The sequence below is a fragment of the Cucurbita pepo genome, chromosome 8, assembly GCF_057944985.1.
Source record: "Cucurbita pepo subsp. pepo isolate OVF chromosome 8, ASM5794498v1, whole genome shotgun sequence".
Lineage (NCBI taxonomy): Eukaryota > Viridiplantae > Streptophyta > Magnoliopsida > Cucurbitales > Cucurbitaceae > Cucurbita > Cucurbita pepo.
The window spans coordinates 8,335,883-8,456,778 of record NC_141805.1 but is presented as its reverse complement, the minus strand read 5'-3'; the positions used below and the strand labels follow the sequence as shown (position 1 = coordinate 8,456,778).

The 120,896-nt window shown below is 38.6% G+C and overlaps 9 protein-coding genes and 25 non-coding genes across 38 annotated transcripts; 30 read left to right on the top strand and 4 right to left on the bottom strand.

The window, feature by feature from the left end:
* Positions 1 to 9,947: 9,947 nt before the first annotated feature.
* Positions 9,948 to 12,540, bottom strand: LOC111800294 (Translation elongation factor EF1B/ribosomal protein S6 family protein). Its single transcript, XM_023683916.2, has 2 exons — positions 12,214 to 12,540; positions 9,948 to 10,530 (listed from the first exon to the last, which is right to left on the bottom strand). Exons 1-2 carry the CDS (start codon positions 12,394 to 12,396, stop codon positions 10,255 to 10,257), a joined length of 459 nt encoding a protein of 152 aa, XP_023539684.2. The 5' UTR covers positions 12,397 to 12,540; the 3' UTR covers positions 9,948 to 10,254.
* Positions 12,541 to 12,667: 127 nt separating this feature from the next.
* Positions 12,668 to 15,020, top strand: ABCI1 (non-intrinsic ABC protein 10). Its single transcript, XM_023683910.2, has 2 exons — positions 12,668 to 12,910; positions 13,943 to 15,020. Exon 2 carries the CDS (start codon positions 14,043 to 14,045, stop codon positions 14,730 to 14,732), a length of 690 nt encoding a protein of 229 aa, XP_023539678.1. The 5' UTR covers positions 12,668 to 12,910; positions 13,943 to 14,042; the 3' UTR covers positions 14,733 to 15,020.
* An 850-nt stretch (positions 15,021 to 15,870) lies between these two features.
* On the bottom strand, positions 15,871 to 18,689 carry LOC111800292 (uncharacterized). The gene is made up of 6 exons (XM_023683911.2): positions 18,485 to 18,689; positions 18,311 to 18,390; positions 18,122 to 18,214; positions 16,801 to 16,871; positions 16,645 to 16,707; positions 15,871 to 16,556 (listed from the first exon to the last, which is right to left on the bottom strand). Exons 2-6 carry the CDS (start codon positions 18,372 to 18,374, stop codon positions 16,224 to 16,226), a joined length of 624 nt encoding a protein of 207 aa, XP_023539679.2. The 5' UTR covers positions 18,375 to 18,390; positions 18,485 to 18,689; the 3' UTR covers positions 15,871 to 16,223.
* Positions 18,690 to 22,499: 3,810 nt separating this feature from the next.
* On the bottom strand, positions 22,500 to 24,804 carry LOC111799587 (peptidyl-prolyl cis-trans isomerase). Its single transcript, XM_023682980.2, has 5 exons — positions 24,125 to 24,804; positions 23,850 to 23,948; positions 23,604 to 23,648; positions 23,098 to 23,235; positions 22,500 to 22,968 (listed from the first exon to the last, which is right to left on the bottom strand). The coding sequence occupies exons 1-5, from the start codon at positions 24,515 to 24,517 to the stop codon at positions 22,612 to 22,614; spliced, it is 1,032 nt and encodes a 343-aa protein (XP_023538748.2). The 5' UTR covers positions 24,518 to 24,804; the 3' UTR covers positions 22,500 to 22,611.
* Positions 24,805 to 29,727: 4,923 nt separating this feature from the next.
* Positions 29,728 to 29,799, top strand: TRNAW-CCA (transfer RNA tryptophan (anticodon CCA)). The gene has a single exon. It is a non-coding gene; the product is annotated as a tRNA-Trp (tRNA).
* Positions 29,800 to 33,466: 3,667 nt separating this feature from the next.
* TRNAW-CCA (transfer RNA tryptophan (anticodon CCA)) lies at positions 33,467 to 33,538 on the top strand. Its single transcript has one exon. It is a non-coding gene; the product is annotated as a tRNA-Trp (tRNA).
* Positions 33,539 to 33,819: 281 nt separating this feature from the next.
* Positions 33,820 to 33,891, top strand: TRNAW-CCA (transfer RNA tryptophan (anticodon CCA)). Its single transcript has one exon. It is a non-coding gene; the product is annotated as a tRNA-Trp (tRNA).
* Positions 33,892 to 34,192: 301 nt separating this feature from the next.
* TRNAW-CCA (transfer RNA tryptophan (anticodon CCA)) lies at positions 34,193 to 34,264 on the top strand. The gene has a single exon. It is a non-coding gene; the product is annotated as a tRNA-Trp (tRNA).
* Positions 34,265 to 34,717: 453 nt separating this feature from the next.
* On the top strand, positions 34,718 to 34,789 carry TRNAW-CCA (transfer RNA tryptophan (anticodon CCA)). Its single transcript has one exon. It is a non-coding gene; the product is annotated as a tRNA-Trp (tRNA).
* Positions 34,790 to 34,907: 118 nt separating this feature from the next.
* Positions 34,908 to 34,979, top strand: TRNAW-CCA (transfer RNA tryptophan (anticodon CCA)). Its single transcript has one exon. It is a non-coding gene; the product is annotated as a tRNA-Trp (tRNA).
* Positions 34,980 to 35,086: 107 nt separating this feature from the next.
* Positions 35,087 to 35,158, top strand: TRNAW-CCA (transfer RNA tryptophan (anticodon CCA)). The gene has a single exon. It is a non-coding gene; the product is annotated as a tRNA-Trp (tRNA).
* A 281-nt stretch (positions 35,159 to 35,439) lies between these two features.
* On the top strand, positions 35,440 to 35,511 carry TRNAW-CCA (transfer RNA tryptophan (anticodon CCA)). Its single transcript has one exon. It is a non-coding gene; the product is annotated as a tRNA-Trp (tRNA).
* Positions 35,512 to 35,624: 113 nt separating this feature from the next.
* On the top strand, positions 35,625 to 35,696 carry TRNAW-CCA (transfer RNA tryptophan (anticodon CCA)). Its single transcript has one exon. It is a non-coding gene; the product is annotated as a tRNA-Trp (tRNA).
* Positions 35,697 to 35,995: 299 nt separating this feature from the next.
* On the top strand, positions 35,996 to 36,067 carry TRNAW-CCA (transfer RNA tryptophan (anticodon CCA)). The gene has a single exon. It is a non-coding gene; the product is annotated as a tRNA-Trp (tRNA).
* A 100-nt stretch (positions 36,068 to 36,167) lies between these two features.
* TRNAW-CCA (transfer RNA tryptophan (anticodon CCA)) lies at positions 36,168 to 36,239 on the top strand. The gene has a single exon. It is a non-coding gene; the product is annotated as a tRNA-Trp (tRNA).
* Positions 36,240 to 36,562: 323 nt separating this feature from the next.
* On the top strand, positions 36,563 to 36,634 carry TRNAW-CCA (transfer RNA tryptophan (anticodon CCA)). Its single transcript has one exon. It is a non-coding gene; the product is annotated as a tRNA-Trp (tRNA).
* A 299-nt stretch (positions 36,635 to 36,933) lies between these two features.
* On the top strand, positions 36,934 to 37,005 carry TRNAW-CCA (transfer RNA tryptophan (anticodon CCA)). The gene has a single exon. It is a non-coding gene; the product is annotated as a tRNA-Trp (tRNA).
* Positions 37,006 to 37,305: 300 nt separating this feature from the next.
* On the top strand, positions 37,306 to 37,377 carry TRNAW-CCA (transfer RNA tryptophan (anticodon CCA)). The gene has a single exon. It is a non-coding gene; the product is annotated as a tRNA-Trp (tRNA).
* Positions 37,378 to 37,643: 266 nt separating this feature from the next.
* Positions 37,644 to 37,715, top strand: TRNAW-CCA (transfer RNA tryptophan (anticodon CCA)). Its single transcript has one exon. It is a non-coding gene; the product is annotated as a tRNA-Trp (tRNA).
* Positions 37,716 to 38,019: 304 nt separating this feature from the next.
* On the top strand, positions 38,020 to 38,091 carry TRNAW-CCA (transfer RNA tryptophan (anticodon CCA)). The gene has a single exon. It is a non-coding gene; the product is annotated as a tRNA-Trp (tRNA).
* A 118-nt stretch (positions 38,092 to 38,209) lies between these two features.
* Positions 38,210 to 38,281, top strand: TRNAW-CCA (transfer RNA tryptophan (anticodon CCA)). The gene has a single exon. It is a non-coding gene; the product is annotated as a tRNA-Trp (tRNA).
* A 2,614-nt stretch (positions 38,282 to 40,895) lies between these two features.
* Positions 40,896 to 40,967, top strand: TRNAW-CCA (transfer RNA tryptophan (anticodon CCA)). Its single transcript has one exon. It is a non-coding gene; the product is annotated as a tRNA-Trp (tRNA).
* Positions 40,968 to 43,871: 2,904 nt separating this feature from the next.
* On the top strand, positions 43,872 to 43,943 carry TRNAW-CCA (transfer RNA tryptophan (anticodon CCA)). The gene has a single exon. It is a non-coding gene; the product is annotated as a tRNA-Trp (tRNA).
* A 93-nt stretch (positions 43,944 to 44,036) lies between these two features.
* TRNAW-CCA (transfer RNA tryptophan (anticodon CCA)) lies at positions 44,037 to 44,108 on the top strand. The gene has a single exon. It is a non-coding gene; the product is annotated as a tRNA-Trp (tRNA).
* Positions 44,109 to 44,429: 321 nt separating this feature from the next.
* On the top strand, positions 44,430 to 44,501 carry TRNAW-CCA (transfer RNA tryptophan (anticodon CCA)). Its single transcript has one exon. It is a non-coding gene; the product is annotated as a tRNA-Trp (tRNA).
* Positions 44,502 to 47,770: 3,269 nt separating this feature from the next.
* On the top strand, positions 47,771 to 47,842 carry TRNAW-CCA (transfer RNA tryptophan (anticodon CCA)). Its single transcript has one exon. It is a non-coding gene; the product is annotated as a tRNA-Trp (tRNA).
* A 367-nt stretch (positions 47,843 to 48,209) lies between these two features.
* TRNAW-CCA (transfer RNA tryptophan (anticodon CCA)) lies at positions 48,210 to 48,281 on the top strand. The gene has a single exon. It is a non-coding gene; the product is annotated as a tRNA-Trp (tRNA).
* Positions 48,282 to 48,692: 411 nt separating this feature from the next.
* TRNAW-CCA (transfer RNA tryptophan (anticodon CCA)) lies at positions 48,693 to 48,764 on the top strand. The gene has a single exon. It is a non-coding gene; the product is annotated as a tRNA-Trp (tRNA).
* A 1,461-nt stretch (positions 48,765 to 50,225) lies between these two features.
* On the top strand, positions 50,226 to 50,297 carry TRNAW-CCA (transfer RNA tryptophan (anticodon CCA)). Its single transcript has one exon. It is a non-coding gene; the product is annotated as a tRNA-Trp (tRNA).
* Positions 50,298 to 55,799: 5,502 nt separating this feature from the next.
* Positions 55,800 to 59,669, bottom strand: LOC111799681 (serine/threonine-protein kinase SAPK3). Of its 2 annotated transcripts, XM_023683117.2 has the most exons (9): positions 59,318 to 59,666; positions 58,941 to 59,015; positions 57,806 to 57,907; positions 57,672 to 57,725; positions 57,511 to 57,603; positions 57,335 to 57,427; positions 57,115 to 57,219; positions 56,914 to 57,012; positions 55,800 to 56,254 (listed from the first exon to the last, which is right to left on the bottom strand). In XM_023683117.2, exons 1-9 carry the CDS (start codon positions 59,438 to 59,440, stop codon positions 55,976 to 55,978), a joined length of 1,023 nt encoding a protein of 340 aa, XP_023538885.2. In that variant the 5' UTR covers positions 59,441 to 59,666; the 3' UTR covers positions 55,800 to 55,975. The 2 variants fall into 2 exon arrangements, with proteins under 2 accessions (XP_023538885.2, XP_086982293.1); XM_087126167.1 differs by lacking the exon at positions 56,914 to 57,012 and having other exon boundaries at positions 59,318 to 59,669.
* A 37,037-nt stretch (positions 59,670 to 96,706) lies between these two features.
* Positions 96,707 to 100,721, top strand: LOC111800360 (calcineurin B-like protein 1). Of its 2 annotated transcripts, none has more exons than XM_087126392.1 (9): positions 96,707 to 97,034; positions 97,580 to 97,725; positions 97,913 to 97,995; positions 98,228 to 98,287; positions 98,872 to 98,980; positions 99,072 to 99,124; positions 99,410 to 99,490; positions 100,238 to 100,350; positions 100,437 to 100,721. In XM_087126392.1, exons 2-9 carry the CDS (start codon positions 97,647 to 97,649, stop codon positions 100,498 to 100,500), a joined length of 642 nt encoding a protein of 213 aa, XP_086982518.1. In that variant the 5' UTR covers positions 96,707 to 97,034; positions 97,580 to 97,646; the 3' UTR covers positions 100,501 to 100,721. The 2 variants fall into 2 exon arrangements, with proteins under 2 accessions (XP_086982518.1, XP_086982519.1); XM_087126393.1 differs by having other exon boundaries at positions 97,540 to 97,725.
* A 1,031-nt stretch (positions 100,722 to 101,752) lies between these two features.
* LOC111800359 (coiled-coil protein) lies at positions 101,753 to 105,317 on the top strand. 2 transcript variants are annotated; one of them, XM_087125938.1, is made up of 4 exons: positions 101,753 to 102,017; positions 102,840 to 103,381; positions 103,935 to 104,219; positions 104,849 to 105,317. In XM_087125938.1, exons 1-3 carry the CDS (start codon positions 101,840 to 101,842, stop codon positions 104,205 to 104,207), a joined length of 993 nt encoding a protein of 330 aa, XP_086982064.1. In that variant the 5' UTR covers positions 101,753 to 101,839; the 3' UTR covers positions 104,208 to 104,219; positions 104,849 to 105,317. The 2 variants fall into 2 exon arrangements, with proteins under 2 accessions (XP_086982064.1, XP_023539774.2); XM_023684006.2 differs by having other exon boundaries at positions 101,755 to 102,017; positions 104,860 to 105,317.
* A 2,240-nt stretch (positions 105,318 to 107,557) lies between these two features.
* LOC111800358 (Histone H3 K4-specific methyltransferase SET7/9 family protein) lies at positions 107,558 to 111,398 on the top strand. Its single transcript, XM_023684005.2, is given in 4 exon segments — positions 107,558 to 108,786; positions 109,766 to 110,024; positions 110,807 to 110,947; positions 110,949 to 111,398. Coding segments are annotated over 4 exon segments (1,266 nt in total). The 5' UTR covers positions 107,558 to 107,956; the 3' UTR covers positions 110,985 to 111,398.
* Positions 111,399 to 113,037: 1,639 nt separating this feature from the next.
* On the top strand, positions 113,038 to 116,899 carry LOC111800361 (putative plant SNARE 11). 2 transcript variants are annotated; one of them, XM_087125838.1, is made up of 9 exons: positions 113,038 to 113,631; positions 113,710 to 113,839; positions 114,015 to 114,107; positions 114,526 to 114,619; positions 114,713 to 114,750; positions 115,401 to 115,489; positions 115,746 to 115,825; positions 116,108 to 116,332; positions 116,405 to 116,899. In XM_087125838.1, the coding sequence occupies exons 2-9, from the start codon at positions 113,760 to 113,762 to the stop codon at positions 116,498 to 116,500; spliced, it is 795 nt and encodes a 264-aa protein (XP_086981964.1). In that variant the 5' UTR covers positions 113,038 to 113,631; positions 113,710 to 113,759; the 3' UTR covers positions 116,501 to 116,899. The 2 variants fall into 2 exon arrangements, with proteins under 2 accessions (XP_086981964.1, XP_023539777.1); XM_023684009.2 differs by having other exon boundaries at positions 113,038 to 113,839.
* The last annotated feature ends 3,997 nt before the right edge of the window (positions 116,900 to 120,896 follow it).

Here is a 120,896-nt window from a genome sequence, read left to right as displayed (position 1 = left end):
AGTCCCTTGGCTCGGCTCGGCGCAAACGGCTCGGGCTCCCTCCGGTGACGCTCCGGCGGCTCCAGCAGCTGTTCGGCTTGGCTCACCTGTTTTCAGCCCGGTTTCCACTGTTTCGACCCTCCCGGATATGTTTTCGGCCCCGATTAAGGTATCCGAGACCGTTTTAGAACCGTATTTCACATTTATTAAATTATAGGTAAATTAATTGTGAAATACTAACGGAAAGTGGTGAACGGTGTGATAGGAAACAAACTCCGGCGACGTAGGAAGCAGCTCTCACTAGACGGGAGCTTACGTTTAGCTATTTAGGGAGTACTTCGGCCAAGGCCAACCAAGTAAGTGGCCTTACTATAGGATAGGCTAAATAAATTGTATGATGCTTGATGATATGTGCCAGTATATACATATTTTGTTGAGTGACGCTTGATATGTTTGACGCACGTTGTGGCATTATGATGAGCATGATGATTGCATGATTTTTACCTTAATATGATGATGTTTTCCATATTGAGCATGCTAGATGATGATGAGTGCCATATTGCATCATGTCGTTAGATCGACGTAGGACACAACCCTAAGAGCATGAAAATGATATTTATATAAATATCCACGAGTATGCGTTACCTAGAGTAACAAAGAGATGAGACTAGAGGGTTGTGTCAGAAGAGACATTACGATGGATTTAGAGGGACCTCATGCATTTTGTATGTTCATAAGCATAGGGCTACTTCCCCTAGAGATGATGAGTGCGGATGCGCACCTTATGATGAGCGCGAATGCGCACAGGTGCGAAAGCACACAGATGAGGGTGTTCATGAGGCGCATGACACTATGGGGTTCCGCTGACCTCCGGACGTCGCTACAGATTAGCTTGACCAGAGGGTCCAGGGGGTGTGCGAGCGCCCTGGGGACTCACACTCACACGTGTGGGTCGTGTGTAGGGAAGTACTACACATCCAATTTGTCTGAGACTGGAGACCACCCCTAAGATGGTTAGAGATAGGTCCCTATTCATGATTGCATGTGTTTGCATTAGCATGACCCCTATAGTGGGGTCACTTACTGAGTATTTAATACTCAGGCCGTGTGCCATATCGTTTTTCAGGTAAAGGCAAGGCTCCCATGTACGGTTGACGGTGGCATCGTGATCAGAGACTGTGGCGCGTGCATAGGATAGTTGCATATTTAATTTCTAGTCTTGGTTAGGATAGGGCGTTTGCATTTCATTCATTTATATTAATTAATTTGTAATCGTTTTATTTTATCTTTTTGAACTCCAGCACGATGTTTGAAACACGTAAGTCCGACAGTGTTTTCCAATGTTTAAATGTATTATGAAGTTTTAAATTTTTCCGCTAATAAAGATGAGCATTCTTAGATTTTTATTCTGCATTAGAGATGAGCATGAGAAGTTAGCGGCGACTCTAGATATGTGGAAATTTAGGGTCGTTACACTTTAAATGCGGAATTTATCTTAAATGGGCTCTTATCATAAATGCGACATAAGTTTGCCTTTTATTACCTCATGAATAATGAATACAAGGGAAAGAAAGGAAAAAGAACAACACTAAAATAAATGTCTTATACTAACTACTCTATGATTTATTATGCGATTACAATTCAACCTATACTAACGATGCAAACGGGAATTCAACCTAAACTAACCTATACTATGAATGCAAATGAAATTCAATCTATACTAACCTATACTACGAAATAGAAACCAACTATCCTATGTATGTGCCACAATTCCGGGATGTGCAATGCCGTTGTCGATCTCACATGGGTGCCTTACCTTTATCTGAAAAATATAGTAGCATGAGGCTTGAGTATTTCTAGAATACTCAATAAGTGACCCTCTACCGGGGTTATGCAACAATCACATGCAAATGGGATGATGAGACCTATCTTTCAATCTGTCTTCCTACGATGCTGTCCTAACGAGTAATTTGGACGTGTACCATATACTCTACACACAGCCCATATGTGCGAGTATGGGCTCACCACTCAGTTCGCACATGGCTAGGCCACTTTCCTTTTCGAGCGAGCATACTCTGGGAGCTCCTTAGGCCGGACACCCGTTAGAACTAGTAACCAACATGGCAGCGCTATGCAAAACGTAATGATCGTTGTCCTGTCATTGGATGTACGCGTCCGCACCCTCATGATGGAATAGGGGTATCCCCCCAATGCAAGAGCACACATAATGCATGAGATCCCCAATACTTCTACTTTTATCATTAGTGAATATAACCCCGCTATCATCATTTTTCATGCTTAACATGTCATTTCTCATTTTTCAGTCTATGTATCATACATAATCCCAACGGGGATATATTTCATGCACTTTATCGTGATTTCATGTCATACATTACATGCTGTTTACATTCATAATTATAGTACCATTCACGCTAGAATAATCAAGACACATCATAAACGTCATAAACATAGCACATCATATCACTTTATGATGGTGTTAATATAACACATGCGGAAGCAATTTGGATCTTAGGCACTTTTAGAACATCAATTATAGTAAATAACTAGCATGTTCATAAGTATTAAAACTTAATGAGTTTGAATACTAACCTTTTGTAGTTCAAATTCATTTTTCCTCACGAACCGGTTTCGAACCACCACTAGTGTCTTCTCCACTATCCTCCGACCTTAGAACGAGATTGTGGAATCCGGTGAGTGACTAAACTTGGGAGGAATTTTGTATATATGAAGAGAGTGTTTGTGAGAGGTTTTTCACCAAGAAACCTTTCATGTACCATGATCACTCTATTTATAGAGTCATGTTTGCATGTCCATGCAAATTTGAGATCACCAAATTTTGACACTCAAAATTCAACTCAAATGTTTGGGATTATGTGGCAAGCATGCATATTTGAGTTAACCAAACTTTGACACTCAAAATTCCACTTAAACTTGTGGGGTTTATTTGGCAAGCATGCAAGTTTGGTTAAACCAAATTTTGACACCTCAAAATTCCACTAACATGGATTTTTCCATTAAATGAAGTTAACATTTTAACTTTCTTCATTTTAATTCAACAATTAATTTGAATAATTAATTTCAAATTAATGTAACATTAAATGATTAATTAAACTATTTAATTAATATTTAATATTAATTCAAATGCTAATCCCAATCAATTCCGACACATAATTGATTAAGATATTTAAATCTTATTTAAATATCTCATATTCTCTCTTTTTGTTTAATTCGTAAATAAAACAAAAATGCGGTTAAATATATCGTATATATGTAGCGCATATTCCCTAATTTGAATTCGAACACTTCGAACTCACTCGTCACACTATTCTATGGTTTAGTCCGATATGAGCTAGTAGAGGAACCTAATGGACCTATAGATCATAGGCTCCAACGATCCAAGATTAACCGGTTAAACTCATTAACCTGGTTAAACAACATTCGTTAACTACTAGGACACTCCACTATAGCCTAGTAGTTGCACTCCCCTCACTATAGATATATTTCTATCCATTTGATATAACCATGATTAGTAAGTCGATCCTTCACAGGTTGTTCGTAACTAGAGCTGGGTCAATTTACCGTTTTACCCCTGAAGTTACTTCTTGTTCCTTATGTCTCACTGATCCTCTAATGAACAATTGGTTTGTGGTCCAACCAGTAAACCGAATTCCTCTCAGGCCAATGAGAGGGTGGGGCCCCTTGTTCAAGACCTGGAGTCAGTGCTTAAGGGAACTACCTCTCTTCTATCCCTAAAAGTGGGTAGGAGTGAATTCCATCTTGCACTCCACGTCCCCAGCCATTCACCCAGTCTTACCCCTGAAATGGGAGGCCTATTGAGTCGGCGAACAAGAGCCACTCTCACCCATGCAAATCTAAGGATAATTCCAAATAAACATGAGTACATGGTTAGCTCAGGATTATAATCGAGTTACCTAGGTTATCGCATGAAAAGAAAATCAGTCTCAACAGTAAACGACATTATAAAGTGAGAGTGATTTTCTTCATGGTCCAATCTTATGCAATGCTCATTGCATAGGACGCCCCCACTCACATGTCTCCGCATGTACAATTTAGTGATCACATTGTTTATATCATATACAAAAGTGGGCCGCATCCATAGTGTCCCGAGAATAAGGTACTCAGCCTTATCCTTATACTATAGATCATTTTGACTATATACTTGAACTTGATCCACTCTTATGTCTCTACATATAGTTCAAGTAATCATACTATAGCCAGCGTGTTCTTAGTTTATTGGATTTAGATTAATGATCGTAAAGTTCACTTTATTCAATAACAATCTTTACTGAATAAACAACAATAATAACTTTATAGCATATGTTTTTGTTTACAAACTATGAGTTTTAGGACATAACACCCAACACTTTAAACAGCATGCATTCACATTTCACAAGCATACTTAATCAAGTATAACAGGCTAGCATACAATTTAATGACACGTGCGAATCCATGGGCACGTGCCAACATACAACATACAACGCATAACCTACGACGGGTGAGCCACTTACTTGGCAGGCCTTAGCCGAAGTACTCCCTAAAATATAAACATAAGCTCCTAGCTCCTCGTATCCGTCCTGCGCTTCCATTGGTGGTTGGTTCCTATTGGATCATTCGACACCTTCGTTAGTATTTCACAAACATAATTAATTTCCAAGATGAATTTTTGAAATACGGCCTTAAAATTATCTATTTTACCTTAAACGAGGTCGAAATCAAGTACGGGAGGGTCGAAACGTTGCCAAACAGGTCGGAAGTAGGTTTCCCAAGTCGAATAAGCCGCCGGACTCGAGAAGCTGCCGCAGAGCCGATCAAGCCACTGGAGCCGAGGGGGTGTCACGCTGCAGATGTACCATGTGGCACAACCAGAGGGCGACGCGTGTGCAGCGGTCTCGGGTCGAGGCGTGGGTTGTCGGGTCAAGCGCGCAGGCTGTCGGGCGGGTCAGACTCTGGACGCGGGTTCTGGTTGTGACAAGCTGCAGGGTTTTGGTTGCGGTGGGTTGGGCTGAACTTTACTATTGGGTCGCGGTTTGTTTTGGTGGGTCGAGAGGTTTTGGATCGCGGGTCGGAGATCGGGTCGGACTTCGTCTTCCTCGCTCGATTACCAGCAAATTTTTCCGGTGACACTCTATCTCTCCTTGGTCACGTCGTTCCGACGTCCTTTTTCCTCCATTTTTGAGTCTCCTCCTCCCCCTAATCCCATTTATGGTATTTGTTTGGTTCGTAAGGACCTAACACTCTCGGATCTGAGAGGGTTCGGAAATCTGATGTTCTGTCTCCCTTACCCGATGGTGTACGACGTGTAAGCAACGTCGAAATCTACCCCTAGTGTGTGTAAAGGTCTCTAGGATTATTTTCGTTGTGTAAATTGGAGGTTTCGACGTCGATTTTGTAGGGTTTGGCTTTGCCGGAGCTTCGTCGATTTTCTCACTGTCTTTCTTGTTTTTCTCACTATTTTTCTTTCTTGCAGGTGTCTTGGAGGTGGCTGAAGGTTGGGTTTGGTTTTCGTGGTGATCCCGACGTCGGGCGTGCTTTGTGGGTTGTGTGCGAAAGTTTTCGGTCCTACCGACGACCGCAAATTTTTTTTTTTGTTTTTCTTATCTGATCCGTTACATTATCTACTCCTAAAAAGAACTTTCATCCTCGAAAGTCTCGAACTCCTGGATCAATTCGGGATATTTTTCCTTTATTTCCTCCTTTCGTTCCCACGTCGCTTCTTCGATTTAGTGGTTTCGCCACAATACTTTGACGAAACCTTTGTTTTCATATGTAAGGCTTTCACTTCTCGAGCTAGGATTTTAATCGGTTTCTCCTGATAACTTAAGTTTTCTTCGATCTCAAGGGGTTTGTAGTCTATCACGTTCGTAGGGTCTGTAATATATTTTCTCAACATGGACACATGAAATACATTGTATACGCTCGAGAGTGAAGGTGGTAAGGCTAGTTTGTATGCTACTAAACCTATTCTTTCTAGAATTTATTGTCCGATAAAGCGGGGGATTAGCTTCCCCTTACGTCCGAATCTTAGAACGCCTTTCATAGGAGCTACTTTTAGGAACACTAGGTCCCCCTCTTTGAACGCTAAGTTCCTACGCCTAATGTCGGCGTAGCTCTTTTGCCTACTTTGTGCGGTGCGCATCCTTGCTCTAATTTTCTGTTCTACCTCGTTGGTGATGCAGACCTACTCGGGTCCTACTAGTTCTCATTTTCCTACTTCGTCCCAGCACAATGGGGATCTACACCGTTTTCCATATAACGCTTCAAACGGTTCCATCCTGATGGTTGCTTGGAAACTGTTGTTGTATGAGAATTCCATTAAGTGTAGTTTAGTGTCCCAAATCCCCGTGAAGTCAATAACACATGCCCGAAGCATGTCTTCAGGATTTGGTGTAATTGTTCCGTTTGACCATCAGTTTGTGGGTGGAAGGCAATACTAAAGTCGAGGCGGGTACCCAACGCTTTTTGGAGTCTGCGCCAAAAGGCCGATGTAAAACGTGAGTCCCGATCAGACACTATTGATACCGGGACTCCATGCAACCTCACAATTTCTTTCACATATAGTTGAGCCCAGTTGTCTACTGTATATGTTGCCTTACCTGGTAGGAAGTGTGTCGACTTTGTCAGACGATCGACAATTACCCAAATTATCGTGTAACCCTTTAGTGTCTTGGGTAGGCCTACTATGAAATCCATAGCAATATTTTCCCATTTCCATTCCGGTATACTTAGAGGTTGTAGTAGTCCGGCGGTTTTCTGCCTAGGGGCTTTTACTTGTTGGCACACCAGACATTTACTCACGTATTCCGCGATATCCTTTTTCATACTTCACCACCAGAAGTGTTGTTTCAGGTCTTGATACATCTTTGTACCACCTGGATGTATTGAGAAGGGTAAGTTGTGTGCTTCAGTTAGGATTTCGTTCTTTATTTCGCTCACAGCTGGGACACATAAACGTCCTTGACATAATAGTCCATCATCTGTTGACTTAAAAAAACCGTCCACTTGGCCTACTGTCAACTGGTCTAGGATTTTTTTTAGGCTTGGGTCCTCACATTGTGAGTCCATGATCCTCTGTCTAAGCGTGGGACGCACTGCCAGTTGGGCTATAACCTCCTTGGTTACTACCTCTATGTCAACTCGTTCGAAATCAGTTCGCACTCGTGGCTCCCTTGTGATGAGGGCCGACGAGTGTACTATTTTTCGACTTAGTGCGTCAACGACTACGTTTGCTTTTCCAGGGTGGTACTGGATATTTATGTCGTAATCTTTTACCAGCTCTAGTCATCTACGCTGTCTCATGTTCAATTCTTTTTGTGTGAACAAGTATTTTAGACTTTTATGGTCCATGTAAATTTGGGTCTTTTCGCCACACAGGTAGTGGCGCCAAATTTTGTACACGAACGCCACCGCCGCCAACTCTAAATCATGTGTAGGATAGTTTTTCTCGTAATCTCTTAATTGGCGTGACGCATACGCAACAACCTTGCCATGGTACATTAGTACACAACCCAGCCCCTTTTGGATGCATCACTGTAAATCACGTATCCCACAGAGCTTTCTGGGACTGTGAGCACTGGGGCGGACACTAGTCTTTGTTTTAGTTCCTGAAAGCAAACCTCACAAGTACGTTCCATACGAAAGGTACGCCCTTTTTTGTCAATTGGGTGAGAGGCGAGACTATTCTAGCAAAGTCTTGGACGAACCTTTGATAGTAACCTGCAAATCCCAAGAAACTTCGTATCTCAATGACCGTAGTTGGGCGTTTCCATTTCGTGACGGCTTCTATCTTGGTGGGATCTACTAAAATTTCCTTTGGACACTACGTGTCCCAAAAACGAAACCTATTGTAGCTAAAATTCACATTTTGGAGAATTTGACTTACAACTTGTCCTCCCTTAAGATAGTTAGGCTTTTCGGAGGTGCTCTTGGTGTTCTAGGTTCGTTTTCGAGTATATTAGGATGTCGTTTATGAACACGATCACAAACGTGTCTTAGCACTCCTTAAATACTCGATTTATTAATTACATGAACACCGTTGGGGCGTTGACGAGGCCAAAGGACATTACCACAAACTCATAGTGGCCATATATGGTTCGAAAGGCTGTTTTTGGTATATCTTCGTTTTTAATGTTAATTTGATGGTATCGTGACCGAAGGTCTATTTTGGAAAACATTGTTGTCTCTCGAAGTTGGTCAAATAGGTCCTCGATGCGGTGTAATGGATATTTGTTGTTTACCGTCCTCTTGTTTAATTCTCTGTAGTCAATATATAGACGCATAAAGCCATATTTCTTTTTAACGAACAACACGGGCGCACCCCAAGAATGAAGCCTTTATCTAATAGGTTTGTAGTTGTGATTTAAGTTCTTTTAGTTCTACTGGGGCCATGCGGTATGAGGCTTTAGAGATGGGTCCCGTTCCTGGTTCCAGTTCTATTCCAAAGTCTACCGCTCGCGATGGAGGGATTCCCGGGAGGTCTTCCAGGAAGACATCTGTGAATTCGTTTACTATGGGTACCGTATCTATTGTTTTATCCTTTCCTTTTGTATTTACTGCACATGTTAGAATCGCCCACCCCCCTTGTACCAGGTGTCTGGCTTTCATCATCGATATTATTTTTGGGTGGTGCCTGTGAAGGTTCCTTTAAACTTAAAGGTAAGTCCGTTTGTAGGTGTGAATACCACTTCTTTCTTATGGCAGTCTATGCTAGCAAAGTTTTTGGCTAGCCAGTCCATTCCTAGTATGACGTCAAAATCCATTATATCTACTACTTTTAGGTCTACGTGGATGGTTCGTCCAGCTATTACTACTTGTCCGTCTTTTACTCTATTTTCCGTAACTAGGTCTACCCCTGCTGGGGTATCAATCGACAATACATGCATTAAGGGTTCTACTACGAACCTTGCTTGACTAACAAATGGCAAAGAAACAAACGAATGGGTAGAACCTGAATCAAACAACGTCAATGCAAAGTGTCCTCGTATAGAAAGCGTACCTGTCACCACGGTGCCAGACGTTCCCGCCTCTTTACTGGTCGTTGCATATGCCCTGGTCTGTGCGCGAGTTATATGTGATGTCCCACATTGGTTGAGGAGGAGAACAAAACACTCTTTATAAGGGTGTGAAAACCTTCCTCTAGCAGACGCGTTTTAAAGCCTTAAGGGGAAGCCCGAAAGGGAAAGCCCAAAGAGGACAATATCTGCTAGCTGTGGATTTAAGGTCGTTACAAATGGTATTAGAGTCAGACACCGGATGATGTGCCAGCCTTCTCGTTGTTCCCTGAAGGAGGGTAGACACGAGGCGGTGTGCCAATAAGGACGCTGGCCCCAAAGGGGGTGGATTTGGTAGTGGTCCCACATCGATTGGAGAATGGAATGAGTGCTAGCGAGGACGCTGGCCCCGAAGGGGGATGGATTGTGATGTCCCACATTGGTTGGGGAGGAGAACAAAACACTCTTTATAAGGGTGTGGAAAGCCCAAAGAGGACAATATCGCAGATGCGTTTTAAAGCCTTGAGGGGAAGCCCCCCCTCAAGGGAAAGCCCAAAGAGGACTTAAAGCCCAAAAGCCCCCCTCAAGGGAAAGCCCAAAGAGGACAGTATCTGCTAGCGGTGGATCTAGTGGATCTAGGTCGTTACACCCAACTTTGAACAACATATATGAGAGGTCTCCAACTCCAACGCCTTCTAGAATTTCTTTTGATAAGCTAAACATAACTTGAATATAATAGTAGACACTTTTAATGTCGAGAATCAATAGGGACTCCGGTAGAGAAATGGGACCTATTATGGGACATGCATTAGAGACAAAAAGAAAAGAACTTATTTATACGAAACTTCTACTTCATAAATTGAATTTTCTTTTCCAACAATGTCATAACTGCTCGAGTTTCATTCCATTCTACGCTAATAGAAGCAATATCACACTACATTAGCTTTAACTCAACGGGTTAAAATATAAAACTTCAACGAAACACAAAGTTTTACAAGATGAGATATTCATTACATAAACTTTTCATCTAGAGGTTCGAACCCAAGACCTGACATCATCTCAACAAAAACATCCCCCAAACAGGCAAAAGGCATTTATGGATCTTTGTTTCAGAGAATCAGATGGATATGGACAAACTAAAGAAACCACCCATCTCTTTATTTGTCTGCCTACAATATCACAAGAACGGTACCAGAGGTCCCTTCACTAAGTTCATACTTGGGCTATCATAATAGACAACCAAAATTCACTCTGTTGTCCTCTCTTCTTGCTCCACGTCGTATTCTTCGTCATCATCGTCGTCGTCATCTTCTTCATCCGCGTCGTCATCACCAATCATGTTAAATCGAGGAAATTTGTTAAGTTCATTCTTTCCATCGTCTTCGCTAAGGAATTCCAGGCCATATTTTGCGTCACGATGCTTCACTAAAAGCCAACGCAACAACCGATCTTCCTTGTTTAGGTAATGTAACTCCTTGTTCATGTTCGGAGTGGCCATCATCGTCATCTGCATAAGTTGCCCCTTTACCATACAAGAAAGAATAACAATGTCATTGATTGATTCAGACATCCACTCCAAATAAATAGATCAAATTTTTTTCGTCGATCCCACAAAAGCGTCACGAAACTTGACAATACATCAGATGAACATAAGCTCTAGTTTAGAACTCCTATGATATTGTGTTCATGACGAATAACAGAGTTTGGGTATCGACTTCGACTTTTGATAGTTACAACTGAGTCATCAAGTCATATTCAAATTGGGTCTAATAGCCATCAAGTTATATACAAGGATCATAAGGTCAGGAGTCAATATTCAGGGGATGGATTAACATTTAAATCATGCAGGTTTGTAAGCATGTTTTTTGACCCATATCATAGCATAACTACGACCGCTTAAGGGAGGCCGACTAACCTAGTCCGAGTAATCTTCTCAAGCATTCCAACCTTCTTCTTTTCTATTGTTGAGGTCCCCAATAAGGTGGCTAGATGACTGAAGCTAAGAGATCAGAAGCTTCATTTGAGGTGACAACAATCATGAAGGAAGAACTCACTACATAGATGGGAGGTTTGTGGTTCTGAGTTTAAGCTATGGAGACCATCTACTTATAATTTAATATCCTACGAGTTATCTTGGCAACTAGATGTAGTAATGTCGGACGACCCATTCATATTAAGAGAATAGATAATGATTCCCTTGAGTTATGAACAATTTATCAGAAATATGTGCAGTAAGTAATAACTAAGAGGACTTATTAGGGTCACTGCTCTATTGGAAAGCATCAGATAGAGTTAACATACAAAAGCCTGAAACTGAATAAACTCACCTACTTCTTCTTAATAAAAGAATCATCACATGATATTTCTTTCATTCCAATATCAAAAGCTGAAAGCTATTACCCAGTTAATGATTTCGTTTTTGAAATTTATGCTCGTTTTCTAATAATTTCTCACTCTAAGGGAATTCTTCATCAAAATCCAACCGCTAGCTGATATTGTCCTCTTTGGCCTTTTCCTTTCAGGCTTCCCCCTCAAGGTTTCTAAAACGCATATGCTAGAGAGAGGTTCCACACCCTTATAAAGAATGTTCCGTTCTCCTCCCCAACCGATGTGAGATCTCACAATCCACTACCCTTCGGGGCCCAGCGTCCTCGCTGGCACTCGTTCCCTTCTCCAATCAATATAGGACTCCCCAATCCACCCCCTTCGGGACCCAACGTCCTTGTTGGCACCCCGCCTTGTGTCCACCCCCTTTCAGGGTTCAGCCTCCTCACTGGCACATCGCCCGATGTCTTGACTCTGATATCATTTGTAATGGCCCTAGCCCACTGCTTGCAGATATTGTCCTCCTTGGAATTTTCCTTTTGGGCTTCCCTCAAGGTTTTTAAAACCCGTCTAGTGTTTATAAGCTTAATTTTTATCAATCAAACTGGTTCTACATCATTAACCATGAGCAAATACACTCACCATTTCAATGATTTGCAGTTCTTAAGTACAACGGTTTACTGGCAACTTCAGCTAAATTAACCATAGCCACTTTTGTCACCTTTGAAACAATCCAAGAACACGCGAACAAGCTAATTAAAAGCATCCAATGCTCAGTTAACACAGTGTTTGAGATCTACAGATACAATCCAGCTAACAAGAACAACAAACGGAGTATGATAAAAGCTTCAACAAGAAAACAACAGAAATCAAAGATCACCTGAAAATATCTTCCATCAAGCTTCTTAATGCCATAACCCAATTGAACAACTCCAAACGACTTAATGTCAGTGACAACCCCATTTCTTCTGAACACATGCTTGCCCACTCGAGCAACCAAGTCCAGCAATGCCTCCTTCCTCACATGGGGTTTCATCAAAAGCATACAATCGTAAAGAGGCATCTTGATTGATAGCACCAAATCTCCTCTTTCGAACTGTTACAGATTTTAGCCGATTGCCGAGAGAAATGACGGTCGGCGCCGACGCCGCTGCGGATTTTAGGCGATGCTTTCGAAAAATGGGAAGAGATGGCGAGGGCAAAAGAAATTTCCTTTGTTTGATCTTTGGGGGTATAAAATGGGCTGGGCCGGTTTGGTGGGCCTCTAGAGACCAATCTTCTGTTCTTTCTCTCCGCTTTCTCCCTCTCCCATATTTTCTACAGCTGCATACGCCGTTCTAATTTCTTTCCTCTCTCTTATATTCCTTTCCGCCGCCGCTGCCGCCGCCATCGGTCTCCAGTTGCGGATCGCTGGATGCACTCATCGCCATCTCTCTGTTGATTCCAACCTCACTTGTGATTCCTCAATAGTTTCCAGTTAATCAGCTTCAATACTGTTTCAACATTCGTTTGAAGAATTTGGAATCCATATATCGTGAAATTGCTTCAAGGTTATGTGAGAGAATAACTTCGTTGAGGTAACCTTTGCATCTCCTTCGTCATTTTTGAAGATGATTTAATACATCTATCTGTATTACTCTGGATAATTGTTAGAAAGGATCAATGATGCAGAATTTTTTGTTTGCTTTCCTTTTCCGTTGCACTCATGCATATGATTTGTATAATTTTGGTTAATTAGCAAGTTTAGTCTCTCAACTTTCTTAATTGTTTCTAATTGATCCTAACTTTTAGAACGGATCTTATAGTTCATCGAGCATTTAGTTTTATATCAAATAGGTATCTCAGTTTTGAAGGTGTCAAATAAGTTTATGAACTGTCTAATAATTTTAGATTTAATATCTCTTTAGTACATAACTGGAAAATTTTCAAGGCATCCATTGAAGCCAAATCTTGTATCCACCATTTGAAATCATCTACTCTGTGTTACATTCATTTTCCCTGTTGGCTCTAAATCTTTGGCATCGCCCATCTGCATATATTCACCCTGCAGTGAGTTGGATAATATAGCTTTAATTCACCCTGCAATGAGTTGGATAATAGCTTTAATAGCTTCTCAACAGGGAAAAACAAAATCTTGATTTTGTTCCCTAGTTTTGCATTCTATAAAAGTTTTCACCTATTTGCGAGCTTTTGCTATACAGAACAATTGTTTGATCTCGACTCGGGCGTCCTGAATGATGTATTTTAGGGTGTTTGATTGTTCGTTGCTTGCTGAGAAAGGCTGATTGTTTTGCTGGACTGTTTAATGTATGGCAATTTATTGATTTCGAGCTATTTGGATCGATTTTTCAAGTGCTTAAAAAGAGGTTTAAGCGTTCAAAAATACTTTTAAGTACTCAAAAAGTCATTACAAACATGTCTGGACCCTTCTAGGATCGTTATTTTACTTCTTCAAGAACTATTTTATTGTTTACTTAATGCGGTTACGTCTCGCTTTTGGAAGATTTGGATCAAGAGAAATCAAAGGGTCTTCTAATCTATTTTGCTTCTTAAAGAACTATTTCGTTTTTACTTAATGCGGTTATGTCCTTCTTTCTTTTCTACCACAGGAAGTGTTGGCGTGTGCAGTTTCTTATGAGGCTGAGCTCAGTTTGGAGAATTTTAGTGTTTTGTAGTGAACAGTAATAGTAGTTTTGCATATCTCAACCAATGTCTCTCAGGAAGCCACCACTTCCTCGCCTTCTGCTCAACCAGGTCTCTTGCATGCGGAATGCCCAACAAATCCTTAGAAATGTTAACGTCTCGATCCATGATGGCAGTGCGCTCGTGTTAACCGGGACCAATGGTTCAGGTAAAACGACATTCCTACGAATGTTAGCTGGATTCTCTCGGCCTTCTACAGGTGAGATCCTATGGAATGGCCATGACATTACAGAATCAGGAGTGTTCCATCAATACAAGCTGCAGCTGAACTGGCTCTCACTAAAAGATGCCATTAAAGAGAACTTCACCGTCATCGACAACGTTCAATGGTTCGAGGTGCTTGAGGGGAAGCAAGGCAAGTCATTGCCTTCCCTCCAATTGATGGGGCTTGGAAAATTGGCTAAAGAGAAGGCGAGAATGCTATCGATGGGGCAACGGAAACGACTTCAGCTAGCAAGATTGTTGGCCCTTGACAGACCAATTTGGCTGCTTGATGAGCCTTCAGTTGCATTAGATGATGATGGGGTGAAGCTGCTGGAATACATCATTGCAGAGCATAGAAAGAAAGGTGGAATTGTTATTGTAGCAACACATATTCCAATAAAGATTGAAGATGCCATGATCTTGAGGCTTCCACCGCGGTTCCCACGGAGAATGACATTGGTTGATATGCTTGATCGGGCTGACATATCATAGCTACAAACTCCGAAAGGTGAACTTTTTGCCATTTGGGAAGATCTGAATATTCGTATTTATACATTTTTATACATTCATTTATAAGTTTATTAGGAAGATTTACACGGAAATCACGATTTTGACCTCAATCATTTCTTATTACTGTTCGAGGACAATAAGCTTTCAACTTTATCATCTATCATGATAACTCGACCTTCCATTAGGTTTTTGTAAGGGTTGAACCATCTTATAACTTCCGATGAGATTTACCCAATTCATGATTAGGATCCATTTGACTTTCAAATGTAATTAAGTTGTCAACGTTCCAATGGTTTCACTTGGAATTAACTTATTAACCCTATTTCACTCTAGGAAAGGTTTATGCCATTTTATGTGATATAGAAAATTAAAATTTAGCATACAATACTTTTTTCTATTTAGGATTAAATAAAATATTATTTTATTTCTCTTCAAGGAGTAGCCTCTACTTAGGCATATCTTTGAACATATAAGTATTTAGTATGCAATCTCCATTGCATATTGCATATCCTAACTAGAGTTCGGTAATGACATGTAACTCGTTTATAATGCGAGTATGTCTAATCACAATTCACAATTCACATCAGTATAGACTCATAATATTGACATTCATGTTCATAAGATTATAGTAGCATATAATTCCCAAAACTATATACGTGCAATGCTATATGTTTGACGACGTAACCTAGGAGTACTAAAATGACACAATGATGGTCAAAGTCTATAGTTTTTAGATACTAATAATAAATGTGATACATAGGCTCATCAAGTTACATTATTTTAAAACTGACATTCAATAAGGATTGATTTTTTTAAAAGAAACTAAAATTTAAGTATAGTTCTTCCTCTCGTGCAAGACCACCTTTCGCTACATAATTACTGCATCTAATGATCAACAACATCCAAGACCACAACGCTATTATGAGGCCTACAAAGTGCAAGAATCCTATGCACTGAAAATTTGAACGATTTCTGCAGATAAACAATTTTTACAATGAAAAAGACTTGTCTTAATAAGAAGAATCCTGAGCATAATCTCTGGCAAAACCAGTGAATTTCTCCTTAGAAAGCATGACAACATATAAGAACGGGTGAAAGAAAGAAAAGGAGGGGCCAAATAGAACAAAAAATATCTTAATTTGGCTATTTCTGAAGTATTGAAGTTCGACATCATGTATACAAACCAACATTGGTAATCTGACTAAGAATAATTCCAACTTAACTATATTCCAGTTCCTATAAGAGAAATGCATAAAGACAGCGCCTTCCCTTCCAAAGAAAGCACATGAACTAAAGATAAAGGTGAAGAAAGAAATAGCTTGAGCAAAATCGCTTCCTACCCAAAAGCTTAAAGGACTAGGCAGGCAAATCAACCTTGAAGATTTTGTCAGTGCAAGCATCAGAAACTTCATATACTTTCAAACATAGCGACACATCCATATTCACGAATCCGATGCGATCAAAAGATGGCTCTTAAGAAAGCTCTAGAATCATCGGTCGCTTTTTTGATTTACCTTTTTCTTTGCTTTCACTTCTATTATTGGTTTTTCTAGACTTCGATCTTTTCAGTTTAACTGACAATCTATTCCCACGGTCGGTATTCTTATTGTCACTCTTTTCATTATCATCGTCATTGTTGTCACTTGTAATGCTATCATCACTATTCTCTTCAGACTCTGATTCACTACTACTACTACTACTCCTACTACAATTCAATGGAATCACAGGCTGATTACCAATTATTGCAGATTCAGCAGCAGCCACAGCTTCAGGAGTATGAAGATCAGCAATGCCCAACATCAGATCCTGTTTAAATCAAATTATGACATTATGAACAATGAAAAACCAAGCTCCCACATCCACAACCACGTAATTACAAGGAAGAGTGACTTACCAATTCAATGACTTCTGATTCATCGCCATTAAGGGCTTCAATATCATATTTTTCAGCATCATCCTATGACAATTAACAAGAATGTATAGGTCAAGAACTACTAAAGTTGTTTGTGTTCAGATTCAAATTTAGGTGGTAATTGGTCAACATGCAAACCTTTGCATCCAATTGCAGCTTTTTATTAGCTTCTGATAATACTCCTAAGAAGTCTTTGACTCTTCCCAATACTGCAACAAGTGAAGGAAGTGAGCAACGCTTGCAACTCCAAAGAAGGAACAAGCACTGTAACATATTCAAATATAATGCAGACATGTTCTATGTTCTAAATGTAGTAGTCAGGAAGTAATTTGCCTACTTCAAATGACATAAAAGGGGGAGGTAAGTTCCCAGCTGAAGTGCATGGTGTTAAATTGTTCGAAACAGTGCTACAAACAATCTCTACATTTCATCTCATAATAATGCTATAAGTTAGAAATATTTAGTAACAATGCTACAATGTTACATAGTCAGTAATTCTCCAACCACTCTATGTTACACCCAACTACATTATATTGCTACATTCTTTTAAACGTGCAACTCAAAATCCATTTCATCAATGTTAACAACTTTTGCACTATAAAACCAATATATTTCCAGCCTACGAGACAACCAAGATTGGGTACCAACTAGTGAGTAATTACCATCCATCCATCAGGCACAGATGTCCCTCCATAGATCTTGCAACAAGCACATTTCTTATTTTACAATAAATTTCATAACCATCTTTTGGGAAGAGGATCCTTGGTAAAAAATTGTACTCTTTGACTAACCTAATCTTTCATAGACTTTACAATCTAGACGAAATTAAACACAAACTAGGGACGACTGTTGAAACAAGGATTTAATGGGTGGATGCTAAATTTCCAGGACACCTTTTTCTTGACAGAGAACAACATATCCATGTCTGCATTTAGCAGCATTTAGCCTGCTAAAAGTGATATGAACCAAGAGACATCATTCATACAATATTATGGAGATGTAAATAAAATGTCTTAAAATACAATAACTCTAAATTACTCTAAATTGTAACCCACCCAAAATTTATAACCATCAAACTTCATCAATGTGAGATGAATTGCAACCTCTTTTGATAATTTTGACAACATTTTCTTCACATCTTCATTGAAGTATATTGTATGAATGATGTCTCTTGGTTCATATCAAAAAGTCAATGCACTAAAAATGCTAAGCTCGTGTCCAGGTTTCGAATGGTTAGGAATAACTAGTCTCCACAATGGTATGATATTGTCCACTTTGAGCATAAGCTCTCATGGCTTTGCTTTGGGCCTCCCCAAAAGGCCTTATACCAATGGAGATGTATTCCTTACCTATAAACTCATGATCATTCCCTAAATTAGCCAATGTGGACTCCCTCCCAACAGTCTTCAACGTAAACAAATGAATCTAAAAGTAAACAAATGAATCTAAAAGTATGTACCTTGGCTTTTTGGAGCTGGTTCTGTAATGGGTTTTTCATTCCGACAGGGTTCCTTGGACGTTGAGTTCTTTTTACAAACTAGCAGTGAGGATTCTGATTCAAGGAAAAAATTAGTTAATAAACAAATAATCTTACTAATACCTATCATTCAATATATGCTAAAACGAAGAAAATCAACAATAAAGTTACCTAAAGACGAAGAGGGCAAATCTTTCCGCTCCAAACACAAAAGATCCTTGCTAGCATGCCGCATCTTTCGCGTCTTCTATCTGCAAAGAAAAAGAAGACCTCCATATGAATTCAGAAGAAATCGAAAAACAGCGAGAGAGGGAAAAAAAGAAATTGAGAGAGTCTCAGATGAACCTGCGTTTTGTGCGAGAAAGAGATAGCTACAGAGCAAACAGCAAAGGGCGGACAGCGACCACTAGCGGCGGCTGGCAGCTCTTCCCGGCGACTGTGAGGAAAACTGAGGAGGCGTCGCCGATAAACTGCTATGCCGACCGGCGATAGGCTTAAGTAGAGCCGAGAAATTGGTTTGGGAGACTATACTGATTTGAACGGAAGGGCTTGGGAAATAGTCAATAAATAAGGCAAATGCGGCAAACCTTTTAGGATAGTGAAAAGACAATCTTGCCCTTTTAATTAACAAAACCCTAATTCACTCTATCAAAACATAGCCCAACCTTCTTATTATCGACTAAATTCTAAAAAAAATACATCTGAACTTTATTTTTAAACATTATAAAAAATACCTCAAAATTTTCTTTTTGACGTATCGCCTAGTTTTGACTCACACTCATGAACCAACCCATGATCTGACTCACGAACTGAGGAGCGACCTAGTTTAACACCCGCGATCCTATCCACCGACTCGGAGATGTGTATTTGTATGCTCCACATGTCATGTAGGGAGCTCACATCCCCTCTCCTAAAACGTGTCTATGGACGTGTGTGGATCCCTCTAGGCGTGTGTGTAGGTGCATGAGTGCCCCTTTTTAATCTGTTTGGCTGTTTTTCGTCCTGATTTCAATACTTACCTTAATTTCATTTGAATCAAGACATACCAGTAAATTTTCAGGAATTTTGTAGTTCCAACAAGCAGAAAAACAAGCTCGAGGAGGCACGCTTAATCCCAGTAAAAAGCCACGCAAATCTTAGGCAAGTAATACTTGTAGGTACTGCTAGAATGTGCTAGCATGCGAGCATATCATACCTTAGGCGGTTATAACATGCATGTTTAGAATTCCAATGGGAAATCTTGACTTACTAAGTAAACTCAAATTGGCAATTTTGGATATTTTAATGCTTTCAGTTGTGCTAGAATAGAAGATGAGATGTTGTGATATGTGCTCTGAGTGACTAATAGATGTTATCTCCCCATTTAGTTTGCTTGTGTGTTTCTCGGTTATGAATTCCTAGAATATTTCCCTAATAAGCGTGCATAATGCATTAAATATGTTCTCATTGCTTTAGTTGATCTATAGGAATATCTCTTTAATAAAGCATGCTTGAACAAGCTAAGTTTCGGGCGTTTAAAGTTAGAGCAATCTTCGTGTTGACCTAGATTAATAGATTTCCAGTAGGCCGAGCACCATAGAATCGCGAACAACTTTTAGAAGAATAAATTTAAGAGCACTAGAGGTTCGATTAACCTCCGGGTGTTAGTCACAAACCTCTTAGAAACTGATCACGGCTAAGAGGGACTTGTGACTATATGGGTAGCTAGCTCTTCTATTGTGTATAGAAATAGGTCAAGACTAACATTGCAATTCCATAAATCGGCTCTTAGAGAGATTTGGGACTACACATGTAGTTATTTCAAGGTGACTATTTCTATCATGTATAGAGACGGGTCAAGGTTGATGCTGTAATTTCGTAAGTTGGTTTCGAAGAGAGATTTAAGACTACTTAGGTAGCTATTTCAAGATAAGTGTTTCTATTGTCTATAGAAATAGATCAAGGTTGACGCCGTGATTTCGTAAACTGGTTTCAAAGAGCGATTTGAGATTCACAAGTAGTTATGTTAAGGTGAGTGTTTCTATTGCGTACAAAAATGGATCAAGGTTGAGCTGTGATTCCGTAAACGGTCTTGAAGTGAGATTTTGGACTAAATCTCCAGCGAGCCTCCCTCGGTCATCTAAAACCTTTTTGTCCCTCGACACCTTCTTGAAAAATCTTTGTTACGAACTTATCCATGAAAATGATGTTGTTTTCGTAAAGGAAAGGAATATTGAAAACCCCTAGAACGAAATAAGTTTGACTTTTTCTACAAATTTGAAACGTGAACACAACACCTTTCATTGAGAAATTCTCTCTCGATACTCAATGTCGTGACTTGAGAATTGTCCTTTCAGTTTGAGAGAAAGATTACCCATAACGTTTCTAAAGGAATTGAGAGGAGTTTGATGGAAACTTATGAATCGAGAGATAGAGTACTTGAGAATTATAGGAACCAAGCTAGTGAGTACATTATTTTTCCGAACTTAAACTCTGTGTAGTGAACTAAAATTTATAAAAATTGAACCTACAACTTCATGGAGGCAAGTTTGGTGAAGAAACTAACTTGAGATGGCCACTAGAACGAGCTGCACAACTCGAGTTTCAAAGTAAGGAGCGAGAGACACACATCATTGTCCTTGATCAAAAGTAGAAAACGATGATGTGGCTAATTCAATTGAATTGACCACCTTTTGGTTTTTTTTAAACTGCTCCCTATTCTAGCTCGTTTCTCATACATTTTTCTTTGATTCCTTGTTCTTGAGTCATTCTAGGACCTCCACACGAAAATTTGAGTTTGGAAAGCATGGGAACAAGCCCATGAATACATATGAACAAGTAATAGTCACGTTAGGCTTTTCTTGAGAAATACTTGTGGGAATTATTTTGAATTGCTCCGAAACCTTGAAAATAACATTGTATGATAGAAATGAGCACGTTTAGGTGTCTGAAACAAGATTTATGAACCTTAATTGCTTGAATTCACTTGATATATCAATATAAACCCGACATGTTTTAATGTAATAAATGAGTTAATTTAATTTCTGTAAAACATGATATGAGATGTTCTGAATTACTAATTTAGAGATTTAGCTTCAGTTATATTCTTGGTAAAGCTTGTTTGTGAACCTTTGAGTACAATTAAGGTCCATGTGTTTGTAACGAGCCATCGTATTTGAACATTTAATTTCTTGCTAGCATGTTTAAACAATTGGTATCTTACCTGGTGTTCTTAGGTAGAATAAGGTTGTAGGATACTAAGTTAGACTCAAGTAGGAAACATGGATGTGCATGAATCGTTAGAAGGCCTTAAGAGATCGAGCTCAGTACCATGTAGCTTAAGAGTATCCCAGATTATACTATGCCTAGATTATTATGGTGAACGGAATTAAGGCCAATCTTCTATCCTTATTGGTCGCATGTAGGGACTATTAAGACTAGCTAGCTAACCTTAATAATGAACTTACCTTGATTGGTAGATGTCTTCTTGTGCACTCTAGGGTAGTCATAGATTAGTCTTATAGGGTTGTGCCTTTAGATTAGAATTTGGTGAACTTAAAACCGGATGAGGTTAGAGCTCAATGATATACAAATGTGTTAGTATCGCACATGGAAATAAACTAGGATACCCTAACAGGCCTCTTGTTTCATAAACTAGCCTGCATGATGGGCAAGGGACCACATAGGTATCTAGTAGTTTGTATGCACGAGGAGGTACTCTTAGTTAGTACCCCATTGGTCTCGGGGTGGACCATTTCACTCTATTTTATTACATATGCTTAGCAAAAATCATGTTTGATATACGTAGGACATGGAACCAACGGATCGTGACAAATCTTTACTACCAACAATGATTTCTTCTTTCATTACTTCATCCTTTCCACATCCCTCTCGTTTGTTCTCAGTTACCATAACACTAAGTTCATATCTTTAAGCTCGATAACAACAATACGAACTTGCTCATGTTCTGATTACATACCTGATATAAATATCTTAGGACGTGATCATGAACAACTTTTTATTCAATCACTAAAAAAAATCGAAGTACTATGTTTCCTCATGTTTCTCGTTCAACAGATCACAACAATACGAACTTGCTACAAAGATTTGAATTTGAATCTCAACTTTCACCTTGTTAGAAGCCGTTCTAAATCAAATAAAATACCATCCACAAAGAAGATACCACTTATTTAAAATGTTCACCTCGTTCATGTGAACAAAACAACCCCATCAATCACGAGACAATCGTGAAGAGATATCGGCTTGTTTGAAATGACTATCTAAGTGCTTCTTAAACCGTTAAAAATGTGGTACTAAACACTAGAAATTCGAGTCTTTTCTTTTTCTTATGAGTAAGAAACTATGATAGCTTTATGAGGCATAACAAAAACTGTCCAAAATGGAATATAAGAGTGAAACAGCTAAAAGAAAAATAAGTAAACTTAAAGAAACTCAAGAACATTATGTGAAAAAGAAGTGGTATAACCAAAATATCAATCTGATTTCATGTTCAGATCTCCATGACTCTTCTTCATTCGTTTCAACCGCAACGAAACGTGTTCTTGCAACACCGAAACATTGACATTGTTCCAAACGTCGGGCTTGGTAGGAAGTCCTGCAATTTTCTCTGCAACTTCCATGTCTTCTGGGAGAACCGAACCGAACACCGTGTACACTTTGTTCCATTCTTGGTGGTTTGCAAGACTAATGAAGAATTCCGGTCCCGAACCAACCCACGCTACCGAACCGCGCTTTATGTATGGGCAAACTTCAGGGGAAATCTTCTTAAATGGTTCCCCTTGGGTTTCCAGTGTTCCTTGAATAAGTGCAAAAGGAGGACCTAAAGGAGCCTAGTGGTTCATAGAAATTTGAATAAGAACATGGTTGTTGCACCTCATATGGATATCTAGTTCATCCTCTAAGTTATCTTTTTAAAAGTGTAATGTGTGCAAAAGGAGCTACACGAAAGACATCCTTACGTTTTCTATGGGGTTTCCTTTCGAGTCCCAAGATTGGCCTCGACCCTCGGCACGGTAGAAGTGGCAACCAGCGCAATGTCGTAATTCCAACAACTCAAGAATGTAAGCAACAGAATGGGGAGCACAGTCAGGGAAGAGCTGCATAATAAGTTCAGAAATATGTCACAAACGCTAAGAATACATGCTGCACGAGTAGACGAGGCAAATTTTCGCCTTATAACGACACGTGAGAACGACAGGGGAGGCGTTCTAAACGCTATCAGAGTCCATAAACAGGGTATAACCAAAAACACTATCTCAGAATGCACAAATATGTAACAGTCATCATTCTATTGTGAAGAACATTATGATATTCAACAGTTCGGTCATGCAATCGACGAATACGAACAGACGAAAGTTTCCTTAGAATACGAAGCATTAAAACAAATAACGAACACGAGTCTCCTCATCCCTAAGAACACGAGTTAGGAAGGTAACTAAGAGCACATACAAGCAAGGACGGTTACCTTGATATGAAGCGTGCCATGGTCGGTCTCCAACGCAACGATTCCCTAGGAAACAAACCATTGAAGACTCATCAATAGACAAGAAGCTGAAGATATCATAACCATAGATATATATATAAAGAGTTAATGAACAAACAAATGGCCATTTCCTTCTGGAAAAGCCTACAAAATTTGGGATAGAACATTGAAAACAATACAAACAATTGTTAAAACAATCATAAACTTTATGTTTGAGAGATTCAAAACCTCTCCTCTTCCAAAGATAAGCCCAGATGTCCAAATACTTGTTGTCCCTCCTTCCTGCCGATCAGGAGCCAATGTATCCTTCTGTTTCTTCAACCAGCACTGTTGATATAAACGTAGAATCATACATGAATTCAACAGAGCTTAAAATCTGTCATGGAAACCACAGAATTTGAAGAACAGAACTATAAAATAAAGGATCTAATCAAACCAAATACACATGATTAAGACAATGATTAGGAAGAAAAAGTAAAAAACTAGACATGATTTCAACATACTTCACCAAATTTTGAACCACATTCCTTTCGATTTCCACAATAAACCCAAGTATCACACAAGCAAGGCCCATCATTGCCGTTGCACATAGCTTTACAAGCCTTACAACACAGCTCAGAGGAATTGAACTTAAATTCAGAACCCCACTTCACAGCCGGACCCCAATACTCCAAATTCTCGATTCCCCGGCAACATTCCTCGGCTCCACCTTCCAAATTTCCGGCATCACCATCTCTAATCACTGCGAACGATTCAAGTTTCGAAGGATCGCCGCCGTTGAGTCTGAACAAAAAAGGGAGAAACGTGTACACGGCGGCGCAGGAGATGAAACTGACCAAAATTAAGATCGGTAGGGTTAAACGAGAGGCTTCTTGGTCGATTTGCTTACGACCCATCTGAGAAATGGCAAAGAATTGCCGAACCCAGATGCTAACACAGGTAACTGAGATCGGAGGAACGAATTCAAGAACAAGGGCCGGCGAGACAAGCGTTGACTGGAAATTTATGAGGCTTTTGCTCGGATTACGAACATAGAATTTCCGAATTTCAAAATTTCTGTGTTATAGATGAATTACGACATTGAAATGAAGGCCGGAGCATTGGCAAAAGAGCAAAATGGACGAGATCCTAGTCAACGATTACAACGATTACAACGAAGCCGAGCTGAATTGCAGTACGGAGATGAAAACGACGTCGTTGCGGCCGGAGAACGAATTTTTTGACCTTTAAAACCTATTTTGAGTTAAATTATAAGTTTGAAGGATTACGTAAACATAGTAAATTAATTTATGTCGTTTTTTAATTAAAAAAATTATATCGTATTTTTTAACTATTAATTAAATTCTTTGTTGATTTTTTTATTTAAATATTTATTTTATAAAATATTTTTTTATTTAGTTTTGAAAGCGACCTAATTTGGGTGATTAAATGAAGTGTACAAGTTGGTTGAAAATTGAGCAAAAAAAGGTGTTTAGTCAACTTTTCTTTTTGTCTTTTTATTTCATTTATTGGCGATTTATATTTTATAAATTACCCATTAAATTAATATTAACTTCCTATGTGTTATTCCTTGCGTGTAGGTTGGTGGAATTAATGTTATTATTATTTATTTACATATGATCAAAGATTTGAAATTTTCATCTCATCTATTATAAAAATAAAAAAAACATATATTATTTATTTTGTTAAAATAATAATTTGGGTTTTATTCATTTATTTATTACGACCAATTTTTCAAGGATTTTTGAAGTACAGATGACAACACGGACTCGTAAATTTTTTCTTAAACAAAACAAATGGAATATAAAATATAAATATACTTTATTTATATTGTCCAAATCACAAGTTTAAATACGTTAGCAAAACGATGAGTTAAAATGGCACAACAAACAGGAACAATTGGAGGCATTGGTTCCTTAGAATAGGAACCGACTCTCTGTGACTCTTGCTCCAAATTTTCTCTCATATTTGAATAGCTCCTAGTTACTTAAAAAACATGGCAAACATAAAGTGAGTACAAGACTTAGTAAGTAATCTAGTTGTAGGGTTTTAATTGTTTCTATGATGTTACGGTAACACACTCTTTCGTTGATCTTGGTATATGACTTGATTCTTATTTTGAGAACCTTGATTCTAGGTTTTGGTCATGAGTATTGAGTACATAACATGGTTCTATATCGATGATCTTGGTCTAAAGTTATGAGTTTTTAAGTTCTTAGTTTTGACATGAGGACCTTGGCACTTAAGAGGCGTGTGGGTTCCTATGGTAGGTAAATAACTTCGTCCTAACTTATGTATGAGGTTTCATGCATTTCCTATGACACAATATGCAGGCCTATGTCCAGGACTTTGGAAGTTCCAGCATCATAGTCTGAATAACTACATCCAAGGTTTCATGTGTTCCTTATGATGCAGTTAAAGTACCGATACTTGAATTTGTGACTTTATGCATTCCCTATGATACATTATGCATACTTATGTCTAAGGCTGCATATGTTCCCTGCAACATAGTTTAAATACCTGTTCCAAGGTTTCATGCGTCCTCTGTGATGTAGCCTGTGTTGAGGGATCATGTTATATCGCTCATCAGGAAATCTTTAGAAAATCAAAGTAGAGTGGTACCTAGTAGTCTTGTTACGAGTTTAGGTCATTTTTTAGTACCTATCTTCTTGTCATGAGTGTTGTCTTTAGAGTATCCTCTTAGGTTCATAGGTTTTTGTGCTCTAGCTTTAAGGATTCTTTTTAAAACTTAAGAACTTTGATCCTGAACATTTAGGGTCTTAGTTTTTTATTCTTGTTTCTTGTCCTTTAGATACTCCTTCTATGATACCGGTACATGAAATGAGCTTGAAAATCTTTATTCTTGGTTTGGACTAGGATTCAAATTCCAAATTCGGCTCATGATGACTCTAACATTTCCTTGAATTGGGATCCAGATACAACCTATAACTGCCATGACACCTCCTTGGGTTGAGATCCAAATTCGACATCTTTGTGGCCCCAAAAATCTCCTGCATCACTCACGACGTAGTCTGAGTCATGAAATAATGAAGTTCAGTGGGAGGTCTAAGGTTTCTTAAGGCGTGTGCTGAGCCTAGGTAATGTGGTATTATGGTAGGCTTAAGGCTTGGGTTGTGCTTTCTTGGCATGATCCTTCTTATTCTTAGAGTGTCATCTTAGGTTCTAGCTTTAAGAATTTTTTTCTTCAAGACTTAGGCACAATCAAAGCATAGATTATAACATGTAAGCTCTAGTTTCATCAATTTTCGTTTAAATCTCTCCCCGTCCTGCTATACTTACGAGTTGATTAGTGGCCAATGAATCACTAACTAAAGAGTCAATTTTGGAGATTGAAATCTTGCATTAACACTTTTAATATCATAAATGAGTCTCTTGTAAAGTTTCATTTCATTTGAAGTTTTTTAGGATCGTGAAAATAGTTAAAGTTCTAATAAGGGTAATTTGGTCATTTACTACTCAAGTCTTGGTAGGCCCTAAACAAGCTCCAATTGTCTTCTAACCTTTCCTAGTCACTTATGTGAAAATAAGCCTCATATATATTAAATATTAAATATTTTTGAAATCATTTTGGTCTTGTACGGACGGTAATTTCCACAAGTAAAGTTTAAGAAAATACCAGACTGGCTACTTACCTCACTGAGCGACATTCGAGACCTCTGTTCTCGAGATTTTTTTATCCGAATTGCTCCAAATATTTGTGAGCAGGACCCCAAGGGTTAGAAAGCAAAAAGAATTTCATGAGAATCAATCTACAAAGAGGTTAATTTCATTGAACTAGCTATGTCACCATCTTCAACCTTCAGTCAGGAAAGATGATGAATTTTTGTGGCTCGATAACTCTAAAAAGAAGTCCTCCACAGTCTTGTACATTGCATTTGTGGCCCCGATCACTTCATGAAAATTATAAAGGACGTCTTAAGGAAGAAAATGGGACCAACTCATAGCTTCTCATGGTCCGTGACCTAAATTATTCACCATCAAAATATTTCTAGAAGTCATTTTTCTCGTTGGATTAAACCCAATTCCTCTCTCTAATGATTGAGGAGTTTCAACTCGAGATAGATACCAAGCCAACATCTCCCTTAAGGAGGGAGATTGAGACAAACCTTTGAAGCAACGCACGTTTACGCACAAGTATCATTTAGAGGGATGAAAAGAAGGGTCGATTAGAAGCATCGACCATGATAGTTCCAAGACGGAGAGAAAATTTTGATCATGTTGAGGTCAAAGTAACAAGAATAAAAAACTTGTGTGAGAATACTATGGGTCTGTCAAAGTTATCCACAAGGTCGAGAAGGCATCATATAGAATCCAATTTCTCCCATGGATGCGAACTAGCCCTGTTGTTCACGTCAATAACTTAAAACGTTACTAATTGACCAAGAAGACACCAATTATAAGGAAACGACATAACATCATGCAAAGAAGAAGAATTTTCTAGTGAAAAAAGTAGTAGAGACTTCGACAAAGAAGACTAAAAAACTCAATGACTCGATGAATCGAGAATTGATTTTCAATAGTTCCTAGCAGATTGAAAGAAAATCCTCAATACCGAGATCAGTTGGAAGCGTTTCGAAAGTCCTAAAGTCAGGCTCACCCTACATCATTGAGTACGTTAAGACTCGGTTGATAGAGACGTCAACCAATTGAATGAGGGAGAATGTCACGATCATGCTTGTCCAAGGCATGATGTCTGTGACCACAAGATGGATGTTCCAGTCATGCTTGTCTAGGACATGTTGTCCATGGCCGTACACCCGTTCCAAACCTCTTTTTACTTGCTTTCATATTAGACGATAGACCTTAACTATTATTGTTGTGTCAATACGGGGGTGTACAACGGTTCCCCAAAATCATGTCTACACCCGCGATGACTAAAATGTCTCAAAATGTACTATAAGGGGATATGACTAGTAGTCACTTATTCCTACTCGGGTTATCTTCTATCAAAGTAGTTGTTGTTGTCTAGTCGCTTTTAGCTTATAACATTTCTTTCTTTCAAATTGTTTTTAGCGTCTTTCTTCGCTCACGTTTTCTAAAATTTTTCTCTCAAGCGTGACTTGAAGCTTAAGCATATGCCGACGTTGTTCACGAAGTTTGAATTTCTCACAGCTAACTTGTTCGCTGAGTTATAACAAGTGTCACACAATCGTCATCCCGCTACTGTAAGAGTGTGATTGTGACAAATGGCATCCACAAGATCAGTGATTTATTGAGGAGCCGTGGGATCACGATCTGAAGTGCTTAAGTAAGCAATCTGGTGTTGTGGAGTAGTGTGTGAGATCCACCTGCCCAAGATCTGTGATGTACCAAGGAGCCAATCATAGGATCAACAATCTGGTGGTGTGGAGTAGTGGGTGAATTCCACCTGCGCAAGATCTGTGCGCTGTACTGAGGAGGCGATCAGGATGCATGGCGTAATGATAGCATGTCTGACTCCAAATCAAAAGGTTGCGACAATCCGGTGGTATCGAATAGTGTGTGAATTTCACTTGCGCAAGATCTGTGATATACTGAGGAGCCGATCAGGATCCATGGTGTAACGAATGATAGCGTGTTTGACTCTAGATCAGAAGGTTGCGTGTTCGATTCATGTTGGGTTTAATTTACTACTTGATAATTTTAATCTTATACTATAAACTAGGTTCAATGGTCGACGTCTCACTCTAGATCAGAAGGTTGCATCCAATTCGGGTAATGTAGAGAAGTGTGTTGCGTCCAATTCGGGTGATGTGGAGTAGTGTGTGAATGACACTTGCAAAATCTGTGATGTATTGAGGAGTCTGACTCCATGACGTAATTTTAATCTGGATCCATGACGTAATGGTAGCAGGTCTGACTCCATATTTCAAGGTTGCATGTTTGATTCACGTTGGGTTCAAATTTACTATGGGATAATTTTAATCTTATATTATAAACTAGGTTGAATTCCATTAATATTGCTACTACTAAAGTAACTAAAGCAATCCGGTGGTGTGGAGTAGTATGAGGAGTGGTTCCAAGCAATCCGGTGGTGTGGCATAGTATGTGAATTACAACCATAAGATGTGTGATGTATTGAGGAGCCGTCTCATTACATATCATGGGATCCATAGCGCAATGGTAGCACTTTTGACTCCAGATCAGAAGGTTACGTGTTTGATTCACGTTGGGTTCAATATTATACTATTTGATAATTTTAATCTTATATTATAAACGATGAAGAGCAGTGTGTGAATGACAACTGCAAGATCTGTATTGTATAGATGTGTCTTTCCATTCATGTTGGGTTCAATATTATACAATTTGATAATTTTAATCTTATAAATGATGAAGGGTAGTATGTGAATGACAGTTGCAAGATCTGTGTTGTACATAGGAGCCATCCTGTTAAATATCATGGGATCCTTGGCGCAATGGTAGCGCGTCTGACTTTAGACCAAAAGGTTGCATGTTTGATTCACATTGGGTTCAAATCTTATATTGTAAACGATGAAGGGCGGTTCAAATCTGATATTGTAAACGATGAAGGGCAGTGTGTGAATGACAAAAGATTGCGTGTTTGAGTCACATTGGGTTCAAATCTTATATTGTAAACGATGAAGGGCGGTTCAAATCTTATATTGTAAACGATGAAGGGCAGTGTGTGAATGACAGCAAGATCTGTATTGTACAGAGGAGCCGTCTCGTTAAATATCATTGGATCCATGGCGCAATGGTAGCGCGTCTGACTCCAGATCAGAAGGTTCACGTTGGGTTCAATATTATACTATTTGATAATTTTAATCTTATATTGTAAAAGATGAAGGGCAGGATGTGAATGACAGCTGCAAGATCTGTATTGTACAGAGAAGCCGTCTTAAATATCATGGGATCCATGGCACAATGGTAGCGCGACTCAAGATCAAAAGGTTGCGTGTTTGATTCACGTTGGGTTCAGCTACAAGATTTGTATTGTACAGTAGGAGCTATCTCATTAAATATCATGGGATCCATGACGCAATGGTAGTGATTCAGGTTGGGTTTAAAATATTATACTTGTGTGTTTGATTTACGTTGGGTTCAAGATTATACAATTTGATAATTTTAATCTTGTGTGTGAATGACAGTCGCAAGATCTGTTTTGTACAGAGGAGTTATTAAATTTCATGGGATCCATGGCATAATGGTAGTGTGTTTGACTCTAGATCAGAAGGTTGTGTGTTCGATTCACATTGTGTTCAATATTATACCATTTGATAGTTTTAATCTTATATTATAAACGACAGTTTCAGGACCTCTTGTACAGAGACAGTTTTAGGACCTCTTGTACAGAAGAGCCGTCCCAACGATGAAGACTCTTGTACAGAAGAGCCGTCCCATTAAGCAATGACAGTTTCAGGACCTCTTGTACAGAAGAGCCGTCCCAACGATGAAGAGTAGTGTGTAAATGACAGTTTCAGTGTGTATCATGGAGTAGAGTGTGTAAATGACAGTTTCAGTGTGTATCATGGAGTAGAGTGTGTAAATGACTGTAAATGACAGTTTCAGTGTGTATCATGGAGTAGAGTGTGTAAATGACAGTCTCAGTGTGTATCATGGAGTAGAGTGTGTAAATGACTGTAAATGACAGTTTCAGTGTGTATCATGGAGTAGAGTGTGTAAATGACAGTTTCAGTGTGTATCATGGAGTAGAGTGTGTAAATGACAGTTTCAGTGTGTGTATCATGGAGTAGAGTGTGTAAATGACAGTTTCAGTGTGTATCATGGAGCAGAGTGTGTAAATGACAGTTTCAGTGTGTATCATGGAGCAGAGTGTGTAAATGACAGGTTCAGTGTGTATCATGGAGCAGAGTGTGTAAATAACAGTTTCAGTGTGTATCATGGAGCAGAGTGTGTAAATCACAGTTTCAGTGTGTATCATGGAGCAGAGTGTGTAAATGACAGTTTCAGTGTGTATCATGGAGCAGTGTGTAAATGACAGTTTCAGTGTGTAAATGACAGTTTTAGGACCTCTTATGCAGAAGAGCCGTCCCATTAAGCAATGACAGTTTCAGGACCTCTTGTACAGAAGAGTCGTCCCAACGATGAAGAGTAGTGTGTAAATGACAGTTTCAGGACCTCTTGTATAGAAGAGCCGTCCCATTAAAGACCTCTTGTACTGAAGAGTCGTCCCATTAAAAATCATGGAGCAGTGTGTAAATGACAGTTATCATGGAGCAATGACAGTTATCATGGAGCAATGACAGTTATCATGGAGCAGTGTGTATGTAAATGACAGTTATCATGGAGCAGTGTGTATGTAAATGATAGTTTCAGGACCTCTTGTACAGAAGAGCCGTCCCATTAAAAATCATGGAGTAGTGTGTAACAGAAGAGTCGTCCCATTAAAAATCATGGAGCAGTGTGTAAAAATCATGGAGCAGTGTGTAAATGACAGCTTCAGGACCATCATGGAGCAGTGTGTAAAAATCATGGAGCTGTGCAAATGACAGCTTCAGGACCTCTTGTACAGAAGAGCCGTCCCATTAAAAATCCATGTGTAAAAATCATGGAGCTGTGTAAATGACAGTTTCAGGACCTCTTGTACAGAAGAGCCGTCCCATTAAAAATCCATGTGTAAAAATCATGGAGCAATGTCAAGCGGTGTAAATGACAGTTTCAGGACCTCTGTTATCATGGAGCAATGACAGTTATCATGGAGCAGTGTGTATGTAAGTGATAGTTATCATGGAGCAATGACAGTTATCCTAGAGCATTGTGTAAATGACAGTTTCACGACCTCTTGTATAGAAGAGCCGTCCCATTAAAAATCATAGAGCAGTGTGTAAAAATCTTGGAGCAGTGTGTAAAAATCATGGAGCTGTGTAAATGACAGTTTCAGGACCTCTTGTACAGAAGAGCCGTCCCATTAAAAATCATGGAGCAGTGTAAATGAAAGTTTCAGGACTTATTGTACAGAAGAGTCGTCCCATTAAAAATCATGGAGCAGTGTGTAAATGACAGTTTCATGACATGTTGTATAGAAGAGCATAGTAAACAATGAAGGGTAGTGTGTGAATGATAGCTGCAAGATTTGTATTGACAGAAAAGCCGTCTTGTTAAATATCATGGGATCCATGGTGCAATGGTAGCGTGTTTGACTTCAAATCAGAAGGTTGCATGTTCGATTTAGGATAAATATTATACTATTTGATAGTTTTAATCTTATATTATAAATGATGAAGTGCACTTTGTGAATGACACAAGATCTATGTTGTACAGAATAGCCGACTCCAAATCAAAAGGTTTCATGTTCAATTCAGGTTGGGTTAAATATTATACTATTTGATAGTTTTAATCTTATATTGTAAAGGATGAAGAATTGTGTATGAATGACTGCAAGATCTGTATTATACAGAGAAGCCGTCCTATAACATATCATGGGATCCATGGTGCAATGGTAGCGCGTCTGACTCTAGATCAGAAGGTTGCGTGTTCGGTTCAATATTACACTATTTGATAGGTTTAATCTTATTGCAAGATCTATGTTGTATAAAGGAGCCGTCCAATTAAATATCAAGGGATCCATGGCGTAATGGTGGTGTGTTTGACTCCAGATCAGAAGGTTGCGTGTTTGATTCACGTTAGGTTCAATATTATACTATTTTAATAGTGTGTGAATGACAGTTGCAGGATCTGTGTTGTTATAAAGGAGCCGTGCTATTAAGCAATAGTAGCGCATCTTACTCCAGATCAGAAGGTTGCGTGTGATTCACATAGGGTTCAGTATCATTCTATTTGATATTTATACTATCATCGTTAGTGTGTGAATGACAGTTGCAAGATATGTGTTGTATAGAGGAGCCGTCTCGTTAAATATCATGGGATCCATGGCGCAATGGTAGCGCGTCTGACTCCAGATCAGAAGGTTGCGTGTTCGATTCACGTTGGGTTCAAGTATCATACTATTTGATATTTTTTTAATCTTATATTATAGACGATGAAGTTTAGTGTGTGAATGGCAGTTGCAAGATCTGTGTTGTATAGAGGAGCCGTCTCATTAAATATCATGGGATCCATGGCGCAATGGTAGCGCGTCTGACTCCAGATCAGAAGGTTGCGTATTCACGTTGGGTTCAAGTATGATACTATTTGATATTTTTTTAATCCTATATTATAGACAATGAAGGTTGCAAGATCTGTGTTGTATAGAGGAGCCGTCTCGTTGAATATCATGGGATCCATGGCGCAATGGTAGCGCGTCTGACTCCAGATCAGAAGGTTGCGTGTTCGATTCACGTTGGGTTCAAGCATCATACTATTTGATATTTTTTTATAATCTTATATTATAGACAATGAAGGTTAGTGTGTGAATGACAGTTGCAAGATCTGTGTTGTATAGAGGAGCCATCCCATTGAATATCATGGGATCCATGGCGCAATGGTAGCGCGTCTGACTCCAGATCAGAAGGTTGCGTATTCACGTTGGGTTCAAGTATCATACTATTTGATATTTTTTTAATCTTATATTATAGACAATGAAGGTTAGTGTGTGAATGACAGTTGCAAGATCTGTGTTGTATAGAGGAGCCGTCTCATTGAATATCATGGGATCCATGGCGCAATGGTAGCGCGTCTGACTCCAGATCAGAAGGTTGCGTGTTCGATTCACGTTGGGTTCAAGTATCATACTATTTGATATAAAAATATAGACAATGAAGGTTAGTGTGTGAATGACAGTTGCAAGATCTGTGTTGTATAGAGGAGCCATCCCATTAAATATATCCCATGGCGCAATGGTAGCGCGTCTGACACCAGATCAGAAGGTTGTGTGTTCGATTCACGTTGGGTTCAAGTATCATACTATTTGATATTTTTTTAATCTTATATTATAGACGATGAAGTTTAGTGTGTGAATGGCAGTTGCAAGATCTGTGTTGTATAGAGGAGCCGTCTCATTAAATATCATGGGATCCATGGCGCAATGGTAGCGCGTCTGACTCCAGATCAGAAGGTTGCGTATTCACGTTGGGTTCAAGTATGATACTATTTGATATTTTTTTAATCTTATATTATAGACAATGAAGGTTGCAAGATCTGTGTTGTATAGAGGAGCCGTCTCGTTGAATATCATGGGATCCATGGCGCAATGGTAGCGCGTCTGACTCCAGATCAGAAGGTTGCGTGTTCGATTCACGTTGGGTTCAAGCATCATACTATTTGATATTTTTTTATAATCTTATATTATAGACAATGAAGGTTAGTGTGTGAATGACAGTTGCAAGATCTGTGTTGTATAGAGGAGCCATCCCATTGAATATCATGGGATCCATGGCGCAATGGTAGCGCGTCTGACTCCAGATCAGAAGGTTGCGTGTTTGATTCACGTTGGGTTCAAGTATCATACTATTTGATATTTTTTTATAATCTTATATTATAGACGGTTAGTGTGTGAATGACAGTTGCAAGATCTGTGTTGTATAGAGGAGCCATCCCATTAAATATATCCCATGGCGCAATGGTAGCGCGTCTGACTCCAGATCAGAAGGTTGTGTGTTCGATTCACGTTGGGTTCAAGTATCATACTATTTGATATTTTTTTAATCTTATATTATAGACGATGAAGTTTAGTGTGTGAATGGCAGTTGCAAGATCTGTGTTGTATAGAGGAGCCGTCTCATTAAATATCATGGGATCCATGGCGCAATGGTAGCGCGTCTGACTCCAGATCAGAAGGTTGCGTATTCACGTTGGGTTCAAGTATGATACTATTTGATATTTTTTTAATCTTATATTATAGACAATGAAGGTTGCAAGATCTGTGTTGTATAAAGGAGCCGTCTCGTTGAAAGTCATGGGATCCATGGCGCAATGGTAGCGCGTCTGACTCCAGATCAGAAGGTTGCGTGTTCGATTCACGTTGGGTTCAAGCATCATACTATTTGATATTTTTTTATAATCTTATATTATAGACAATGAAGGTTAGTGTGTGAATGACAGTTGCAAGATCTGTGTTGTATAGAGGAGCCATCCCATTAAATATATCCCATGGCGCAATGGTAGCGCGTCTGACTCCAGATCAGAAGGTTGCGTGTTCGATTCACGTTGGGTTCAAGTATCATACTATTTGATATTTTTTTAATCTTATATTATAGACGATGAAGTTTAGTGTGTGAATGGCAGTTGCAAGATCTGTGTTGTATAGAGGAGCCGTCTCATTAAATATCATGGGATCCATGGCGCAATGGTAGCGCGTCTGACTCCAGATCAGAAGGTTGCGTATTCACGTTGGGTTCAAGTATCATACTATTTGATATTTTTTTAATCTTATATTATAGACAATGAAGGTTAGTGTGTGAATGACAGTTGCAAGATCTGTGTTGTATAGAGGAGCCGTCTCATTGAATATCATGGGATCCATGGCGCAATGGTAGCGCGTCTGACTCCAGATCAGAAGGTTGCGTGTTCGATTCACGTTGGGTTCAAGTATCATACTATTTGATATAAAAATATAGACAATGAAGGTTAGTGTGTGAATGACAGTTGCAAGATCTGTGTTGTATAGAGGAGCCATCCCATTAAATATATCCCATGGCGCAATGGTAGCGCGTCTGACTCCAGATCAGAAGGTTGTGTGTTCGATTCACGTTGGGTTCAAGTATCATACTATTTGATATCCCAAGTATCATACTATTTGATATTTTTTTAATCTTATATTATAGACGATGAAGTTTAGTGTGTGAATGGCAGTTGCAAGATCTGTGTTGTATAGAGGAGCCGTCTCATTAAATATCATGGGATCCATGGCGCAATGGTAGCGCGTCTGACTCCAGATCAGAAGGTTGCGTATTCACGTTGGGTTCAAGTATGATACTATTTGATATTTTTTTAATCTTATATTATAGACAATGAAGGTTAGTGTGTGAATGACAGTTGCAAGATCTGTGTTATATAGAGGAGCCGTCTCGTTAAATATCATGGGATCCATGGCGCAATGGTAGCGCGTCTGACTCCAGATCAGAAGGTTGCGTGTTCGATTTACGTTGGGTTCAAGTATCATACTATTTGATATTTTTTTAATCTTATATTATAGACGATGAAGTTTAGTGTGTGAATGGCAATTGCAAGATCTGTGTTGTATAGAGGAGCCGTCTCATTAAATATCATGGGATCCATGGCGCAATGGTAGCGCGTCTGACTCCAGATCAGAAGGTTGCGTATTCACGTTGGGTTCAAGTATGATACTATTTGATATTTTTTTAATCTTATATTATAGACAATGAAGGTTAGTGTGTGAATGACAGTTGCAAGATCTTTGTTGTATAGAGGAGCCGTCTCGTTAAATATCATGGGATCCATGGCGCAATGGTAGCGCGTCTGACTCCAGATCAGAAGGTTGCGTGTTCGATTCACGTTGGGTTCAAGTATCATACTATTTTATATTTTTTTAATCTTATATTATAGACGATGAAGGTTAGTGTGTGAATGACAGTTGCAAGATCTCTGTTGTATAGAGGAGCCGTCTCGTTGAATATCATGGGATCCATGGCGCAATGGTAGCGCGTCTGACCCAGATCAGAAGGTTGCGTGTTCGATTCACGTTGGGTTCAAGTATCATACTATTTGATATTTTTTTATAATCTTATATTATAGACAATGAAGGTTAGTGTGTGAATGACAGTTGCAAGATCTGTGTTGTATAGAGGAGCCGTCCCATTAAATATATCCCATGGCGCAATGGTAGCGCGTCTGACTCCAGATCAGAAGGTTGCGTGTTCGATTCACGTTGGGTTCAAGTATCATACTATTTGATATCTTTTTAATCTTATATTATAGAGACAATGAAGGTTAGTGTGTGAATGACAGTTGCAAGATCTGTGTTGTATAGAGGAGCCATCCCATTAATATATCCCATGGCGCAATGGTAGCGCGTCTGACTCCAGAGCAGAAGGTTGCGTGTTCGATTCACGTTGGGTTCAAGTATCATATTATTTGGTTAGTGTGTGAATGACAGTTGCAAGATCTGTGTTGTATAGAGGAGTCGTCCCATTAAATATCATGGGATCCATGGCGCAATGGTAGCGCGTCTGACTCCAGATCAGAAGGTTGCGTGTTCGATTCACGTTGGGTTCAAGTATCATACTATTTGATATTTTTTTAATCTTATATTATAGACGATGAAGTTTAGTGTGTGAATGGCAGTTGCAAGATCTGTGTTGTATAGAGGAGCCGTCTCATTAAATATCATGGGATCCATGGCGCAATGGTAGCGCGTCTGACTCTAGATTAGAAGGTTGCGTGTTCGATTCACGTTGGGTTCAAGTATGATACTATTTGATATTTTTTTAATCTTATATTATAGACAATGAAGGTTAGTGTGTGAATGACAGTTGCAAGATCTGTGTTGTATAGAGGAGCCGTCTCATTAAATATCATGGGATCCATGGCGCAATGGTAGCGCGTCTGACTCCAGATCAGAAGGTTGCGTGTTCGATTCACGTTGGGTTTAAGTATCATACTATTTGATATTTTTTTATAATCTTATATTATAGACAATGAAGGTTAGTGTGTGAATGACAGTTGCAAGATCTGTGTTGTATAGAGGAGCTGTCTCGTTAAATATCATGGGATCCATGGCGCAATGGTAGCGCGTCTGACTCCAGATCAGAAGGTTGCGTGTTCGATTCATGTTGGGTTCAAGTATCATACTATTTGATAGTTTTAATCTTGTTGGGTTTTATGTCCTAAAACTCATAGTTTGTAAACAAAAACATATTCTATTTTCAATAAAGTTATTATTCTTGTTTATTCAGTAAAGATTGTTATACTTGAACTATATGTAGAGACGTTGTTTATTCAGTAAAGATTGTTATACTTGAACTATATGTAGAGACATAAGAGTTGATCAAGTTCAAGTATATAGTCATATATGTAGAGACATAAGAGTGGATCAAAGACATAAGAGTGGATCAAGTTCAAGTATATAGTCATATATGTAGAGACATAAGAGTGGATCAAGTTCAAGTATATAGTCATATATGTAGAGACATAAGAGTGGATCAAGTTCAAGTATATAGTCAAAATGATCTCTAGTATAAGGATAAGGCTGAGTACCTTATTCTGGGGATACTATGGATGCCACTATAAAATGATCTATAGTATAAGGATAAGGCTGAGTACCTTATTCTGGGGACACTATGAATGCGGCCCACTTTTGTATATGATATAAACATGTGATCACTAAATTGTACATGTGGACACATGTGAGTGGGGGCATCCTATGCAATGAGTATTGCATAAGATCGGACCATGAAGAAAACCACTCTCACTTTATAATTTCGTTTAATGTTGAGACTGATTTTCTTTTCATTCTATAACCTAGGTAACTCGGTTTTAATCCTGAGCTAACCATGAACTCCTGTTTATTCGGAATTATCCTTAGATTTGCATGGGTGAGAGTGGCTCTAGTTCGCCGACTCAATAGGCCTCCCATTTCAGGGGTAAGACTGGGTGAATGGCTGGGGACGTGGGGTGCAAGATAGAATTCACTCCTACCCACTTTTAGGGATAGAAGAAAGGTAGTTCTCTTAAGCACTGACTTCAGGTCTTGAACAAGGGGCCCCACCCTCTCATTGGCTTGAGAGGGATTCGGTTTACTGGTTGGACCACAAACCAATTGTTCATTAGAGGATCAGTGAGACATAAGGAACAAGAAGTAACTTTAGGGATAAAACGGTAAATTGACCTATCTCTAGTTACGAACAACCTGTGAAGGATCGACTTACTAATCATGGTTATATCAAATGGACAGAAATATATCTATAGTGAGGGGAGTGCAACTACTAGGCTATAGTGGAGTGTCTTAGTAGTTAACGAATGTCGGTTAACAAGGTTAATGAGTTTAGCCGGTTAATCTTGGATCGTTGGAGCCCATGATCTATAGGTCCAAGGTCCCTCTGCTAGCACATATCGGACTAAACCATAGAACAGTGTGACGAGTGAGTTCGAAGTGTTCGAATTCAAATTAGGGAATATGCTCTACATATATACAATATATTTAACCGCATTTTTGTTTTATTTACTAATTAAACAAAAGAAGAGAATCTAAAATATTTAAATAAAATTTAAATATCTTAATCAATTATGTGTCGGAATTGATTGGGATTGACATTTGAATTAATATTAAATATTAATTAAATAGTTTAATTAATTATTTAATGTTACTTTAATTTGAAATTAATTATTCAAATTAATTGTTGAATTAAAATGAAGAAATTCAAAATGTTGAATTCATTTAATGGAAAAATCCATGTTAGTGGAATTTTAAGGTATCAAAATTTGGTTTAACCAAACTTGCATGTTTGCCGACAATTTTAAGTGTCAAAATTTGGTAAACTCAAATTTGCATGAACATGCAAACATGACTCTTTAAATAGAGTGATCATGGTACATGGAAGGTCTTCTTCTTGGTGAAAAACCTTGAGAAAAACCTCTCACAAACACTCTCTTCATATATACAAAATCCCTCCCAAGTTTAGTCACACACCGGATTCCACAATCCCGTTCTAAGGCCGGAGGATAGTGGAGAAGACACTAGTGGTGGTTCGAAACCGGTTCGTGAGGAAAAAGAAGTTTGAACTACAAAAGGTTAGTATTCAAGCTCATTAAGTTTTAATACTTATGAACATGCTAGTTATTTACTATAATTGATGTTCTAAAAGTGCCTAAGATCCAAATTGCTTCCGCATGTGTTATATTAACACCATCAAATCTTATATTATAAACGATGAAGGTCAGTGTGTGAATGACAGTGTTCGATTCACGGGTTCAAGTATCATACTATTTGATAGTTTTAATCTTATATTATAAACGATGAAGGTCAGTGTGTGAATGACAGTTGCAAGATATGTGTCATCGTTAAATATCATGGGATCCATGGCGCAATTGTAGCGCGACTAACTCCAGATAAGAAGGTTGCATGTTCGATTCGGGTTCAATATTATACTATTTGATAGTTTAAATCTTATATTATAGTTTTAATCTTATATTATAAACGATGAAGGGCACTGTGTGAATGACAGTTGCAAGATATGTGTTGTAAAGAGGAGCTGTCTTGTTAAATATCATGAGCTCCATGGTGGAATAGTAGTGCGTTTGACTCCAGATCAGAAGGTTGTGTGTTCGATTCATGTTGGGTTCTATATTATACTATTCGATAGTTTTAATCTTATATTATAAACGATGAAGGGTAGTGTGTGAATGACAGTTGCAAGATTTGTGTTGTACAGAGGAGTCGTCCTGCTAAATATCATGGGATCCATGGCGCAACGGTAGCGTGTTTGACTCCAAATTAGAAGGTTGCATGTTCGATTCACGTTGGGTTCAATATTATACTATTTGATAGTTTTAATCTTATATTATAAACGATGACGGGCAATATGTGAATGACAATACTATTTGATAGTTTTAATCTTATATTATAAACGATGACGGGCAGTATGTGAATGACAATACTATTTGATAGTGTATGTGAATAATAGTTGCAAGATCTGTGTTATATAGAGGAGTAGTCCCGTTAACTATCATGGGATTTATGGCGCAATGGTAGCGCGTCTGACTCCAGATCAGAAAGTTGCGTGTTGGATTCATGTTGGGTATCATATTTTACTATTTGATAGTTTTAATCTTATATTAAAGAGAAATGTGTGAATGACGCAAGAGAAGGTTGCGTGTTGGATCCATGTGAATGACGCGAATGACGCAAGATCTATCCATGTGAATGAGCAGTCCAGTTAAATATCATGGGATCCATGTGAATGACGCAAGATCTGTGTAGCAATGTGTGAATGACGCAAGATCTGTAGCATGAGAGCAGTCCAGTTAAATATCATGGGATCCATGTGAATGACGCAATATCTGTGTAGCAATGCGTGAATGACGCAAGATCTATGTAGCATGAGATCAGTCTAGTTAAATATCATGGAAGATCTGTGTAGCAATGTGTGAATGACGCAAGATTCGTAGCATGAGAGCAGTCTAGTTAAATATCATGGGATCCATGTGAATGACGCAAGATCTGTGTAGCAATGTGTGAATGACGCAAGATCTGTGTAGCATGAGAGCAGTCCAGTTAAATATCATGGGATCCACGTGAATGACGCAAGATCTGTGTAGCAATGTGTGAATGACGCAAGATCTGTGTAGCATGAGAGCAGTCTAGTTAAATATCATGGGATCCATGTGAATGACGCAAGATCTGTGTAGCATTGAGAGTAGTCCAGTTAAATATCATGGGATCCATGTGAATCACGCAAGATCGCAACGCAAGATCTGTGTAGCAATGAGAGCAGTCCAGTTAAATATCATGGGATCCATGTGAATGACGCAAGATCTGTGTAGCAATGTGTGAATGACACAAGATCTGTGTAGCAATGTGTGAATGACGCAAGATCTATGTAGCATGAGATCAGTCTAGTTAAATATCATGGAAGATCTGTGTAGCAATGTGTGAATGACGCAAGATCCGTAGCATGAGAGCAGTCTAGTTAAATATCATGGGATCCATGTGAATGACGCAAGATCTGTGTAGCAATGTGTGAATGACGCAAGATTTGTGTAGCATGAGAGCAGTCCAGTTAAATATCATGGGATCCACGTGAATGACGCAAGATCTGTGTAGCAATGTGTGAATGACGCAAGATCTGTGTAGCATGAGAGCAGTCTAGTTAAATATCATGGGATCCATGTGAATGACGCAAGATCTGTGTAGCATGAGAGCAGTCCAGTTAAATATCATGGGATCCACGTGAATGACGCAAGATCTGTGTAGCAATGTGTGAATGACGCAAGATCTGTGTAGCATGAGAGCAGTCTAGTTAAATATCATGGGATCCATGTGAATGACGCAAGATCTGTGTAGCATTGAGAGCAGTCCAGTTAAATATCATGGGATCCATGTGAATGACGCAAGATCTGTGTAGCAATGTGTGAATGACACAAGATCTGTGTAGCAATGTGTGAATGACGCAAGATCTATGTAGCATGAGATCAGTCTAGTTAAATATCATGGAAGATCTGTGTAGCAATGTGTGAATGACGCAAGATCCGTAGCATGAGAGCAGTCTAGTTAAATATCATGGGATCCATGTGAATGACGCAAGATCTGTGTAGCAATGTGTGAATGACGCAAGATCTGTGTAGCATGAGAGCAGTCCAGTTAAATATCATGGGATCCACGTGAATGACGCAAGATCTGTGTAGCAATGTGTGAATGACGCAAGATCTGTGTAGCATGAGAGCAGTCTAGTTAAATATCATGGGATCCATGTGAATGACGCAAGATCTGTGTAGCATTGAGAGCAGTCCAGTTAAATATCATGGGATCCATGTGAATCACGCAAGATCGCAACACAAGATCTGTGTAGCAATGAGAGCAGTCCAGTTAAATATCATGGGATCCATGTGAATCACGCAAGATCTATGCAGCAATGAGAGTAGTCCTGTTAAATATCATGGGATCCATGTGAATGACGCAAGATCTGTGTAGCAATGACGCAAGATCTGTGTTGTACAGAAGAGCAGTCCAGTTAAATATCATGGGATCCTTGTATACAAAAGAGTCGTCCAGTTAAATATCATGGGATCCTTGTACAGAAGAGTCGTCCAGTTAAATATCATGGGATCCATGGAGTATTGGAAGCGCAGACGCAAGATCTGTGCAAGATCTCTGTTGGCATTGGTAGCGCGGACGCAAGATCTGTGCAAGATCTCTGTTGTACAGAAGAGCCAGTTAAGTATCATGGGATCCATGGAGCAATGGTAGCGCGAACGCAAGATCTGTGTTGTACAGTTGCCAGTTAAATACCATGGGATCCATGGAGCAATGGTAGCGCGCCTGACTCCAGATCAAAAGGTTGGGTTCAATATTATTATTTGATAGTTTTAATCTTATATTATGAACGACGAAAGGTGCGTCTGACTCCAGATCAGAAGGTTGGGTTCAATATTATTATTTGATAGTTTTAATCTTATATTATAAAGGATGAAGGGAATGATAGTTGCAAGATTTGTGTTGTATAAAGGAGCCGTCTCATTAAATATCATGGGATCCATGGTGCAATGGTAGCGTGTTTGACTCCAGATTAGAAGGTTGCGTGTTCAATTCATGTTGGGTTCAGTATCATACTATTTTATATTTTTAATCATATATTATAGACAATGAAGGTTAGTGTGTGAATGACAGTTGCAAGATCTATGTTGTATAGAGGAGCCGTCCCATTAAATATCATGGGATCCATGGCGCAATGGTAGCGTGTCTAACTCCAGATCAGAAGGTTGCGTGTTCGATTCACGTTGGGTTCAGTATCATACTATTTGATATTTTTAATCTTATATTATAGACGATGAAGGTTAGTGTGTGAATGGTACAGAGGAGCCGTCCCATTAAATATCATGGGATCCATGGCGCAATGGTAGCGCGACTGACTCCAGATCAGAAGGTTGCGTGTTTGATTCACGTTGGGTTCAAGTATCATACAATTGGCGCAATGGTAGCGCGTCTGACTACAGATTAGAAGGTTGTGTGTTTGATTCACGTTGGGTTCAAGTATCATACTATTTGATAGTTTTAATCTTATATTATAAACGATGAAGGTCAGCGTGTGAATGACAGTTGCAAGATCTCTGTTGTACAGAGGAGCCGTCCCGTTAAATATCATGGGATCCATGGTGCTACAGAGGAGCCGTCCCGTTAAATATCATGGGATCCATGGTGCTACTGAGGAGCCGTCCTGTTAAATATCATGGGATACATGGTGCTACAGAGGAGCCGTCCCATTAAATATCATGGGATCCATGGCGTAATGGTAGCGCGTCTGACTCCAAATTAGAAGGTTGCGTGTTTGATTCACGTTGGGTTCAGTATCATACTATTTGATATTTTTAATCATATATTATAGACAATGAAGGTTAGTGTCAGTTGCAAGATCTGTGTTGTATAGAGGAGTCGTCCCATTAAATATTATGGGATCCATGGCGCAATGGTAGTGTTAGGATCGATAATGGGATAGGGAACTCTGGCTAAAAGTCATTTGGATCGATAATGGGATAGGGAACTCTGGCTAAAAGTCATTTTTATCGCACAACAACGCACGTTTTTCTAGATGAACACAAAGAATGGGATAGAGAAAGTTGCAAGGAGAATGTTAGGATTGCACAACAACGCACGTTGTTCTAGATGAACACAAAGAATGGAATAGAGAACTCTGACTCCATTTGTTCTAGATGAACACAAAGAATGGGATAGAGAAAGTTGCAAGGAGAATGTTAGGATTGCACAACAACGCACGTTGTTCTAGATGAACACAAAGAATGGAATAGAGAACTCTGACTCCATAGAGAACTCTAGCTAAAAGTCATTTTTATTGATGACTTCAGGTATGTACAACAAGAGAGGGTACATAGAATAGAAAATACATTTTCAGAGCTCTACTGGACCAGATATATATATGGTTTAGTTTACTATATATAACTTTACCAGATTTAGCTATCTATTATATATAGCTATTTACCATATATAGCTTTACCATATATAGCTTTACTTTACCAGATTTAGCCATCTACTATATATAGCTATTTACCATATATAGCTTTACCATATATAGCTTTACTTTACAGATTTAGCCATCTACTATATATAGCTATTTACCATATATAACTTTACCATATATAGCTTTACTATATATAGCTTTACCAAATATAACTTTACCGGATATAACCATTGACCAAGCTATAAATAAGTATCAGGCTCCATAGCCTAACAATTCTCCCACTTATAGACTGATCTAGTCAACCAAGAATTTCACTCTCAAACGACCATGAGCATCTTCACTGCACCATACCAATTGAGGTTTTGCACAACCTCAATATTCCAACATCAACACATTTTGTCAACATGTTTGCTGGATTCTTTGCACCCTCTATCTTCTCAAAACACATCACCATCTTCAACTAACCTCCGAGTGAAATGGCATCGCCTTCTGTGTTTTGAATGATAGACCGGGTTCCTCACCAACAACATGAGTCTCAGGAGTTTCTTGAGTATCTGCTACAACATCACTATGTGAATCTTTTAGCAACTCAACCTCAACTCCCACTTGCTCACCTCTGGTTTCTCAGCAAGAGTCTCAGAAGTTTCTTGAGTATCCGCTACAACATCACTTTCTGAATCTTTGAGCAACTCAACCTCAACTCCCACTTGCTTCACCTCTGGTTTATCAGCAAGAGTCTCAGGAGTTTCATGAGTATCCGCTACAACATCACTCTGTGAATCTTTGAGCAACTCAACCTCAACTCCCACTTGCTTCACCTCTGGTTTATCAGCAAGAGTCTCAGGAGTTTCATGAGTATCCGCTACAACATCACTCTGTGAATCTTTGAGCAACTCAACCTCAACTCCCACTTGCTTCACCTCAGGTGTTTCAGCGACGCTTCCGGCCGACGCAACCTCCTCTGGAGTTTCAGCGACGCTTCCAGCCGACGCAACCCCCTCTGGAGTTTCAGCGACGCTTCCGGCCGACGCAACCCCCTCTGGAGTTTCAGCGACGCTTCCGGCCGACGCAACCCCCTCTGGAGTTTCAGCGATGCTTCCGGCCGACGCAACCCCCTCTGGAGTTTCAGCGACGCTTCCGGCCGACGCAACCTCCTCTGGAGTTTCAGCGACGCTTCCGGCCGACACAACCTCCTCTAGAGTTTCAGCGACGCTTCCGGCCGACACAACCCCCTCTGGAGTTTCAGCGACGCTTCCGGCCGACCCAACCCCCTCTGGAGTTTGAGCGACGCTTTCGGTCGATCCAACCCCCTCTGGAGTTTCAGCGACGCTTTCGGTCGACACAACCCCCTCTGGAGTTTCAGCGATGCTTCCGGCCGACACAACTCCCTCTGGAGTTTTAGGACGCTTCCGGTCGACACAACTTCCTCTGGAGTTTCATCGACGCTTCCAGCCGACGCAACCCCCTCTGAAGTTTCAGCGACACTTGTGTACTTTTCTTCAATTCTCTAACAGTCTTTGTGAAGCTAACTCGTTTATGTTTGCTCATAACGCAGTTCTCACAAGGACTCATAACAATCTCCGCATCGAATACACCTTGTTCATAGTCGACGGTTTTTCGTACATATTCGACAGCGTCTTCAACAGACCTGACGTTGTCTTCTCCTTGATAATATTGAACGCCACGTTTCTGGATAGCGTCAACCGGATCAGCCCCAAGGCTTGTCGATCCTTGAGCTTCCACTGTTCCGTGGTCATGGTATCCGGCTTCACCCCAACAGAGATTCGTGAAGATCTTTCTGGTACAGATAATCTTCAATCTGCATTTTCTAGAAACCGAAATCGGATCCATCGAACTTCTCAATTCCAATCTTTGAACTTTCCATCTTCACAGATCGTGGTGACTTCCGCCTGGCTCTGACTTCCGCCTGGCTCTGACTTCCGCCTGGCTCTGACTTTCGCCTGGCTCTGACTTCCGCCTGGCTCTGACACCGCCTGGCTCTGACTTCCGCCTGGCTCTGATACCAGTTGTTAGGATCGATATCAGTCGTTAGCTCTGATACCAGTTGTTAGGATCGCACAACAACGCACACACTCGATCTAGATGAACACAAAGAATGGGATAGAGAAAGTTGCAAGGAGAACTATGGCTAAAAGGATTTTTCTTTTTATTGATGACTTCAGGTATGTACAACAAGAGAGAGTACAAAGAATAGAAAAGTACATTTTCAAAGCTCTACCGGACCAGATTTTCAAAGCTCTACCGGACCAGATATATATATGGTTTAGTTTACTATATATAGGTTTACCAGATTTAGCCATCTACTATATATAGCTATTTACCATATATAGCTTTACCGGATATAGCTTTACCGGATATAGCTTTACTCTATATAACATTACCAAATATAGCTTTACCGGATATAACCATTGATCAAGCTATAAATAAGTATTAGGCTTCATAGCCTAACAGGTAGCGAGTCTGACTCCAGATCAGAAGGTTGCGTGTTCGATTCACGTTGGGTTCAGTATCATACTATTTGATATTTTTAATCTTATATTATAGACAATGAAGGTTAGTGTGTGAATGACAGTTGCAAGATCTGTGTTGTACAGAGGAGCCGTCCCATTAAATATTATGGGATCCATGGCGCAATGGTAGCGCGTCTGACTCCAGATCAGAAGGTTGTGTGTTCGATTCACATTGGGTTCAATATCATACTATTTGATATTTTTAATCTTATATTATAGACAATGAAGGTTATTGTGTGAATGACAGTTGCAAGATCTGTGTTGTATAGAGGAGCCGTCCCATTAAATATCATGGGATTCATGGCGCAATGGTAGCGCGTTTGACTCTAGATCAGAAGGTTGCGTGTTTGATTCACGTTGGGTTCAAGTATCATACTATTTGATATTTTTTAATCTTATATTAAGGACAATGACAATTACACTGAAGGTTGCGTGTTTGATTCACGTTGGGTTCAGTATCATACTATTTGATATTTTTAATCTTATATTATAGACGATGAAGGTTAGTGTGTGAATGGTACAGAGGAGCCGTCCCGTTAAATATCATGGGATCCATGGCGCAATGGTAGCGCGACTGACTCCAGATTAGAAGGTTGCGTGTTTGATTCACGTTGGGTTCAAGTATCATACAATTGGCGCAATGGTAGCGCGTCTGACTCCAGATTAGAAGGTTGTGTGTTTGATTCACGTTGGGTTCAAGTATCATACTATTTGATAGTTTTAATCTTATATTATAAACGATGAAGGTCAGCGTGTGAATGACAGTTGCAAGATCTCTGTTGTACAGAGGAGCCGTCCCGTTAAATATCATGGGATCCATGGTGCTACAGAGGAGCCATCCCGTTAAATATCATGGGATCCATGGTGCAATGGTAGCGCGTCTGACTCTAGATTAGAAGGTTGCGTGTTCAATTCACGTTGGGTTCAGTATCATACTATTTGATATTTTTAATCTTATATTATAAGACAATTAATGAATGACAATTGCAAGATTTGTGTTGTATAGAGGAGCCATCCCATTAAATATTATGGGATCCATGGTGCAATGGTAGCGTGTCTAACTCCAGATTAGAAGGTTGCGTGTTCGATTCACGTTGGGTTCAAGTATCAAATTATTTGATAGTTTTTAATCTTATATTATAGACAATGAAGGTTAGTGTGTGAATGACAGTTGCAAGATTTGTGTTGTAGAGGAGCCCATGTTAAATATCATGGGATCCTGGTGCAATGGTAGTGAGATCAGAAGGTTGCGTGTTGGGTTCAATATTATACTATTTATTATAATCGATGATGGCAAGTGTGTGAATGACAGTTGCAAGATCTGTGTTATATAAAGGAGCCGTCCTTTTAATATTCATGTGATCTATGGCGCAATGGTAGTGCGTCAGACTCTACATCAAAAGGTTGTGTGTTTGATTCACGTTGGGTATAGTATTTTACATTTGATAGTTTTAATCTTATATTATAAACGATGAAGAGAAGAGTGTAAATGATGCAAGATCTGTGTAGCAATGAGAGAGTAGTCCAGTTAAATATCATGGGATCCATGTGAATGACGCATGTGTGTAACAATGAGAGCAGTCTAGTCCAGGATCTGTAGCAAAAATATCATGGGATCCTTGTATTTGTATACAGAAGAGCCGTCCAGTTAAATATCATGGGATCCTTGTATTTGTATACAGAAGAGCCGTCCAGTTAAATATCATGGGATCCTTGTATTTGTATACAGAAGAGCCGTCCAGTTAAATATCATGGGATCCTTGTACAGAAGAGCCATCCAGTTAAATATCATGGGATCCTTGTACAGAAGAGTCGTCCAGTTAAATATCATGGGATACATGGAGAGTCGTCCAGTTAAATATCATGGGATACATGGAGCATTGGTAGCGCGGACGCAAGATCTGTGCAAGATCTCTGTTAGCCGTCCAGTTAAATATCATGGGATCCTTGTACAGAAGAGCCATCCAGTTAAATATCATGGGATCCTTGTACAGAAGAGTCGTCCAGTTAAATATCATGGGATACATGGAGAGTCGTCCAGTTAAATATCATGGGATACATGGAGCATTGGTAGCGCGGACGCAAGATCTGTGCAAGATCTCTGTTGGCATTGGTAGCGCGGACGCAAGATCTGTGCAAGATCTTTGTTGTACAGAAGAGCCAGTTAAGTATCATGGGATCCATGGAGCAATGGTAGCACGGACGCAAGGTCTGTGTTGTACAGTTACCAGTTAAATATCATGGGATCCATGGAGCATACAGTTGCCAGTTAAATATCATGGGATCCATGGAGCATACAGTTGCCAGTTAAATATCATGGGATCCATGGAGCAATGGTAGCGCGCCTGACTCCAGATCAAAAGGTTGGGTTCAATATTATTATTTGATAATTTTAATCTTATATTATGAACGACGAAGGGCGCGTCTGACTCCAGATCAGAAGGTTGGGTTCAATATTATTATTTGATAGTTTTAATCTTATATTATAAAGGATGAAGGGCAGTGTGTGAATGATAGTTGCAAGATTTGTGTTGTATAGAGGAGCCGTCTCATTAAATATCATGGGATCCATGGCGCAATGGTAGCGCGTCTGACTCCAGATTAGAAGGTTGCGTGTTCAATTCACGTTGGGTTAAGTATCATACTATTTGATATTTTTAATCTTATATTATAGACGATGAAGGTTAGTGTGTGAATGGTACAGAGGAGCCGTCCCATTAAATATCATGGGATCCATGGCGCAATGGTAGCGCGGCTGACTCCAAATCAAAAGGTTGTGTGTTTGATTCACGTTGGGTTCAAGTATCATACTATTTGATAGTTTTAATCTTATATTATAAACGATGAAGGTCAGCGTGTGAATGACAGTTGCAAGATTTGTGTTGTACAGAGGAGCCGTCCCGTTAAATATCATGGGTTCAATATTATACTATTTGATAATTTTAATCTTATATTATAAACGATGTGGAGCAATGTGTGAATGACAGAAGGTTGTGTGTTCGACAGAAGGTTGTGTGTTCGATTCACGTTAGGTTCAATATACTATTTGATAATTTTAATCTTATCTTATAAACAATATGGAGCAATGTGTGAATGACCATTGCAAGATCTGTGTTGTACTGAGGAGCCGTCCCATTAAAAAATCATGGGATCCATATGGTGCATGCGTGACTCCAGATCAGAAGGTTGCGTGTTCAGTTCAATTATAAACTATGTCGAGTAGGAGCCGTCCCATTAAATATCATGGGACCTAGACAACACACTTTGAACATGCCTAAGACTAGACATAGTCAAAATATCTACACCTAAGACGGCTCCCATTAAATATCATGGGACCTACACGAACCAGTTTGAAAATGCCCAAGACGAGACATAGTCTAAATACCTACACCTAAGACTTCATACATCCTAAGTGGCATAGTCAGAAACCAGCTTCCACGATGCATTTTATAAACTTACATTTAAGGTTTTTTACATTTTAAGCGATGGAATTAGAACTTGTGTTGTACTTCTCTTTAGTTTTTGTCCTTGGAGCGTTTTTTTGGTTCGAACCTAAGAAATCCAAGAACCAAAAAAACGCTCCAAGGGTTTGTATTTGAGGCATAGGCCTTTACTTACTTTCTTAACTCTATTTCAATCTCATATGTCATGAATACTTCATCGTAACAGGTATAAGTCTGCATAAGTCATCAGAGTACCGTAAGATCATAACATATTTAGAGTATTTTGGTTATTTACCACCTTAAACTTGGTTCGAGCCCTAACGATTTTAAAATATTACTTGATCCTTAATCATCATAAATTAAGGCCTTTTATGAAGTTTCATCATATTTGGTGGACATTTGATCTGGGTCATGTATGGGGTGAACTATATTCGGGGCATTATGGTCATTTTACACCTTTACTCGGTTTAGCTACTCATCCTTACCCAATTTTACACCTTTGCTACCAAATTTTATATATATTAGCATATCATATTATGCCTACATTGAAATTTGATGGGAGTGGGTTATTCTAACGTCATTTTATCCTCAAGCATAACGCTCGATTTAGGTCGTTAACTCATGGTTCTTGACTTAGTTCTTCCATACTCATTTAGATCATACTTAACTTAAAGTTCATATTGAAATCCAAGTAATCCTATTAAGAAAAGTCCAAGAGGCTACCTACCTCCATGTTGACATTTGGGACCTCCATTCTCGAGCTTCCGGTATTCGAATTACTCTAATTTTCTTTAGTAGATTCTTCTTTGAGTCTAGTTTTGTAAACCACCAATAATTTCTTGAGAACTGATCTGAATTGGATTTAGTTTTAGGTTGACATGGCCAATTCAATTGAACCGACCATATCATCATCTTCTTCCCCAAGACAAAGGAAGAAGACGTGACGCCATTGCCAACATCGCCAGAAACTCGCGCTCTCTAACTTTCTACAGTGAATTTCTCCCCTTGATTTCTCCGTGGAATTTTAAGATGGTGTTGCTCAGAAGATGTAGAGATTGATTTTGTACTTTTCGTGAACGACAACTCAAGATATAAGTTGTGAAAGTTCGTGACAAAACATGTTTCTCGTGAAGCTAAAATCTAGAAAATCGTAATTGGTTGCTACGTTTTAGACACTTTTAGGCGTCAATCCTTTATGAAATCTTTTTCTATGTACACCTCAAGCTTAAGAAATAGATTTAGAATGAAAAATTTATGTATGGGCTACAAATTTTTTGTTTGAAACTCTCGGAATCTTACCCATTTGATATGTGGAAATGACTACAAGGGAGTAAGATTCAGATTTTGTTGATCGAATATCTCAAGACAAGAACATTGTTTGAGATTTGAATAACTCCACAAGCAAGATCGATCATGTCTAGCTTGAATGATTCTTGTTGATCAGATATCTCAATGCAAGCACACTTGTTTGAGATTCGAATCACTCCACAAGCAAGATTGATCATGTCGAGCTTGAATGATTCTACATGCAGCCTAAATTACATAAAATCGCAAAGAAACTTAGCCGTTGGCTAAAGAAAGCGCAAATGCTCCTTTTACTATATTTTCCAAGTCTACTCACAAATACAATGCCTTTACAGAGCCTCAAAATGAAGCTATTGAAGGCATTCCAAGAGTTGTTACATTCATACTTTATGGTTATAATTAACTATGATGTAAGTGTAATAACCTAAAGTAAATAAAATGTCTTAAAATACATTAATGAAATAAAATAATTCTAAATTACTCTCAATTGTAATCCACCCAAAATTTATTTCTTCAACGTGGTATGAATTGAAATATCTTTTGATAATTTCAACAGCATTTTCATCGCATCTTTATTGAAATATATTATATGATTGATGTCTCTTGGTTCATATCACCATTTTTTGCAGATTACGAGGCTTATTGGGCAACCCGATGGAGAGCTCCTTAGCCCTCGACTTCTTCATGAATCCTTCTCCTCTCGGAGCTTAAGAATTTATTAATTTGGGATGAGATGGACGGTAAGAGATGGAATTTGGAGTTAACTCAATTCCTTCGAATTTTACCCATTTTTGAAAAAAATCAAATTTCTTTCACTTCCGAGCGTGTTAGCCTTCGTGGTTTTCATGAGACTTCTTCTTTGGGTGCCCTCATTTTGTGACCATGGAAGCTTGGATTCGGAAATCATGTTTTTGTCTATTTTCAGCTCTCAAATCATTCGTCAAACTTGTTAGGAAACTCATTTAGAACGTGTAGGAATTGGTTTGAAAAAAATAATTATCTATAGCTCTCGAATTTGTAAGAAACACGAGAAGAAAAAACTCATAATTTAGAAACTTATTTCTCGAAATTTAGGAACTCCAATCACTCCATTTTTGTCCAAAAACGTTGTCCATAAATTCATATTTATAGCGGAAGCTTGCACGTATTTTGTTTGTTTCAAAATTGAACTAATTTGAAACTTAAGAATTATGAAAGGGGTTGAAAAGATATACTCTAATTAGAGAGTGGTTGACATTAGTTTTGAATATGAACCATGTTGAATCGAAGGAACCTTGAATTTTCTTAAAATTACTAAAATTTCAGCTCGATCCAACGATTGAATTTTGAGATCTATTAGATTTTGTACAGACTATCTCGAATCCCACTTGATTTTCCAGATTGATGCCATTTCTACAATTTCGAGGGTAACAAGCCTCTTGAAGTATTATAATAAATTAAAATTTTAGAAAGTTCTTACGAATTAAATATGAAAAAGACATTTTTGCCCTTTATATTTACTTTTTCCGTTCTAACCCTTATTCAAAGGTCTTGGGTCCTCATGAAAACTTGTTAGAGCATTAAAATCACTTATTTAGGCCCCTTATCCAGCCTCGTGACTCTTAATCTTTTTCTTGTTTCCTTTAAACTTCTCGTTGGTATCTTAAGCTTACTCGAGTTTTCTTCACCTTGCTTAGGGTCTTATACTTAAAATTTTTCTTTCAACCAAATTGTCATTTTAATGTTACTATGAGCTTAAAAGGACCTTACTTACCTATAGATGATATGTTTCAATGATACAAAATTAATTAATTAAACTTTTTAATCAATCAATTTTTACGGTATGTAACTTCACTATAGACCTAGTGTTGCAGTCTTATGCGCTATAAGATAAGTTCTATTCATTAATATAATCACTACAACCAATTCGACATTTTAGATTAAATTATTCGTAACAATTACAAAGTGAATTGTATCGATAGCGTTACCAATTTAAGATATCTAACCTTATCCATACACTATATACCATTTAGCTTATTACTTGAACATCATCTTCTTCTATGTCAAATCACATACTATTTAAGGTTCCAGTAATAGTGGATAATATTAAAATTATTACTAAAAATAATTAATTAATGACTAGATCTTGAGAGCATAAATTCCGACCCGTTTGAGTAATTCGCCACCAAAGTCATCGAAAATTTAAAGTGTTATTTTAGACCATTATAAATAGTGCGTAGTTTTCTTAAACTGAACACCGACGTATAGATTGAGCATTCAATGTCTCATTGTGTCGATTAAGTTTGAGCTAGACGATTCTAATCTAGGAGAGGTCATGAGTAATAATACCTCAAATTTCGATAATGATGCAATTTTACCCATATATATTTATATATCTATTTATTTGTTTATTTACGTGTATATTAAATTATTAGTAGGCAAATTAACCAAAATTGAAAAGATGGTTAAAAGTTGCACATTTAATTCAGTAAAAGTCCAATTTAATAAAATTAAAGTTTAGGATTAAAATTTTGAATATTTTCCTAATGATAAATATATTTTTTGAAAAATAATTGAAAACAATGGGTTTTGTTTGTAACAAAATTTATGGAAAATATAATTAAATTTGAATATAATAAAAATGTAAGGAAGAAGCATCAAAAGATCTGTGGTGCAATGGTAGCGCGTCTAACTCCAGATTAGAAGGTTGCGTGTTCGATTCACGTTGGGTTCATTTTTCTCGATTTAATGCGCCATTTTTTTTCCTTTATCTAATATCTGAGAAATTACTTTTATACCCTTAGGCAGTTGCAAAATTCACGAAATGACTCAAAAAGTTAAAATATAAAATTTAATCTAAAAATTATTTGTTTTAAATATAATAAAACTTTAGTAAAATATACTTTTTTGTTTTTTTAGATTTAATTTAATTTCAATTTTTCAAATTAATTTAATTTTTGTTTGGTCGGTGAGGTCAAAAAAGTGGAAAATTGAGATTTGCAATTTGAGAATGATGGGTGTTACGATGATGAAACATGTAAGGTTGAGGTGGAGCTGGGTGGCTTCTGGCATGTGACATAAACCTCGTCAAGTGTGGAATGTTGTGGTGTTGCCTCCCAGCCTACTCTCACTGTGGGAGCAACTCGACAGTCCACTAACAACCGACGGGTTCGGGACGAGACCCCGTGCCCAGCTCTCATAGTCAATCTTTTTCCCGATGTTACATATCATTTGCCAACTTCCCTTGCATACATTATTCCGTCAACTAGAGGTTGTTCACCTTAAAAACCTGATGCCTACATTATTCCGTCAACTAGAGGTTGTTCACCTTAAAAACCTGATGCGGTTATAAGTATGATGGAACTAATTAGATTCTCATCAGATAGCATTCCTTTTCATCGAAGAAAAAAAAAAAAAAAAAAAAAAACTTTTGTTGATACAATGAACATGTTTTGGGCAGTCAATGCAGCTGCCCCCACAATCTTCCATGCCTTCTATTTTCTCTATACAATGTGATTTTGATTTGACACCATATGTTTTCATACACAACAAACTCTTCTGTATCCAAACTAAAAACCAGACCGTTCTCAAACACCAGTTACATAGTCACCACTTACATCTACTTCCGAAGCTATATCGGCGTCCAGATCGTCGAGCCCCGACCCTCCGCCCAACGCTCGGTCCCCAACATTAGATCCCTCTCCTGGTGTCATTGCTTCCTGAACAATCTGCATGATTTCCTCGACGCTCTGCCACGGGTGGTCGTGTTCTTGTCGTTTGAAGTTGGTTTTCTCAATCTCAATTAGCTCCTTTGGCAAGTTCTTGAAAAACCATGGCAGATTTTTTATCTCTTGGATAGTGATCCTCTTTAAGAAACAAAAGAACAAGATCGATGAGCATACAAGAAGATGTTAGAAATCACGGATTTCCACAATATTGTTCACTTTGAGCATAAGCTCTCGTGGCTTTGCCAATGTAGAGATGTATTCCTTACTTATAAATCTATGATCATTCCCTAAATTAGCCAATGTAGGACTCCCTCCCTACAATCCTCGACAACCTTCCCCTCGAACAAAGTACACTATAGAGCCTCCCCTGAGACCTATGGAGCCCTCAAACCGCCTCCCTTATTCGAGGCTCAACTCCTCTGGAGTCCTCGAACAAAATGCACCATTTGTTCGACACTTGAGTCACTTTTTTACTACACCTTCGAGGCTCATAACTTCTTTGTTCGACATTTGAGGATTCTATTGACATGGCTAAGGGCACGGCTCTAATACTATGTTAGGAATCACGACTCTCCATAATTGTATGATATCAACTTTGAGAATAAGCTCTCATGTCTTTGCTTTTGTCCTATGATCATTCCCTAAATTAGCCAGTGTGGTACTACCTCCCAACAATCCTCAACAGAAGATCAAACATAACTCAACAATTCGATTTAATATCCCATTTCGAGTTCAATCAAGGAACTTGAGATGCAAATTGCAACAAAAATTTATGGAAATAACTGTTTGTTACAGACCTTTGCCGGGTTCGCAACAAAAATTCGAGAAAGTAGGTTGCGACACTCCATGGACACACGAACGTAATCCGGAATGGAGTATTGAACACTCAATATCCTCTGTTTGTAACATTAGGGACACAGTAAGTTCTCAATGCCAAAATGAACAATCATGAAGTTTATTGTGCAGAAACTATACTGAATTCTTCGAGAGACACTCACCGATATCGTCTTACGAAAATCTCTCGGATCTTCAGGGTCCTCAAACGGGTATGCTCCGACCAACATCACATATAATGTCACCCCACATGACCAAACATCTGAAATCTACAAGCAGTAACCAAACCATTGTTCTTATGAATGTCAGCAAGAGCCAAAGAAGAGTAAACCACCAATGTCACAATGCTGATACATTCAACAAAGAAGGTTTGAACTTCAATACCTTGCCATCATACTCCTTCCGTGCTAGAACCTCCGGTGCGATGTATGCAGGCGTCCCGACAGTCGATTTCGGTTGCGAGTGCAATAAAGCAGACTGCAACGAATCGAACAAACATAAAAAGGTGAAGATAATGATCTGAAAGTATAATGTTTGGCAATGTGAAACAGATTATCGACCTTTGAGTAACCGAAATCGCATATCTTGAGCTGCGGGGTAGGACTTCCATCCAAGAGCGTGTTTTCGAGTTTCAGGTCCCTGTGACAAATTTGCTGTGATGGAGAGAAAATGATTAAAAAGACAACAACAAGAGAGAATAACATATGTTTGATTGTTATACCATGGAATGACAGTAGCTGACTCCTGATATTAACTGCTGGAAGAAAAATCTTGCCTGATTTGGAGACATATGTTATATGAGCAAATGGATTGTGGAGGAAAGATAAGCAAAGGAATAGAAGGTAACAATTCGACCTCGTCTTCGCTAAACCGACCAGCGCTGCATATTCGCCCGAAAAGCTCTCCTCCAGCTGCATATTCCATGACAATGGCTAAGTGAGTTGGAGTTAAGAAGACCTGCAGGCAAATATCATTCATTGAGCTGCTCCATCCATGTGGGATCTTTACAAACTCCAAGCTAAGATCATAGCAAACTGACTAATGAATCTCAATCCATTTTGCTCCGAAGATTTTGATTCACAAGTCCACCGCTAGTAGATATTGTCCACTTTGGCTCATTACATATTACCATCAGTCTCACGGTTTTAAAACGTGTCTACTAGAGAGAGGTTTCCACGCCCTTATAAGGAATGTTTCATTCTCCTCTTCCAACCGGTGTGAGATCTCACACTCCATCCCTCTTGGGGGGCCAGCGTAGCACATTGCTCGGTGTCTGGCTCTGAGACCATTTGTAACAACCCAAGCCTACCGCTAGTAGATATCGTCTGCTTTGACTCGTTAAGTATCATCGTTAGCCTCACGGTTTTAAAACGCGTCTATAGGGAGAGGTTTCCATACCCTTATAAGGAATGTTTCGTTCTCCTTTCCAACCGGTTTGAGATCTCACAATCCACCCCCCTTGGGGGCCAGTGTCCTCGCTAGCACATCGCTCAATGTATGGCTCTGATACCATTTATAACAGACCAAGCCTACCACTAGTAGATATTGTCTACTTAGGCTTGTTACGTATCGCCATAAGCCTCATAGTTTTAAAACACGTCTACTAGAGAAAGGTTTCACAACTCTTATAAGCAATGTTTCGTTCCTCTCTCCAACCGATGTGAGATCTCACAATCCACCCTCCTTGGCCAGCATCCTCGCTAGCACATCGCTTAATGCCTAGCTTTCATACCATTTGTAACAACCCAAGCCCACCACTAGCAAATATTGTCCGCTTTGGCTCGTTACGTATCACAATCAGCCTCACGGTTTTAAAACGCATCTACTAGGGAGAGGTTTCCATACCCTTATAAGAAATGTTTCATTCCCGTCTCCAATCAATGCGAGATCTCACACACTTGTTCTTACATTACACATTTACTAATAGAAAGAGATCAGCAGATCATGGTAGAAAAATAACAATTCTCATTTAGTTATAAAGTATCCTTACCTCCTTGAATCTGATAATGTTGGGATGCCGCAACGATCGATGATTAATGATTTCCCTCTGAACTTTCTCATCAATCTGAACAAAATAATTCACACATTCTATCTCCTTTAATGTGATTTTACTATGATCAAAAGAGATTATACTATGATCTACGCCTTCAAATCAATGGAAAAGGCCTAAACAAAGTCATTGATCATCTATAATCAACAAAACCATTGTTGCATTTGTTTAAACAATGAAGCATTACTAGATCTTGTTCTAAACAAATCGAAGAAATCCAAAAGCTAATCAGAAACAATCACAAAGGAAATCCGATTAACAAAAGACTAATCAAACCCAAATCTCCTAATCCCACCATAATTAAACCCAATTGATACCTTTTTCCCTCTCTCAATGTACTTGACAGCAACAAGCTGGTTGGTGTTCTTGTCTCTAACGAGCTTAGCAACTCCAAAATTTCCAGAGCCAAGTTCCTTCAATGGTTCATACCGATCCTCCATTAGAATTCAATCAAAAAGAAGATAAATGAAATTGAAACAGAGGGAAAGTTGGGGAAAAGAGATGGGTTTCGTTAAGAACAGAAGAAAGTGGGAAATGGGAATTGTAAAACTAAAACGTGAAGCAGGGTTTTAATGGCGGACGAAGTGGAGCAGTAAAAGAAACAGAATTCCTCGGGTACAGTGTCTAATCAGCCGCAAAGCAACGCACCCTTTTCATGATGAATTTGCTCAAAATGGGAATAATTTTCAACGGATAGCTCTTTGCCCAAAAATTCTTTTTACACCAAAATATATATATATATATATATATATATATATGTGTATATATATATATATGTGTATGTAAGTATGTATATGTATATATTATCAAGGTTCAAAAATTGGATAGAATTGAAATGATTGGTGGATTTCAAAATGATAACTCAATAATTGAATGATATTTATAAAAAATAATGAAATTTTGAATGATAAGAGTCGGAAATTGGGACAAATCAAAATTTTAAAGGAAATAAATTAAAGAATTGACGAAATACATTATAACTCAATAATTAAAATTAGATTTTGAGAACAAACGATATAAAACGAGTAATGGACGTGTCAATATAATTGTCCATTCAAAACTAGTTATGTGGTGAATTGCACTGTTCACGTTGGAATAAGCTGAAAGTCGGTGCACGATAAAGCCAAACGCGTGACTATTGTTTGTCTAAATGAGTCGTTTTATGTGGGACCCATTTTTAACTGTCGGCTACGAGGATATTTATCCAATTATGTAATTTTTATCCGACCAATTTTTTTTTCTTTTTTTCTATTTACGCCCAATTTTTGGTTGCTTTAATGATTTATGATCAAATTATATCAATTTTCACCAAATTTTCAATTTCATTATTCTAAATTTAAATAATTATTACCATTTTTATCTGATAATAATAATAAAAATCTATATAAAATTACTAATTTTAAATGACAAATTTTAATAATTATTTGTATTATATCATTTAGTACGTAAAAGTCACGCGCCAAAGTGGGGAGAAATAGGGGTGCAATGATTCAATGAACCGATTAACAACTAGATCGGAAGTAACTTTCACTAATCATTGGACGCCACGTGGAAAGTTCACTTCAAACCTCGGGCCCACCCTTACACCAACTTAATGCCACGTCACTTCACATAAAGCCGTATTTAATTCCAATTGGTTGGTATTTAAAATAATTTAATGCAATAAAAAACCACTCTCGATTTTAATCAACTAAAAAAAAAACATAAAATTATGAATATTGAAAATATTATTTGCTAATATTTCCAAAATAAATGGATTTTTTACCTAATGGATAAGGCCATGTCCATCGAAGTCTTTACGGTCAAAATCGATGGCCCGTTTTAAAAAATATCAAAAAGGAAAAACTTTCTAATTCGGAATAAAAAAGGAAATTAAATAGGAAAGAATTAGAAAATATGACACTGAAGTTTTATAGTGGTTCGGTCAAACTCGACCTCCTCCATTCTCCAAGTGTCTCTTGGAAATCTGAATAAAAAATTTTCTCGACTCTTTCTACGGATTAGAGCCCAACTGTTATACTGCTCTTTTTACGAGTTCAACAGCAAACTCAATCCTTTTTACGGTGTAGGATCAACCCAGTACAAGTATTTGAATTTTGTAGGAACACACCACAATTCTCTAAAAGAATATATTTACAATGTGAACACTTACAATTATTTCCTTGCAATATAATAAAAATTCTATCAATAATAAAATTACTAAAACAAAAATCTCTCTCAATAACTTATGTATTAAAAATATGGAGAAGTTGATGAATTTAAATAGGGAAAAAGCGAGTAGAAATTAATATTAACCATTATATTGAATGAAACGATAAATGAAATGTGGAAATTAAAAATAAATAATAAGAAAAATTTTCAAATTTATTTTAATTAATTTTTAAATATAATAATATAATAATAATAAAAAGTAACCAGAGTAACCGTTAAATTAAATTTTTAAAATTTATTATAAATATAATTTTATGTGAGTTTCAAAATATAATAATATAATAATAATAATAATGTGAGTAACGGTTACTTTATTTAAAAAAAATTCCACTTATTCTCCCAAAATTATGAGTGTCATACTTTGATTTGTCCATCATTTTGATTCAACTGTCACATCATCACATTAGGTATGTTGTCTGGAAGGTAATTTTTTCGTTTTAGCTCTCATTTGAGTGATTGAAAAGTCGTTAAAATCGTTATTCCCAATTTTATACTGTAAACCCTTCAAAATACTTACCATTGTTCATAATTAAGAGTAGGTTTATTATCGTAAAAAATTAATTAAAATGAGATTAAGGGCCAAAAAGCCAATATTAACGTGTAATATATATACACATATACTAAACATATTCACCATGTGATTAAGAGCTTAGTATAATAAACATATATGAATTACATAATTTAAATTACAACAAACGTGAATGCATGCATAGGATGTGAGCATGTTAGAAATTTATGATTAGTATGCATGATGTATGACTCTAGTTTATGCTTTGAACTGGTTCTAACATGTGATGCGTATCAGTTTGCTTAGTCTACTAATTCCAACAAAACCATTGTTACAAGGAATCATTACGAGGGAAGTAAAATTTGGATTAGTTTGTTGATGGAATATATCAAGATAAGACACTTGTTCGAGATTCAAATCACTCTACAAGCATGATCGAATTAAGCTTGAATGATTCTATGCAACATAAACTATATGCTAAAAGAAAGCATAAATGATTTGTTTATTGTATTTCCCGAGTCCATTTTACAAATATAACATACATGTTTCTATATAACTTTAAAATAGAGTTATAATTTTCGTACTTTATGACCATAATTATGACGAGCAAGTAACGTAACCTTAGAGTAAATAAGTCTTAAATGCATTAAAGAAACACCATAACTCTATATTATCATCCACTCAAAATTTGTAACATCTAAGAATAAATAAAGTTCATTATTCTTTAATATGACATGAATTGCAACAAGTTGTGATAATTTGAACAACATTTTCTTCACATATTCCTTAAAGTTTATATTGTATGATCGATGTCTTGGTTCATATAACCCTAATTGACATATTGTGTGCTAAGTCAGAGATAATGAGTATTGTTAGCAGTCTGGTTGGTGCTACTTCAATCCGCTAGGGAGTTTAGTAGACGAATTCTATTTGACTGAAAGTGAGTCTTACGACGAGTTTGAAATTTATAGTAAGCATAAATAGAGCTAACAAATAAAGATTAAGGTTGATTAAAATACCTTAAGATCGATAGAGATGCCTTGACATCCAAGATTATTGAGAATTAACTAACAGCCTAAAGGACAAGGGAATGATTAGGTCGAGGTCCCGATCCAGACCAAAGACCTATAAATAACGTGTTTTAAATTAAACTTATAATCTATTGGAAATGTAACGACCCTAGTTTTCTACTGATATAGAGTCGCTAGCATATGCGTGACATAATTTATTTATGCGGAAACATTCATTTAAAACGACTTCATAAAACGATGTCATGGACTTATACATTTACGAAAGGATCTTAAAACAACACGAGGAAAATATTCAAAGTAAATTAAAATAAAACTAAGAAAAATAATAAACTAGTAATGTCTTATACTAACTTAAAATGTACGAAAATAAGGTAACTACCCTATGCAGGTTTCATGGTCTTCAATGCAGTGCTGCCATCAACCACAAGGGTGTCTTGTCTTCACAAAAAAAATATAAAAGTAGCACATGACTTGAGTATTTTAAGAAATAATGAGTAATTAACTCCACTATTGTAGTCGCAAATACATTCAACGTGAATAGGGACCTATCATTTAAAACCATGATCTCTTGAGTAGCCTTCTATCCTTTAGTTGATCGGGAGCGACTAAGAATTTTTTTTAATGATTCTTTTTATTTTAAATTCATCACTTTTTCTCGAATAAATAATTTTAAATACCAAATTTTTTCAAAAAGGTGTCCAAAGCAGGCGGGTGAGTATTCTTGATTATTTTAGGATTTCTTTGACACCTAAAACAATGGACACAAAATTAGAAAATTAGTTTATTAGATTTTTAACAAGAGGAAGATTTTGTTCTAAGCTCTAACTTATTTATTACATTTTTATATCACAATTTAGTGATGTCATGCATGAGTAAATCTCTTCGATGCAAGTATAATATTTTTATAATGTATTTTTATTTTTTTATGCATAATTTGTTTGAAAAATATTTTTATACTATTTTTTATTTTTGTTATACCCATTCTCCTTATTTTATTGTTTTTTAATTTTATGATTAATTCTTAAATTACTCTAAAGAATTAAGAAGTGTCTATATTTAGTTGTTTTTAGTTATATGACTGAACTATGTTAGGATGTTACAATCTTTTGTTGTTGACGGAAGACAAAGAATTTGTGTTTTAATGATTATAGATTGATTTGAGTTTGATTGTGAACTAATATTTTACTTCAAGATTGTATTAAATTATGGATAAAATAAAGTTTTTAAAAAAGTTAATTTTTTTTTAATAACCTAACAACCCAACCCGAAAATAGAGGGTTGGGTTGTGAAAATTTTGAGTTGGGTTGTGTTACTAATCCAACCAACAGGAATTTTTGGGTTGGATCGAGAACTTCCCTCAACCCCATCCAATCCAACCCATGTGCATCCTTAGCCTTTCTTGCTTGCATGGGTATAACATTACTTTCAACATCTTTCAAATTCTCTTTCTAAAATCTCTCTCCTCCCTTTTTAAAAAGTTCTTGAAGTGGGGCTAAAGGGAGAGTGAATGTCATACAATTGCTTGCAAACGTCTCGAGAAAGTGCGACTGCGAAAGTTGGTCTCAGAACCAAGTCGGCTCCAAAAGTGATATAGTAAACATGTTTGTGACCAAATAGTTAAATAAGTCTCACGTCGACCGACTAGTCAACATTGAAGAACAGATGCAATACATACAAGAAGTCCTTGACAATGTTCGGTACTTGGACGAGCACATGAAAGAGCTTGTCTAACATGATTGACTTAGTAAGATGCCGCTTGGGTGGGTTGCCCATCCAAGAACTGGTGTAGAGGGTTAACAACCTAGAAGAGAAAGCAACAAGGGTTGGTGGCTTCAAACAAGAAGATAGCTTGATGGACTCTATTGCCTAAAGAGAGGAGCGTGCTGATGGCTTGGACAACTCCTAGAAAGTGATTGTTCAAATGATTGAAGACATGAGAGCGGTTGTCGAATGGTCAGGAGAAAAATGTCAGACTTGAGCGTCAAACTAAACCTCATCATAAGTGCGGTGGAGAACCAAGTTCCTATAGGGGAGAGAATCCTTTCGTGGGGTTTGAGATGACAAGACCTTAATAAACTTTCACCTTTGACCTCAAATAATACTTTTGGGAAACCAACATTGTAACCGAGGAGGCAAAGGTCACATTAACCACCATACATCTAGTTGAGGATGCAAAATTTTGGTGGAGGTCGAGATATATGGATAGACACTTGGGAGATACTAAAGCATGAACTTTTATAATAATTATTTTAAAAGAAAATTGAAAATATTTCCTAGAAAAAAACTGGGAGAACTGAGACACACTAGGAATATTCGAGAATGCGTCAAGTAGTTTAGTGATAATAGACATCTGAAATATGTCCGAGAAGGAAAAAGGCTTCCACTTTGTAAACGGAATAAAGCCATAGGCAAAGTCCAAGTTATATGAACCAAGGGTACAAGATCTCTCCTCGACCTATACTGTGGCTAAACGGTTGTCCAACCTAAATAAAAAAACGATCTCGAGATGTATGGCGTAGCGAACCCTCCCCAAGTGGAGGCATTTGTAACAATTAGAGCCCAATTCACCAAGAATTGGGGAGGAGACCGACCGACAGTCCGAGGGAGAAATTAGAGAGCGTCCCAACAAAGGAGTGGAATCCTTTGACGAGGGCCCTAAAACCAAAACTACTTCAACTAGCCACCTCCTTCCTATTTCATATGCAAAGGAAACCATAAAGTATATGAGTACCCCAAGAGAGTAGCCCTCTAGGCCTACCAAGCCACATTAGAAACAGACTCAGAATCGAAGCCTGAGGTGGTGGAAGTTGAAGCATCATTGTCAGATAGCATAGACAACACTCGTATGGGGTTCTGAAATTTTTGTTCACCCTCAAAAGAAAGCGGGGGAGTCAAACAAGCCAATCGAAGGAGTCTCATGCATAAAGAGGTGTGGATTAACCATAAACTGGCTAAGAGCATGAGGGTTTACTCCATACCCACCCACAACTTTATATGACTGAGACCAAGACCAAATAATTGAACATAAATTGGCACCAGACTTAAGGAGGATGAAACTCGTCAACTCGATCATCCTACCTATTCTGGAAGTGACAAAGAGGATCGTTCTCAAGCTACAAACTTGGGGTGGACAGATAGATTTTTCGATTGTCAAAATGGACGATTTCGGCATCGTACTCAGAATTGAATTTTTATTTAAGCACAAATTTATTCCCATGCCTTTAGTCAAATATTTGGTCATAAGTGCTGTCTTTTGACTGATCAACTCACCACATATTTGGTCATAACGGCTGTCTTTTGACTGTCAGCTCACCACAGGTGAGAGTACGAATTCTTTGGAAGAAAAAAACTAGGAAGAGATCTTTGAAAAAGAAAAAAGAAAACGCAAGAGAACTAAAAGTTCAAAAGAAAATAACATAAAGAGCAAGAGAACGAAAGCCTTGTGTTTTGTTGTTGCTAAAATACGTTTCTCATCTAATTGCCGTATTTAAAACAAACCTATATTCTAAAAATGGCCGAAGTGGTCAACTAAACTTGAGTCACCTCCTTCTAAACATGCTCAAATGGCTAGCTAAAATGATGCACTCCACTTGAGGTGGATTTGAGGTGGATGCGTCAAATTGTCTTAACAAAAATTCAAGTAACTAATTTAAGGAAAGACGTGAATAAACTAAATAAAGAAAAATCACATGACTTTTATCTTGTGGTGAGACACCCGTCGCACAGCTTGTTCACGCCCTCGATTGCTGGTAAATCATACACCAGCTCCTCCTTGTGTAGTTTCTGTAGATCTGGAAAGCTCAGGTGCCCGTACCTTGTGTGCCACCTCCAAGCTGCTTCTTCAGTCTTGACTGAGAGGCTGACCGGCTGTTCTATCTCCAACTCCAGGATGTAGAGGCGGTTCGCCATGTGCTGAACTTGCTTAAGGTGCCGTCGTCAATCGTTGCAGATCTTGAGCAGCCCACGCTCGATGAAATTGTAGCAGCCAGCCTCATCGAATTGATCCAGGCTCACAAGGTTATCCTTGAGCCTCAGGATGAAGTAGGCGTTGGTCGTTCGCCTCCCTTGTCGACGAATAGGATGGTGTCGTGCCCTTCAATCTCGACGATGGAGCCATCGCCGAACTTCACCGTCCTGTGAATCCTCAAATCAAGCCTTGAGAATGTAGACCTGGCCCCAGTCATATGGTTTGTGGTCCCCGTGACGAGGACCCATCGCCGGTGTTCGCGCTGCTCGCCCCTTTAGTCGATCTGAGCTAACAATCGCTCCTCCTTTAGCTGAATCAGCTCCCCAGCTAGTGCCTTTGCCACGCCCAGCTGGAGCTCTTCATCGAGATTTATCGAACCCTCACCGATGATGCTTATTGGAGCAGCACCGTCGTCGATTGCTTCTATGGATTTAGAATTGGAATTGGGGAAGACGGATAACACCGATGCAGTCACCATGAAAAGTGTCGGCTCTTCCTCCTCGGATTGGACCACATGGGCCTCCTCCTTGTTCTTGGACTTGCTCCAATAATCCTTGCTTAGGTGGCCTTTCTTCCCGTAGTTCGAGCATTGGATTGGCCCGCCATCAGTCGACTCCTTCTTCTACTCCCCTTTTTTCCCGCGCGCTCGCCCACAAGGTTTCTACTTCTTCTTGCCGCCTTTCCCGCTGGAGGACCCGCCGCTCTCGCTGGAGTTGTCACGGAGCTTCAAGTGTGCAAGCCACTCCTCTTTAGTGAGGAGAAGATGACCTTATTTGCCAATAGCTGAAGCAACATTCTTCTTCCTTACTCGATGTTGAGCAATCTTCTGATCACTTCTTCCACCGTTAGGTCGTTCATGTCAAGCAATGTCTCGATTAAAATCACGACTTGCTTGAGGTGATCTGGGGCGACCTGCAGCATCTTCTTCACGATCTCCGTCTCGCTGATGCTCCCACCGAGAGTGGTGATGCTGTTGGCGAGTTCCGTGATCCACATGGAAAAATCATCGATGGATTCACCGTCCTTGAAGCAGATTTTTGAGAACTCCTTCCGTAGCTACTCGCTGTTGGACTCCCGCACTCGCTATACATGAACCTGGTGGGATTTGATCCCCTCCTAGGACGATTGCGCGATGTGCTTGGTGAAGAGAGACGTCAGCATCTTCGAAGGCATAGCCCATAGTATGGCGACGAACGCCAGTCGATCCTCTCGATACTCGACCGCTTCTCCTTCCTTCTACTCGACGACGTGCTACAACCCTTGTGCTTGCAGGTTGATGCGCATCAACAAAGCCCACTTCTTGTAGTTGGACCTCGTCGGCATCTAATACTGGACAGAGGCGGTCGTCTCCTTGATCACGCGTTCGGCGATGATTCGGCGTCCATCTTCCCGGCGTCAACCTCTTGGTGGCAATGATGGAGACGCCGGTGCTTGACCACAGCGAGAAGGAGTGTGTGAGTCTGTCTAGTATGGACCCCACTACGTGCGCATCTTCGTGTTTTGGTGCATCTTCTTCTACCTTGAACTGGACTTTGATACCACTTGCTGTCTTTTGACTGAACAGCTCGCCGCTTGTGAGAGCAAGAAGAAATCTTTGGAAAAAAAAACAGAAAGCGAAAGAGAACTAAAAGCTTGTAAGAAAGTAACAGATAAGAGAACGAAAGTCTTTTTTTTTTGTTGGTAAAATAATGTGGTCATATTTCTCTTTTGATTTGCAATATTTAAAACAAACATATATTCTAAAAATTGCGGAAGTGGCCAACTAAACTTGAGCCGCTCTGTTCGAAACATGACCCAAATGACCAGCTAAAATTATGCTACTTTGCTTGACGAGGATGTGTCAAATTGTCTAACAAAAATTCAACTAACTCCTTGAAAAAAAAGATGTGAATAAACTAAACATAGAAAAATCACATAGCTTTTATTGAAAAATAACATGATTTTGTCCCACCATTGTCCAAACAAGTATTAAACAACTAGACAAAGCTCATTTAAAATGAACCCATCTTCATGGCCATTCCTGTATTTGAAACTAAGGGTTCAATGGTGTTGTCTCTCAGCTAGAGCCTCTGCGATATGTGAGAATGAGAATGACGAATAGAAGTGATAAATGAATGGAGTCTGAGTTTTCTTTCTTTTTTTTTTTTTTTTTTTTTTTTTTTTTGCTTAAAACCGTGCAACTTTTCTCATTTTTATAGCAGTAATTAGAGACACAACAAAAATTTAGGCATGACCGAGGTGGCCAGCTGAAATCAAGGCACTACATTGGACGTGGCAGTAATTAGAGAGACAACAAAAAATTAGGCATGACCAAAGTGGCCAGCTGAAATCAAGCCACTACATTAGACGTAGCCGAACTCTACGCCAGTTTATCTAACAGTCAACGGTCATGGTAACAATCGATGGTTTATCTAACAATCTCCTCCTAAAACCCCTGATATATCTATATTATTGTTTGAACTCCGATTTTCGAGCAAAGTTCCTCAAATTTCACCCGCGCTAGAAACTTGGTGAAGATGTCTCCAAGATGTTCCTTTGTTCGGATGAAGTCAATCTTGATCATCCCCCGATCTGCACACTCCCGGATGTAAATAGAACCTGATATCTAAGTGCTTGCTCTGTTGTGCAAAATTGGGTTTTTGATTAGGGAGATCGTAGCTTTTTTGTCCACGTAAAGTATTTGTGGGTCACCTTCTCTTCAGATCAGCTCTTCCATCAGCCGCGCAAGCCAGACCCCTTGTGTGGTCGCCGTCGAAGTGGAGATGTACTCTGCTTTGCAAGAAGACAGAGCAACTACCTTCTGTTAAGTTTATTTCCAGCAGACCGCGCCGCCTGAGAGGAGGAAAATCATCCCATTTGTGTTGTTACAACCATCAATGTCACTATCACTATAGCCAACCAACTCAAGCTTATTCTTTCCTCTCTCTGCAGAGTTTCTCACACCCCAGCCTCTGGTTCCAGGCACATAGCGCAGATTGTGCTTGACAGCCACATGATGCTCCTCCTTAGGTGCTTCCATAAACCTACTCACGTATCCAACGAAATAGACGAGGTAAGGGCTTGTGTTTACCAGATAGCGCAGACTGTCGATGATGTTGCTATAATTAGTGGTGGCGACTACTGGCATAGTGCCAACCTTTCTTAGCTGGAACCGAGCTTCCATTCGTGTCCTTGTAGGGTTACTGTCTGCTAGCTCATTAGGGCCCCGTTAGCTTCTTCGCGTACGCACCTTCACAGATGGTGATGCCGACAGTACTTTGCTGCACTTTGATGTCGAGGTAGTAGCTGAGCGTGTCGAGATCGCTCATCTTGAAGGTCTTTTACATCTTCTTCTTGAATCTTCCAAGAACTTTCATGTCGCCTCCGGTGATTATGAGGTCGTCGACGTACACTCCCACAATTAGTCGTTGCTTTTTGTGGCCTCGCGTGTACATGCCATGCTCAAAGGCACATCGCTTGAACTTCAAGGACAATAGGATACTATCGAGCTTCGCGTTCCAGGCCCGTGGTGCTTGCCGAAGCCCGTAGAGTGCCTTGTGCAGGCGCAGTACCTTGTCAGGGTTATGTTGTCGAGGAAGCTAGGTGGTAGCCTCCTTCAGCTCTCTGTTGAAGAAAGCAGACTTCACGTCCATGTGGGTGGACCTCCCAGGAGTGAAATGCCGCGATCGCCAACAATAGGCGGACAGATTCCAACCTTGCCACCGGCGCGAACACTTCTTCGAAGTCCACCACTTGCTTCTGACGTAGCCTTTCGCCACCAGATGGGTCTTGTGCTTCACAACTTCTCTCTTTTTGTTACGCTTCAATTTGAACACCCATTTGAGCCCTATGACTCGATGTTCTAACGTCATGTCCTTCAAACTCCACATCTTGTTCTCAGTGATGGATGCCATCTCTTCTTACATTTGTTAGATAAAAGCTATGATTTTCTTATTTAGGTTATTCACAGTTTTCTTAAACTTAATTATTTTTTTTAGTTTTTGGATATATGAATTAATGCTCCACGTATAATGGAATAACTTATTTTTAGCTTGCCATTTGAGCTAACTTTAGGCGCAAGATTTGTTTGCCACCACGACTAATTTTAGGATAGGACGGTTATTTAAATAGGTCAATTGAATGAAAATAAAATCATCGGGTCTTCAGTGCATACTGTCTCTCTCTTTTGTTTTTCCGTTATTTTCTTCTTCCAAGAGTTTTCCTTCGACTTTTTCCTCCGGCTTTTTCCTTAACGATTTTCTCCTCAGTCAAAGCAACAAGTGGTATCAGAGCAAGGTTCGTTACATATCATTGTGGAGAAGCCAAGTTGAATAGCTCAATCGGTTAGAACGTTGTCCTAACAAAGCACAGGCCTGAGGTTCAAGTAGAAGAAAATGCAAAGCGCGAAAATACACGTATCATTTTGGGGTCGTCGAGCGAGTGATCAGGGAGACGACCGCCACCGTGCAAGTAACCCAATGCTGACGAGGTCCAACTACAACAACTGGGCCTGAGGTAGGAGAAAAGATTTGAGTACTAGGAGGAATCCGGGGGTTGGCGTTCACTGCCATGCTCTTACATCTCTCTCATTCAAGCACAAGCGGAGGTTGAATGTGGGAAGAAGATGCGCGAGTTTCTTTACACCGGACCAAGGCAGAGAATTCACCTCAGTGAAGCTTCGGTAAGTACTACGACAAGCTCGGTACAGCCGCACCTAACGATGCCCTACTCCCCCCAGCAGAACGGGGTGTGATGGAACGCCAAAATTAGACCATCATCGGAAAAGCAAGGTCATTGCTGATGACGGGCTGAACGATGCCCTACTCCCCCCAGCAGAACGGGGTGTGATGGAACGCCAAAATTAGACCATCATCATCGGAAAAGCAAGGTCATTGCTGATGACGGGCTGAACGATGCCCTACTCCCCCCAGCAGAACGGGGTGTGATGGAATGCCAAAATTAGACCATCATCGGAAAAGCAAGGTCATTGCTGATGACGGGCTGGATGCTCAGAGGCCTGGTTCAATATAAGAAGCCAGTGGTAACATCATCTCCGAGTGTTCGGCTGCGTCGAATACATGAAGCTCACGTGTCAAGCAACGTTGTCTTCGATGAGAGCACTTTTTGGCAGTGGAATGACGTAACCGAGGCCGACCACGTCATCGAGCTCATCGAGCCGGGAGAAGGAACTGCCGCCAGCAGCTGCTGCATCGGACACGCTTGCGCCAATCCCAACCACAACTCTGGTTGTACCTCTAGAACCAGTGGAGTTCGCAACACCACGTACTACGGATTCGACACTGGATGCCGAGCATGATGATGGTCTGATGGCCAAGTACCAGAGGATGGAAGCGTACAGGCTCTATGATCCTGTGGGGGCGGGGGGGCGAACTCACGTGTCGTGCGACGTTGTCTTCGACGACAACACCTTCTGGCCGTAGAATGACGTGACCGAGGCCGACCGAAATCCAAATCAATTCACGGTATAGTACCGTGTCATTGAGCTGGGAGAAGGAGAGCAGCATCAGGAATCGTCACTGCCGCTAGCACAGCTGCATCGAGCACGCTCGCGCCAACCCCAACCACAACTCCGGTTGTACCTCCTAAACTAGTGGAGTTCGCAACACCACGTACTGTGGATTTGACACTGGATGCCGAGCACAATGATGGTCTGATGACCAGGTACCAGAGGATGGAAGACCTACTGGGAAGAGGTGAACCACTTGGACTGGCGGTGCTTGAGCTCGAAGAAGAGGTGGCCGAACTGCATGCCATTAGCGCGGATAAATCGAACACCTTCGCCGAAGCAGAAAGAAAAAACTCATGCTGGCTGAAGGCAATGCAGAAAGAGATGGCGTCCATCACTGAGAACAAGACATGGAGTTTGGAGGACATGTCGTCGGGACACCGAGCCATAGGGCTCAAATGGGTCTTCAAACTGAAGCGTAACGAAAAGGAAAAAGTTGTGAAGCACAAGGCCTGTCTGGTTGCAAAGGGCTACGTCCAGAAGCAAGGAGTGAACTTCAAATAGGTATTCACGCCGGTGGCAAGGTTGGAATCTATCCGCCTATTGCTGGCGATCGCGGCCTATCATTCCTGGGAGGTCCACCACATGGACGTGAAGTCTGCTTTCATCAACGGAAGCTAAAGGAGACCATCTACGTCCGACAACCACCTGGTTTCCTAGACAACGACAACCCCGACAAGGTGCTGCCCCTACACAAGTTACTCTACGGGCATCAACATACACCACGAGCCTGGAACGCGAAGCTCAATATTACCCTTCTGTCGCTGAAGTTCAAGCACTGAGCCTCTAAGCATGACATGTACACGCACAGCCACGGCAAGCAGCAACTTATCATGGGAGTGTACGTCGACGACCTCATAATCACTGGAGGTGACATGGAAGTTCTTGGGAGATTCAAGAGGGAGATGTCGAAAAACTTCAAGATGAGCGATCTCGGTGTGCTCATCTACTACCTCAGCATCGAAGTGCAACAGAGTACTGCCGATATCACCATCTGTCAAGGTGCGTACGTAAAGAAGCTGCTGGACATGGCTGGGCTAGTGGACAGTAACCCTACAAGGACACTAATGGAGGCTCGGTTCCAGTTAAGGAAGGTCGGCACTACGACGACAGTCGACTCCACCAATTACCGAAACATTGTCGGGAGCCTGCGCTATCTGGTAAACACACGCCCTGACCTTGCATACTCTGTTGGATACGTGAGTAGGTTTATGGGTGTGAGATACTACACAGGGAGAGGAAAGGAGAAGCTTGATCTGTTCGACTACAGTGATAGTGACATGACCGGTGACGTTGATGATCGTAAGAGCACCAGCGGGATGATTTACTTCCTCAAAAGACAGCGTGATCTGCTGACAATCAATAAAACAAAAGGTAGTTGCTTTGTCTTCCTACGAAGTAGAATACATCGCTGCTTCGATGGTGGCAACACAGGGGGTTTAGCTTGCGCGACTGATGGAAGAACTCATCGGAAGAGAAGGTGATCCACCAATGCTATCCGTGGACAACAAAGCTACGATCTCCCTAATCAAAAATTCAGTTTTGCACGACCGGAACAAGCACATAGAAATCAGATTCCACTACATCCGAGAATGTGTAGATCGGGGGCTCATCAAGATTGATTTCATCCGAACAGAGGAACAGCTTGGACACATTTTCACCAAGTCCCTGGCGCGGGTAAAATTTGAGGAACTACACTCAAAGATCGTAGTTCAAATAATAAGGTAGATATACCACAACTTTTAGGAGGAGATTGTTTGATAAAAACTATGGTTTTCCCTATTTAGGTTATTCACACGTTTCCTTAAACTTAGTTAGTTGTTTTTTTTTCGTTTTTGAATATCTGAATTAATGCTCCACGTATAATGGAAGAACGTATTTTTAGCTAGCCATTTGGGCCAACTTTAGGCCAAGATTTGTTTCGCACTACGGCTAATTTTAGGATAGGATGGTTATTTAAATATGTCAACTGAATGAAAATAAAATCATTCGGTCTTCAGCGCATATTGTCTCTCTCCTTTGTTTTCTGTTATTTTCGTCTTCCAAGAGTTTTCCTTCGACTTTTTCCTCCAACTTTTTCCTCAACGATTTCCTCCTCAGTCAAAACAACAGCATTGCCTTCAGCCAGCACGAGTTCTTCTCTACTTTGGCGAAATAATTCGGTTCATTTGCACTGAGGGCATGCAGATCGACCACCTTTTCTTCGAGCTTGCACGCCGCTAGTCCCGTTGATTCACCTTCTCCTAGTAGGTCTTCAATCCTTTGGTACCTGGCCGCCAGACCATCATCGTGATCGGTATCCAGCGTTGAATCCATAGTACGTGGTGTTGCGAACTCCATTGGTGTAGGGGGCATAGCAGGAGTTGTGGTCGGTGTTGGCGTAGGCATGCACAGTGCAGTTGCTAACGGCAGTGATAGTACCCAGTGCTGCGCTCCTCCTTCTCCCGGCTAAGTGACGAGGTACTCCTCCGTGAATTGATCTATGTTCTGGTCCGCCTCGGTCACGTTGTTCCACCGCCAGAAGGTATTCTCGTCGAAGACGACGTCACGCGACACATGAGCTCGCCCCCCCCCCCTCCCGTAGGATAATAGTGCTTGTACGCTATGCTCCTGGGTTCATAGTCGATGAAGACGACCTTCGGCCCCCTGGAATCGAGCTTGGTGAGGTGGGGACGCGTGATATTCATATACGCGACGCAGCCAAACACTCAGAAATGATTTACCACAGGCTTCTTATTGTACCAGGCCTCATGTAGTGTCTTTCCGTCGAGGCTTCGCATTGACGACTAGTTGAGAAGGTAGACGGTCGTCATGACCGCCTCACCCCAGAGCCTCCTGGGCATCTCGGATGTCATTAGTAGTTATCTTACCATCTAGGCAATGGTCTCGTTTCGTCGTTCCACCACCCCGTTCTGCTAGGGGGAGTAGGGCCCCGTTAGGTGCCTCTACACGCTGAGCTCGATGCAATACTAAACAAAGCTCGTCGATGTGAATTCTCTACCTCGATACATGCATAGCACTCGCATTCGGCCTCCGCGCGCGCTTGAGTGTTTAAACGCCTCCACCGCTTCACTCTTCGCTTGCAGCAGGATCAGCCACATGAAGCGGCTCTTGTCATCGACCAGTAGGAAGAAAAGAGTCTTATCGTCTGGGGTCACCGACTTATAATTTATGAGCTCCAACAACCAGAGCCTCTGTGATCGGTGGGAATGGGAACAACAAACAAAAGTGATCAAGGAATGGAATCTGAGTTTTGATGGTGTTAATATAACACATGCGGAAGCAATTTGGATCTTAGACACTTTTAGAACATCAATTATAGTGTATAACTAGCATGTTCATAAGTATTAAAACTTAATTAGTTTAGATACTAACCTTTTGTAGTTCAAACTCCTTTTTCCTCACGAACCGGTTTCGAACCACCACTTGTGTCTTCTCCACTATCCTCCGACCTTAGAACGGGATTGTGGAATCCGGTGAGTGACTAAACTTGGGAGGGATTTTGTATATGTGAAGAGAGTGTTTGTGAGAGGTTTTTCTCAAGGTTTTCCACCAAGAAGAAGAAGACCTTCCATGTACCATGATCACTCTATTTAAAGAGTCATGTTTGCATGTTCATGCAAATTTGAGATCACCAAATTTTGACACTTAAAATTCCACTAAAATGTTTGGGATTATGTGGCAAGCATGCATGTTTGAGTTAACCAAATTTTGACACTCAAAATTCCACTCAAACTTGTGGGGTTTATTGGCAAACATGAAGTTTTTAACCAAATTTTTACACTTCAAAATTCCACTAACATGATTTTTTCATTAAATGAAGTTTCTTCATTTTAATTCAACAATTAATTTGAATAATGAATTTCAAATTAAAAGTAACATTAAATGATTAATTAAACTATTTAATTAATATTTAATATTAATTCAAATGCCAATCCCAATCAATTCCGACACATAATTGATTAAGATATTTAAATCTTATTTAAATATATCAGATTCTCTCCTTTTGTTTAATTCGTAAATAAAACAAAAATGCGGTTAAATATATCGTATATATGTAGCGCATATTCCCTAATTTGAATTCGAACACTTCGAACTCACTCGTCACACTGTTCTATGATTTAGTCTGATATGAGCTAGCAGAGGGACCTAATGGACCTATAGATCATGGGCTCCAACGATCCAAGATTAACCGGCTAAACTCATTAACCTTATTAACCAACATTCGTTAACTACTAGGACACTCCACTATAGCCTAGTAGTTGCACTCCCCTCACTATAGATATATTTCTGTCCATTTGATATAACCATGATTAGTAACTCGATCCTTCACAGGTTGTTCATAACTAGACTGGGTCAATTTACCGTTTTACCCCTAAAGTTACTTCTTGTTCCTTATGTCTCACTGATCCTCTAATGAACAATTGGTTTGTGGTTCAACCAGTAAACCGAATCCCTCTCAGGCCAATAAGAGGGTGGGGTCCCTTGTTCAAGACCTGGAGTCAGTGCTTAAGGGAACTACCTTTCTTCTATCCCTAAAAGTGGGTAGGAGTGAATTCCATCTTACACCCCACGTCTTCAGCCATTCACCCAGTCTTACCCCTGAAATGGGAGGTCTATTGAGTCGGCGAACTAGAGCCACTCTCACCCATGCAAATCTAAGGATAATTCCGAATAAACAGGAGTTCATGGTTAACTCAGGATTAAAACCGAGTTACCTTCATGCAAATCTAAGGATAATTTCGAATAAACAGGAGTTCATGGTTAACTCAGGATTAAAACCGAGTTACCTAGGTTATCGAATGAAAAGAAAATCAGTCTCAATAGTAAACGACATTATAAAGTGAGAGTGATTTTCTTCATGGTCCAATCTTATGCAATACTCATTGCATAGGACGCCCCCACTCACATGTCTCCACATGTACAATTTAGTGATCACATTGTTTATATCATATACAAAAGTGGGCCGCATCCATAGTGTCCCAGAATAAGGTACTCAGCCTTATCCTTATACTATAGATCATTTTGACTATATACTTAAACTTGATTCACTCTTATGTCTCTACATATAGTTCAAGTAATCATACTATAGCCAGAGTGTTCTTAGTTTATTGGATTTAGATTAATGATCGTAAAGTTCACTTTATTCAATAACAATCTTTACTGAATAAATAACAATAATAACTTTATTGAAAATAGAATATGTTTTTGTTTACAAACTATGAGTTTTAGGACATAAAACCCAACAGGTTTTTCCTTTTTTTTTTTTTTTTTTTTTGCTGCTTAAAATCTTGCAACTTTTCTCATTTTTATATCAGTAATTAAAGACACAACAACACTTTAAGCATGAACAAAGTGGCCAGCTGAAATCAAGTCACTCCATTGAACGTGGTCGAACTCTACGCCGGTTTATCTAATAGTCAACAGTCATGGCAACAACCGACGACTTATCTAAAAGACCACAGGTTTATCTGACGAACAGAACCAGTCCCCATGAAGATCCAACAAGTACTAGAAAAGTATGGCGAGGGATTGCCTAAAAATCTCCCAAAAACCTTACCTCGTTATATAGGTATAGAACATGAGATTGAGCTGCTGACAGGGGCAAAACCCCTAGCCAAAGTTGCATATTGAATGGCTTCACTAGAGTTAGTGGAGCTTCAAAAACAATCTGAAGAGTTACTCAGGTTGAACCTGCAAAAGCTCCCTACGGAGCCCCGATGTTGTTCGAGAAAAAGAAAGACAAAAGTCTCCATACATGCATAGACTATCGCGCCCTAAATAAGATTAGCATTCGCAACAAGTACTCCCTGCCCATCATTACGAACTTGTTCGACCAACTTCATGGCGTGAATTATTTCTCAAAAATTGACTTAAGGTCAAGATACTATTAAGTCTGAATAGTCAAAGGAGATGAACATAAACAAAATGTCACAAGATATGAGACTTTCAAATTTCTAGTCATTCCCATTAGATTTTGCCCTTGGGGGCATCCTATTACAAGATGGATACACCGTTGCATAGAAAGTCAGAAATTAAATGAGGTAGAAGGTACAACACCTCTGAAAAAGAAATATTGGCGGTGGTTCATTGCTTACGGGCTTTAAGGCAATTCCTGGTTAAGGCCAAATTTTTGGTCAAGACAGACAACTATTGCTTACATATTTTCTTGCCCTCTCTTTTCGGTGTTTTGGTATTTGGTGACATATTTCCAAGAGGTCTAATTCGTACCGTTGCTAATTGACCCAATTGAACTTCAACATTTTGTAAGGCTTTTTTTTTTTTTTTTACTTTGTATCACATCATTCTTGGCCATATATTTCTTCATTAGGCTCTCAAGAGATGTTCTTGATATTTGTTGAGCTTGGCTAGTTCCTTTCCCTTAGGTATTGGCTTGTTGAGGACCATATATCATTTGATTTTTTAATCTAAATCCTAGAGAGTAATTTGCCTTAGGTGGCATTTGTTGATTGTACAAGCTTTGTTCCTTTCCTGAGAAGTTTGGATGGTTTCTCCACCCTGGGTTGTAAGGTTTGAAAATGGGTTATTTTTCTGGTTGCCTTGACTAGCTTGATTCCGTATGTAAAAAAATTAAAGCTGAATCACTTGTCTGTCTTAATCGAATCGGGTTTGATAATACCCAGATTTTGCTCTTCCCTAGTTGGGTGTGAATATGCTCTAATGGTTATTTCTCTGTCATCTACTAAATGAATAGCATTAGCCGGGATTCTTACTAAATCAGCTAACAATGCATGATTTTCAAACTCATTCGGTTGGGCTCGAAGGTCTCCTTGTTGTATATTTTGTTCTATCATTATAAACATTTGCTCCCTAAACCTTCACCTAAAGTTTTTCTCTATTTGGAGGTCCAAAATAAATTTCAAACTCGTAGATGAGCTCATACACCAAATTTAACTTACTTGGATTCATTTTTGCTCCAACTCACTGTAATCTACGAGAAGTAAAGTAACAAAATTAGGTTCCCTTACAACGAGCCAAAAACTTGATTGCTTGTGAAGTTCAATACTAAAATGATGTAAAATTCACAAGAATAAGTGTAAGTATACACTATCACATGTAGCAAGTAATAGGTAAATTATCGATTCCACATGGAACCTATTTGTTCGTTACTCAGTTTTTGGTATCATTCAAATGTGTGTTGATGAGTTTAAATTATCTAAACGAAATTATTAAATAGATAAGTTGTTGAAGTTTGTGGTGGATTTTAGTTCCTTTCAAAAGATTCTCAAACCTTATTTCCATAATCGTTTTTTAATTTCTATTAACAAGGCTACCGAAGAATAATTATTCATAACCATTCAATTACCTTCCTGTATCCTTGGAATAGGACTAGAGTATTAAATAGAATTTTCTTGCTCTTTGATCAAGAGAGCAAGTGACCAACTAAAAAAACATGTAAATTACTAATAACAATTCTTCAGTAAACTAAAATCACACTATCAACATGATTTAACTACATAAAACTCTCCCGCCTTCCTTAAAAGGTTTAGCTCTCCGTGCAAACTGATTTAAAAAAGATCTGTTATTAGCCTGAAATTGATAGAATAAGAAAAAAGTGTAAATGATTAGAGAGTTATCAAGCTTTGTTATTAGACTTCAATGGAAGTTTCACTTCTTTGAGCTCTCTCGTCCACCTCTCTACCTTAATTTATCATTTTATTTTCAACAACGGTTGAATTAGGGTTCTTCTTCCTCATTCTCTCTCGTTTTTATAGCAACAAAACCCTCTACTGTATGTCTTTTCCGTTTTCCCCTTCGGTAGCTCTCTCCTTTTAGTAAATCTTTCCCTTTTATATTGCTTATCTCTTCCCATTTAGAGCTATAAATCGTCCACCTAGAAAGTTCCTAATTGGTTTGTCATTGACCCACGTGGCATGCCGATATGGATTATAATTTCCATGTCATCCCTAAAAAAATTTCTTTCCGAATTGCTTCATCATTAGAGGTCAATAATTTATATTGTCATCCCTGAATTTTTTTTATAGTAATTTACATGTTTGTTTAGTTGACCACTTTATATACATAGTTGTTCTCTGGTACGAAGGAAGAGAGAGCAATAAAATTCTCTTTAATATTCTAGTTTCATTTCAAGGATACTTAGAGTAGTTGACAGAAATTTCAAATTGATTATGGAAGTAATCATCATGCATGACCTCGGAGAGGGCTTGAAAATCTATTAAAATGAGCTAAAATCCCCGTATAGATTAATAACTAATATATTTAAACTCTCCGCCAAACTCACTTAATTTTCAACAAGAAAATTAACAAAAAAAAAAATAGGTTCTATGTGGAATCGATAATTTACTTATTACCTGCTACTTGTGACAGTCTATACTTACACTTATTCTTGTGAATTTCACACCATTTTACTATATACCTTCACGAGCGGTCATAGAGAGAACCTTTGGTGTTTGAACCCACCTACGGGTTTGGAATTTTCTGCTGATAAATTCTATGTTGCTTTATTTTCGGTTAGAATTTGGTGTATGAACCCACCTACAGGTTTGGAATTTATTTTGGATCCCAAAATGAGAGAACCTTTGCGCAAAGGTTAGAGCAAAAGTTGAGAATGGAAAAACAAAATATACAACTAGGAAACCTTGGAGCCCAACCAAATTAGAAGTTTGAAAATCCAATAGAGATAACTAATCTAGAGAGAATCCCTGCTAATGTTGTTCATTTAGCCGATGACAGAGAAAGAGCACCCAATTGTAGAACATCTAAATTCGTGCATTATCATACTCGTAAAGCCCATTATATTAAAGTGCTAAAAAACAATGGGCAATTTCATGGACTACCATCAGAAGATCCCACCTACATCTAAAGTGATTTTTTAGAGTTATTGACTCATCTCGATTCCAAAGAGTGGATCAAGACATGATTAGACTGAGTTTATTTTCTGATTTTTTGAGAGATGGTGCTAAATCATGGTTGAATACCTTAGCAACCAAAGCAATTGATTCTTGGAATAATCTAGCATAGAAATGTTTTATCAAGTATTTTCCACCCACTAGAAATGCATGGATCGAAAACGAAGTTGTTGCTTTTCAATAGTTTGAAGATGAAAGACTGAGTGAATCTAGGGAGAGATTCAAGAAGATGAGTGTCCTCACCATGAACTTCCCCATTGTATCCAAATGGAGACTTTCTACAATGGACTGAACATGGCTACCAAACAAGTGGTGGATGCTTCCACTAGAGGAGCTATCATATCAAAGACGTACAATGAAACTTATGAGATCTTAGAAAAAATAACATCTAACAATTTTCAGTGGGATGATGTGAGGAGAAATCCAGGAAAGAAGACCCGAGGAGTACTTGAAGTTGATGTTCTGACCTCTATCAATGCTTAATTAGCTTCGGTGACCAATATTCTAATTGAGATAAGACTCAATGACTATAACACCCGTCCAAGCTCAGCAAATGACATATGGTCCTCAACAAGCCAATACCCAAGGAAAAGAAACTAGTCCAGCTCATCAAATGTAAGGAACATCACTTGAGGGCCTAATGAAAGAATATATGTTCAAGAACGGTGTTGTAATACAGAGTCAGCAAGCATCTTTACAGAATCTGAAAGTTCAATCGGGCCAATTAGCTACCAAGTTAAGAAATAGACCTCTTGAAAAATCGTTAGCAAACACTGAAATACCAAAACGAGAGGGAAAGGAACAAAGTCAAGCTGCTCATAGCAAAAATTATGCAGAAGCAAAACCATCTCCTAAAATGCAAGTAGCAGCAACAAAGAAGAAAACAAAACATACATGTCAACACCTCCCTTTCTACAAAGAACAAAAAGAAAGAAAGAGGAAGCCCACTTCGAGAAGTTCATGGATATTATAAAGCAAATTCATATAAGCATATCACGAGCAAAGACCTTGAAGCAAATGTCAATATGCTCACTGAAAAACGAAGTTTGTAAAATTCAAGGTAGTGGCACTAAATGAAGAGTGTAATGAAATTCATAAAAAAAATAAGATCCCGCTAAAGGAAAAAGACTGAGGCTCATTCATCATAACAGTATCCATTGGAAGAAAGGAACTAGGAAGAACATTATGTGACTTGGGGGTGAACATCAACTTAATGCCTTTATCTATTTATAAGAAATCAGAAATTTGGTGAGATTAGACCGACTATGATCACCATCTAATAGCTAATAGGTCCATCACATATCTGAAAGGAAAAATTGGAGACATTTTAATTCAAGTGTATAAATTCATATTCCAATAGATTTTATCATTTTGGATTATGACTAAGACTATGATATACCAATTATCTTGGGAAGACCATTGTTAAAGACCGGGAGAACACTAGTACATGTCTACAAGAGAACCATCACATTAAGAACGGGTGACCAAAAAGCTAAATTTAATATCAATGACAGCCTCAAATATCCAACAGAGATAGAGGGTTGCTCAGCCATTTATGAGTTGACAGAGCAACTAGCAGAGCAACTAGCAGAAGAGGAATGAAATAATTGGGAATGTGAGCAAGAATAAGACAACATTTTTAGGAGAAGTCAGCAAAGCTTTTAAATCACTAGAATTGGAAGGAAAAAGTTTATCAATAAATTCATTTGTTGAGGAAGCACCACAGCTGGACTTGAAACCACCTTATAACTTGAAATATGCATATTTAGGTGACAAGGAGACGCTACCATCGTCATCTTAGCAACATTGTTATCAACCTAAGAGGATATGCCCTACAAACGTTAAAAAAGCACAAGGAAACAATAAGTTGGACATTGGTGGATAAAAAAGGAATTAAAGTGGCTAGAGTGTGTATGGATTATAGAAGACCTAACAAAGTGACATGCAAGGACCATTTTTCCTTATCATTCATTGATCAAATGCTTGATAGATTTGTTGGAAAGTTACATTACTACTTCTTAGATGGTTATTCGGGGTATAACCAAATTACAATGTAACGGCCCAAGTCTATCGCTAGCAGATATTGTTCTCTTTAGACTTTCCTTTTCGGGCTTCCCCTCAAAGCTTTAAAACGCGTCTGTTAGGGGAAGGTTTCCACACCCTCATAAAGGGTGTTTTGTTCTCCTCCCCAACCAATGTGGGACATCACACACAATTAGTCCAGAAGATCAAGAGAATACCACATTTACTTGCCCATATGAAATTCTTGCCTTTAGACGAATTTCCTTTGGGTTGTACAATACTCCAACAATATTTCAACGATGTATGATGATCATCTTTACAGATAGTAAAAACATTCATAGAGATGTTCGTGGATGACTTCTTAGTTTATGGAAAATCTTTTGAAACTTGTGTTGTGCAATTTTGGGAAAGAAGTTCGAAGAGAAAAATCTTGTACTGAATTGGGAAAAATGTCATTTCATGGTCAATGAAGAATAGTGTTAGGTCATCTCAAGAACAGAAATAGAAGTGAAAAGAACCAAGATAGAAGCTATTGAGAAATTTAATCTACCTACTCCTCAAAAAGGAATAAGAAGCTTTTTTAAGTCATCCAAGATTATCTAGGAGGTTTATTAAGAACTTCTCAAAGATTGCAAAATCCTTGTGAAATTTTTTGGAGGCAAATAGAAAATTTGTTTTTGATGAACAATGCATGACAACTTTCCAAGCATTAAAGACAACATTAACCACACTCCTAAGATGTCAACTCCAGATTGAAATTCACCATTTGAATTAATGTGTGATTCTAGTGATCATGTCACATTAAAGACGACATTAACCACACCCCTGAGATGTCAACCCCAGATTAAAATTCACCATTTGAATTAATGTGTGATTCTAGTGATCATGTCATTGGAGATGTCAACCCCAGATTGAAATTCACCATTTGAATTAATGTGTGATTCTAGTGATCATGTCATTGGGGAGATGTCAGGACAAAAGAAAATAAAGGTACTTTATCATATCTATTATGCAATCAAAACCTCTTAAATGAGGCACAAGTGAATTATATAGCAACTGAAAAAGAATGGCTTGTTTTAGTGTTTGGTAGTTGAGAAATTCAAGGCTTATTGTGAAAGTGCACAAACATGCAACAATCAAGCAACTAATGATGAAAGAGATAGAAATCTTAGACATTAAGGTAGCTAATAACCATGTAGCAAATCACCTATCTAGGAGGGAGAACATGGAGAAAAAAGTCGATAAAAAAAAATTTATGATGCATTACTTAATGAGCAACTGTTGAGCATAAGCAGCAGGGAAATAGAAGGTTCAAGGTACGCCGTCATAGCCAATATCTTAGCTTGACATCATACCTTCGAGAGCAAAGTTATCAACAAAAAAAAAAATAAAAAATAAAAATTCTTCCACGAAACCAAAAGTTATATTTGGGATTACCCTTTTCTTTTTAAGCATTATGGAGACGACATACTGAACAGATGCATTCTAGATAGCGAAATACCGATAATTCTTTAGCAGTGTCATGCATTTTCATATAGATGCCATTTTGGAGGACAAAAGACAACTGCTACAGTATTCCAATATGGTTTCTATTAGCCAAAATTGATTAGAGATGCTATAGAATTTTGCAAATGTTGTGATTAATACCAAAAAATAGAAAACATTAGTAAGAAAAATGAGATCATCTTTAATTTCATTTTAGAAGTAGAACTTTTTGATGTATGGGACATTGAATTTATGGGATCATTTCCTCCCTCACATGGAAATTTGTACATTCTACTAGCTATAGACTATGTTTTCCAGTGGGTGGAAGAAATAGTCTGCTCATCCAATGATGGGAGGATTGTAATTGAGTTTCTAAAAAGGAACATATTTGCTCGGTTTGGTGTGTCAAGGACATCAATCAGTGATGAAGGATCACATTTTGTAAACTGATTGATGAATAACCTTTTTAGAGAAATAAAACATAAAACATAGGATGACAACACCTTATCATTTGCAAATCAACGGACAAGTAGAGGTCTTCAACCGAGAAATAAAAAATATCCTGAAAAAAGTGGTAGAACCCAACAAGAGGTCTGGTCTGTGAAGCTTGATGATGCATTATGGACGTACATGACAACTTCCAAAATCCCTCTAGGGATGTCTCCTTACAAGCTAGTTTTCGCGAAAACACGTCATCTACCCCTAGAATTGGAGCATAAAACATTTTGAGCATTAAAGAAGTTAAATTCTGACTATGCTGTGGATGAAGACTTGGGGTGAATGTAATTAAATGAATTGGATGAATTTAGGCACGAAAAAGCCAAGATGTACAAAGAGAAAACAAAAAATTGGCATGACACTAAAATAAAGCACAAGAAGTTCCATAAGGACAGAGAGTGTTGCTATTCAATTCAAGGCTGAAATTTTTTCCGTGAAAAATTAAAATCAAGTCAGTCTAATTCTTTTATAGTTAAGTCACCCGTATGCCACAATAACAAGTATAAAACATGGAGATTAAGGGAGAGCTTTAAAGTGAATTGACCGAGACTCGATCATTATTTAGGTGGAGAAGTCAAAAAGGGCCTTGCCTCCTTGATTTGAACACCGGAAGTAAAACAAAAAAAAAGGCAAAAGGGAGCTGCACAAGAATAGTAAACATGTAACAAGACACGGGTAAACCAAATTAGTTTTTATTCTCTTTTTAGGATGCACTTACATAACTACTATTACTTCGGTTAGAATGGTAGTTATTTTAGTTATTATTTTTTTACTCTTTGTCGTGAATAACTCTCGTGCCTAAAGTGACCAACTTTCATGTTTCAATTAATGTGTACTTAGATGTATTTAGGAATGCTAAGTTTAGTCTATTAGGGAGGCTAATTTCATTTAGTTCATGCTTGATGTGATTGATGATAATAATTTTTTAAGTGCATGCTGCCATGTAAAATTTCTTCTTTATCTTCATATGCAGGCCATGGCCTTATTTTATTTAAGTGACACGAATCTTCTCATGCAACAACTTCCCATATATATACACATACACACACTCATGCAACAATCTTCCATATCTAGAAAAGGAATAGCAATCTATCTTGGCAGCACCTGAAATAAAAATTATTAGGATGGAGAGACCCATATATATATATATATGGCAGGTTATTGCATTGGAAGGTGGCAGAGAGATATATAAAAGGAATAAGAACCTATCATGATAGCACCCAAAGAAGAATTTTTAGGATGAAGACTTGATATATATATATATGGCAGGTTGTTGCATGAGAATGAGGCAAGGAGATCTTTTATATATATATAAAGAAATATCAACCAATCATGGCAGCCGCCAAAGAGAATTTTTAAGGATGGAGAGACTCAAATCTGTGGTAGAAGATTTGCTAGATTCCCCAAGGAAGGGAATCCATGTGGAAAAGAGAAATTGAGAGTGGGGAAAAATTGGACCCTCAATTGAAAATGACCCACAATCAAAATATGTCGAAACAAATAACTGAAGTGAAAGAACAACTTGAGCGGGGAGAACTTTTGAATAGAGAAACCTTAAATCCTTATATTTTTCAATTTTATTTATTGTTGTAAAAATAACATACATTCCATGAGTATTCATATAGAGAAAACACAACTGATCTCCTAAAACTTTCTCCTCAAGTTACTGGACTTTCTCCTCGCAACTACTCACCCTTCTTCTTAATAAAAACTAACATTTTTCTTAAACTTATTCAAATCAATAACTACTAAACAATATTATCCTAAAATTGCTCTAGGTTAATAACTTCGTTTCCTCAGTCAAGCTTATTAACTTACATTCTCCTCTGTAATTGCTCCTGTCGTAGAGCGAGTGATCAGTGAGATGACTGCCTGTGCAGTACTTGATGCTGATGAGGTCCAACTACAATGAGTGGGCCTTGTTGATGCGCATCAACCTACAGGCGCAAGGGTTGTGACACACCGTAAAGCCGGAGGAAGGAGAAATGATCGAGTACCAAGGAGGATCGGATTGGCTAGCGTTCGTTGCGATACTGCGCTCTGTGCCTCCAGAGATGTTGGTGTCTCTCTCCACCAAGCGCACCGCGCAATAAGCTTGGGAGGGGATCAAATCCGCTAGGTTGGTGTGCAGCTGAAGAAGATGCTGCTGGTCACCCCAGATCACCTCGAGCAAGTAGTGATTTCAATCAAGACATTACAATACGTGAACGACAAGGCTCATGTGGCCCAATCCGACGAGGAAGAGCCAGCACTTTTCATGGTGAGCGTATCGATCTTATCCGACGTCCCCAATTCTGATTCCAAATGCATGGAGGTAATCGATGATGGTGTAACTGCTCAGGTGAGCGTCGAACTCGAGGAGGATCGAGTTCACGGGACGGTGGCTCCATCGTCTAGAGATCGAAGGGTGCGGCACCATCCTATTCATCGGCAAAGGAGGCGAGCACTGCAAGCTTGACCAGCGTCTACTTCATCTTGAGGCTCAAGGTTAACCTTGTGAGCCTGGGTCAACTCAATGAGGCCGGCTACGTCATCTCCATCAAGCGCAGGCTACTCAAGATCTACGATGATCAACAACGACTTCTCACGCAAGTTCGGCGCACGACAAACCATCTTTACATCCTAGAGTTGGAGATAGTGCAACCGGTCAGCCTCTCGGTCAGGATCGAAAAAGTAGCTTGGAGGTGGCACTCAAGGTAGAGGCACCTCGACTTTCCTGCATTACAAAAACTACACAAGGAGGAGATAGTGCACGGTTTGCCAGCAATCAAAGACGTGAACACGTTGTGCGACGGGTGTCTCATCGCAAGCAGAGGCCCTCCCCCTTTTCGTCTAAGGCATCCTACTGCGCCAATGAGCCATTGGAGCTCGCGCATGATGATATCTGCGGGCCCATCAAGTCGGCGACCCCAAGCAGTAAGACCCTCTTCCTTCTGCTGGTCGATGACAAGAGCCGCTTCATGTAGTTGGTCCTGCTGCAAGCGAAGAGTGAGGTGGCAGAGGCGATTAAGCGCATTCAAGCATGCGCGGAGGCCGAATGCGGGAAGAAGGTACGAGTGTTACACACGGACCGAGGTAGAGAATTTCCCTCAGTGAGTTTCGATAAGTACTACGACGAGCTCAGCATGTAGCGGCTCCTAACGGTGTCCTACTCCCCTAGTAGAACGGGATGGTGGAGCACCAAAATCAGACCATCGTAGGGACGACAAGATCACTGCTGATGACGGCAGGGATGCCCGAGAGGTTATGGGGAGAGGCGGTCATGATGACCGTCTACCTCCTCAATCGATCGCAAACTCGAAGCCTCGACGGGAACATGCCACACAAGGCCTGGTACAACAAGAAGCCAGTGAAACATCATCTTCGAGTATTCGTCTACGTCGCATACATGAAGGTCACGCATCCCCACCTCACCAAGCTCAATCCCAGGGGGCTGAAGTTCGTCTTCATCGGCTATGAACCACGGAGCAAGGCGTACAGGCTCTCTATGATCCTGTGGGGGGGGGGGGGGGCGAGCTCACATGTCGCGCGATGTCGTCTTCGACTAGAACACCTTCTGGAGGTGGAACGACGTGACCAAGATAGACCAAAACCCAAATCAATTCACGGTGGAGTACCTCGTCACCGAGCTAGGACAAGGAGGATCGTAGCATCGGGCACTGTAACCGCTGCCAACAACTGCACTGGGCACGCCTACGCCAACACCAACCACAACTTTTGCTACGCCCCCTAAACCAGTGAAGTTCACAACACCACGTACTGCGGACTCAATGTTGGATGCCGATCACGATAATGGTCTGGCGGCTAGGTACCAGAGGATTGAAGACCTATTGGGAGGAGGTGAACCATCGGGACTGGTGGCGCGCGAGCTTGAAGAAGAAGTGGCTAAATTGCATGCCATAAGCGCGAATGAACCGAATTCCTACGTCGAAGCAGAAAGGAACTTGTGCTGGCTGTAGGCAATACAGGAAGAGATGACGTCCATCACTGAGAACAAGATGTGGAGTCTGGAGGACATGCCATCAGGACACTGAGCCATAGGGCACAAATGGGTGTTCAAACTAAAGCGGAACGAAAGAGGGAGAAGTTGTGAAGCACAAGGCCTGTCTAGTGGCGAAGGGCTACGTCCAGAAGCAAGGAGTGGACTTCGAAGAGATATTCGCGTCGTGGCAAGGTTGGAATCCGTCCACCTGTTGCTGGCAATCGTGGCACATCGCTCTTGGGAGGTCCACCACATGGACGTGAAGTCCACTTTCCTCAACAAAGAACTAAAGGAGACCGTCTACGTCTGACAACCATCGGCTTCCTGGACAACAACAACCCCGATAAGGTATTGCCCATGCATAAGGAACTCTACGAGCTTCGACACGCACCACGAGCTTTAAACGCGAAGCTTGTTAGTACCCTGTTGTCGTTGAAGTTCAAGCACTATACCTCTGAGCATGCATGTGCACGCACGGTCATGGTGAGCAGCAGATGATTGTGGGAGTGCACGTCAACAACCTCATAATCACTAGAGAGGACATGGAAGTTCTTGGAAGATTCAAAAGGGAGATGTTAAAGAACTTCATGATGAGCGATCTTGGCATGCTCAACTACTACCTCGGCATCGAAGTGCAACAGAGTACAGCCGGGGATCACCATCTGCCAAAGTGCGTGCGCGAAGAAACTGATGGACAAAGCTGGGCTAGCGGACAATAACCCTACAAGGACGCCAATGGAAGCCCGACTCCAGTTAAGGAATGCCAGCACTACGATGGCAATCAATGTCATCAATTACGTAGCATTGTCGGGAGCCTACGCTATCTGGTAAACACAAGCCCTAACCTTGTTTATTCCATTGAATACGTGAGTAGGTTTATGGAAGCACCTAGGGAGGAGCATCTTGTGGCTGTCAAGCGCATCCTGCGCTATGTGGTTGTAACCAGAGGTTGGGGTGTGAGATACTGTGCAGGGAGAGGAAATGAGAAGCTTGAGCTGGTCGGCTACAGTGATAGTGACATGGCCAGTGACGTTGATGATCGTAAGAGCACCAGCGAAATGATTTACTTCCTCTCAGACAACGCGATGTACTGGCAATCAACTAAACAAAAGGTAGTTGCTCTGTTCTCTTACGAAGCAAAGTACATCGCCGCTTTGACAGCGGCCACACAGGGGGTCTGGCTTGCGCGACTGGTGGAAGAACTCATCGGACGAGAAAGTGATCCACCAATGTTATACATTGACAACAAAGCTACGATCTCCCTGATCAAAAATTCAGTTTTGCACGATCGGAGCAAGCATACAGAAATCAGATTCCACTACATCCGAAAATGTGCAGATCGGGGGCTCATCAAGATTGATTTCATCTAAACAGAGAAACAGCTTGGAGACATCTTCAACAAATCTCTGGCGCGGGTGAAATTTGAAGAACTTCACTCAAAGATCGGAGTTCAAACAATAAGGTAGATATATACCACAGGTTTTAGAAGGAGATTGTTACATAAATCCCTATTTTAGGTTAGGAGTCATTCCTATCTTTTAGTTACTATTTTTTAGTTAAAGTCACACAAATTTAGTGGAATGTCGACGTGAGTGGAATGACTTTAATGGAGTTGACAGTCCTTTCCATTTTTAGGATATAATTTTTATTTAAATATCCCAATTGAATGAGAAACAAGATCATCGAGTCTTCAGCGCAGAATCTGAAATACTGTCTCTCTTGTGTTTTTCTGTTATTTTCTTCTTCCAACATTTTCCTTCCGCTTTTTTCCTCCATCAATGATTTACTCCGATTTGCTCAGTCAAAAACAACAGAACTCACTCTTCAAGGTCTACAGATTTGCTTCCTTGACACGTTCCACACCCACATGCATTGTTTGCAGCGTCTCCCATGCTGCATTTGCTGAGTCCTTCTCTACCAACATGAGAAGGACATCCTCTAGGACTATTTGGTAGATGGCGGCAAGAGTCATCCTATCCTTATGCTCCTCAACGTCACCATGCTCGATGGCTTCCCACACACCCTATGCCTGTAAGTTAACACGCATCTTTATCAACCATGATGCGTAGTTACTCTTCGTGAGTAAGGAATACTGGTGCACTACACTCCCCTCCTTTTCACTCGTTATTATGTCACATCTCCTCCGGCGACTTTGTATGGTGATGACATTTTTTTTTTTTTGGCATCCTAGCTCTGATACTAAATGTTTGAAATGACCCACGATCAAAATATGTCGAAACAAATAACTGAAGCGGAAGAACAACTTGAGGGGAGAGAGCTTTTGAAGAGAGAACCTTAAGCACTTATGCTTTTCAATTCTCTCTTTTTAAAAAATAAAAAATAAAAAAAAATAGCATACATCTCATCTCATGAGTATTTACAACCGAGAAAACTAACTCATCTCCTAAACTTTCTTCTAAAGTTTCTAAATTTTCTCTTCAAGTTAAGCAACTACGGACAATTCTTCCCAGTAAAGACAAACAATTTACCTAAACTTATTCAAATCAATAACTACTAAATAATTATTCTAAAATTGCTCTAGGTTAATAATTTTTTTTTTTTTTTTTTTTTTTTCTCAATCAAGCTTATTAATTCACAGCCTCGGACAAGCATAAAGTGGAAACACAGCACTAGGTGGCAGGGAGGCCGGCTACCATACCTTAAGCTACTTCCAAAAATGATCTCACACGTACATCAATAAACATGGAGAACCATGGATAGTTTTAGGGGTACTAAAATAATTATATCACCCTGTGTAAAATGAAATATATATATATATATCCAAACTTGAGACCACTCTATTCAACTTAAAGTTTGAACTCTCAATGCTAAAGAAAAAAAAAAGCAAACAAATTATCTCAATTGCTCGTTGTCAGCAATTTGCATCATCAATGGAGTTATCAAAATCGAAGGCAATGGGATGTAAAAAAAAAAAGAAGAAAAAAATTATTCTTATTGTTTAGGTGAGTTGCATCACAAATGTGACCATACTAAAAACTTCAAGATGCTAGTAAGAGAGTTAAGTGATTTGTGTCACAATTGCACCCCTTGGGACGTTTACAAGCGATTGTGTGACACTTACTCTCAACACCGAGTGAGTCAGCCAACTCGAAATAGTGTCGCCTATGGCCTGAAGATGTATGCTCAAACCTCTAGCCCCATTTGAGAAGAAAGCCTTTAGAAAATAGAGACAGAGAGATTATCAAAAAAGAGGTTGAAAGAAAGATTGAAAACAACGTTATATGGCTATAAACAAAGAAAGAAAGACCACAACTTAAATATCATATAACTTAGGGTAAAAGAATTGACGACTAGTCGAATCTCCCTATAGTATAGTTTGAGACATTTTAGGTCTACCAGGCGTAGACATGATTCTGCCGAAATTTTATACCACTTAATAAATACAAAAATGAGCTATACATCTTGAAAGAGATAAAAGAAAGCATTAAAGTGATACAAAGCAAATGGTTTGACATTCAACGGACATGCGGCCATGGGCAACACGCCTTAGACAAGCATGACCGTGACATCCTCTCCCACTTAATTGGTTGACGACCCCATCAATTATCTCACCTTTTCGAGCTCTTCTATCTGAAGTGTGGTTGACTTCAGATTGCCAACATTCTTAGCTAATTTCTGCCTTTAGGAGCCATTTCCACTTTACTAGGAATTCGTGCACATTTCGCCTGGGTAGCTGATATGACGAGTTCACTTGGTCAAGATCTATTCTACTTCTTTCTTGCTCGTGTCTTTCATTTTGACTGAGGGTCATGTCATTTAATTACATCGATGGTTGTCATCGTTTAGGTTGTATGGTTTCAAGCTACTTACATGGATGAAAAGGTGAATCTTCATCCATGTTGGTAGTTGAAGGCGACATGAATTTTTCCCAACTTTTTCTATGACTTAGACGAGCCCTTCGTATTTTTGCACACGTCTTTGGTCCTTACACCCTCGAAATCGAAACTGTTCTAGTCTCAACTTGATTTGTACTCTATCACCGACTTGAAACTCCAATGGCCTGCACTTTATATTTGTCCACTTCTTCATTCGTTGCGAAGCTTTCTCTAGGTAGGCATGTGCTACTGCGGAGGTTTGCTTCCATTCCTTGGTGAAGTTATAAGTCTATGGACTTTTCTCCGCATAAGGATGGTCAATGATATGGGGCATGAGTGGTTGTCTGCCACAAACTATTTTGAAGGGGATTTTCTCGTTGATGAGATTTGTTGACAATTGAAGCTAAACTAGGCAACATCGAGCACTGGACCTAGTTTTTTTGTTGCGCGTCGATAAAGTGACTTAAGAACTCTTCAAGCATGCTATTAAATCTTTCAGTTTTCTCTTCTATCTCGGAGTTGTAGCTTGAAGAGATGTTTAGGTTCGACCCCAATAACTTGAATAACTTAGTCCAGAAAGTTCTTGTAAATCTGTCGTCGCCATCAGTGATAATGCTCGCAGGAATGGCCCACAGTTTGACAATGTTCCTAAAGAATAGTTGGGTTCTCGTTTAAGATTAATACGACTTGGGAGTTGGGACGAATGTGACATACTTGAAAAACCTGCCCACGATTACTAATATGGACTAAAATTCTCCTACCTTGGGGAGGTAAGTGATATAGTCAAGGGATACACTCTCCCGTGGTTGAGAGGGGGCAGACAAGTCATGTCTTCATGATTTGTATTACATCGTTTCCGAGGTCGGGCCAATTGTATCACCTTTTAAGGATGACATAGGTTCGCTTCCACCCATTGTGGCCTGCCCACAAAGTTTCTTTGGTAAGGAGTAGGTTGTTCTCAATCAAAAACTTACAGGTCTTTCCCTCCTTAGCCAATTGCATGATGGGCAGGGCAACTAGGTCTTTGGCTAGATGTTCACTAATACTTTCTCGTATTGCCCCACTTAGCTTGCTTGTAAATGAGCTAGCATGCACAGGGCTGCATGCTCGCTCTTCTAACTCAAGGGATACGTAACCTAGTTTACTTTATCCAGCTTGTACTAATGAATCGATAGTCAAAGTCATTCCATTCCGGAGACTGTCCTCGATCAAAAGATCGTATTTGCAAATGCCTTTTATCTCATACTACTCTTTCGATACATAACCTAATGGGTGTAATCCAAAAAAAGATTCAAACGTGGGTGCTTAAATGGAAGCCAAATTCTACCATACATTCTTGCCAAGGACAATGGTCAAAGAAGTGGCATATTGAGTTTTTGTTCATCTTGACAGTAAACTTGGCCTCGAAGAAATTTTGCCTCCAGGCCCGGCATGCCTCTTTTCCGCTTCGTTTATCTTTCAACTTTCATAGACAATGGGGTGTCCATCTTGTAGGAGGATGCCCCCAAGGGCAAAGTCAAAGGCATCAGTCTCAACTTCGAAAGGTCAGGACACATTGAAAATTCTAAGTACTCGTCCTTCTATCGTGGCTCTCTTCAAGTCTTTGAATATTGATTAACACTTGGGTGTCCAATTCCATTTGTGATCCTTCCTCAGTAGTTCTATCCGAGGAATGGCTCGTTTTGAGAATCCTTCAACAAATTGTCAGTAGTCATTAGCTAATTCGAGGAAGGAACGTATCTTGGTTACTAAAGTGGGGACCTTCTTGTCCTTGATGACCTTGACTTTCTTATCTTCCATTCCAATTTGATACGCTTCAATGACGTACCCAAGAAAGTTAATGCATTCTGAGGTGAATAAGCATTTTTCTCTCTTTACATACCACTAGTTTTCCTTCCTTTTTTCAAAGACCAATTGTAAGTGAATTCGGTGTTCTTCCATGGTTGAATTATAAACCACGATGTCATCTACATCTACCACTTCAAATTGTCGAGGTATTTGTGAAAAACTTGGTTCATCAACATGCAGAACGTGGCTGGAGCATTGGTGAGACCGAATGACATGACAAGGAATTTGAAAGCATCGTATCACATGACATAGGTTGTCTTGGATTCATCACCTTCGACGATTCAAACTTGATAGTAGCTAGACCTGGAGTCGGTCGAATAGATCGGTGATGATGGATAGTGGGTATTTATTCCAGACGGTTATCTTATTCAAGGCGCGGTAGTCGATGCACAAGTGAAGGCTACCATCCTTCTTCTTTTGGAATTATATCATGGCTCCGCAGTGTGCTTTTGTAGGCCAAATGAACCCTACGATCAATAATTCATCAATTTATTTTCGTAAGTCTACAAGTTCGGGCGGCTTCATTCGGTACGCGTTCTCTATCGGTGGCTTAACTCCCGGCAGTAGCTCAATTCCATGATTTATACCTCTATGCAGAGGTAATGTCTTTGATAAAATCTTTGGCACGACATCGTGATATTTTTCCAATACCACTTGTATCCCAGTGGGTATTGGTTCCGACAAGTTCTCCCCATCTACTATGGGGATGGTCATGAAAGAGGGTTTGTTGTGAGCTAGACCCGTTTTCGTTGGAGGGCCGATATCATCTTTACCCCTTCAGGTTGCTTGATTTTCATTTGGACGTCTGCAGGATTGGTCCCTATGTTGACTAAGCATTTGTTCAAGGGCATAGGTTCAATATTATTTTTGAGTAAGAACTCCATTTTGAGTACTACATCAAAATCGTCCATCTTGACAATCACGAAGTAGATCTGACCACTCCATGTCCCCAGTTTAATGACAGTTCACTTAGCTACCCCTCGAATAGGTAAGGCTCCTAAGTTGACAGCTTTCATCTTTCCCAAGTCTCGATGCCAGTTGATGTTTAGTCGTTTAGCTTTGACTTTTGTCATAAAGTTTTGAGTGGCCCTAAACTCGACTATAATGTTCTTGGACGCTCAGCGGTTAACCCATGTCTCTACATACAAAGCTCTCTTTTGACTGACTCTTTTGACTCTCCTATTTTCTTTTGGAGTGCAATAAAAACTTGAGAGCCCCCGTACGGGAGTTGTCATTGCTCTCAGATGCGGTAGTCCCTATCTCGACATTTCTTTGTCCTCAAGATCGCTTGGAATGCCTGAAGGGTTGCCTTACCGGGGCACTCGTATGCTCTATAGGGTCCCCTTACATATGAAACAAGTCAAGGGAGGCCGATTGTATTGGTTCTAATGGGGTTCTCCCCATGAGTTCCCTTACCTTTGTTGGGAGGGTCTATGGTCTCCGGTTCCAGTGCCTGTTCTTTCACCCCGTTCTTAGGCGAGTTCGATTGGCAGTTCCTACTCCCTCTACTTTAGGAGGGTTGACTTCGTGGGACTCTTCCATGCATACATTGTGGGACTAAATCCCTAGCCTTTTGAGTATTATTCTTCTTTGACCATATTATGTAATAATTAAGATATTCTAGTAATAAAAAAAAAGGGAAAAAAAAGTAAATTTTTGAATCTTGAAAAGTAAAGGGCAAACATGTAATTAGAGACACCAAATGAGGGCAAAATGAAAACATAAAATTTCTCAATAAATTGAATTATTTATAGTGTTTATTAGATGGGTATATGATGTATTAAATTGAGCAATATGAAACAGAATCAATTAAATAATTAGCTTAATTACATAATTAATTAAATAATTAGCTTATTTACGTAATTAACTTAATAACTAGCTTAATCGAATATTCTATGAAACCCATTCGCTTTCCGTTGCCTTTTTGACTCGACCATGAATTCCTCTCTCTCTCTCTCTCTCTCGCTCGCACAATTCTCTTTATAATCCTTGATTTTGCTTTGGCGCTCTTTTTCACACTCACTCTAATCCAAATGGCACTTCAATCATCGCTGTTCCCATTTGCTTTTCTGGAAAAAACGACAAGAAATTTGTAGCGAACCTCCTTCTTTCTCCTCCAATTTTCCGCCCTTCGATCGTTGCATAAAACCCTGTCATAATCTCTAAAGCTCGCTTGGATTGCAACCTATTTCGTTTACTTCTTCTTTTTCCGTCGAGCTCTTGGGGATTTTGGGCTGAATTCTTTGCTGGTGAGTTGTTTTTTTTTTTATCTTGTGGATTGTTCTTTTTTGTGGGGTTTTCTTTGTTGGGTTTGTTTAATGCATTTGTTGTTTCATGTGGATTGTTGCGAAATTTGATGTAATTCATGGTTTTGTGATGATTGGATTTGGTTTCTTTATGGGGTTAGACATCATTTTCTGATTCTTTGTTGATAAGAAATGAGAAGGAACAGTATGGATCTCTTGTTGTTTTGTGTCCGATTTTTGACCAAATAGTTCAGTTTAATGCTCATCTTTCACTTTACAGTGGGGGGATTTTGTTCTCTTTCATACACATTCTGTGAGTTGTTGGGATTTGGATATCGTTTGGTGGGATTATTCATAGGCACTTTAGTTTATATGACCATTTTATTGTTCCTTTCACTCTGTTCTATTGTAATATCCTAGTCTCTGAGAATTGAAACAAGTAATTTTCAGAAAACTTACTAATGCAGATCATTTAGTTGTTTTTTTTTTTTTTTACTTTTTTGTGAAGTTGATTTGCTCGTGGTGTGCTTGTGTTGGGATCTATCTAGTATTGTAGTCAAGTCAAGGTGCTGCGTTGGGATTGCTTTGTAGTACACCGATCTTCGTCTTCAGTAAATGGGCTGCATTTTTTCTAAAGAAAACAAACAATTTCCAGGATATGAAGATCCTATAAGTCTTGCCTCACAAACAGCTTGTAAGTTGTGCTTTGTTTATGTTTTCTGAGTTCTGAGTTTCTAGATTTAATGACTAACTTTTGGACTATTTCTATTGAATCTATGCTCTCCCGATGCTTTCTAGCTATCGAGATATGTTCATGTCGGTCTGAATTTCTCTCATATATTATTCATGATTCTTCTTGTTCTTTATACTTGCTTCAACAGTTAGTGTCAGTGAAGTTGAAGCATTGTTTGAGCTGTACAAGAGCATCAGCAGTTCTATCATAGATGATGGTTTAATAAACAGGGTATTTGTTTCTGATATGACTTATCATTCCGGTGTTCGTGTTATCATCCCTCTCTTCATGTCTGTGCAAGAACTATTTGAACTCACATTGTTTTGGTTAAATAATGTGTACATGTATAGCAGTGAGGATAATGCCATTGATTTTGCTGGTTTAGTTGGATTAGTCAAACGTATGTGTTCTATGCAACAGTGATTTGAAGATGTTCTCTATAACGATCTTGTTCTATATGCAGGAAGAATTTCAGCTGGCCATTTTTAATAACAGAAAGAAGGAAAATCTGTTAGCAAATCGGGTAAATATATAAGCTTTTATCTTAAATTCCTTACCAAAAGCGTTAGCTTGTGAGATCCCACATCGGTTGGAGAGGAGAACGAAACATTCTTTATAAAGGTGTAGAAACCTCTCCCTAGCATACACGTTTTAAAAACCTTGAGGGGAAGCCCGAAAGGGAAAACTCGAAGAGGACAATATCTGCTAGCGGTGGGCTTGGGTTGTTAGAAATGGTATCAAAGCCAGACACCGAGCGATGTGCCAGCGACGAGGCTGAGCCCCGAAGGGGGGTGGGTTGTGAGATCCCACATCGATTGGGGAGGAGAAGGAATCATTATTTGTAAGGGTGTGGAAACCTTTCCCTCGTAGATGTGTTTTAAAAACCTTGAGGGGGAAACCGGAAAGGGAAAACTTAAAGAGGATAATATTTACTAGCGGTGGGTTTGATTTGTTACAAAGCGAGTCATGGGTTTTGACATTGCAATTCATTTTTAGTAATATTTTGGCAATGAATCTAACTTCTTCTGTTATTAATGACTCATGGTTCCATTTGATGGCTATATTTTCTCATAGCATATTTTAAGGTTGGATCCATTTTGTATGCAGCTCTTTGATCTATTTGATGTTCAGCAGCAAGGGTTCATTGATTTTGGTGACTTTGTAAGATCATTGAGTGTCTTTCATCCTAATGCTCCCGAGGAAGACAAGATTGAATGTAAGTATGCAGGATATGGCATAATATATACCTCACATGAATCATTCTATCTTGTGGCTTGACTGATGCTTGTTATTTATTTACCTTACAGTTTCGTTTAAGCTTTACGATTTGGATAACACGGGATTCATTGAGCGGCAAGAGGTAGGTTCTCTATGCCTCTGGTTGAATACGATCCATACGATGCATGGATTATTAGATACGTTCAAGGATGAGAAAAAGTTTTAAATGTCTCCATTATCTTTATTTTGATTCTGTTGAAACCCTGCCCAAAAATTTACATGCTACACGGTATTGGATGATATGGCACGCCATCGAAATCGGTAGATAAGCAACCGGGATGCTATGAATGGAAGATCTGTGCCTGTTTTTGTGGAAGAATTTTCATGGTTAACTCCACCAGAGCTTTTTGTTTGTTGACTTTGGTAGGTGAAGCAGATGCTAATTGCCCTTCTTTCTGAATCTGAGATGAAGCTGGCTGATGAGACAATAGAGATAATCCTTGATAAGGTCAGGTACCATAAAATTTCAGGATCATTAGTTGTTTGAGTTGTTTTCAGCAGATCATACTCTTCTATCAGTTATTGTTGAAAACCATTTTATTACCCAAAGAGTATGACCACGAGTATTGGTATTTTTTATGAGATCCCACATCGGTTGGAGAGGAGAACAAAGCATTCTTTACAAGAGTGTGGAAACCTCTCCCCAGCCATTTTAAAACCTTAAGTGGAAGCTTGAAAGGGAAAGCCCAAAGAGGACAATCTACTGGCGCTGGGTTTGGGCTGTTACAAATGGTATCAGAGCCAGGCACCAGGCAGTGTGCCAATGAGAATGGTGAGCCCTAAAGGGGGTGCCCACCAAGTGGTGTGCCAGTAAAGACGTTGTGTCTTGAAGGAGGGTGGATTGTGAGATCCCACATCAGTTGAAGAGGGGAACGAAACATTCTTTATAAGGGTGTGGAAACCTCTCCCCAGCAGACGTGTTTTAAAACCTTGAGGGAAAGGCCGAAAGGAAAAGTCCATAAAGGGAAATATCTGCTAACGGCGGGCTTGGACTGTTACATTTTTTTCCGGAATATGTAGCTACAATTTACAAAAATAAGCAAACTGGAAAGGACCCAATATCTGAATCATCATTTAGAAAGAAAGGAAGAAAGAAATATTCGGTTTGGCCCATGTCGAAGTTCCATTCAAGCACTCGATACTAAATTTCGTACGGTGTCGCTGTCAGCTTTTTATCTGATGGAATATTTTGTAGACATTCATGGAGGCTGATGTGAAGGAAGATGGGAAGATAGACAAGAGTGAATGGCAAAATTTTGTGTGCAAGAATCCATCATTATTGAAAGTGATGACGCTTCCATACTTGAGGTAAAGAAGAAAAGGCATAATATAAGCATAATACATGTTTGGTTAGGTTTCAAATTGTTGATCCTTTTGTTGTTTGTGGGGGACAGGGACATAACAACCACCTTCCCAAGTTTTGTGTTTAATTCTGAGGTGGATGACATTGCCTCGTAACAGAGGGAGCTAAGAAGCTGTTGCTGTTGCTGTTGTTGTTTTCTTTGAATGGAAGAAAACAGAACTGAGTTTTCTGATTCAACCCAATTATGAGACATTTTCCCTTTCCTTCCCCCACACATAATCAATAAGTTTTAGTGTAATTTCAGCAATGTTTGTTGCTCTCTTACACTCTGTTGAATAAGTTTAGGAAAATATATCGAGCGTTATGAGCGTTATAAGTCTTGTTTCGACTGAGCGTTGTCGAGTTAAAAGAAGACACCCTTATACTGATTCGTATGGAAAAGAAATGATGAGGTTGGTGAGAGGGGTAGGTGTGTGTTCGTACGAGAGAAGAACAATGGCGATACGATGAGGGTTTTTCTTTATTTCTTTTATTTTTTTTAAGGGCATGATGTCATCTTTTGAAGAGGTAATGTTGTCTTGTTGTAAACGATGTTGTCTCTTTAAGAGATGCGAGACATTGGTGCCTCTTCAAATGACAAATCTTATCTTAATCGATTCAAATATAGGATATTGTCTTAAAATAATTTAAGTATATCACTATTGTAAAACTAATATTAATAATAAAAATTTTAAAATGCTTATTTGTTAGTTTAAATATTTTATAATTTTTTCATAAAAAATTTATCGATATCGACATTATTTTGTTGAAACCTCGCCTTAGAAAATTTTATTTTTCTAAATTATTTTTATAATTAGACTAATTTCAAAGTTGGACTTTTTTTAGAATAAATTTTAAAATGGAAAGGATTAAAATGTAATTTAATATAAAAGTTTCTATTTTTGCATTACCATAAATTTTCATGTAAAAATTCATTAAGAAATTTATTATAGTTTGTGTTCATCCTATACAAAATTAATTGAATTAAAGAAAAAAAAAACATTGTTTGAGTTGTTTTTTAATATATAAATTTGTAAATTTTGACGTCATTATTATTATTATTTTGAAATAATGGGTTAAGCTTAATGGTAAGGTAAATTTTGATTTATTCAAAATTAATAAAATTTGAGAAATTTTATAGTCGATGCAATAAAATAATTAAGGTAAAAATTGTTAAGAGAAAATTCATTTTTTTTTAAGATAAACCGAACCGGAAACGGTTTTTGTTTTCTTATCTCAAACCACAATCAAAGTGGAACTTTAATCCGTGTAAGGGATACGGTAAGCGGGTTGCCAAACACACTCCGAATAGAAAATAGAAATACGTTATTTTCTTCGGACTCTATTATCACGTGCTGCTCACGTGTGTCATCCGCATTCTCATCACCGACTGAGCCGACCGAGGAACCTTTTTGTTTTTTTTTTTCACCGGGGAAGAGACGACGCCGAGAGAAAATGGAAGCAGCGGCGGCAAAAGGATTGAGTTGCGAAGCCATGGATTGCTTGTCGGAAAGGCTTTCGTTGAAGGATGGTCTTTACTTTCCTCGTGCGCTTCAATCCACTGCCACGAATCCGTCTCAGCGCAAGGCCATTCTGCTGGACCTCCTTTCTCGTGACGTCGCCGTCTTTCTAGGTTTCTCTCTCTCTCTCTCTCTCTCTCTCTCTCTCTCTCTCTCTCTCTCTCTCTCTCTCGCTCTCTCTCTCTCTATGAAACTTTGGATTTTTGCAATTTCTGGCGTGGATTTCTGTTGTATGTTTATTGTTAAGGAGCCCTAGCTTAATTGATCGAATTCGAAAGAAAAATTTTGAGAGACAAGAATGAGTAGTTCATGCTTATATTTTATATGATTCTTGTATTATCGGACGCGTCTTAGTGAGGAGATTTAATGGAAAGGTTCATAATGCTGAGTCCTATGGTTCAGTTTAGCTTCTAGGGTAATGAAGGAGAAGATGAAATTAGTTAACGAGAACAGTGTGCTATATAATTTACTTCGATTTTTTTTTGTTGTCATTTTTGTGAGCTGAAGAATGAAGTAATGAGTCCCAATTTCTTACCAATTGTAGGAAATATAACAATAATGAATTTTAACGTCTTTTTGTGTCTCTGAGTGTTCTACGGTTGAGAGGAAGGAACAAACTCTGGCGCATTACCACAACTGTTATATCTTTATGAAGTAATTTTCTTTTAGGTATTTTGAATCGTTATAAGCCGTGAAGAAGAAACAATTCAATATCTCTGATTTCCACACTTTTTGCTTCTGAAAGTGAAGGAAAAAGCATATTTGGGCATTTTTTGGAGTCTATTATTTGAAACTCTAGCAGAGAAATATCTTGGATTCGTAATATATAGAAATCTTTCTGGTAACTATTTTGATTTTGATCCTTGGATGCTGCCTCTCTCCATACAATTTAAATATTCTAATGTTTGTTGCTCCTCCAACTTTGATTGATGTAGAGCGATATGGGTCACAATTGACATCCAATGAGCTCCATGAGTTTGATAATCTTAAGGATGATTACGAGATCAATTGGCATTTAAAGCACCTTTGGAGTATAAAGAGTCCAACATCAGATGAACTACACTCTAGATCAGTTGTTGTGAAAAATAGGAGGAGGGCATATCTGAACAAACTGATATGTGATGGCCAGTACTTCTCGGAGGATGCAATGAGGGATAGACAGCCTTTTTTACATCATGAGTATGTAGGGAAATTTCAAGATCTAAGTGGTAGAGGTATGGCAAGACCAGGAGAGCGATGGTCTGAGACTCTGATGAGGAGATCAGAGGAAGCAATGTTGGTTGCTAAGATCAGAGGAGAGCAACGCAGATTAGGTGTCGCTGAAAGGGACTTGGTAGGTAATGATTTAAACCCAAAGGAAGAGGAAGAAGAAGAAGAAGAAGAAGAGGAGGAGGAAGATGAAGAAGAGGAGGAGAAGGAGGAAGTGGGGGAGGATGGGAAAGGTGACAAGGCTGCTAATGGAGCTCATTCCATGGAGGTAATTTCGTATCATCTTTTCTATTTTTTTCCTTCGATTTTTTGATAAATATTTTTTATGAATTGGTTTGATTAACATCTACGTCTTATTGGCTTGTTTAATATGTTTTTATACAAGTCTTCTTTGCATTCCTCCCGTTGATTATGACTTCTATAATAAAACTGAAATGGTGTCCTCTTTAGTTTCTGCCTTGTCCATTGTCCAACCTTTCTATTTAACTATTACAGAGGGTTTTAATGCTTGTATGTTCTTTTAGACGGTAATGTTTAGTATATCTGATCTTTGTGGTGGTGTACTAACCTCAAAAAATTATTTTATAACTATAAGCCTTCTCATAATTACTAATGATTGTAAGGCTCTCCTTTTGTACCTCCTTGAGAGAGTGTTATGTCTTCTTTTTTGTGATTAATAAACATCTTTGTTTCTTATCAAGAAAAAAGTATATCTGATCATTGTGGGTCGATCAGAATGACACATCTGAATATATTGTGATATGCAGGGATCGCTTGTCCATTATAGTCAGTTGTTTGATATGTGATGCTTTCACTCGTAGGTATCCACTGCCATGGATAATCAGCAAGAAAGGTCAGCAACAGACAATACTCAAGCTGCGGAGGGTGGGTCTAATCATGGAGCAACTTTATCTGAAGCAGATATGCAAGATCAGATGGACCAATTCACATACATCATGCATCAGAAGTTTTTGTTGGGAGAAGACAACGAGCATTTAGATTACTCAAAAATAGACAATGATGAGACCTTGGATGACCACTGGCTGAGGGAAGCCAATGATGATGCCGAGGAGAAATACTTCGATGAAGATTAGACGGGATGAAAGGTGCTGTTCCTTTCATCTGACTGTAAAGCTTTTATGTTAAATTGACACGTGTATGTAGGAGGCCCTTCCGGCCTCTTAGATTATATAACCTTAATCTGAGTGTAGAATTTGAAGACTTACTTGACTGCTTTTAAAATGATTAACTTTTAGGTGCACAAAGAAGGGTCTAAGTTTTTATTTGGTCCTTAAACTTCCAAAATATCCATATTTTAGTCCCTATTCTTTAGGTTTATTCCATTTTAATCCCTGAACTCTTAAAATATCTATTATAGTCCTAGAACTTTAATAAGATAATCATTTTAAAACGATTGGATAGTGTGGTTTCAAGTATGTGATAATGTTGATATGGACATTTTTTAGCCTCATTGAGTGGTTGATGCGAGTATTGGGCGGGTAGATATTATTAGATAACTGAATAATAACAAGGACTTATGTTTTGAAAGTTTAGAAGTTACAATAGTTGAGTGATGCCCTTTCTATTTATGTTCATACCTATCATGCTAAATACTGGAAAGCTCGGTTTGCATCAACTGAGTCTTTCAATAGCGACTTCTTTTACATGTCAAAACCACGTGTACTTGCTTAATCTCTTTTGCTATCTTTGGTTTATTTTTATTACGAACTCTCAGTTCTTATTCAGATCACGAAACTGGAAGAACTATAAGATGAAAGGCAAGGGGGGCGAACGGGATGATGGACAGGATCAACCGACTCTGCTGAGCGATGTGAAATCCCTGTTAAGAATGGAGAATGATATTTGTGCTGACTTTAATGGAAAGGGCAGGTTCCAGGAGCATGGGAATAATTTGTGCCAGCCTCCATGAGATATTCTTCCAGGTATTTCTTCGGCATTAACTTTGCAGTTGCATTAGCTTTGATTTCTCACAGAAGAAAAAAAAAAAAAATTGACTCGAATGGAGAAATTGGCTTCTTGGTATTGGCATCTGGCTCAACCGAAATCTTGTTGTTCTGCTCATGTTCTTTCTGTATTATGAATATTTTTACATCTTGAAACTTTGCCTCTGAATGTGTGAATATTAAGATAATTATATTGGCCTTTCAGGTAACTCTTAATCTAATCATCATCGTTGTTGCATACATTTGATATTTAGATTTTGTCTTCTTTAGTTTTATTATTGTCACTTTTTGGGTTTATTTATTTTGATTTTTGGACATCGAAATCCTTTTTGCAGATCAACAAAGATTTAAAAATTTGAGCTTTATTTTCAGTTTCTGAGTCACCTTATCATTTTTGGTTTTGATTTATAATTTGTAAGAATAGAACAACGTTTTTGATTTATTATTTCTGAAAAAACATAAAGTAAATTAGCTTGTATTCTTATTTAGAGTCGTTCTCTTGAGTAGAGATGTCCACAAGGCAAGGGCGGGGATGAGGAAGTCTTTTCCGTGTTTGTTTTGTCTCCTATTTCAACTTTCTTCCATGCAAAATTTTCCTAGGATAAATTTTTTCCATTTTAAATATATTTTTAAAAAATATATATGGGTTTCAAACAACTTTTTAGTGAATTATTTGCATTATCCTAATCAAAAATATAATATTACCAACCCAAATTTTAATATTCCAATATAGTTTTAACACTTTAATTTTAGCACTATATATATATAATTTTGTGCGTTAATTTTGATGCACGAGTAGATATGGGTACGTTTGTACATAAAAGTTTGAGGCAAGGCGTGATGGCGTGATAGGAATTTAGTTGGGGACAGGAGTGAGGAATCTCCATTCTCGACCCCATCTAGTGGAAATGGAGAAATGCACTTCCTCTCATTCTTATTTAGTTGGGGACAAAGCGAGGAATCTCCATTCTCAACTCCGTCTAGTGAAAATGGAGAAATGCATTTCCTCTCATTTTTTGTTTAAACAAGAATTCTTCGATGTTTGAAATGAAAGTTGGTGTGCATGATTACCAATCAAAATCATAAACCTAAAGTGAAGGCAAGCAAATAAGAGATAAAGAAAATTAATACAATCTTCTATAACCAAACATTAATTCATTACTCGCTCACTCATTGTTTATCTAAATCTTCCAAAAACACTCTAAAATTGACTTTTGTGTTCTTTTATTCACACCCATAAGATTAACATTTGTGAAACATTCCGATTCAGAAGTGGTCACTTCAAGATGATTTGCCATTCAGCTTTATTACCTAAGCATTACTTTTTTTTTTTTTTTTTGATGAAGGCGCTTTTATTCTTAGTTACTTACAATAAAAAAATAAAATAAAATAAACATATCAATTTTATTAAAAATATTTTTTAAAAAAATTAAACCGTACCATTTTTTTAATAAAAGAAATAGGGGTGAAAAGATAATCTAAACTCAAATCTTATCCTCTTATAGTTTAATAAGCCTTTCATAAAGAATTTTATATAAATATCACATACTTTCACAATTATCAATGTTGATGTTCGTATAGATTGAGAAAGAACAAATATATATGTAATGAAATTAGTTCTCTATTTATTCTATAATATATATATAATGAAAATAAATAGTATTCCATCTTAATTATTTTGTCAAGTTCAACTTAAAAATAAAAAATAAAAAATAAAAACTAAAAACTAAATTATTCTGAAATAAAATCCATACCATTTATTTATTCCAATATCTATGTATTAATCAATCAATAGATCAAACAAATAATTAGCATTAAAGAAAACAAAATCATTATGAAACACACACACAATATATATATGCTATTTAAGTTTATAGTGATAAATAAATTAAATAAAATAATAATATGGAAGCAAATTATGAACATTATAATTGATATTATAATGTAATGGGAGAAATGAAAATGATAAAATATCCTCAATAATAAAAGTACAACTAAATAAAAATAAATAAATTTCATTTTAATAAATAATAATAATAATAAATAGGATAAGGAGGAAGAAGATGAGATGACAAGGACAAATGGATAAGAATTTAAGTTTCCCTTTCCACTTCTATAATAATATCTATCTTTTTTTTTTTCGTTTTCTTTTCAAATATCTCTATAACCCTCATTGTTAAAACTACAAAAATAATTTTAAATTTTTTTAATTAAAATCATAAATCTTCCACCTTCACGTGCTTTTGTATCGGGATAATTATAAATTATGGATAAATAAAAAAAAAATAAAAAGCAATTTTTTTAACAACCCAACAATCGAGAAAGAGTTTGTTGTGAAAATTTTGGAGTTGGGTTGGGTCAAAAACGAATCTAAAAAAGAGATAATATTACGAAATATATATACTAAAAAAAATTATTAAATAATCGCGATAATTCAATTGTTGAAACCTAGGTTCGAACTCTGAAACTGACTCCATTTGTGATATAATATTTAAAAAATAAAAATAAAAAAGAAGCAAAAAGTGGAATGGCATTTTCGGTAAATACAAAGGAGGTCACTGTTCTTGCATCATCTGGTTTCGTCTTCTTCAGATACAAAATCAGCGATACCATTTCATCAAGATTGCAGAGCTTTTCTTGCAGTCTTTTTTGGGCAGTGTCATTCCCATAGAATCAACCAAAGAAAGAAGAACATCAAACGCAACCTGAGCCTTCGATTCTTGGAGAAACGGCCAACAAACAACAGAGATTATATACGTGTACCTCAACCATTTGCAGAATCATCCGTTTCTGAATTCAAGATTCCATCGTCCTGTCTCTGAGAATGTCGCTCTCGGAATCCGTTCATGTAGAACTCACTTTGATTGCCTCCTTCGTTCATGGCGTTTTCTAAGCTTCTTCCTGAATTCTATGAAGGGTCTGCTATGACTCAGGCGAGTTATTTGCTTTCGCGTTTTCCGTTTCTTATGTCATCGGCTTCGTTTTCTGTTCCTTTCGCAACTAAATCACTTGCTTCACAAATCTTCCGCCTTTTTCGTTGTCGCGAGTTGCTTCGAGTTCACTTGCGATTACTCATCCTCCTCTCTTTGCCTTTCATTTACTTCTTTTTCTCGAACCCTCGTCGTTCCGTTGTTCTCAAGTTGTTCGTCGTGTTTTTCTTCTCCATCGCCGCCTTGATTTTTCTCAATCTTGCAGTCCCGCGTCTCCCGTCTTCGATTCGTCTGTTTCTTGTTCGATCATCTCCAATTAACGCGTTCTCGTCTTCTGCTTCGACGAAGGCTGTTTCGAATGTTCGTTGGTCGATCGGATCGAAGCCTAAATCGGAGAAATGGAAGATGTCGGGTTCTTGGGTGAGAGTTAACAGTAATGGAGACATTTACGAGGGGGAATTTCACAAAGGGAGGTGCTCGGGGAGCGGGGTTTATCACTACCATATGAGTGGAAGGTATGAAGGTGATTGGATTGATGAGAAGTATGATGGATATGGGGTTGAGACATGGGCGAAAGGAAGTAGGTACCGTGGCCAGTACAGACAAGGGTTGAGGAATGGGATTGGGATTTACAGATTCTACACGGGGGATGTCTATGCTGGGGAGTGGTCTAACGGGCAGTGCCATGGCTGTGGAGTTTATACTTGCCAAGATGGGAGCCGTTATGTTGGGGAGTTCAAGTGGGGTGTCAAACATGGATTGGGTCACTACCATTTTAGGTAATTTTTCTTTTCAGGTTTTGAATTTTGATAGTCATTTGTGCTATTTTTTTTGTTGGATAATTTGTGTTTAGTTAATCTATGATCTTGTTGGATATCTGGATTTTGCTCATTTGGAGAGTTAGTTATCTCTATTTCTCCTATTTGATGATGGATTTTTGGTAGTGCCTTAGTTTTGTGATCATTATCAAAGTGTTTCTTGTTCATTGTTTATGAGTTTTATGTTTTGTTTTAGTGTTGTTATCATTATCAAAGTGGCTTGGTGTTGTTATCAAACTACATTCAAAGAAGAATTCAATAGAAAACTATGGTAGATCTTTTCCATCTAAGAAGTAAGAACTCCTTTGATATTCTACACTCACTAAGAAGTAGATCTTGTCGTAGTGTGAACTGTGATTTCATCTCTTGAAAAGGAAAATTCATTACTACCTTCTTATTTATGAGTCTTGTGACTTGGGTTTGTATTGTTTTCCTTCTTTTTTGGCTTAATTAGTGAATTACGTTCGAATCCAAACTTATTAGAAAACCATGGTAGAATTTTTTTTCCCCATCTAAGATGGACAAGGGAGCCAGAACGACGGCGACATACTTGACAATGTTGAGGCCAATGTAGTTGAGGACGACGGAGGAGACGAGTAGGGCAAGTCCATGTTCACTTGTCTTCATGTGAAGAATTTGCACCTGAAAGGTCAAGTTCATATTGTATTATTACTCGCTGGAGAGTTATCTCTTCTCTTTAGTTTGAAAATGGTGTTTGACTGTTTGGAATTGCTGAAGTGGTGGATATTACCATATTAGTCTCTTGACTTTGTGCTCAAGAGATAAGTTTAATAATATGTTCTCAGTAACCCATCAGCTGTGGTCGAAATGTATTAACAAATTCTATTTGAGAAGCCTCCAGTGGTTTATGCATATGATTTTTAAGAAAACTGAATTTACAAGGGGTTGATGTTTGTTATAATACTATCTCACAATGCAGAAATGGAGACACATATGCAGGAGAGTATTTTGCAGACAAGATGCATGGTTTTGGAGTTTATCGATTCGGCAATGGACATCGTTACGAGGGAGCTTGGCACGAAGGAAGCAAGCAAGGGCTTGGAATGTACACCTTTAGGAATGGAGAGACACAATCTGGTCATTGGCAAAATGGGATTCTTAATGCTACCGTTCTTGAAAATAGCCATCCAGGGTCTTCTTATGCTGTCAGCCATGCTAAGGTTCTCGCTGCAGTCCAGGTAAAGTTCTTATTATTTGTTTTAGCAACCTGAAGATTCTGTAGAACTAACTTCTATGATTGATAAACCGAGAGAAATTACAAGGGGCTAAAGAAGGATTTGGGAGCTCCCTCCCTAACCCCTCCGCACACTTGATAGACTAGTCAAAAGGATCTCTCTCTCTCTCACTCTCTCTCTCTTACGCTCCTCTATGTAAATGATGCTCAAGTTTCCAAATTAGCCGAGATAGTAACGAATGTTGGCCCGCACGAAACAGTAACTCATTCGACCTCTCATCCTTTCTTCCTAGTGTTTATGTTCTTAACCGAAGGTCTATCACATTCATTCTTTTCTTGGGGTTTTATTAGAGACTGACCTATAAATCGACTTCTTTTTTGTGAGTTGAAACTTTCATGTTACCAATTTTTGCACTGTCACGACGTCAAGCCCTGTTATTTTTTTCTCGCTGCGGATGAGCCATACACTTTGAAAGGGATAATCTATGTAGGAGTATAAACATGCATCACGTATTTATGGTCGAGCTTATGCATCACGTAGCTTTGGAAATTAGTCGAATTTAGTTGACTTAAGTGTAGTAGGTCTTAGGAGTTGCTGCCTTGTTAGATTTGAAGTTTATGCTACTCTTTTAAAAACATTCAAGCTACTAACATGATTTGTCCTTTTATATTCCGTTGGCATTTCAATGACTAGATATAGGGAGAAAAAAAACGCGATTCTTGATCAAAGTCGACAAATATATATATAGAACAATGATCTTAACCGAGTGGCATTCTGTGGAGCAGAAAGCAAGAGGTGCAGAGAAGAAAGCATTTGATGCGGGAAGGGTGGAGGAAAGAGTTAACAAAGCTGTAGCTGCTGCTAATAAAGCAGCAAACGCAGCAAGAGTAGCAGCTGTGAAGGCTGTCCAGAAACAAATGGATCAAAGAAACGAGCACCAACCCACCAATCTTAGTGGTCTGATTGTATAGGTTCAGGAGTCAGTGCACGATATTTTTCCAAAGGGGAAGAAGACACAAGGTGTTCATTTTTGTTCTGAATTCTTTACCCTCCTATGAGTTTTTTGACCATTGAAAGGTACCTGCCTGGAACTGCTCGCACCACCCTTGCAAAGCAGATAGGTTCATTTCCATGTCTGTTACTCTAAATGTAACAGGTATTGTACATAGAATGAGCTCAACTGTGGCTATAGTTGAGCTTTGATATTGATGTTACACACACTTGTGCCTCTTTTTTCTGGTCTCCTTTTTGTAATTACTTGTATATACACACAGTAAGTAGTAGATCAAGGATGGAACTGCCCTGCAAATTTGGTAATTTTTGTATAGTGAAAATCAGCCTGAGCTCTCTTTGGGCTTTTATGCCTTTCTTCTTCCACTCGTATGTTTCTAAACTTTCATTCTTTTGCAAGTTCTCTCCATTATATTCTTTCCTTTTATGTTCTAATAATTTTTTGCCAACTTTTTCTGTTTCGTCAAAGTTCAGGTAAGGTTCTCCTTTGCCGATTAAATATAACTTGTGCGGAAATTAAGTCATACACGTTGCCCATATGTGTATGTTCACTCGATTGCAACTCTAGTTGACATGCCTCCACTCTAGGCTAAGTCCTTCAACTCGACCTTGTCTTTGCTCCAGACCAAGTGTTTTAAATACAACGTCACATCTCATCTCATTGTTTTGATTCTCAACAACACAACTCACATTTCGTGATGTCATCCCAAGTCTCGAAAGGTTATCGAAGTTTTGATACTCACTTGGACAAAGTTATCAAGAATCTACTAATGAGTTGACTTTATATTGAGACACCTCAAACATCCATCCATTGAGTCCTATTGAAGAATGAACTCTCTCACATCCATGTTGAGTCATTTCTAGTTACAATATTAGAGAATGACCCAAAATACCAACATTCGGCTTAGGGGATTGGATGCAATATCGATATACTCGCATCGTTTGACACTCGCATCGTTTGACACTGTTCTTGAAAACTCATTTTTAAAGAAAGATGTCTTAAACATTCATTGAGTTTTAAAGAAAGATGTCTTAGACATTCATTTTGCAATGCTTGCTTACACCATAACTCATGCATATGCCATGAGTTAGCTCACTTAGACCCCAAAATCTTGTCTTGTGGAGCATGTCTAGCTTCCGTCGCCCAATTTGGTGAGTTTTTAAATTTCATATAGATGAATTTAATTCAAGAGTTGCATCAAATTAAATAAATAGATATATTTTTTTTCATATATATAAGATATTAAATATTAATTTGAACATATCCGTTTTCTCTACTAAATTGATCATTTTAATGTTATTAGCTATGAAAAAGAAGTCCGATAGACTAACATACTATAAGCTCTAATCATACAAATTAAATTAATTAATGAACTTATTCATTGTTTCTAAGTTACTGTACTATAGATCATGAGTTGCATTCTTACACACGTAGAATAAATGTTCTATTCACGAATTATTAATAGTTATATATTTTACCTCAAGTATTATTGATATACTAAGTACAATTTTGAAACATCTGTGCAAATTAAAAAAAAAAAAGATTTTCTAAATAAGGGACAAAATTGAGGGTTAATTTTTTCTTTTTGTTTTTTAGTCCTAGTTTTTAAGTTAAATTACAACTTTCGTTCATATGATTTCGAGATAATTAAATTTAATATTTCTTTAGAATTTGACAACTCGATTAGCTGAATACACAATATATATTCCACAATGACACATGAATAATAAATGATCTTTACTCAATCCGACCAAAATGTGACTTTCTACAATCATCATCATCCAGATTAGATTTGTAATTTAACCTAATATTTACTTGTAATTTCAAAACTAAAAATGGGAGCGCGTGGAGCTACGCGTTATGTGTAGCGCGATTGGTTCTTGAATCTCAAACAAAGCAAAACGACCACTCCAATTATTCATCGGCCCAAAACAACGGGACCGAAAAAAAATTCAAATTTTATTTTCTTAAAAAGAAATATATATAAAAAAAATCGAAACCTCTTCGCCTCTGTTTTCTTGAGAGACAAACTCCTCTCCATCTCCATCTCCCCCTCAGCCTCTTCTTCCCCTTCGCCTCTGTAAACCCAAAAACCTTCAACTCCTTACAAAAAAAAAAAAAAAAAAAAAAACTAGTAAAAAACCCCATTCTATATTATATTCTTTTCTAGATCTTAGAAGCCTATAGAAACAATAAAATTCAAGTTTTCTGTACTTTATTTGAAGGTTTTTGTGTTAATCACGAGGTGGAGCTGTTTTGTTTTTTGTGTGTTCAATTTCAAGGGGAAGAATCTGAAAGGATTTGGTTGTTGGGGGGTTTTTTTTAGATCGCCTTCTTCACCTGCATTGTTCAGATCTATCTGAATTCGGCTTAAGATTTTTTCTGGGTTTATTCGTATCTGTTTGTTTGAATCTGTTCATCGATTCTTCGAAGTTTTCGTTTCGTTTTTTCAATTGGGGTTTTGATTGAGATGATGAATGCATGAGAAATTGATGATCTGATTGAATTCATTTGTGATTTTTGATTCGCATTGGCATTTATTTGTTGGGGGATTTTCGCCATTGTCCCCGATCAATCGGATTCTGAGAATTTCACGAGGTGGGGGCTCAAGATCTCGAAGATCTTTGAATATTTTGGCACTTGTAATGATTGTAATGTGCCCTTATTTCTGAGAAGGACAAGAATCTGTGCATTTTGTTCGTTTGAGGGCTGAATTTGAATTGAAGATGGATGATAATTTATCTTCGATCAGCGAGGAGCTTGCTGATATCGAGGGGAAAATCAATGACATCTTTCGAGCTTTATCGTAAGAACTCATTGATTATTTATTTTTTTTTTTTCTCATCATTCCCCTGTTCCAAGAACAAGAACATTTTGTCTCATTGTTTTTATTTTCTTGAAATAGTGAGCTTGAACTTTGATTAACATCTTTTATGAGCTTAAAAACCTCTTGTTTTCCATTGTTCTTGTTATATCTACAGAAATGGGTTTCAGAAGTTGGAGAAGATCAAGGACACAAATAGGAAGAGTAGACAATTGGAAGAATTGACAGATAAGATGCGTGATTGTAAGAGGTATATCACTTCTGATTCTTTCTGTGATGTAAAGTTTCATTAGTGATAATCTTGATGATTTTAAGAATAATGCCTTATAATCTTTGTTTAAGAAAGTGACAATGGAAATGGATTGATATGATGTAAATATATGTACATTATAAACAATACTTGATTATACTATGGCGGAGAAGAGCGGACATGGGGATTTGGGTCAGGGTGCAGTGTAACTAAGAGAGTCATTCCATTTAGGACGAGCCCGTGTGGTTATGGGGTGGGCACGAGCGGTTTGGTGTTTGAGCCAATTGATTAGATGATGACGATTGAACTTATTAGATTAGTATTAGCCGCCTATCCCGAAAGAGAATTGATTTGTATATCTATCTTTGTCTTGTTCCTGTTGCTTTTGGTGAACATTTTCTGTTTGTTTCTTGTACAGGCTTATTAAAGAGTTTGACAGAGAAGTCAAGGATTTGGAAGGTGTGAATGACTCGAACACTAATAAAATGCTGAGTGAGAGAAAGCAGTCTATGGTGAGATGCTAACAGTGAATTTGTTGAACTGTTCCTTCTTAGTTCTGTTCTTGTAGTGCTTTGTTATTGAATATTATCTGTATCTTTGTGCAGATCAAAGAATTGAACTCATATGTTGCCCTTAAAAAGCAGTAAGATTCAATATCTATCATCAATGTATTTGGTTGCTTCTGATAACTTTGTTCTTTGTTTGAGAACTTATGTTCATTGTTTGTGTAACGACCCAACGTCCTCACTGGGATGTTGCTTGGTGTCCACTCCCCTTCGGGTCTCACCACCCGTTCTGGCTATGATACCATTTGTAACAGCCCAAACTCACTACTATCAGATATTGTCCTCTTTGGGCTTTACCTTTTCGCTTTCCTTTCAAAGTTTTTAAAATGCGTTTGTTAGGGGAGGTTTCCACACCCTTATAAAGAATGTTTCATTGGATTGTGAGATCCCATCTCGATTAAAGAGAGGACGCTGAACCCTAAAGGGGGTGGATTGTGAGATCTCAAGTTGGTTGGAGAGGAGAACGAAACATTTTTTATAAGGATGTGAAAACATCTCCCTAGTAGACATGTTTTAAAAACCTTGAGGGGAAGCCCGAAAAGGAAAGCCCAAAGAAGACAATATCTGTTAGCAGTGGACTTGAGCTGATATAGTGTGATTCCATTTCCTTTCCCTTATCCTCAATACAATTGAGAAGTATTTTCTTTGCTATGTGAGTTGACTTAATGAACGAATGTCGTAACATGTCGACATTGACATCTGGTTGTTGTTGTTGATGATGATACAGGCATGCAAGCAACCTTGGAAACAAGCGTATCGACCTTTTTGATGGTCCTGGTGAAAATTATGGGGAAGATAATGTGTTGCTAGCTTCAAGTATGCATATTTTGTTTTTGTTTTTGTTATTTAGTTCAGGATTTAAACAACTTTTGAATATAATTGCTGTAGTAACAACTTTGAATATGAGCTGAAGCCTGACATACTATGGTTGGCAAAAAAATGGATATCTTGGTCTGGATGTCTGTTGTTTCAGCTTCAATCTTAAATTTTTCCTAAACGATAGGTGGGTTCGACCAAAACCCGACATGCTTACAACGTTTAATATGAACTATGGCTATATACGTTATTGCAGACATGACAAACCAGCAATTGATTGATAGTGGAAACAGGATGATGGATGAGACTGATGAAGCAATTGAGAGGTCAAAGAAGGTTAGTTTGTCTTCAGAACAACAATCTTCTGCTTCTATTTGTTTATGTTAGTGTGAGATCTCATATCGGTCGGAGAGGAGAACGAAACATTCTTTATAAGGGTGTGGAAACCTCTCTCTAGCAGACGCGTTTCAAAAACCTTTAGAGAAGTCTAAAAGGGGAAGCCCAAAGAGGACAATATCTGCTATGATGGGTTTGAACTGTTACTGTTGGATTCGAAATCTTGTTAAGTTGTTATCCTTTGAAATAAAACGATACATGGTGGGTGTATGTATGGAATAGGTCGTGCAAGAGACGGTAAACGTGGGAACAGAGACAGCAGCAGCACTGAAGGCGCAGACGGAGCAAATGAGCAGGATAGTAAACGAACTCGACTCCATACATTTCTCACTGAAGAAAGCCTCGAAACTGGTGAAGGAACTCGGTCGACAAATAGCGACCGATAAATGTATAATGGCCCTCCTGTTCATCATTGTCATTGGTGTCATTGCCATCATCATTGTCAAGGTAGTACCCACCATTCCCTCTTTCTTCTTTTATGTATATATAGCTGAACAACTCTGGCTCTGTCTCCCTCAGCTGGTGAATCCAAATAACAAGGACATTCAGGACATCCCAGGGCTGGCACCGCCCGTCCAGACACAGAGTCGGAGACTGCTATGGAATTCCAGTTAAAAACCCGAGTTACGAAAGAGAATCATCATCCATATCTTGAAACTCGCTTACTCTTCTCGGATTGCTCTGATGGGCTGAATGATGGAAAGAAGGGAAGGGATTGGCCATTCTTCATTCAAACATAAGCAAAAGGAGGGGGGGACAGCTTAGCCAGGTTCTTTCATACACCTATCCAAATTCAAAATGATTACCCCTTTACTTCAAAGCTACAAACTGTATTCACTTTCACTGGGTCCTGTCCTGTCCTGTCCTGTCCTGTCCTGTCCTGTCCTGAGATTTTACTGATTTTTATGTCTGGAATAATCTTAATCACTCATATGTTGTTATGCAAGTATGTATTCATAGAAATGTTTATGAAAGAGTGAAGGTAGGATCTGCATATTATATGATTTTAAACTATGGAGATCTTATACATTTTTGTATGTCACATGCATTGGGATACTTATCTAGTATGTCACATGTAATGGTGGGTTCATGTGCACGTACTTGGACCGTGTGTAAAGAAGTACTACTAATCCAATCTAAATTTAGCCTGAACTTGAATGTAAAGTTCAAGACTATGAAATGTTTTTATGAAAGGATAAGTCCTTTCATGATTGCTTGTGTTTGCATTTCTTGACCTCAACAAAGTATTTTTTAAAATACTCAAATCTACTCTTACTTTTGAGGTAAAGATAAGACACGTTCGCATACATACTTTTTTTTAACGTTCTTGAAACCCTTCTTAAATAGAGAGGTCGAGTCCTCATGAACATCTACAACGCCTCCAACGTAAGTGTCATTGTTGGCTGCGTTGATGGCATCTCAGGGGTAGGCGCAAGTGCTTAGGAGACCTCACATGCTAGTCCCTTGTGCCTATTCTTCTTCGAGTATGTGTTGACCGCAACCCTCTTTTTGCCTTTCTTGGGCGCTTGCGCCTAAAGCATCTCCATTGCTACATCCCGAGGTTTACTTTGTTCAACCTCTAGAGTCTGTGCAGTGGTGTTATAAACTTTTAAACGTGCATGCACATAAAGAAAGTTCAGATTTAGTACCAATACGAAACACTACAATATAAAGTAAGATTCGAATTAATTTTTGGATCGAATATAGGAATCACTGTAAGGTAAAATAAGATTATAATTAATTTTTTAATCAAATATCTGAAGGAAATAACACTTGTTTAAGATTTAAATCACTCTACAAACAAAAACAAGATCGATCATGTCGAACTTGAATGATTCTAAACATGCAATCTAAACTACATTGAATTGCAAAGAAACTTAGTCATTGGTCGAAGGAACGCAATAAATAAACTTAAAATACATTAATGAAACATCATAAATCTAGATTATAAATCTAGATTTTAATCGTTCATCGTAAATTTGTAACCATCTAAAAATAAATGAAACTACATTTGATAACTTGAGTTCAACTTCAACTTAAATAGAACTTGATTTTATCTCGTGGTAAATTGAGTTTACAACTTCCGCCTCATCCAGTCCCAAAAATAGTCAAAATGGTAAAATGACCATTTTGCCCCTCGGTTGATTTTGACCAATATTTTTTAATTTTTTAATTATTTTATTTTATATTTTTTTTCTAGGTTTTTTTAAGGATCATTTCAAGCATTTTCTCTTTTCTGCATCTTTAAATTCAATCTCAAAAGTTTGTCTTAAAAGGAAGAATCGAGAAAATTAATTCTCGTCGGAGCTAAGGCATTGCACAAACTCAGGTGATAGCGTCCACACTTTTAGCAACCTTGTAAGCTCTCTTTAGTTTTCTTGGGTGTTGTGGAGGTTCACTAGGTTCTTATGTCGTCTTGGAGATTTAAATCTCAAACTCACATTTTCAGGCCACTCGAGACTAGCTCCAAGGAGCTAATCTAAATTTTTGGGAGCATTGTGGTCTTGACCACTAATCATTGCTCACAACCTTAACTAGTACCTTCTCCAAATTAGATAAAGAATTCTCGAAAATGCGCTCAATTGACTCAATATTAATGAGTCTAAAAAAGAAGGTCGAGCCTATAACAATAATGATTGGAATTCTTTATTTTACTCAGTTCAATTTTTGTGAACTTTAATTTTAATAAATTGCGTTTCTCTAAGTAAAATTTAAATAAGGAGTTAAAAAATATAATTCAAAATTTGAAATATCAAGATAATTCTAACATCCTTATTGTATAATATTAATAATTCACGAATCCATTAGTATGGAACATTTTCTTTTCCAATCCAATAATTTAAGTCAAGCAATATTTTTGTCGGTCGTGTTAAACACGAAATAACTATGATCCTAAAGAGAAAAATAATTAGAAATTTTGACGGGCATCAATCAAACACTTCAAAAGTATTCTCCATTAATGGACTCGACTGTGGAGGCATGTGACCCACTCGTTAATTTGGGGTTTTAAGTCCATTACATGTTTGTCTGGTTGAACCTTTTTTTACCTTTGATTTATTTACAATATTTGGTTGAGTTGAATAGCATCACGATCGAATTCTTGTATATTTTGTCCTTACTTAGATTGATCGTTGGTGGGATGATATTATTGAATGCTGAACTTACTCTACAAATTACCATAAATACAAACTCACCACAAATATGGTAAACAAATCTTGTAAACCACCTAAAAATACTCTAACTATTTTGACCGAACTTATTCTTGTTTGTCAAGAATGAGTTGAAGTTAGAAAAACTTTCTGTGGCCAGTTGAAGCGGGTGATAGATGTGCATGAACAAGATCCATTTTTATGTGGTTCTCCATTTACCTATTTTTGGAAATGGAGTACGATGTTGTTTGCCTTCCATATATGCCTCACAGGTCATGTTTGGAGATACCATTTGCCGTAGGTGTTTCACCATGTTTTTGTGTTTCGATGTGCACAAGCCTTTGTAGTCGAGATGACCCTAACGATGATGCCAAAATGTTGATTGATCCATATTTGAAACTTGGAGACATCTTGGTAAATGGTTCCGTACGCAAAATAAACAGCCGATTTGCGCTCATAATTGACTCTGCTATTTTTTCTTTTTGTGGATGATAAATGCTACATACACCATTTTTAAACAGCACTACTACTCCTTTTTCTTGTAGTTGTCCAACGCTCAAGGGATTATTTTTGAGTTCAGGTATCCAATACACATTACTAATAGTGCAACGAACCCCATGCAAAGTTAATTTCACTATACCCTTTCCCATAACTCTCGTACTTGTATTATTTTCAAGTTTGACCATGTTTTGTCTAAGCTTGAAAACATACCTTCACTTGCACACATACAGTTTGAGCAACATGAATCTAAGAACCAAACATCACTTCTTTTTGCTTCATGTCTTTTTCCGTACGAGTCCTTAAAAACATTTCATCCTCTTTTTCCAGCTCTGCATAATTCAATTCCTTATTATCTTTGGACATTCATATTGAAAATGACCTAAGTCATGACACCTATAACATTCAACAGTTGCTTTGTTGAAAGCTGATCTTCCTCTTCCGCGTCCTGTACCTCTATAAGTTCTTCTTCCTCTGTTACTTATTTTCGTTCGTTCTTCGACTTTTAGAACTTGCTCCTCTCCATTAATGCTGGATCTTCGAAATTTTTGTTCATGCACTACTAATGAACTTTGTAATTCATCAATGGACATGTTATCAGTATCTTTGGATTCCTCAATGAATACTACAACAGAGTAAATTTTTCAGTCAGGGTACGCATAATTTTTTCTACAATTTTCTTGTCTGACATATCTTCTCCATTACTTCTCATTTCATCTTGTTGGAGACTATCATCACTCTCGCAAAATAATATGTGATACTTTCATCCTTCTTCATCTCTAGAATCTCAAATTCTCTAGTTAATGCATTAAGAAGATTTCTCACTTTTTGGTTTCCACCAAATGTTCGCTTCATTGAGTCCCGAACAATGGTTTCTACCAAATTTTCACTTCATTGAGTCCCAAATAATCTTGGCTGCGCGACGATCCAAGATTTGTTTAAAGACAGTATGATCAATTACCTGGAAGAGGTAATGGTTTACTGGGTGATCTTTGAGTCTAGCATACAGTCAACATTGTTCCTTCCTCTGGTTCTGAGAAACAAATCTCCACCATACTCCATAGACCCTTTGCTCTGAACAAACTTTTTCCATCAGCTCACTCCAATGATCATAATGACCATCGAAGTGAGAGATCTTTGCTAAAGTTTTGTCTCCACTCATACTCTCTGTATTTAATCACTCAAAAATTGCAGGTTTGGTACCAATTGTTAGGTTTTGACCGAAACGTAGAAACTTAAACAATTGAAGTTTGAAGTGGTGATATTATTAAATACTGAACCCGTTCGATCTTTTTCAAGAGAATCATCACGTAGTATAAATCAACAAAGCCTAAAGAAAGTGATGTCTCTTTCCCCTTGAAGTT

Coding starts and splice junctions, on each gene's coding strand:
- LOC111800294 (XM_023683916.2), bottom strand. CDS start 12,396: ATGCCTCTTTACGATTGTATGCTTTTGATGAAACCCCATGTGAGGAAG. Junction 10,531..12,213: donor TTGATGGAAGATATTTTCAG/GTGATCTTTGAT, acceptor TGTATGGTAAAG/GGGCAACTTATGCAGATGAC.
- ABCI1 (XM_023683910.2), top strand. CDS start 14,043: ATGTCTCTCAGGAAGCCACCACTTCCTCGCCTTCTGCTCAACCAGGTC.
- LOC111800292 (XM_023683911.2), bottom strand. CDS start 18,374: ATGCGGCATGCTAGCAAGGATCTTTTGTGTTTGGAGCGGAAAGATTTG. Junction 18,215..18,310: donor TTTGCCCTCTTCGTCTTTAG/GTAACTTTATTG, acceptor TCCTTGAATCAG/AATCCTCACTGCTAGTTTGT. Junction 16,557..16,644: donor AATCAGAAGTCATTGAATTG/GTAAGTCACTCT, acceptor TGATTTAAACAG/GATCTGATGTTGGGCATTGC.
- LOC111799587 (XM_023682980.2), bottom strand. CDS start 24,517: ATGGGTCGTAAGCAAATCGACCAAGAAGCCTCTCGTTTAACCCTACCG. Junction 23,949..24,124: donor GTGGTTCAAAATTTGGTGAA/GTATGTTGAAAT, acceptor TTATATCAACAG/TGCTGGTTGAAGAAACAGAA. Junction 22,969..23,097: donor AAGGAAACCCCATAGAAAAC/GTAAGGATGTCT, acceptor ATGAACCACTAG/GCTCCTTTAGGTCCTCCTTT.
- LOC111799681 (XM_023683117.2), bottom strand. CDS start 59,440: ATGGAGGATCGGTATGAACCATTGAAGGAACTTGGCTCTGGAAATTTT. Junction 57,604..57,671: donor TCAGCTACTGTCATTCCATG/GTATAACAATCA, acceptor TCTCCATCACAG/CAAATTTGTCACAGGGACCT. Junction 56,255..56,913: donor TTGTTGCGAACCCGGCAAAG/GTCTGTAACAAA, acceptor TGTTTCTTAAAG/AGGATCACTATCCAAGAGAT.
- LOC111800360 (XM_087126392.1), top strand. CDS start 97,647: ATGGGCTGCATTTTTTCTAAAGAAAACAAACAATTTCCAGGATATGAA. Junction 99,125..99,409: donor GATTCATTGAGCGGCAAGAG/GTAGGTTCTCTA, acceptor TGACTTTGGTAG/GTGAAGCAGATGCTAATTGC. Junction 99,491..100,237: donor TAGAGATAATCCTTGATAAG/GTCAGGTACCAT, acceptor AATATTTTGTAG/ACATTCATGGAGGCTGATGT.
- LOC111800359 (XM_087125938.1), top strand. CDS start 101,840: ATGGAAGCAGCGGCGGCAAAAGGATTGAGTTGCGAAGCCATGGATTGC. Junction 102,018..102,839: donor TGACGTCGCCGTCTTTCTAG/GTTTCTCTCTCT, acceptor TGATTGATGTAG/AGCGATATGGGTCACAATTG. Junction 103,382..103,934: donor ATGGAGCTCATTCCATGGAG/GTAATTTCGTAT, acceptor TTTCACTCGTAG/GTATCCACTGCCATGGATAA.
- LOC111800361 (XM_087125838.1), top strand. CDS start 113,760: ATGGATGATAATTTATCTTCGATCAGCGAGGAGCTTGCTGATATCGAG. Junction 114,751..115,400: donor TATGTTGCCCTTAAAAAGCA/GTAAGATTCAAT, acceptor ATGATGATACAG/GCATGCAAGCAACCTTGGAA. Junction 115,826..116,107: donor CAATTGAGAGGTCAAAGAAG/GTTAGTTTGTCT, acceptor TGTATGGAATAG/GTCGTGCAAGAGACGGTAAA.